Raw genomic sequence first — 117,723 nt, 5'->3', positions numbered from 1 at the left:
AGACTAATTATTATCATTATATAATGTTAGAAATTAGACCATCAACTTTCTCAATGTTGAAAAATATATTTAAAATGTGTGTATTGAATATTTGAATGTTGAAAATAAGAGTTGTAAATATTGAAAATTAGTGTGTGATGATGTAGGTAATGATGTATTTTATTTTTGGATTATTTGTAAAGATTTCCTATAAATAGATCTCTCATTTGTGAAGAAAATTGCAATTGAGTAGAGAGAAAAATATTATAAAGTGTGTAGTTTGGTAAATTTTGAGAGTTTGAGATTTTTACTTTTTACCATAAATTTTTACTTTTTCACAACACGTTATCAGCACGAAGCTCTAAAAGTCCTACATACTTTTCCAAGCTCCAAACAGAAGAAAAAGGTAACAAAAATAATTATATTTATTTTACTGTTATTTATTTATTGTGTATTTATTTAATATACAATATAATGTTATTATTAGAAATAATAAAAATAAATTTTTCATAAACTTGTTATAAATCCTGGGAGGATGTTAAGACGACATCCCACACTCCCGGTAAGGGATACGACAAGTATAAAAGCATATAAGGTTTTTAAACAAAATAAATTATGACACTCATTATAATATTATGATATGATATACATAATTATTTAAACATGTCTAATATTATATATATCATATTATTACCATAAAATTATACAAATACATACCTTTATTTTTTTTGTACCCCAAAGGTCATAAATGGTAAAAAACGGCTAGTTTTTGCCCTATAAATATGATCTCACAAACACATTCCATCACTCCAACTTTCTCTTCTTCTCTAAAAATTATTCATCATCAAATTTTTCGAAGAAAAAAGAAGATGGCTTTCTCAATGATATTTTTAATTATTTTGGTTGTCATACTCACGAGTCTTGTATTTATCGGAGAATATCCTCCTCGTGCGTTTTCTTTATTTTTACAAATACTTGTACTTGTTGTTTATCCGTTACTTTGTATTGCAATAATTATTAACTAATAAAATGCATCGTAATTTTTTTTAGTACCACCATGTCAAATTTAACAAAGCTCGAATTTGTTGCGCTCGACATCACGGGAAAGAATTATATGCCATGGACTCTAGATGTAGAAATGCATCTTGAGTCATTGGGTCTAAGCGAGACCATTAAAGAAAATGGCATATGCACGTCACAAGAAAAGGCAAGAGCCATGATATTTTTGCGTCGACATCTCGACGACGGATTGAAATGTGAATATCTGACTGAAAAAAATCTCATGGCTTTGTGGAAGGGATTAAAAGAAAGATTCGAACATATAAGAGAAGTTATACTTCCGACCGCCCGGGATGAATGGAATACATTGAGATTCCAAGACTTTAAAAAAGTCAGTGATTACAATTCGGCGATGTATAGAATAATCTCGCAATTAAAATTTTGTGGACATGAGGTCACAGAATCTGAGATGCTTGAAAAAACATTTTCCACGTTTCATGCATCAAATATTACTCTACAGCAACAATATAGAGTACGTGGATTCGCGAGATATTCTGAACTCATCGCCTGTCTTCTTGTGGCGGAAAAAAACAACGAGCTATTAATGAGAAATCATCAGTCCCGACCCACTGGATCAACAGCATTTTTAGAAGTAAATGCTATAAATAAAAATGAATTTAAACCTGGAAACCAAAATCAAATTCAAAGACAGGGTTTTGGTCGAGGTCGAGGTCGTGGACGCGGACGTGGACGTGGACGTGGAATTGGCCGTGGTCGTGGTCAAGGCCGTGGTTTTGAAAATAATCGAGATAGTTATTTTTATAACTCATCTCAAAAGAACGTCCCAAACCATCCACAGAAAAGACATCATGAGAATACAAGTGTTAATGAGAAGCACTCAAAAAGATATGAAAGTTCTTGTTACAGATGTGGTACTCCAGGACATTGGTCCAAAGTTTGTCGAGCCCCTGAGCACCTTTGTAAACTTTATAAAGAATCATTAAAGGAGAAAGAAAAAGAGACCAACTTCACTGAACGCAGTGACCGTTTGAGTGATTCAACTCATTTTGATGCTGGTGATTTTATGAATGATTTCTCTGGAAATGATCAATATGTTGGTGGGATAGAAATGAACAATATTGATGCTGCAGATTTTCTCAACGATTTCTCTGAAAATGAACAATATAATGGTAGAATATAAATGTACAAAAACTATTTTTCATGTATTCATAGAATAATGTTTTATTGTATAATTATGATTTGTGTTATATTTAAATATATATTGCAAGTAATTTATTTCATTGCATATTTTTTTTTTAAGTTCAAATATGGAAAATGCTATGAGCAAAGCTGAAGTTTGCATACCCGATAGTGGTACAACGCATACTATCCTCCGAGATAAAAGATATTTCTTGGAACTAAAACCAACAAAAACAACGGTGAATACAATATCAGGTCCTGTAGACTTGATTAAAGGATGTGGTAAAGCACAATTTTTGTTACCTAATGGTACAAAATTTTTGATCAATGATGCTTTATATTCACCACAATCGAAAAGAAATTTGTTGAGTTTTAATGATATATATTCCCATGGGTATGATACTCAAACAATGAATGAAGGGAATGAGAAATATATGTGTCTTATCACATATAAATCAGGAAAGAAATATGTGATTGAAAAACTACCAATGCTCCCTACTGGATTGCATTATACACATATAAGTCCCATTGAATCAAATATGGTAGTTGATAATTCTTCGATATTAACCAATTGGCATGATCGATTGGGACATCCTGGTTCAACAATGATGCGAAGAATTATAGAAAATACACGTGGTCATCCACTGAAAGACCAGAAGATCTTTCAGAATAATAAGTTTCAATGTAAAACATGTTCTCTTGGAAAACTTATTATAAGACCATCACCAGTCAAAATCCAAACTGAATCACCAATGTTTCTTGAACGTATTCAGGGTGATATTTGTGGACCAATCCATCCACCATGTGGACCATTCAGATACTTTATGGTATTGATTGATGCCTCCAACAGATGGTCACATGTATGTTTATTGTCAACTCGAAATGTTGCATTTGCAATATTACTTGCTCAAATAATAAAATTGAGGAATCAATTTCCCGATTATACAATCAAGAAAATTAGACTTGATAATGCTGGTGAATTTACTTCCCAAACTTTTAATGATTATTGTATGTCTATGGGAATCATTGTTGAGCATTCTGTTGCTCATGTACATACACAGAATGGATTGGCTGAATCATTTATTAAACGTCTGCAAATGATTGCTAGACCAATGATTATGAAAACAAAGCTCCCTATTTCTATATGGGGACATGCAATTTTACACGCTGCTTCATTAATTCGCATCAAACCAAGTGCATATCATAAATACTCCCCATTGCAGCTTGCATTTGGTAAAGAACCAGACATTTCTCATATGAGAATTTTTGGATGTATGGTGTATGTGCCTATTGCACCACCGCAACGAAAGAAAATGGGACCTCAAAGAAAGGTTGGAATTTATATCGGTTATGATAGTCAATCAATCATTCGATATCTTGAACCTCAGACAGGCGACGTGTTCACAGCACGTTTTGCTGATTGTCATTTTAATGAGGAAATCTTCCCAATGTTAGGGGGAGAACAGAAACATACCGAAAAGGAAATTACATGGTATGTATCATCATTGTTACATCTGGATCCAAGAACAAAACAATGTGATGTACAACAAATTGTACACTTGCAAAGAATAGCAAATCAAATACCAGATGCATTTGCAGACACAAAAGGGGTAACTAAATCATATATACATGCTGCAAATGCCCATGCTCGAATTGAAATTCCAAAGAAACAAATGGAAGATACTCATGATGTCAATAAACGCCTGAAGCGTGGAAGGCCAGTCGGTTCCAAGGATAAAAATCCTCGAAAAAGAAAATTCATAGAGAAACACGATGATCACAAAATAAAGAATGACGTTTCTGAAGAAACACATGATGATCACAAAATAGAGAATGATGTTCCTGAAGAAACACATGATGATGAAAATGTTCTGTCAGAACCACAAACTGACGAGAATCATTAAATCTCTATCAATTATATTAATACTGGAAAAATATGGAACCGAAAAGATATAGATGAAATTGATAATATATTTTCTTATAATGTGGCAATCGACATCATAAATGATAACGAAGATCATGAACCAAAATCTTTTGGTGAATGTAAAAATCGGCAGGATTGGATAAAATGGAAAGATGTCATTCAGGTCGAATGTGGTATAATCGACTAAGTGATCACTTGATGAAAAAGGGATATGTAAATAATTCAATATGCCCTTGTGTTTTCATTAAGAAAACAACATCCGGATGCGTAATTATTGCTGTATATGTTGATGATTTAAACATCATTGGAACGAATAAAGAAATTCAAGAAGTTGTGTCATACTTGAAGGAAGAATTTGAAATGAAGGATCTTGGAAAAACCAAGTATTGTCTGGGTTTACAAATTGAACAAAAAGAATGTGGAATGTTTGTTCACCAGACAAATTATACAGAAAAGATCCTTAAACGTTTTAATATGGATAAAGCAAATCCTTTAAGTACTCCAATGGTTGTTAGATCATTAAACATAGAAAAGGATCCATTCCGTCCATGTGAAGATGATGAAGATATTCTTGGTCCAGAAGTACCATATCTAAGTGTCATCGGTGCCCTTATGTACCTTGCAAATTGTACAAGGCCTGATATATCTTTTGCCGTGAATCTGTTGGCAAGATTTAGCACATATCCAACAAAGAGACACTGGAACGGAATTAAACATATATTCCGTTATCTACGAGGAACGACAGACTTGGGACTTTTGTATTCAAAAGATGCTAATCCAAGTATAATTGGTTATGCTGATGCTGGATACTTATCTGATCCACACAAGGCACGTTCCCAAACTGGATATGTATTTACTCGTGGAGGCACTGCAATATCTTGGCGTTCTCAGAAACAAACGCTCGTAACAACTTCATCAAATCATGCCGAGATTATTGCACTACATGAAGCAAGTCGTGAATGTGTGTGGTTAAAATCAATGACCCAACATATCCAAATTTCATGCGGATTATCATCTGATGAGAAGCCTGTGATACTATATGAAGATAATGCTGCATGTGTTGCTCAAATGAAAGAAGGATACATAAAAAGCGACAGAACTAAACATATTCCTCCTAAGTTCTTCGCATTCACCAAGGAGCTTGAGAAGAATAGATGTATTGATGTTCGTCACATTCAATCAAGTGAAAATTCATCAGATCTCTTCACAAAGACGCTTCCTACGTCAATATTCAGAAAGCATATATATAATATTGGGATGCGCAATCTACGAAATTTGTGAAGAATTGTTCGTGTCAACATGAGGGGGAGTTTACGTGACTGCACTCTTTTTCCCTTGCTATGGTTTTTATCCCACTGGGTTTTTCCTAGTAAGGTTTTTAACGAGACAATATAAAAACACGTAATGAAGACAATCATTATGATCATCGTCATAAGGGGGAGTGTTGAAAAATATATTTAAAATGTGTGTATTGAATATTTGAATGTTGAAAATAAGAGTTGTAAATATTGAAAATTAGTGTGTGATGATGTAGGTAATGATGTATTTTATTTTTGGATTATTTGTAAAGATTTCCTATAAATAGATCTCTCATTTGTGAAGAAAATTGCAATTGAGTAGAGAGAAAAATATTATAAAGTGTGTAGTTTGGTAAATTTTGAGAGTTTGAGATTTTTACTTTTTACCATAAATTTTTACTTTTTCACAACACTCAAATGATTTTTTTAATACAAAAAATAGGAGTAAAGATTTTTCGATTGAAACCTAAACCAAACCATAAATAAACATTTTGGTTTGACTTGGCTTGGTTATTCATGAACTAATTCAGCATTAAAAACATCTACTTCCCATTAAAAAAAATCATCTACTCGAAATCAACAATTTTAATTTTTACAAATGTTCAGTCGGAATGGATTATTAAATATCCATGGTAATCTTGTAAGTAATCTTTTATTGGTTTCAAAATAAAATATGCTAGTTTCGTTCAGTCGATCAATTTAATGGTGGGTTACAACGAATTGTACGTCGAATTCTCTCAATTCACCAAATTAAATATATATAAAAAATTTAGTGTAGCTAGTACAGCCGTCCCACCATTTAAAACAGCTTGGTTATGTTATGTTGATAATTTCTCAACTCGTCAGTGGTCGGATCGATCCATCCCACTGAATTTTTTTTAAATTTTATAAAATGACACTTGCTCTTTTTGATATATTTATTTTTCGTGGTTTTTTATTCAAGATTGAGCGGATCGTTGAATTTTACTACTAACACGATTTTTAAATAATAATACTATATATAAAAAATAGTTATTACAATAGTTGATATCGCACTAACAGAAATATATTAAATTTTCCTACCATTTCAATTTTTTTAAAAAATATTTTCAATTCTTTTTGTTCGAACTATATATATATATATGAATTGTGTATTATAACCGGGTTTAACTCGACGGGTACAGATCCGGGTCTGGGCGGAGTCAGGCCATGAGTTGAGAAGGATATGAGTTGGCGGCCATTTCCATTTGAATTTCTTCCCCCCTCGGTAGTCTCTCCATAGACCTAAGATCCACTACCTGTCAGTGCAAGACACAGCCGAAAGAAAGCCGTCGGAAAACCATCATGAAGATCAAGAAACCTCTCAAAGAACTCAAGCTCTCCGTGCCAGCTCAAGATTCCCCAATCTCCAGCTTCCTGTAAGATTTCTTTGATTTTCGAATTTTTAATTCAATTGATATTGATTTATGTTGGTTTTTATGGAAATGCAGGACGGCGAGTGGGACATTTCACGATGGAAATTTGATGTTGAATCGGAACGGGCTGCGCTTGATTTCTGATGAGAATGAATCGCTGGTAAGTTTGTGGCATCATGCATTTGTTAGGTCTGCTTTTTTAATCATTAAATTATTCTCCGTCTACCTTCGGGGTAAGAAAATGGAATCTCAGTAGAGGAATTAGAAAACTTTCATGGAATTACTCGGGTTTGATACAATCTGGTGATTGGTTCAAATTATAAGCAATCTAGGGAGCGTTAAGAATCTTCTTCGAGAAAATTAGGCTCTAGTTTGAAGAAGACAGCTTTTAAAGGTGCTCATATAGTCATATGGTCATACCTACCTTTTTATTCAGAATCTTCAGTTGATTGGTGTTATAGATTTATTTGGCTCCGATTTCTGATGATGGACTGGGTGTGAAGGAGTAGTTGAATAAATACCGCTGCTTTAGTCTTCTTCAGCTAGTAGCAATCAACTCCATGCATAAAAAACGCTTCACTGTTCACCCTTGTTTTAGAAGTTCCCATATTTAATACGGTTAACTGAAAACACTTGTCACATATCCAAGTACCATTTTCTTCCTGGCTGACAATTTTCAAATTTTTTCTTATGATTCTTCCAATTAGTATGAGAAAGAAAAATGAGATACTCAGGGAATCCTGATCATTCCCGATAATTCATTTTCTTATCTGCTCTGTGATGGATGTTTATTTGGTTAAAGATTATCCCTTTTGCCTTAGATTGAGGTTGTACCTATCGTTTCTTTTCATTACAATTCTTGAACACTTGCATTGCATGAATTAGTATCTACTCTAGTGTCATTATATTTAGTCATAGAAGCTCTCATCCCACGAGTAACTCCACTCAACTATATGTTCAGTCAAGCACTTGAATTGCTGCAACTTTAATACCACTCAGGCAACATTTTGGCTAACTGTGTTCTTAAAAACAATGTAATTTTATTTCCTTTTAACAACGGAAATTTAATTGTCAATCTATGGAATTCACGATTTCTAAAAATCAGAGTATCAATATTTTGTCTTGAATTTTTTCATAGCCTTTAGAGCCAAAGGCGATAGATCTTCAATTCTCACTGGAAGATCTTGAGACCATCAAAGTCATTGGCAAAGGAAGTGGCGGTGTAGTTCAGCTTGTTCGTCATAAATGGGTTGGAACATTGTTTGCATTGAAGGTTAGATTGCAAGGAAAGCATGAATTGCCACCACCCGAGATCAGATTCTTTTAGTAGCACTAGCTTGATTTCGTTATGTTTAAGGGATTAGGTGTTGTTGCAGGTTATCCAGATGAATATACAGGAGGAGATTCGTAAACAAATTGTCCAGGAGCTCAAAATAAACCAAGCATCACAATGTCCTCATGTTGTAGTTTGCTATCACTCATTCTATCATAATGGAGCTATATCTCTTGTCTTCGAATATATGGACCGTGGATCTTTGGTTGATATAATTAGACAAGTGAAGACAATTCTTGAACCTTATCTTGTTGTTGTCTGCAAACAGGTTAGTCAGTATCTTACTTCTATATTTGACAAGTTAAAACCTCACTCATTTTGACTTCCCAGACCTATAATATATCATACCTGAATTCAGGTTTTGCAAGGTCTTATTTACTTGCATCACGAGAGACATGTTATACATAGAGACATTAAGCCATCAAACCTGCTAGTGAATCACAAAGGGGAAGTAAAAATTACAGATTTTGGCGTTAGTGCAGTGCTGGCAACCTCTATGGGACAACGTGATACATTTGTTGGGACTTACAATTACATGGCAGTGAGTAAAATTTACAAACTTCAGTCTCATATAGAAATGATTATTCATCTACCTTTCTTCATGACATTTTCTTGGATCGTTTGTCATCATATAGTGACATAATCACGCAACAAAGCAATAATTTCACAGAAAACTGATTTAACTTTTATCTCGACCTCTCTCTTAGCCTGAAAGAATCAGTGGGAACACCTATGACAATAAAAGTGATATCTGGAGTCTAGGTATGGTGATCCTCGAGTGTGCTATTGGACGATTTCCTTACACAAAATCTGAAGATCAACAAAGTGGCCCAAGCTTCTATGAGCTTTTGCAATCTATTGTTGGAAGTCCACCACCTGCAGCTCCGCCAGATCAATTTTCTCCAGAGTTTTGTTCATTTATCTCAGCCTGGTAAGGATCCAGGCATCTAATCAGCTTCATATGGTCACAAAGAACATCTATTTCCTAAAATTTATTTAAGTTTTTTTTTTCCTTTTTCACAAGTGGGAGTAAATCCTGTTCTCAAAGTCTTTTAAATAACTGATGCGAACCTATCATATAAGAAGTAATATTTGATGAAAGAAAGTGCCAAGGGAGAGGGTATTTTGAATAACTATTCGCAATGCATCGTCACCGGGTCTCAATTCAAGTCTTGAACCATCTTAAAGAATAACCGTGTCAGAATGTGGAATGTGGAATGTGGAATGAATGAATCCCATAAAGACTAAAGAGAATAGTCGAGACAAGCTATAATATAGCTGGACTGAGAATTTCCTCTGCTTTTTTTATTCTGTAGAAACTTATCTAATCACTTGCATTCTTTGTGTTTGCAGCATACAGAAGGATCCTAAAGACAGAGCTTCGTCTTTAGAACTACTGGTTAGTTCATCATCAGCATACCATCTGCAGTTTTATCACAAATATCATTATGTACACGGGTTTTTTTGTTTGCAATTTAACTAACCATAGTTATGGTACACCCACAGACTCATCCGTTTATCAAGAAATTCGAAGACAAAGATATCGACCTTAGCATTTTGGTTGGGAGCTTGGACCCCCCAGTAAATTTTCTCAGATGAGCAATGATCCATAATGTTGTTCTGAGTTTAAGTGCCAGCATATATGTTTGTATCTACTAAAAGATTTTTCCGGCCTTCACATAAACCAACACAACCGTCTACTGATTATACTGTGAGCCTTTTTTATGCGTGTTATTTGATAAATCCTGGTATACCATATATGTAAGTGGAATGATCTTAAAGCCATTGTATGAAAAATCGAGTATCACACAGTCTGCTTGTTTAGTGAATGCCTAGACGAAGGAGCAATGCATGCTGCTTGGCCGATGTTGCATGAAATTGGAATATGATTTCATTTAAGATTAACGTTTTCCCTGGCTTTTGTTGCACTTGGATTCGTTCTTGGTTGAGTATAAAACGAGAAACTAAGCAATATAAGAACCGTTGATTTTAATTTTCATTCATGCTTTACCAACAAAAAAATATGTGGCCAAAAAATAACATCCACAGGTACCGCGGATAATGAGGTGAACCATTTCGTTTTGTTTTAACATATTCATTATGTATGTTGGATATCCTTAATTATTTTCAGAATTTTCTGCAGGGATTATACATGATTGGTCCCCCGCTATCAATATTATTTGGACGTATACTGACATATAAATAATGTAAAAATGACAAAAGAGAAGTTGGCATCTCAAACAAATTTCCCAGCTAAATAGTAACTGCAACAGTTATATTGTCTTAAGCCAAACAGTCTACAATTCAAATAGGTATAAGGCCACGCAGAGTGGGCAATGTAACATCTTTCAAATAATTCTAAAAAATTAATTTTATATCGAAATAAAATAAAGAGTATCATTAAGGCAGATCCGATGAACAGGGCTAATAAGAGAATTTTTTTTATTTAGATCGTTGTGTCTGTCTATTACGATTAATTTAAGAAAATTCATGGAATAACCAAATGCGACAACAATCAATTACCCATATTAAAAAAAAAACAATTAAAACTAGTACTTGCAAAAAAATCAAAACCATATGAAATGCAAAATCTAATTAATGTTTAGATTTTTGTGTTGACAAAAATCAAGTGAATTACAAAAAGTCATTTTAGCGTATGGGATGACCCTTTTCTTGGACGAAAATTTCCCGAACAAATTCAGAAGACCTACCAAGATTTCCTAGCACGACATTCTTGAAATTAATGGTTTGTTGAGCTTGTGAGCATGACCTCTGCATTCGGGGATCACTCAAGCTGTTTCTTGATTCCATCATCTCATGAAGTGAAAGCCTCCTCTTCGGGCCTGGCTCAGGCCTCTGTTTTGGAGCACTTTGGGACCTCAGTTTTGCGCTGAATGATTGTGTATTCGCCATGTAATTCGGGCTGAAATAGTTCACGCAAAAACTCCTCGCTGGTGTCGAGGGTGCATTGCACCCACAGGAACTGGAGAATCTTGGCGTGTTCTGTGCGGTGGAGAAATGGCATTCTTCCCCGGATATGACCAATTCCTTATTGGGGAAATAATGGCCATCGGGTATCAGATTTCGTTCCGGGATTCGACTCGGAAACAGAGAAGAAATTCCCTTTCCAGTGGAGTCCTCACCGGGATCTGATATCCATGTGTCGTGGCCTCTCCGGGACCTTGATTTTGGCCAGCAACCGGTGTCCACTTCCACGATTTTCGGGCTTTCGTCAAATGTATTGATGGCATTCTCGAATGATGCAGATAGCCTCCGGCTATGCAATGCCATCGGATGCTCAATTCTTGCATCATCAGAGTTTTCCTACAAATTTCAACCCCTCACAAAAGACGAACAAAACTTATAAAATAACTGTGAAACTACATTCTAAAGATTTTTATAACTCACCAGGGATTTTTGGGCCTGAAAGGAAGCTAATGTTTCACGATTGTTGATGAAACGTCTTGTTTTCCAGGCCCGAACACTGGCTTGCGCTCTTACGAGGGCTTGCATGCTATGAAGTGTGGCCGTTGCTTGTCTACGCACTAAATATCCTCTCACCAAAGCTTGAATTTTTACCAGTCCCCTCAAAGCACGAAGGGCTTTTCGGGCCTGTATGCATTTCAAACGCAATATGAGTTCATCTCACGAGACGGAAGTACGAAACAAGTTATAAATGTTTTTTATTTCTTGTTTAAATCAACTTAAAAAGTTCTACTCGTACCAGGTATCCACGGAAAAGTTTTTGAATCTTGACAGCGGCCGACCTTTCCCGGCCGCCGCCAACCAACAGCGTACCTCTTCCCTGATTGGTGAGACGAACCACAGCAACCGCCGCCTGAGCGGCGGCTACAGCCGCGTCAGCTGCTGCCGCCGAAGCTGCGGCCACCGCTATCGCATGCTTGCTCAGCTCCTTGTCGGAATCGAAGTAGAAAAACCTCAGCCACGCCGCCTCCGCAGGCGTAATGTTGGGCGGAATGGTAGATGGATTGTTGCATAAAACGCTGTCATCCCTGCTGGAATGGCCAGAGCTCCACCGGTTACCGTCAGCGGAGGAATAATCCTTTCTTTCCTTTTCTTTAACCTTTATCCCGAACAGGGATTTTAACCACCGCGTCGCTCTTCCCATATTTTCCTCTTCCTGCTTAATTTTCAAGAATGAGGGTTTGCAGACAGAGTTGTTAGAAAAAACTTGAGATGATGGTAAACTAAAAAAGAACAGGATTAGAGGCTAGAATCTAGGTTGTTTCCATTCTGTACAAAGGCTGCTACCAAAAAACACAGTCTAAAAGAATAAGAAAGGAAACTAGGAATTATATTAAATAAATCTTATACTGCGACAACCAATACCGGAGGACAGAGGACCAAATTTGTGATTTTTCATAGTAACGGGTTGAAAGGCAAACAAACAGCAATTATTTGATTTTCTTTAAAAAAAAATAAGTGAAATATACAAAGATTTTAATGTGGGTGTGTGTGTATATATATATATTTGCAATAATTTTAAATCCTAATCTTGGCCCTGCTGTTATTTGAACAATCATTATAACTAGCAGAAGAGTCGAATTTTGTGTTGAATTGAAGTGTAAACATGTGTACCCCTTTTTCTCTGTATATCAATGTCCTTGACAGAAACATAGCTATGGAGGACCTCGTGAGCGTCCGCATTAGGAGACAAAAATGTGCGGCTATGAACTGATAAAAAGTACTTTACGAATCCAACATGCAAAATATATCTCGTCCAATAATTACATCAAGTACGTATAAGACAATACATCGATAAATCCAGAGGATATCCACGTAAATAACTGGCTCAATCCACAAATTACTCCTCTGTCAATAAAACTCCATATAAACCAAAAAATCGTTAACAAAATTCATATATGTTTTTTTGCTTCTATTTTCAATATAAGATGAAATAAACAAATACGGCTCGTTCGACATAGTTTTAATTTGCCTAAAAAAAAAAACCAAGAAGGATATTTTGTAGTTCATATTTTGTGCTCATGCATCTATTGTGTCAGTCAATATTGCTGATTGTCCCTTAAAAAGGTTAAATTTTAAGTAAACATATTACAGTGAAGACATGTTTTTTTACGTATTAACAAACATTACATCAATGGGTCAATAAATAGTACGATGCATTAATGAAAAAGATCAATATTGGTAATCTGAATCTTGAAAAAAGTATGAAAAATTGTTTAAAAAAAACATAAAAAAAATGTGGGAATGTAAGAGGCCTCCGATTGGAATGTAGTTGATGGGAGAGTGAGGGAGCCTTTTGAAAAAGCAACAACTCAAAACTACTTTGTGGAGCAATGTGTCCTTAAAAACAAAAAATATACCGACACCCTCGGGCCTCGTGAATGCAATGCCTGCTTATATATATATATATATATATATATATATATATGCATTGACAATATAATTTGAAAATATCTAATCTAAAAAAGAATTTAGGGGTTTATTTAAGGATTTTTCTGAAATCTCGGAGAAAAATAAATTTTAGATTTTTTTGTTTTCATATGTAAAAAATTAGCTTACCATTCTGTATTTTATGGAGAGTAATTCTCTTGTGAGACTGTATCACGAATCTTTATATGTGAGACGGGTCAGGCGGTCAGCCCTACCGATATTCACAGTAAAAAGTAATACTTTTAGCGTACATGAATGACTCAAATAAGAGATCCAACTCACAAAATACGATCCGTGAAATCATCTCACACAAGTTTTTGTCTTTTATGTAATGGTCCCAAAGATTCTTGATCAAATCAAATGCACCAGCTTATTTTGCGTAAAGTTCGCAAGTCGCCATGAGTTCACTGGGTTGATACTCTTCGATCGCGGTATCAGTTGATCTTCCGAGAGACCAACCAAATCAAATAAAACTTTACGTATGTTTACTTAAATAAATAAGCCAAATTCGTACATATCTTCCTACCCTTTTAATATCTACTCAGCGACATATTCACAAGGATGTGAACAATATAGTTGATCTCCAATGAATTAACAGAGAAATAAATATATTGTAAAAATTATTTATTTAGAGTGATATGATTTAATTTTTCCATCCCCCGCCCTCGACTAATGACTATGAAGTTGCCCATACATGAGTACTTGCATATGTTTTCCTTCATAAGTTTCACTTAGGCTGCAAACAAATCGAAACAGCAACGCGTGGTGTATATGCTTTTCCTCTCTACCTTCATTATTTTGGAAAAAAAATTTAAAAATTATAATATCAGTTTAAATTTTAAATTGGACGAAGAATGTGAAATATTTAGGAATAAATAAAATTGTCAAAACAACTGGCAATTTTTAAAAAATGCTAGTTTTAATTTAAAGCAACAAAAAAAAAATTGAAATTAAAGATGACGATGAGTTGGATTTGAGCCAGACTCCATATCATCCATCGTCATCATCTATAGAAGGATTGAATACTCATGCCTTACCCAAATAACTTATTATCAAATATAATTAAAATTTATCAAATTTGAATTATTTTGAGTAAGCTAAATATATTTGTTAAATTGTTAATTGTTGAGAACAATAAACAAAATTAATAAATAAAAAAATTCAACAAATTAAATTTTATAGAAGAAATAACAAAATATTATAAACAATTTATCCTTATATCACTATCATAAAAAATAACATAAACTATATACTAATGATTTCTTCATCACATCTAACTGATATCGTTCAATAAAAACGAATTAAAATTAAAATCATTATATATATATATATATAAAGCTTATCGAATATTCGTATATAATTTTTTAAGACCCGCCCACATCTCTGACAAGGTACTTTGTTTTTCAACCCAGTCAATAATTTATATAGGTTATTTTTTTAATTAAATAGTTAATTGAAATTATTTTACAAATTTCCTCAACTGCTGTACTGTATATCCAAAATTCCCAAATTCGATTACATATTTTTTAATTAAGTAAAAAATATCCTCTATACCATCTTCCATTCTGGCCGGATTCTCGATAAAATTCGGAAGAAATTCCCATCCTTCGAAGTCGTTACAAGTTTCGCAGATTCGGAGGGTAGGGTTAGATTTTCGGCTGAGCAAACAAAGCCCAAATATTAGGCCCATTTAAGGACGACTTCATCGCTCCGCGAGCGACTGCGATTACTAAGGGCTCAATTATAGCTGAAATCTGGAATTAGACCCATGAAATTCAAGCCTCCACCAAAGAGGAAGAAAACAGATGCCGCAGCTTTCGAAAGGTATTTGGTCTCATCTTTAGGTTGCTGTTTTGTACGTTATCGTGTGGATTGAATTGACTCGAGATATGTGAATTTATGGAGCAAAATGATGGATTTCGTGGGATTTTTCATAGCGATCAGTGATGTTACCCGATATCACTCGAATTAATAACGGGTTCTTTCTCTTGATTACTGAAAAATGGTTGAATTCATGCTACGTAAGATACACGATTTGGTAATGAGTACAAATTCCTGATCAATTGATAATTACGCAATGATGCGAACTTCAGGTAAAATGTAAAAAATCGGTAAATTCCTCATCAAACGATAATTATGCAGTGATGCGAACTATGTTATATTTATCTTGCAGTTCATTTTGGATTTAGGACACCGTACATTTAAGTGTCATGCTTCAGCCTTCATGGTTGGACTTAGTGGTTGAGGCACGCTGCTCTTCATCGAAGGGCTGCGCTTTAGCTTGTTTCGGAATGCAAGGGGCGAGTCTCGATAAACCATCAGTCTAGGCCTTTTGTGGGTTTTAAAAATTATGATCCTTGCTTGAAATGGATTTGCCTCATTTATGTGGATCTATTTTGTAATTGCTCTGATCCTGTTGCTGTCCGGATTCGAACAGCATTGTTCTTCTTTAATCTCAACGCATCCGCTCTGGCTGATAGCTAGTAATTACCTTGTCAATTTTTAACTTATTTAGGATTATCTAGCCTTGAACAGAGAACAAGCGTCCATTTAATGTGTAAAATTCTTGATTTCATTATATTCGGTTCATTGCCGTTGTGATTTCTCCTGGGCAAACCTGCTCAGATTCCTCTTTTAGTCGTCAGTAGTTTCACGAACATAATGAGTAATTGCCTTACCTTAGATGATAAATTGTTTTATGGGTTTCTTGATTCTAATTAGGTGATTAACTTTGTCGTGCATATGATTACAGCCCCGCTCATTCGACACCTGTTGTCTCATCACTGGAAAAGCGAGACGCCGTTATGATGCTTATCGATAAATCAACAGTACGTCAATTTTGTTCTCACCATTTGTGTTCTCTCACTTCAGCTTCTGTCGATTGCAATTTAGTTAACTTATTCATGACAACTATGTAGGGCGATGAGACTCATATGAGCCGTGTCAACTCAAGAATTCAACAGGCGAGGGATTTTGCTGTAACTGAAGCACAGCAAGACGGCTGCATGACAAGTTTTAGAATATTTGACTCTCCATACGGGAATTATCTTGTACCTGTGATTCCAACTCGAGCAGAACTCGGCGGTTAGCTTGGTGAGATTCCGTCATTGAACACCCTTTGGCAGCAGAAACGTGATTTAAGGTTTGTTGCTGACTCCCACGATACCTTCTTGAACTTTCTCATGCACCGATGAGCAAGCATATCCCGAATTCAAAATGCTGTTGGACATTTGTTGAACCTTCAAAATGCTGATCGCCATGGGAGAACTTATAAGATCGTCTGCTCATGCCCAAACAAATATCAGCTGTTCGCATTTTTCATACCCTCTTCATCATAGATGACTCATGTAATTCGATTTACTGTTCTAATATATTCATTTATGGATTTTTTAAAATAGTATATAATTTCATATAATAACGCAATATGTACTTAATTACTCAGCTTTGATTTTGCGGTCTATGGAAATGACGGTATTCTTATTCTGTTTATTTTCACACAGTGCGTGGTACATCCGTCTATATAATGCTCGAGTATGTTGTGTTGTATAAATTACTGGTAAATAAAATACGCTTGTGTACGTACAAAAAAATTAAAATAAAAAATTGATAAAATAATAATTTTAACAAATATTTTTTTATTCTTATATGAAATTGCTCATAAATTTATCTGGTGAAGACCACTCCGATTGAATTTAAACTTTGAAATATAATTATATTTTTCTCTCTAAAATTTCAAATATGTTTGAATATATTCATTTATATCATTTTTACTTTTAATCGAGTTTAATTTATTTTCAAAAGTCTGCACTTGAAGTTAGTTTATAATAAAGTATTTAAAATTAATTTAACAAAAGGTAAATATCCGAGACACCCACTCATGTATGGGCTCTTTGCTGTAAGTTACATTAATATGTCATTTACTGGACATAATAAGTTTGTATTAATAGGCCCATCTTGTAGGAATTTGGGTTGGACGCTGATATGAGCGTGGCCCAAAGTACATACGACGTCGTTTCTGTCATCCACTCAAGCTTTCTTATGCTATTCCGCCAGGTGGATGCTTTCCCTGGTATACTCGGATAAACCCTCTACCCCGCTCCGGAGGAAGATGGTACGGTGTAGTTCGTTGGAAATGATTTTAGACACATTTATTACCTTTTCATTTGAATTTGGGTGTATTTCTAATTGACTGTTCGGTAATTTCATTTTCAACTATTGGTTTCTTCGAATCTCAAAAGCTTATAGCTCTCTATGTGCTGTAATATGGCAAGACCTCACGCATTCCCTTTAGTTTTTAGAATTTCTGTGCAGCCCTCCAGAATGGGAAGTTTAAATCCCGTTTCCATGTTTGCTGGTTATCATTCAATTATCGGGTCTTGTGAAAAACCGGGTCAACAGTTTCTGCGGTGTCGTGAAACGTCAGCTAAACTGCGTTTTTGTGTGCAAAGTGTTGTCTTGAGTTGTTCACAATTGGGTGCGAGACGTTTTAACAGTTCGTATTCTGAGATTGAGGTTGAGGTTGAGAGGAGCAAAAAGACCCTTCCTTGGTTGGCAAAATCCAGGGGGAGGGAAAAAAGAGAAGTAGGAAGTAGTGAGGTGAGTAAAGTGTTTCGGTCTCCATGGGAGGAATCGGCAGAAAAGTTTTTAAAAGGTAGGATGGAAATTAGAGAAAACCGAAAATTCAAAGGTAGGAGAAATGAGTTGAGGAATGCAGACGACTTTAGTGAGGACGGGGATGGGGATGGGGATGTGGAGGTTGGGGATGATCCAAGATGGGATAAAATTAGGAACAAGGTAAGCAAATTTGTCGATGTAAAATCAGGATCGGAAAGACCAGAAGTTAGGACATGGATTAATCAGGAAAATTGGGGTAGGAAGACATGGAAAGAAGCTAAAGAATCTACGGTACCAAAACTAGTTGGAGAAGGAATCTATGGAGTTGGTCCTGTTTTGGCTGCACTTTCGGCTGCACGAAGAGAATTCTATGCATTGTATATTCAAGAAGGTTTAGATTTGGGTACGAATAATAGGAAAAAGAAGGACAAGAAAGGTTTCGAGAAAGTTTTAAAGATGGCTGAGAAGCTTGGATTAAGCCAAAAAGAGCTATCAAAGCATGATTTGAACATGGTAGTTGATAATAGGCCTCACCAGGGCCTGGTCCTTGATGCTTCACCGCTGGAAATGGTCGGGATAAAGGAGTTGGAACCTATTTCTATTGAGTCCGAAAAGGGCCCTCTTTGGCTGGCGTTGGATGAGGTCACTGATCCTCAAAATTTGGGGGCGATAATTCGATCTGCTTATTTTTTTGGTGCTTCTGGGGTAGTGTTGTGTGCTAAGAACTCGGCCCCGTTAAGTGGGGTTGTGAGCAAGGCCAGTGCGGGTTCACTCGAACTAATGGAGCTTAGATCGTGCAAGAATATGATGCAGTTCTTGACTTCATCTTCTAGAAATGGTTGGCGGGTTCTTGGTGGTTCGATTTCTTCAAAAACCGTTCCTTTGAATGAAGTTGTGCCTGGTGCTCCTACGATCCTTGTACTGGGCAGCGAAGGCACGGGTTTGAGGCCATTGGTGGAGAGATCTTGCACTCAGTTGATTAGAATTCCCGGAAATCTTCCCATAGATTTGATAATGACAGGAGATGAAGATACTGGCAACATTGAAAATCCAGGTCAAGAATTCCGGTCCTTCTTGGCTGTGGAAAGCTTGAACGTAAGTGTTGCAGCAGGTGTTATGCTGAATCACCTGATTGGGAAGTATTTGTGATAGTGTTGACCATGTCCAAAAAGAGTGAAACATAGTTGAACAAAATATTCTGGTCAGACTCAAACTTCTTGTCATCGTATTTTCATTACATCTGGTGTTACGATCCAACGAAAATTAAGCAAACAAACCTGCCTCTTTGAAGGATATTACATAAAAGTCTTCATTTTTAGTCATATAGTTGTTTTATTGCTATTTTAGTTTTATGTCACTAGTGTTGTTCTACTGCTGTGTAAGACACTTGTGCGTTGTGCCTCTATATAAGAAGCACTTGTTAGAATAAGAAACGGGAATGCAGAATAAGTGAAATCATTTGACTTTTGTGCGGTGCATTTATTCAGATTTGCAACTCTTTGGTGGCTTATATCACACCGTCGCGCACAATCTGCCAAATTGAATCTCAAAATCAGCCATTTAGCCATTTGAAGCATGACCGAACTTTCAATTTCCAACTACATGCAATCCTTAGCCAGCATTTACCATGCATCCTCTAGAATTTGAGTCCTTATCACAGGTTACATAGTTACGGGCCGCCTCAACTCTACTCTACGGGTTGATAGCTCCGGAAGTCGCCCCAAGTACACATTACATTGGAATTTCCTTATAAATCACACCCCGAGATCCCTTTGATATCAGTTGCCACAGTTTGAAACTTTCCTTTCACGTCACATGAATCAAATGCTCCTATCGCTTAGCTTCGTAACGAGTATTCCCTTACTTTTGGCCATGACAATTTTAGAATGAAAAGTGAATTGTTTTCTTATTGGTTTGGCAGATTGCATGCGTTTTCTATTTACACACGTAATCCTTGTACTGCTATGATGACATTTCAATGGAAAATGGGGGTCCATATCTCACCTTGTTAGGCAGTTTAGCTTATTTATCATCTCTGTCCTTTTTTTAAATGAAAATCAAGGCAAAAATGTTCTTTTTTTAATTGTTGTTATATTGTATTCGAAAGAATCCTGGTCTATAAAATTAAACCCATGATAAGACAAATCTGATAAAACATACAAAATGTACTTAATATTTAATGTGATGGGGAATTTAAGTTCAAATATAATTTTGCTAGCTAAAGTGTCAGATTCAAATTAGGGTACTCCATGATTGAAAAAATTACGTCGGTATGCTCCAGAGTCTTGCGTGCCAGAGAGCAATTGGTGATTAATTTTTCGGTATGCGCCACATGATTGTCTAAATGTGTCGTATATGTCGGCCTAACATGTGAGGCAAAGTTACGTTGAATTTGTCCTTTTACTTGCATATTCGCATCTGCCCCAAATCAATTAAATATATGTTTTTTATAATTATAAAAAATAATCTTACTAAAATATGCTATTGTATTAAATTTAATTTGTAAAATATTTCGTACATCAAAATTACAGTATAGTTCTTCAATATTTTTTATGATTACATTTTGATAATCATTTGATATAAAATAAATAAATTATAAAAAATATTGTACAACACACAATGCGTACGTCGATGTATTAGTTATATTATTAAGTTACGTGCACATTCATTATATATATTATTAAGCGAGATGAGGTGAGACCGACTGTCATCAAAATTGTTGGTGATTCAAAAAATTTTCTTGATTCCCTCCCAAATCCCACAATGCTCTTATTAATTTTTATAATTATGCTATTATTTTTATTTTAATATACCTCAAAATAATATAAAAAAAACTGTATAAAGATCAAAGATCAGTTGAATTCTTTGTTTTAAATTTAAATTCATATTGTATATGCGTTGTCACTTATCATACAAATAAACATTATTAAAAGAAAATCGGAGGGACCAAAAATGGCCATGTGCAATGAGGGGAGCATGGAAAAGGACATTAATGTTAAGATTCGGATCATAAATCAGCATCTTCTCCGGGAAATCACATTTTATTGCAAATCCCTGCCGGTTTGCACGTGCGACCTCACACGTGGATTTGCCCATAATTAACTACTCATATCCAACTGTCAACCCCCTCCACCAACCCAGATTTTATAAACTTTACGCAGAGATTCATGAAATTTTAATTTTATTTAAATACCGAAATTTCTAAAAATATTATTACACTACTTTTATATAATGTAGAAAAAACACTTCATGTTTACGTCTTGAATTAAAATACCACATTTTTCTATGACACTGGAATCGAACTAATTTGATTTGGAAATATAAATTTGAACTTGAGAAATTCAAATAGGTCTCCTGTGAGACGGTCTCACGAATCTTTATATGTGAGAAGTGTCAATCCTATCGATATTCACAATAAAAAGTATTACTCTTAGCATAAAAAGTAATACTTTTTCATGGGTGACCTAAATAAAAATTCGTCTCACAAAACATGACTCATACGATCATCTCATATAAATTTTTGACATTCAAATAATGCATAAATTCATCCTAGGTAAAGCATTCAAATTCAAATCTCTCGATTCAAGTGCATCATAAAACCTCGAGTCATTCAATTATTCATTATATAATTTTTCTTCCACTATTTTCATTTTCTTTGTAAAATTAAAAATTGGAATAAATATTGTTGTGTTTTGTGGTATGCTCTCTCTCCAAATGTCGTTAATAACCATATTTAATTTGGAGATAAATAAATAACCCTAATTTTTTTTAAAAAAAATTCAGTAACCGGAAAATTATTTGTGAATAGAACCACAATCCCGATCCCAATATAAAAATACGGTCTCTCGCGAGTTTCTCCTTTTTCCTCTCTTCTGTCTTCCCCTTTCTACATTTGTACTTTCCGTTGGTGGCGATCTGAGAGAGACGAGCCAATACGAACACAAGTTACGTATATGCAATGTACGTATATTCATAGAACGGAATCGAGGGCACCGATTTGTCCCAGGTCGCGGAAAGTTGTATGAAGGAAATAGTTGTAGTATTTTTAAGTGCCAGCATTGTGAGTAAAAATGTCTACCTTTGATTCGTTGGATGCATTTTTGTTCGCTGCCAGCAGAGCTTGCTGTAGTCCTCTCGCAATTTTTGTTCAGATCCAGGTGGGGTATTTTTTTATTCTGTGTGGAGATTGCGAAAAATCAGTGTTTGATCGTGTTCTTTTGTATGCTATTGCAATGTAGAGCGCTGGCTCGAGTGATTCTGCTTTTGCTCGTGGTTTGAATCCGAATAACAAAGAATTTTTTTTAATCAATTTGAGCAGTTTTTTTTAAACCGTGGTGAGTATTTTTTCCTATGGTACTTGTTGTTGAGAGTTTGAATTATGGCGAAACGCGGTTGAGGTTGAAATTGGGTCGCTATATTTCTATCCTTATTTATTTCACGTTTATTTTTATTTTTTATGAGAGTCAAGATGTTCTGAGTTAGATCTGGTTAGTTTATGGCAACCGAAGCATTACGTAATGTGTGAGCGAGACACGGATCGGCTTTAATGGGGTTATGATGTCAAGTTGAATGTCCGATTATTTGGTTAGAACTAAATCTTTTTAGTGTTGCTTCTTCAAGTTCGTTTATGCCAACACATCTGGTTACTTATTAATGTCATTGTTTCTTTTCTGAATGGGTAGGGAATATGCAGGGTGCGAAAAACTCAAAGGAAAATCCTGTCAACATTGTCTTAATTTGTTCCCCCCGAGTTCGATGTTGCATTTGTGCAATATTTCTCTGCATGAATAAACAGGATACTGCTTGCTTTTGATAGCTTTTGTTGAGCACAAAACAGTTGTTGATGTGCTACAATTCATAGCTGAAAATAAAAATGTTAACTCAAATTCTTGTAAATGATATGTTGCCAGAGTCCTACATTTTGATGTTCACTTTATGCGTCGGGTATGCCATACCCTTTGGATTTTGACACAACCTTTATCCCAGGCCACTGCCAAGTGCAACCGTTTCAACTCACAGTCTCACACCTTGAGCCTCTATTACAAGGCCAATTATCAGTAAACCCAAGGCGAATCGCCACATCTATTAATCGTCGCATTTGGGTGCGTGGGATCTATGGACCAATGTGTTGGACAATTTGTCTGTCGATGTACTAAAATTTTTGGTTGAAAAAATTTAGGATCTTGGGTATGTTGTCTGGACATGCAATTTTAAAGTTGAAAATTAACGTGTGAGTAGGAACTTTCACTCATGGATCTGATATTTTATGTATTTAGTAGACATGAACATTGATGACGTGTCTCTTGTTTTCATCTTCATTTAATACTTTTAAAGCTGTGACTGAGCAATGCACTGCTGTAAATGAATTTAATAGTCTTGGTTGGTTGTGGTTCGGTTTACTCTTTAATCCCGTTTATTGAAACTGTGGAGCTTTTCTCGAGTGCTTTTGTTTGGTCAAATGGTGCTTCATCAAACCTGAGAAATGTATGCTTTAGGTTTTGGTATCACACAGAAATTTAATGCTTGTATTCTTGTGCTCGGTGTTATTTTATCACTATATACAGAAAAGAGAAAAAGTATGGAAGGATAAAATGGAACCTTATTGTCTCATCAAATTGTCACCTAATGCATGAAGATGCATTCTGTTTTATATTTGATGTGATCATGTGAATTTTTGGAAGTTTTGGATTTATTGTCTGCTGCACGATAGATATAGGGCATCAATCTATTGTTCTGTGGGAAAAGAACTAACAGCATATTTTTTGGTTTCGATATCATTTAGTACTATTTTATTTCTGCCATTTTGGTTCCTACATATTAATTTTAATTTACATGACAGGGATTTTTTATTTGCTTAACTCTTGCTCTTGGCTGGGCTTTGGCTTCCTTTGTCAGGTAGCAGAATCTGATGGTTGACGGTCTAGTTATTAGTTTACTACCTTACTGGGCGTGGATTATCTTCTACGTCATTTTTTTCCATGAAGCTCATACTTGTACATTATAATGAGAAATTTTTGCCACAGGGGTAAAGAGATAAGACGGTTGAAAGAAAGCACGAGACATGGAAATAGCTTTGCTTTTCTTTGTTATGACATTAATGACCTCGAGCATGATAATCAGGTCAACTTGCCAATGGTTACAGTTGTGATGCCTTTAAAGGGGTTTGGGGAACACAATCTTCATAACTGGAGAACTCAGGTGAATTTATCTTAATTTTGATTGTGCTCACAATCAAAAAATTTCATAAGCATTTTCTACATTTAGTTCCAAGTGTATGCTGTCCAAGACATATTTTCATTGCCTTTCTGTTAGAATAACGCTTTCAGTAATTGTTCAAAATAGCTAAAGTAGTGGCTCGTTGATGATTTTTTTGAATCAGAATCTTAAACGAATGGACCTTTTCCAAAATTTAAATGTACAAATATGTAGAAGAATAATATTTATTTATTATTTAGATTTGATTAGATTTAGGTTATTTTATTTCCTTAGTTTGTTATTCTGTTTCCTTAGTTATTTAGATTTGATTAGATTTAGGTTATTCTGTTTCCTTAGTTTGTTATTCTGTTTCCTTAGTTGATGGGATCACATCAACTATATATAGTTGGACTGTATATTGTTATTGGAAGATAATAAGAAAACAGTTTGTATTGCTTCATGGTATCAGAGCCGATCTCGGTACCCTAGCCGCCTCTTTTCTTTCTTATTCGTCCGGCGAAGCCGTCCATAGCCGCCTCTTTTCATTCTTATTAGTACGGCAGCCCTCATCCCTTCTTCGTCCTTAGTCGTTCAGCCATACGCATGACTAAATACGGCACTAACTACGGCATGACATCAAATGCATCTTCCTCGGAAGTCACTTCCTCCGAAGTCAATTCCCCAATCTCCTCCATCCCTGATTTCTCCTCTAATATTGTTACAAACCACAAACTCCATGGCCAGAATTATCTTCAATGGTCACAATCTGTGTTCATGTATATTTGCGGTAGAGGGAAAGATGGACATCTCACGGGTAAAACTGCGGCTCCGCAGACTACGGATCCCAAACACCGATCTTGGAAGATTGATGATCACCTTGTTATGTCTTGGCTGATAAATTCCATGACTACTGAAGTTGGGGACAGTTTCCTACTTCACAAAACAGCCAAGGACATATGGGAAGCGGCACTTGAAACATACTCAAGAACAGAAAATACCTCTGAACTACTTGAGGTTGAGACGAGACTGTATGATCTTAAACAAGGGGATATGAGCGTTACTCAATACTATAACACTCTCACACGCTACTGGCTGCAACTAGACCTATACGAAGTATATTCTTGGAAGTGTGTTGATGATTCTGCACTGTATAAGAAGATTGTTGAGCAAAAAAAGACTGTTCGATTTCTCCTTGGCTTAAATAGAGACCTAGATGAAGTCAGGGGGAGAGTCATGGGAATCAAGCCATTTCCTAACCTTAGAGAGGCCTTTGCAGAAGTTAGGAGAGAGGAAAGTAGGAAAAGGTTGATGTTAACAGAAAGTAAATCCGGAGTGGAAAGCTCGGCTTTATTCACCCACAATTCCTCTCAACCCAATAGGTCTGGCAAGGGACGGCCCTGGTGTGCCATTGCAAGAAACTGGGTCATGTCAAGGCTACTTGCTGGAAATTACACGGCAAACCAGTAGATTGGATGCCATCCAACACTCGGGTTGAGAGAGAAACCCGTGCAAATAATGCCACCACCACAGAGATTAGTACCGAGGGTAGTCCTTTCACTAGAGAGCAAATAGAGGCACTGCAGAAAATGCTAAATCAAACATTGAGCCCCGGACAACCATCCCAAGCACCTACCGAGTCACACACGGTGCTTCTTGCACACCAAGGTATCATGTCCTACGCTCATATTGTCAAAAATAAATCCTTGCAGCCATGGATAATCGACTCATGGGCCTCAGATCACATGACTGGAGACTCCAGCCTCCTAAAAAATTATCAGCCGTGCATGAATAATTCTGGAGTCCGAATAGCTGATGGCTTTGTATCACCTGTGGCAGGAATATGATCAATTCAATTGACAAAGGACCTTCAACTTTCTTAGGTTCTTTATGTTCCAAAATTGAATTGTAATTTGATTTCTATCAGCCGACTTACGCGGGATCTTAACTGTGTGACTAAGTTCTATTCCAATCTTTGTGATTTTCAGGCAGTGGATTCGGGGAAGGTGATTGGCAGTGCTGAGATGCATGATGGCCTGTATTTGCTCAAAGGAAATAATCTCCTCAGTAGACGAGTTCACTCACCGGGCCTTGGTCCTACATCAAATTCAGTCAAGTGTTTCCCAAATTCTGTGTCTTTTTCTAATTTAGCGTCTGTTGAAAGCCAAGTTATGTTATGGCATCTTCGCCTTGGTCATCCTAACTTTGATTATATAGGAAAGCTGTTTCCCCATCTATTCATTAATAAAAGTTCAAGCGTTTACCAATGTGAATTTTGTCAACTTGCTAAACATACAAGAAGTATCTATCCAAGCTTACAATACAAACCTTCATCTCCATTCTCTATAATTCACAGTGATATCTGGGGACCCGCACGCGTCAAGAATATTAATGGGGCTAGGTGGTTTGTTACATTCATAGATGATCACACAAGAATTACTTGGACCTTTCTCATGAAGGAAAAATCAGAAACATCCATGATCTTCCAAACCTTTCACTCCATGATATCTACTCAATTCCAGAGCAAGATCAAAGTTCTTAAGACTGATAATTCTAAGGATTACTTCAACTCTGTCCTTGGATCTTATTTTTCCAAACACGGTATCATTCACATAAGTTCTTGTGTGGATACCCCACAACAAAATGGAGTGGCGGAAAGGAAAAATAGACACTTACTCGAAGTTGCCCGTGCTATCATGTTCACCAACAATGTCCCTAAGTATTTATGGGGAGAGGCCATTCTTACTGCAACTTACCTCATCAATAGGATGTCAAGCCGAGTCTTAAAATTTGAAACCCCCCGTAAGACACTTCTCAATGCATATCCTCACATCCAGTCCTTTTCTTCAGATCTACCACTCAAAATCTTTGGATGTTCTTCCTTTGTTCACATTCACCAACATCATCGCACTAAACTCGATCCAAGATCTCTAAAGTGTATATTTATTGGATACTCCTCCAACCAAAAAGGTTACAAGTGTTACTCTCCAATCACTCGAAGAGTATACAACACCATGAATGTAACATTCTTTGAACATCAGCCCTACTTCTCCAAATCCGACTTTCAGGGGAAAACCCAGACTTCGGATCCTTTCCTAGATATCAATGATTTACCAGCCCAACAAATACCCGCTCCTGTGTATCTTCTCGAGCCTGAAATAGTTCCAGCACCAGCCCAACAAATGTCCACTTTTGTGTCCATATCTAGGCCTGAAATAGTTCCAACATTGGCTACTCCTACTACTGAAACTGCTCCACTTGATCTAAAACAACCACAAGTCGACACTCACAACTCCGAACTACGTGTCTATAGAAGGAGAAAACCCATCGAGCATATACAGGACATCATTCCAACTCAAAATTCTCAATCATCAACACCAGACTCTCCTGCCCATGATGATTATATGATTGATGATTTGGATCAGCCAATCGCCCACCGGAAAGGTGTTAGAGGGTGCACTAATCATCCTATTGAGAAGCATGTTGCCTATGGGAAGTTGCTGCCTACTTACAGAACATTTATTTCAACTCTTGACAGCATACAAGTGCCTAATTCTGTACAGGAAGCTCTAAGGATTCCAGCATGGAAGAAGGCAGTTGAAGAGAAGTTTAAGGCTTTAGAAATGAACAAGACATGGACTCTTGTAGAGCTGCCACATGGCAAAAACCTAGTTGGTTGTAAGTGGGTATTCACAGTAAAATACAAAGCAGATGGCAGTGTTGAAAGATTCAAGGCTAGACTTGTGGCCAAAGGTTTCACGCAGTCATATGGGATTGACTACCAGGAGACATTTGCTCCAGTTGCCAAACTCAACACAGTTCGAGTTTTACTCTCTCTTGCAGTGAATCTGGATTGGCCTCTTCAACAACTTGATGTAAAAAATGCCTTTCTGAATGGGGATTTAGAAGAAGAAGTTTATATGACTATCCCTCCAGGAATGGAAACCAAGCCAAACAGCAGGTTAGTATGTAAACTTAAAAAGTCCTTGTATGGCCTGAAGCAGTCACCACGAGCTTGGTTTGATAGGTTTGCTAAGGTTGTAATCGCTAATGAGTATCACCAGTGTCAGACAGATCATACATTGTTCGTAAAAAGCAAACCAGGAGGGAAAGTTGCTATTCTCATAGTATATGTTGATGATATCATACTGACAGGAGATGATTCAGAGGAAATTATCAGTCTCAAAAATATGTTGGCTGCGAAGTTTGATATCAAGGACCTTGGGAACATGAAGTATTTTCTAGGAATGGAAGTGGCTCGTTCCAAAGAAAGAATTATCATATCCCAGAGAAAATATATACTAGATTTGTTAAGTGAAATAGGTTTACTTGGATGCAAACCTGTTGACACGCCTATGGATCCTAATAAGAAGATGATCAGGAGTGAGGACAGCAGCCTTGTGGATAAAGGAAGGTATCAGAGACTAGTTGGTAAGCTCATCTATCTATCTCATACTAGACCCGACATTGCATACTCTGTCAGTGTAGTAAGTCAACACATGAATGATCCAAATGAGGATTATATGGAAGCAGTGATTCGAATTTTGAAATACCTGAAGATGACTCCAGGACACGGTCTTCTATTTAGAAAGTCTAAAAATCGGATATAGAAATCTACACCGATGCTAGTTGGGCAGGAGAACTAACAGATAGAAGATCAATCACTGGTTATTGTTCATATGTTTGGGGTAACCTTGTGACGTGGAGAAGCAAAAAGCAAGCTATTATTTCTCGCAGTAGTGCTGAATCAGAGTACCGTGCCTTGGCATTAGGAATTTGTGAAGGAATGTGGCTTCAAAGGCTGTTAAAAGAGCTCAAGGTTCAGACACAAGACAAAGTAAAGATGTTTTGTGACAGTCAAGCTGCCATCAGTACAGCCAAGAATCCTGTCCATCATGACAGAACTAAACATATTGAGATCGATAGACATTTCATATCAGAGAAGGTGAACAATGGAATTGTTCAACTCAGTTATGTTCCAACACGACAGCAGATTGCTGATATTCTCACCAAAGCACTTCCAAGAGCTGCTTTCAATGAATTAAACTCCAAGCTTGGTTTGCATAATATATACAACCCAGCTTGAGGGGGGAGTGTAGAAGAATAATATTTATTTATTATTTAGATTTGATTAGATTTAGGTTATTCTATTTCCTTAGTTTGTTATTCTGTTTCCTTAGTTATTTAGATTTGATTAGATTTAGGTTATTCTGTTTCCTTAGTTTGTTATTCTGTTTCCTTAGTTGATGGATCACATCAACTATATATAGTTGGACTGTATATTGTTATTGGAAGATAATAAGAAAACAGTCTGTATTGCTTCAGCATATTCTGTTTTCTTTCCAGTTTGTTGAAGTCAATTGTTGTTAGCAAATCGTTGAAAGATGTAGATATACTGGTGTTTATTGTGGCTTGGTTTATAAATGCTCAGGTTACATCTTTGTATGGTGGTCCTCTGGAATTTCTTTTTGTGGTTGAGAGTACAGAGGACCCGGCTTACCATGCCGTGACCCGATTGTTGGCGGACTTTAAGGTCTGTTGCTTCCCTCATTGACTTACTAGTTAGGCTGAAGCTGAATTCTGTTTATTTGTCAACTTCTTTCCATGCGAATGAATCATCTTACCCATGCATACCACATAATAAATGATTTGGACTGCTAATTGTTTTATGTTTTTGTTGTTTTAGAAATGCATTAATCATTCTTCTTCAAAGGATATGAGGCAAGTTCAAGAATCATTATTTGATTAGTTTATGGAATTTATTAAAACATCCCTATAATAAATTTCATGTCCAGAATGCAGAAGTACTTTTATATCTGAGAAACCTATTTATACCTAGAATACCCATTCCAATATATTTTTTCACTTTCATGGTATTCTTTTTTCTAGAAAAAAATCCATGAAAGAAATGCAACCAAGTTTTTAACCTCAAAGCCTTGAAACGGATGCAAAGCCCTTTCCAATGTTTTTCCCTGGCTGTGATTCATTTATTCTTAATCTAGAGATTTCCTTCTTTTAGGACTCTTTTAAAAAGAAAGAACATAAGTTGAGACTCAAAATAATAGAATGAATTCAGTTGTGTGTAAAGTATATGGATCTTTGCATTATCCCAAGTTTGGGCAATATGATTCTTTGTTACGGCTAATGGGTCTTAGAGGATAAGAACTTTAGATTTCAATTGCTGATTAATGGATGCTATTTAATATTTTATACCTGTTTTTGTAATGCTTCGGACTTGGTTTTTAACTGCTGTTTTTCTGCCCACTCTTCGAAGTAGAAGCAGCATCACATTTTGCTTTATTATGATTCACCTTCAAGTTTTGGCAGAAATATATATTATTCATTGCAAAATTTTACCCCTTAAAACAAAAGCTATCTTCTCACGTGAGCTTGTGAACTTGTGCAGGATGATGTTGACGCAAAAATCGTAGTAGCTGGTCTATCGACAACTTGTAGCCAGAAGATCCATAATCAGTTGGTATGCAATTTTTTCTTGTTTTACTCTTCATTTTTGTTCAAATTGCTCTTTCCACCGTGCTTTAAAAGCAGCAAAACTATTTGCAATGGAAAACATCTCAATTTATCTGATGTTTTAGCCTGGTGACGTCACTTCATATTTGATGCTCGCTAGTTGAACCTCTTTCAGTAATTTAATGTCATACAGACTTGAAGTGAATTATGTTTTGTAATTGAGCTTATTATGATTGCTTTACCGATAAATTTCCCTGTAGTGAGAGCAAAATAGGGTGAACAACAACAAGTAATTCAGTTGAATTGTAAAAAATACATGTTTTGAAGCCTATTTTGGCAGAATTTCTTCACTAACTTCTGAAAAAGAAGCACCATGTCAAGTAAGACCTTTCATGTATGATATTTAATTTTTTGCAGATCGGGGTAGAAAAAATGCATAAAGATAGCAAATATGTGTTGTTTCTAGATGATGATGTTAGGCTGCATCCTGGATCAATTGGAGCCCTCACTGCTGAAATGGAGAAGAACCCTGATGTATGGTGATGTATAGACCTTTTCTATATCAATAAAATTTGTTTTTGTTGTTGCCCTGATTTGTGATATTTTTAACTATTCTATTACAAATGTCTTATATACCTGTAACCTGTGCAGATTTTTATTCAAACTGGATACCCTCTTGATTTGCCATCTGGAAGTTTAGGAAGTTACTGCATATATGAATACCACATGGTACGTTTCACAACACTCACACGACCACTTTCTTGCATCTTCATTTCTTAGTTTTTGCCCTGTATTTATACGAGGATTTGGGGTTGGTTTTTGTTGGAGTTTTATACTAGAGTTGAGGGTAAGGCTGCTGGGGGCTGTGTAAAGGAGTGGGAAATGAAGTACAGTAATTTTTTAAAATTTTGAATCCATTTGTTCTTCTAGGGTATCTAGGAGTCTGACTTAAATAGCATGAGGATTATTTTATATATTAATGTTGTTAATTCATATAAAAACCAAGTTGAATTCATCTATGAACTTTCTTTGTATTGGTATTTAGCATAGAGTTTAAGGCTATGGTTTATTAAGCAATTTAAATGACTGGTCAGAGATGGAAATTCCTGATCAAGTGCAGAAATATGATTTTTTTTTTATTGGAGCAATTTTACCTAAGTTAAGTTCCCAGCTTGTTTTTTGAATGAGACCTCAGTTCACTTAAACTTTGTATTGGTATTTAGCATAGAGTTTAAGGCTATGGTTTATTAAGCAATTTAAATGACTGGTCAGAGATGGAAATTCCTGATCAAGTGCAGAAATATGATTTTTTTTTATTGGAGCAATTTTACCTAAGTTAAGTTCCCAGCTTGTTTTTTGAATGAGACCTCAGTTCACTTAAACATAGAGAGCCAGGATACATATTAAGTACGAATATTGACTAAATATATCTGTGAATGTGCTGTCTATATAAAGAAAAACAACAAAATGCTGCAGCAAGTCCCTAAAGTCTGTCAAGGTTTTTAATTCGGGCATTAGATTCATGGAACTTTCCTTCTATTTCAATCCTTTAACCACTGTCATACACTAAAAATTTAAAGTGCATTGGATTTCATTATGGTCGGACATTTTGTTTATACCATAGATAATTTGTGGAGTAGAGATAGAAGTTTACATGATCTTAATGTATTCTTCTCAAGTTCGAATTACAAGTAACTCCTCGTAATTCACGTTGGAACGAGCAAGACATTCCAAATGAGCAGCTTCTTGTTATCATTAAAATAACTAGGCTGCTTCACACTGTTAATAAATAACCAGTGACTTAAGAAATCCACTATTGACTTAGGAGCATCGTCATAAACTTGTTGGACCAAATGTTAGCCACGATCTACTTGGTTTTTTTGGGTCCTTTCAACTGTTGTTTAGTTTCTATTTCTTCTTTCAGAATCTTTTAAACTAAATATCCATCTTTATTTCCAGCCCTGTTCTATGGGGTTTGCCACTGGTGGGAAAACGTTCTTTCTATGGGGTGGATGCATGATGGTAAGCATTTCTTCGTATTAAAAGCAAATTCATTTTAATGTGTAAAAACCTGATTCTTAATTATTTAAATGCAGATGCATGCAGATGATTTTAGAAATGACAATCATGGCGTGGTTTCAGAACTTCGAGATGGGGGCTATTCAGATGACATGACTCTTGCTGCTATTGCAGGTAAATATTGCTCTTTTTCATCTTTAAACAATGATTTAAAGTTACGAGTTTGACAACTGACCTAACTACACAAAATAGCTAATTAATTGAGCTATGTTGTGAACTGTGTTTCTTTTCCTGCTAGATCGGATGTGAGTTACAATGTCACTGAAGCATTTTATCTCTGTGCTGAAGGGTTTGTGAATTATATTATTGGCTGATGTTGTTGATATCAGGTGCCCATAAGAGGCTCATCACGTCACCACCAGTTGCTGTTTTCCCCCATCCACTTGCCAGCGATCTTAATTTTGCCAGGTGTGTACAAATCAGCTGGAATTGTTAACTTGAAATTGTGATTTAGCTTCAACAGAAGAAATTTTTTCCATTAGTCGGCGTTCTTGATTCTTGTCGGCTTTTCCAAACCTTTTAGTTATATGTTTGTAGGTATTGGAATTATTTGAGGAAGCAAACATTTGTTTTAGAGTCATACACCACAAAAGTCAATTGGATTATGAACCGAGCATTATTCTCCACCCACTGCTACTTATCATGGGGATTTGTGACGCCATATATTATGTCAGCAATACACGTGGCAGCAGCATTGAGATTCTATTCTAAAGGGTATTCTCTTGGTGAAGCGACTTTTCCATGCAGTGGTGAGCATTTCACTTAAATCAGGTCCTATATTGTGTTAATGGAGTTAGTGAACAGGTTCTTGTTGCAGGAGCATAGTAAGGTCTTTGCATGTGCCTAAAAATATTTTGTTATCCATTGTGATTAACCAATGTTTGTCATTTACATTCGAGCATATTCATGCATCCATTCAATCAAACACTGGTAAGGTATTATCCCCCTTATCCAGTGTTCTAGTGACACTGCATATATGGATATCTCAAAACACTTGGTTTGGAAAGATATGTTTTATTTTCTAGTTATATATTTTTAATATTGTTTGTGCTTTCCTATCCGAAGCCTGAGATGACTGCTTATAGTGTTCTTGGTTACTCTTTCATATAAGAATTTTATACATTTTGTTTTTACGTTTTAACAATTTTCCTTTTTATTCTTTTATAAAGGAAGACCAAATATGGTTCCTCTACAGGTGATTTAAAATCTTGATCATTGAGTTTGTAGGTGTAAAGTGTTCAAAATTTATTGTTTTTGTTTGTTTAGGGTTGTCATTAGTAGTCTGCCACGCAACATGTACAATAATTGAACTTCTTTCAATGTGGAACCTGACTCGAATAGAGGTCCTACTTTGCAATTTGTTGTCCCCGGAGGCTCCTCCACTCTCACTTGCATCCTATAACTGGTGTCTTGTAAGTCCTTTTCTTATTCAGTCGTTCAATTTTTCCTTTCCTGTTCAAGATCTGCTCGTCTTGAAAATTTACTGAGAATTTAGGTTGTAGTGAAGTAAAGAAGATTGATTATAGAGGCAGATGGGGAAATCTTATTACGGCCTCCTAGGAAAACGCACAAACATTCTCAAGTGACTACTTAGTGAAAGCATATGAGAGAAATACACCATGTCTCAAATGAAAATTGTAAAAAATTAAATTAAATTGAATACTCTGTGAAAGCACATGAGATGAAAGGCATTCATTCAGGTATCTGATTTTAAACGTGCTCAATACATTTTAGAAGAGACAATTTGAAATAAGTTTTGGCAGAGAAGTTACATAGGAAATAAAAAAAGGTCCAAGTTATTTGCTAATGTTAGTAAGATATCACTAATATCACTTGCTGATTTTCATCTGAGCAGGTATTTATTGCAATGCTGGTTGACAATTTTTTGTATCCGTTATCTGCAATCCGTTCTCATTTTTCTCAGTCTATCAACTGGTCTGGCATCTGGTATCATTTGAAGGATGGCAAGATAAACAAGGTAATATTTATTTGAGCTTGTCTCATCTGTCCACGAGTCACTGCATTTTGAAATATGTGCAAAATATGATAAGGGGAGTAAGTTAGAGTTATCATGTGTTATGGTGGTATTGGAGATATAATTATGACATAACAATGTTTTTAGTTATAATATGATTATAACTATCGGTTTGAAGATATGTAAACCATAGTTTGTTACTGTAAAGAAGCATGGATTATTGAAGAAGGTTAAAGCAATGGTTTTTGAAATTTATCCTGACATAATTATATTTGTGGTTGGAGCGACTGATGTATGATCATAACTATTGCTTAGAGGATGTTTATTAGTAGATCTCTCTGCAGAGCCTGGATTATTGAGTAAGGTTGAAAATTGAAAGACAAATATTTGGTTATGAAGATGAATTGATGGACGGATGGATGGTAAAGAGTTTCTCCAATCGAAACTTGGAAGTCAAAACAAACGGGTCTTAGCTTTTGGGTTGCGAAAGAGAGACAGAACATCAAGGTCATACAGAGAAAAATGAGAGCACTGTAGAATGGGGCTGACAAAAGCTTGAGATATAATTTGACACTGTAGTGTAAAATCAAGAATGCTGCTAGATTTAGTATTTAGTTAAGAATGAGCGATGACAGGAACTGATGAAACATGGAATAAAAATTGAACCTAAAAGTTCAACTCAGAAGGAAGAAAAGGAAAAGAAAAAACGCACATGTAACGTGTGTAAAGCTTGATGATGAATTTGATTATGCAGATTGAAAGAAGCAAGGGCAAGGGACCTAAATTCACAGATTTAGGAGGCAAGCATTTGTATGGGAAAAAAGGAGCTCCAAATAATTATTCTTTTCTTCTATCTTTGTCCAAAAGTTTTGTTCAGTGGAGGCAACCCAAGAAGTACGATTTGTAGAAATATTTGTGCTTTAGCAGCTACATGTAGTTATTCTTTTGTCTTTCTGGTTTCAAGAAATTCCAGGAACAAAATTCTGGGAATAATTAGATTCCCTTAATTTAAGTGTTAGTATTTTTATATTATTACTTACTCGGAATAATTTTTATCAATTGATTGGAGGCTCTAGTTTGAGCTGATTCTTGTAATTGTATTTCATGCCTGTAACCTGTGATATCGTGATTATTTCAAAATTCAAGCGTGGACTAATTAAATTATGATTTTTACTTTATAGCACAGGTGCATTTTTTCTATTCGTTTACGTCCACTTGAGTTTATAAACATTCACATTTGTTTTTGCTAAATTTCGGAAATTCTTGCTTCCATTTTCTCGGGAAAACTTTGGAAATTCTTGCTTCCATTTTCTCGTGGACTAGCTAAAAAGTTGACATTTTTCCCCAATGAAGGGAATAAAGAGTACAAATTTTTTTTTTCAAAGTACTGGAACTAGTTGACTTTACTTTCACGACTACATGTAATTTATCTCTATTACTAGTCCGAAAGTGGGAGTCAACGTTAATTGAATTTTTTAAAAAAAATTGAAAAGTTTATATCGATTTTTCTAAAATCATTTTACTTTTGTGTCTAAATTCAAGTTCTTTCATAAAATAAATAAAAAATTGTTATGGGCGTATTCGTCTTTGTTTGACTATGGATTTGAAATCTAATATTTTCAATTTCATTTGGTTAATATTTATTTCTGTTGTGAAAAAGTAAAAATTTATGGTAAAAAGTAAAAATCTCAGACTCTCAAAATTTACCAAACTACACACTTTATAATATTTTTCTCTCTACTCAATTGTGATTTTCTTCACAAATGAGAGATCTATTTATAGGAAATCTTTACAAATAATCCAAAAATAAAATACATCATTACCTACATCATCACACACTAATTTTCAATATTTACAACTCTTATTTTCAACATTCAAATATTCAACATTCAAATATTCAATACGCACATTTTAAATATACTTTTCAACACTCCCCCTTGTGATGATGATCATAATGATTGTCTTCATTACGTGTTTTTATACCGCCTCGTAAAAAACCTTACTAGGAAAAACCCATTGGGATAAAAACCATAGCAAGGGAAAAAGAGTGCAGTCACGTAAACTCCCCCTCATGTTGACACGAACAATTCTTCACAAATTTCGTAGATTGCGCATCCCAATATTATATATATGCTTTCTGAATATTGACGTAGGAAGCGCCTTTGTGAAGAGATCTGATGAATTTTCACTTGATTGAATGTGACGAACATCAATACATTTATTCTTCTCAAGCTCCTTGGTGAATGCGAAGAACTTAGGAGGAATATGTTTAGTTCTGTCGTTTTTTATGTATCCTTCTTTCATTTGAGCAACACATGCAACATTATCTTCATATAATATCACAGGCTTCTCGTCGAATGATAATCCGCATGAGATTTGGATATGTTGGGTCATTGATTTTAAGCACACACATTCACGACTTGCTTCATGTAGTGGCAATAATCTTGGCATGATTTGATGAAGTTGTTACGAGCGTTTGTTTCTGTGAACGCCAAGAAATTGCAGTGCCTCCACGAGTAAAAACATATCCAGTTTGGGAACGTGCCTTGTGTGGATCAGATAAGTATCCAGCATCGGCATAACCAATTATACTTGGATTAGCATCTTTTGAATACAAAAGTCCCAAGTCTGTCGTTCCTCGTAGATAACGGAATATATGTTTAATTCCATTCCAGTGTCTCTTTGTTGGATATGTGCTAAATCTTGCCAACAAATTTACGGCAAAAGATATATCAGGCCTTGTACAATTTGTAAGATACATAAGGGCACCGATAGCACTTAGATATGGTACTTCTGGACCAAGAATATCTTCATCTTCTTCACATGGTCGGAATGGATCCTTTTCTATGTTTAATGATCTAACAACCATTGGAGTACTTAAAAGATTTGATTTATCCATATTAAAACGTTTAAGGATCTTTTCTGTATAATTTGTCTGATGAACAAACATTCCATATTCTTTTTGTTCAATTTGTAAACTCAGACAATACTTGGTTTTTCCAAGATCCTTCATTTCAAATTCTTCCTTCAAGTATGACACAACTTCTTGAATTTCCTTATTCGTTCCAATGATGTTTAAATCATCAACATATACAGCAATAATTACGCATCCGGATGTTGTTTTCTTAATGAAAACACAAGGGCATATTGAATTATTTACATATCCATTTTTCATCAAGTGATCACTTAGTCGATTATACCACATTCGACCAGATTGCTTTAACCCATATAATGATCTTTGTAATTTCACAGAATAACATTCTCTGGGTTTTGAACTTTGTGCTTCAGGCATCTTAAATCCTTCAAGGATTTTCATATATATATTACTATCAAGTGATCCATATAAGTAAGCTGTAACAACATCCATAAGACGCATTTCTAAATTTTCAGATACCGCCAAGCTAATCAAATACCGAAACGTAATTGCATCCATCACGGGAGAATACGTTTCTTCATAATCAATTCCAGGCCTTTGAGAAAAACCTTGTGCAACAAGTCGAGCTTTATATATCACTATTTCATTTTTCTCATTTCGCTTTCGAATAAAAACATATTTGTATCCAACAGGTTTTACACCTTCAGGTGTAAGGACTATAGGTCCAAAAATATTACGTTTATTTAGCGAATCCAATTCAACCTGGATGGCTTCTTTCCATTTTATCCAATCCTGCCGATTTTTACATTCACCAAAAGATTTTGGTTCATGATCTTCATTATCATTTATGATGTCGATTACCACATTATAAGAAAATATATCATCAATTTCTTCTATATCTTTTCGGTTCCATATTTTTCCAGTATTAATGTAATTGACAGAGATTTCATGATTCTCGTCAGTTTGTGGTTCTGACAGAATATTTTCATCATCATGTGTTTCTTCAGGAACACCATTCTCTATTTTGTGATCATCGTGTTTCTCTATAAATTTTTTTTTCGAGGATTTTTATCCTTGGAACCGACTGGCCTTCCACGCTTCAGGCGTTTAATGACATCATGAGTATCTTCAATTTGTTTCTTTGGAATTTCAATTCGAGCAGGGGCATTTGCAGCATGTATATATGATTTAGTTACCCCTTTTGTGTCAGCAAATGCATCTGGTATTTGATTGGCTATTCTTTGCAAGTGTACAATTTGTTGTACATCTTTTTCACATTGTTTTGTTCTTGGATCCAGATGTAACAATGATGATACATGCCATGTAATTTCCTTTTCGGTATGTTTCTGTTCTCCCTCTAACATTGGGAAGATTTCCTCATTAAAATAAGAATCAGCAAAACGTGCTGTGAACACGTCGCATGTCTGAGGTTCAAGATATCGAATGATTGATGGACTATCATAACCGATATAAATTCCAACCTTTCTTTGAGGTCCCATTTTCTTTCGTTGCGGTGGTATAATAGGCACATACACCATACATCCAAAAATTCTCAGATGAGAAATGTCTGGTTCTTTACCAAATGCAAGCTGCAATGGGGAGTATTTATGATATGCACTTGGTCTGATGCGAATTAATGAAGCAGCGTGTAAAATTGCATGTCCCCATATAGAAATAGGGAGCTTTGTTTTCATAATCATTGGTCTAGCAATCATTTGCAGACGTTTAATCAATGATTCAGCCAATCCATTCTGTGTATGTACATGAGCAACATGATGCTCAACAATGATTCCCATAGACATACAATAATCATTGAAAGTTTGGGAAGTAAATTCACCAGCATTATCAAGTCTAATTTTCTTGATTGTATAATCGGGAAATTGATTCCTCAATTTTATTATTTGAGCAAGTAATCTTGCAAATGCAACATTTCGAGTTGACAATAAACATACATGTGACCATCTGCTGGAGGCATCAATCAATATCATAAAGTATCTGAATGGTCCACATGGTGGATGGATTGGTCCACAAATATCACCCTGAATACGTTCAAGAAACATTGGTGATTCAGTTTGGATTTTGGCTGGTAATGGTCTTATATAAGTTTTCCAGGAGAACATGCTTTACATTGAAACTTATTATTCTGAAAGATCTTCTGGTCTTTCAGCGGATGACCATGTGTATTTTCTATAATTCTTCGCATCATTGTTGAACCAGGATGTCCCAATCGATCATGCCAATTGGTTAATATTGAAGAATTATCAACTACCATGTTTGATTCAATCGGACTTATATGTGTATAATGCAATCCAGTAGGGAGCATTGGTAGTTTTTCAATCACGTATTTCTTTCCTGATTTATATGTGATAAGACACATATATTTCTTATTCCCTTCATTCATTGTTTGAGTATCATACCCATGGGAATATATATCATTAAAACTCAACAAATTTCTTTTCGATTGTGGTGAATATAAATTATCATTGATCAAAAAATTTTGTACCATTAGGTAACAAAAATTGTGCTTTACCACATCCTTTAATCAAGTCTACAGGACCTGATATTGTATTCACCGTTGTTTTTGTTGGTTTTAGTTCCAAAAAATATCTTTTATCTCGGAGGATAGTGTGCGTTGTACCACTATCGGGTATGCAAACTTCAGCTTTGCTCATAGCATTTTCCATTTTTTGAACTTCAAAAAAATATGCAATGAAATAAAATTACTGGCAATATATATTTAAATATAACACATATCATAATTATACAATAAAACATTATATGGATAAATGAAAAATAAATTATTGTACATTTATATTCTACCACTATTGTTCATTTTCAGAGAAATCATTGAGAAAATCTGCAGCATCAATATTGTTCATTTCTATCCCACCAACATATTGATCATTTCCAGAGAAATCATTCATAAAATCACCAGCATCAAAATGAGTTGAATCACTCAAATGGTCACTGCGTTCAGTGAAGTTGGTCTCCTTTTCTTTCCCCTTTAATGATTCTTTATAAAGTTTACAAAGGTGTTCAGGGGCTCGACAAATTTTGGACCAATGTCCTGGAGTACCACATCTGAAACAAGAACTTTCATATCTTTTTGAGTGATTCTCATTAACACTTGTATTCTCATGATGTCTTTTCTGTGGATGGTTTGGGACGCTCTTTTGAGATGAATTATTAAAATAACTATCTCTATTGTTTTCAAAACCACGGCCTCGACCACGACCACGGCCAATTCCACGTCCACGTCCACGTCCACGACCTCGACCTCGACCTCGACCTCGACCTCGACCTCGACCTCGACCTTGTCTTTGAATTTGATTTTGGTTTCCAGGTTTAAATTCATTTTTACTTACAGCATTTCCAGACTTCTGGAAATGCTGTTGATCCAGTGGGTCGGGACTGATGATTTCTCATTAATAGCTCGTTTTTTTCCGCCACAAGAAGACAGGCGATGAGTTCAGAATATCTCGCAAATCCACGTACTCTATATTGTTGCTGTAGAGTAATATTTGATGCATGAAACGTGAAAAAATTTTTTCAAGCATTTCCGATTCTGTGACCTCATGTCCACAAAATTTTAGCTGCGAGATTATTCGATACATCGCTGAATTATAATCGCTGACTTTCTTAAAATCTTGGAATCTTAACATATTCCATTCATCACGGGCGGTTGGAAATATAACTTCCCTTATATGTTCAAATCTTTCTTTCAATCCTTTCCACAAAGCCATGGGATCTTTTTCAATTAAATATTCACATTTCAATCCCTCGTCGAGATGTCGACGCAAAAATATAATGGCTTTTGCTTTTTCTTGTGATGTCGATATGCCATTTTCTTTTATTGTCTCACTTAGACCCAATGACTCAAGATGCATTTCTAGATCGAGAGTCCACGGCATATAATTTTTTCCCGTGATGTCGAGCGCAACAAATTCGAGCTTTGTCAAATTTGACATGGTGGTACTAAAAAAAATTACGATGCGTTTTATTAGTTAATGAATATTGCAATACAAAGTAATGGATAAACAACAAGTACAAGCATTTGTAAAAATAAAGAAAACACACGATGAGGATATTCTCCGATAAATAAAAGACTCGTGAGTATGATAACCAAAATAATTAAACATAACCTTGAGAAAGCCATCTTCTTTTTTGTTCGAAAATTTAGCGAAGAATAATTTTTAGAGAAGAAGAGAAAGTTGGAGTGATTGAATGTGTTTATGAGATCATATTTATAGGGCAAAAACTAGCCGTTTTGTTACCGTTTATGACCGTTAGTGTATAAAAAAATAAAGGTATGTATTTGTATAATTTTATGGTAATAATATGGTGTATATAATATTAGACATATTTAAATAATTATGTATATCATATCATATTATTATAATGATGTGTCATAAGATATTTTATTTAAAAATCTTATAGGCTTTTATACTTGTCGTATCCCTTAACGGGAGTGTGGGATGTCGTCTTAACATCCTCCCAGGATTTATAACAAGTTTTCGAAAAAATTATTTTTATTATTAATAATAACATTATATTATATATTAAATATATACACAATAAATAAATAAATAACAGTAAAATAAATATTATTACTTTTGTTACCTTTTTCTTCTGTTTGGAGCTTGGAAAAGGATGGAGGACTTTTAGAGCTTCGTGCTGATAACGTGTTGTGAAAAAGTAAAAATTTATGGTAAAAAGTAAAAATCTCAAACTCTCAAAATTTACCAAACTACACACTTTATAATATTTTTCTCTCTACTCAATTGTGATTTTCTTCACAAATGAGAGATCTATTTATAGGAAATCTTTACAAATAATCCAAAAATAAAATACATCATTACCTACATCATCACACACTAATTTTCAATATTTACAACTCTTATTTTCAACATTCAAATATTCAACATTCAAATATTCAATACACACATTTTAAATATATTTTTCAACAATTTCCTATATGTTCATTTTGTGAAAAAAACATTTTAAATAAAATCACAAATCAAAAAAAATGTTTGACCAATATATTTTTCAAACTATTTTGAATTTAATAACGTGCAACATGATAACATCTTGTTACACAAATAAATTGGGATAATATGGTGATTATTTGGAGTTTGGCTGGATTTTTAATTGACAATTTTTAAAAATTCTTTGTTTTGCCACGAAAATGATCTCTTTTTAAGTACAACAAACTGAGTAAAGGAATGGGGGCAAATCAAACTTGAAAAATGCATCATTTTTTGCAAAATACTTGAGCAGGGAAAATCCATGGAACAAGGAGGGGAGATCAGATTGCCCTCCCCTTCTCTCAAGACTTTTTTTTCCAAATTTTGTTTTATGGTTTTCCTAAACACAAACTTATTTACAAAATTTATTTATTTACCCATCTCACCCCATGTTCACATTCTCCTCTACCAAATGCATGTCATTGTGCTTGTGACTTGTTGGGTGGCATGAGTTTACAAAACAAACAAGCTTGTATGGTTAAACATAAGAATAGTTTCCTTGAACACAAGGACATCAAAAAGAGATCATATTATAATTTCAATGAACACAACATGTGCTGAAATGACTGTTTCAGTTTATACAGTCTACCTCGCAAAATTGAAAAGCCAATCAGACATACTCCACTTCGCCAATCACATTACGATTAGGGCAATAATGCCACATGCTTCCAAGCCATAAATAATCAGTTTGAAGCGCACAAGTTCGCCATAAGTAATTGATAACTTAAACCTGAACCGACGATCCGATGGAACAATCCAGTTAGATGGACCCAAACAACATGCCCATAATCGCAGAACACAGTTAAATTAGTTACTTTTTCAGATCTCCAACATAAAAGTCCTCAATCATGTCAAAGACTCGAGTAGCATGCTGTGGCCTGTTAAGATGTGGAATGGATTAATTAGTTGCTGTTCCAAAAACTTTGCAAGCCTACAAGTGAACGATCAAAGATAGCATCGAAGAAGAATCTAACTTCACAAGGAGAAAAATCTTGCCCCAACTGCAAAGAGAACGTGAAAAGTTTATCGTATAAAAAACACTTACCCATAAAAACCTTTGGTTGAATCATCACCAGCATGTGTTAGTATGGCGTCACCTCCAGGGTGCTCTTCTACATAAGAGGTAACATCATAAACCTATATTTTTCAGAAAAACAAAACGTGGCGATCATGTTGACGAAATTTAGTCACAAAGACCAATTGGGAGGGTCTTGCTTTATGGAAAGAAAACAATTCAAGAGAATCTGTGGAAGATGAAAAACCTTCTCTTTTATGATGATCCAACAGTCGGTCCTCCTGTTATGCAATGAAACTTCAGCTTTGCTGTACACTTTGGATGCCTAACCAAAAAGGAGTCATATCAATAAAAAAACAAACAATTTTTTTATGAAAACTGCAACTGCAACACCAGCTAGCATCGATTCAATTCAAGCGTTGACTCGTGCATGAGGAAAAGTCATCGACCAAAATAGATCGTGAGTGAAAAACAATAATAAAAATACAATCGTAGAAATAATCAGGAGCAGGGGCAAGACAGAACAGACCAACAAAAAATCTTTGATTTGATTTGTGAATCTGGTACATTAGATCTTTAGCCAGTAAATGTGCAATCCAGGATTGGTTTCCATATGGTTTCCCTATGGAAACCTTCATGTCAACCTTCTATGAGGCAGAAGGAAATACCAAGAGTTAAAGGTCAACTATAACATCGATAGAACTTGCAATAACCCATCTGTAATTTCCATTACAGTTCCTAGTTTTCATCGTACATAAAACAAGTAGAATGGCCACAGATTCTTCAAAATTCAATAATGAACCAATCAAAAGAAGCCAGCTCCTAGAGTATCACATTTTTCACTAGGTAGTGCACTACAACGTGATACTCTTTCCATATGAAGCATATCGATCAAAAGTAAAATTGGAAGAAAAATATGGTGCATCTAGAATAAGAAGGAACGAAAACCTACATACTATCATGAACACTCATTTTCATCGAAACACTGATAAAGGCAAGAACCACTTTAAATATTAAACAACCAAAGCTTCTTTGGCTAATAGTGAGTCCTTCTTTACTTCATTTGCGTATATGAAAAATATTGGCATTCAACATATAATTTTCTCAACATAACAAAGGTACCAGGTAGGTGCTGCAAAGTGACTAATTCCTTTGGGAGTGTCGACAACTTGACATTAACCTTCTTGATAAAATTAACAAACAATATTCTTAAAACACATATGCTGATCCTTTCAAGTGTCAATGATGCAAAGCCAAATTCAATATGGCAACTTTAGAGTACCTTATCACCTGCAGAATTTGATAGCCGCGAGCTGCCAGGATCTGCATTACACATAAAAGCTTACAATTGATCAGATCGTAAAAAACCAAGAACAGCCAGGCAATCCGTGACAGATTTTTCACAAAAATACCGAAATTTTTTCAAACTACAGGATTCCACAGATCAAAATGTAACACAGCAAAATAACACAACGATCTAACCAGATTTACGTAGCCGCGGGACAATAATTAGCAACGCCAATACAAATCCCACAAAAAATGTCACCAACAATACGTCCATGTCCCAACTTAAATCACCTTATCTGCTCACAAAAAATAAACCCATTAAAACGAAACAAGAAAAAAAAAGGGGGGGAAATAAGTCCATAAAAAGAAACAAGAAAATGAAGTAAAATGAAAAACCCATAATACAAAGAGATTCAATGCGTGTAGAAATGCAGAGATAAGGCAGTATAATGCATACGTAACCTGAATCAGTTCACCGCAAAGGAATTAGTCAATTTGCAGCACCCGGGGAACTTGATGAGCTTGAAGACAAGAAGAAAAGAAGTGAAATGGGAACGAAATGGAGGGATAACCGGGGGTAAATCGCGGGTTATTATTTGAATCTTTAATTCACGGCGACGCTTTTTGATGTTAGAGCAAGGAGATTCTCTTCTATGGACTATGAAACTGCAACTGGGTGATGTTAACATATGGGAAATGGGGTTTTTTTATTTAAATAAAATATCAAATAATTTTTTATTAAAATTATCGTAGATTGGTTTTATTCAAGGGAACGGGGTTTGAAACGAATCCCCTTAGATTTAATATATATTAGTGCACATATATATTAGTGCTGCGTTGCGTGCTTGTATAATATTTTTTATAATTCATTTGATTTATATTTAAATGAGGATCAAAATATAATTATAAGAAATAATGAGAGACTAAACTGTAATTTTGATATATAAATTAAAAATAAATTGAAAAATAAAAGAGAAAAAATGAAGAGAATTGAACCTATGACCTTAACCCCAAGAAAAATGACTCTAACCACTTAACTACATATAACTTGCTATAAAATTTTAACATTTTATTAATATATATAATTATTAAAACAGACCATGACACCAAAGTTAATTACTCTAAATGTCTCAAACTTAATAAAATAATATATATTTATAAATATTACTGTTTTAATTATTTAAATAAAACATCTAATAATATTGATAAAAAGAATAGTAATAAATCATACTAAATCCATGGAAATGTGTATTTTGGGTCAGTGGCATAATAATATTAATTTTTTAAATGACAAAAATTTGGAGTTTTTTTGTACATAGAAAAATCAATACCTTTTCTTTAATTTTTTGCAAAATACGATGGTCCTTTAAACTAGGTTCATCTTTCAGTCGTTACTTTGGGACTTGGGTCTCACTTAGTCAGATATCTTTACCTGATAAACAAGTAAACTCTACTTATATTTATAATAAAAAATAGTATTTTTATTTTTACATAAAAAACAATATTTTTTATAGATGACTCAAATATAATTGTTGTCTCATAAAATTGACACTGAAACAATCTCACATGAATTTTGGTGTTTATGAAATATTATTTTTTGGATCCCAATTTAATTCCATAAAAACTCATATAAAACTGTCTGACAGACTAGTTTTATGAGACGAATCTATAATTCAACCGATTTTGAAAATATTATATTTATGATAAAAATATTACTTTTCGTTTTAAATTGAATCGTGTTGACTCATTTCATAAAAATAGATCCGCGAAAACGTCTCAAAATAAACCTAATTATTCAATTTAGAATATGAGTTAATAAAACAATACTTCTTTTGAAATCCTTGCAAAAGTGCTATCATTTATTCATGAATAAAAAATCATCAAAAATAACAGTAGTGTGAATATATCACTAGGATTCATCATAAAATAATAAAAAAAGACTGAGTCAAAAATCAATATTAAATAATTTTTTCAATTAACATATCTTTTAATTAACATCAGGTCATAATTTGTCAGCTTTTAATTGAACCATTCAGAAATAGGCGACAAAAAAAATATTAATATAAAAATTCAAAATTTTATAATAAAATTAAGTTAACCCCAGCCCCTTTAAAATAAAGAGTACGAAAACCCGGCTCCTAAAATACAATTTTTCTAAAAAAATATTATTTGATAATTTGGCAAATTTATTCATTTAAGTAAACAAATATAAATATTCACATTTTAGGAAGAAATTCAAAAAATTCAATTTTGAAGCGTCCAAACATTATTTTAATCAACGATCATATTATTCCTTCTTGCCAAAGCCTCATTTGGTACAGTAACAAAACCTCTGCCAAATTGCTTCAAATTCAGATAGTACATGAAAAACGAAAACATTAACTGAGACACCCATTAAAATCAAAGTACGTTACTCCCACGCCAGATAAAACTCCACCCTTTATTATTTATACTACTATAAATCCTTGAGACTAGAAACATGACACTTGCAACACAAGGCAGTGTGGTTCAAGCTTCCAACCCACCTAAAAATTCACCGGTAGCTCCGGTAGTTCGGGGTGTACATACAGCTTTCGGCATACTTGACCAAGTCCGCAGGCCGAGGGAGTCTTGTTGCCAATCCTGGAAGGAGAAAAACAAACTTTTAAAAAAGAATTTTTAGAAGTCGAACGAGAGCTCGAATTCTAAGAAAAAAGCGGGTAGGTGCGAACCAAGGTCATATGCTTTAGCAGCTACATTAGCAGCAATGTGAGCTGATATCTTCCTTATACCGGAAAATGGAGGGTAAATCATTCCCTTGTCGTAATGTTCTTGTGTCACTTGACCAGCCAAAGCCTCAGCTGTTTCGAATAAAACAACACAGGGATTAGCAATAAAAAGGTTTATTCACTCATGCTTGTTTCCTTCTTATTGATGCTGACAATTTCAAACTATTGAGATTCGATTGTAGCGTTCTAGTTCACGGTTTTTTACTTACAAGCTGCCAAAAGCATGTCATCGTGCACACGAATGGCTCCAGATATGACCAACCCAAACCCGAGACCGGGGAATATGTATGCGTTGTTTGCCTTATTTCACAGAGAATAATAAGTTTGAGAATCGTTCATAATAAGAAGCAAATCGAACACGGTTCAGCAAACAGAAAAGAAATGAAACCTGGCCAGGTACAAAAGTTTTTCCATCATATTTCACAGGGTCAAATGGACTTCCGCTGGCGAAAATAGCACGACCCTTTAGAAAAAAACAAGGAACAAAAGATGGAGTTCTAGTTAAAATACTACATCGATGAGATTTACTGCCAGAATATCACCGCCTTCAAACTCAGCAAACCTCGGTCCATTCGTAAGCTTGTTCGGCAGTGCACTCAGCTTGTGAGGTTGGATTGGAAAGGGCCATTATGAGAGGTCTCTGAGGCATTAAAATCATATGCTAATATCAATTTTTTGATCAACATTTTTTTTTCAAGAGAAGAGAAAAAGTAGAACAATAATATACCTTATTGAAGGAGGCCATAGCCTCGACCACCTCCTTCGTAAATGTTTTTCCGACACCAGAAGTTCCAATTAAGGCTGTTGGCTTGATAGCCTAAAGTGAAGTTCAGGAGAAATTATCAGAGGAAAAATTGAGTCTCTGCATTGAAAAATGGCATCAAAGAATGAATTTACCAACCTTGACAGCATCTAAGAGATTGTTAATCGGTTCGTGCTCATGAGCCCACGGTTTCTTGAAATGTTGAAGAGATTCCTTACGAGAATTAACTATCAAACCCTACATGATCGTATACACACAAGCATGTCAATGCATGCAAAGAATTACCAGAAGGATATAATGATAGATTCAGATATCCTGTTGTCAGTAGGTGGTACCTTCGAGTCCACAAGCCAGATATTTTTGCGAGTTTCTTCCACAGACACACCATTAGCCTAAGTAACACAAAACACACCGAGGTCCAATAATTTCCTATTTTTACAGTCACCGTAATATTTCACCTCACTGTTTAAATAACTCGCTGACCTGTTTTGACATTTCAAGGGCTATAAGCTCTGCTATCCCGGTTCCAGCCTGCAATTGGAAAAGTTAACTTTAGCAGCTATGGACGATTTTTCTCTGTGAAGATTATAAATTTTAGTGGCGTAAGAAAATTGAATCTGAGTCTATATAATTACTTCTCCAGCACCAAAAAACAAGAACGTGTGATCAGCTAAGGTACCCCCAAGCAGCTCAAGTGATGCAACAAGCCCCGAAAGCACCACAGATGCTGTCCCCTGCAATAAAAGGGATCACAAATTTAATGTTATATAGAAATTTCAAAGCTGTTTCAACCAACAATTTGCGACATACCTGTATATCATCATTAAAGACCAAATGAGTAGTTCCATATCTCGCCAACAGCTCAAACGCATTGTGGTTGGCAAAATCTTCAAACTGCAATGATGTTAAGCACCAATATTAGAAAATTTGAAGGCGTGAAACAAATGTGAGTAACTAGTTTGGAGCAACAATCGTCGCCCTGCCTGATTGCTAATGCAACACGACAACTAATAGATGCTGTGAGTGCTACAGTAAAGTTTAAAAGATTAGGGTCGTGTTTGCTACCAGCTATAACTTTCGTTACAAAGCCAGATGCATTAGGGCTATGTTTGGTAGCCATGATAAAGGAATGATTATTTAATAATCATTCCTTTATCTCGCGTTTGGTTCGTTTTTTATTAATCTACAGGCCCTTGATTACGATTGAAAGCGCACACTATTCCTGTTATTTGTGTGATTAAATATCCCTCCTCAAAGGGGGTGATAATTGATATTTTTTGAATAGTGATCATGATAAGATTGTATATCGACCATAATACCCTTGAATTGTTTTTTTTCAATATAATATGAAAATTAAAATTAGTGAAAATTTAATAATTAATATAATATTTAAATTTTATTATATTTTTTATAAATTAATTTCATATATTTTTATTATTTTCAATCATTTTAAAGAAAATAAATTGTAATGCAAATCTATCTTAAATTAAATTTTTATAAATTTGTAATCTTGTTAATTAATTTTTTTATGAAATAAATATTTTTTCAATTCTAATTTATTTGTTTTAATGATTTAAATTAATTTTAATAAATGTAAATTATAATTATAAATATTTAATTATCTATCAAATTATTTTAAGAATATTTATAATTATTTTAAGAAAAAACAATAATATTGTAATTATTACTAAAACTTTATTTAACATTAAAATTCAAAATATTATTGCTATTTTAATTTAATTATTAAAGTAAATGCATATTTACAAATTTATTTCTAATAAATATATTTAAATTAATTTTAATAAATATAAATTATAATTATAAATATTTAATTATCTATCCAATTATTTTAATAATATATATTTAATTAACATTTGGGGCATTTTGGTCATTACAATAAAATTTACAAAATTAATCCATCATTTTAAAATCATATCAAACACCATGTTATTTATCCCACCATACTATTAATCCATATATCTCATTTTTTAATCACTCTAATTATTAATCATTTACTTATCCTATAACACGTACCAAACGGAGTCCAAAAGTATTAGCAATCACTAACCTGAACAAGAACCTTTTCACCATAGTTTTGCTTCACAGCACTCATGAACTCATGCAACAAGTCGAAATATTCCTGAAAAGATGTAAAGTATTAGCTTTCGACACGATACAAGTAGATGACAAAATTCAAAGCTCAACAGATATGCAGGAGTAACCTGTCCGGTTGCCCTTTTTTGCCTGAGCCCGATGTAGAACTCATCCTTTAAAAGCGTCTCATTGTTTGTCCCCACGTCGATTGTTACTGGTAGACACTACTCAAAAAAGCCAATTTTTTTTTCCAATCAGAACCAATTTCCGAACAATCAACAGAAGTAAATTTAATAGAGTACCGAGAATGGTTTCAAAATGTCATTTCCTGATGGTAATACTTACCGCCGAAGGTCTTACACCCCCAAGTGCTGTGTACAAAGCTAGTTTCCCCACCGGTATTCCCATTCCCTGTAACATAATACCAATAGTCCAATTAAAAACAACACACTTATCACACCACACCCTGATGTACTAATGTGAAAATACATCTCTAATAAGTTCCTGGTTAGCGTATATGAGTCCATCATATTACCTGGGAGCCAAGATCCCCGAGTCCCAAAATCCTTTCACCATCAGTCACAACAATTACTTGAATGGACCTCTCGGGCCAGTTCCTCAGAACTTCGAGAATTTTTCCCCTACACATATCAGTAACTTGAATTTCTAGCCAAAACTAGGTCATGCAAATTGTGTAGTAACGCTAAAATAAGGACATACTTCTCTTTTAAACTGATATATAAACCCTGAGGGCGTTTAAAAATACTCCCGTATTTTTGGCAAGCCTCACCCACAGTCGGTGTATAGACAACTGGGAGGAGTTCCTCTACATTATCAATGAGAAGCTTGTAAAACAACCTCTCGTTTCTCTCCTGTAAATCAAGAAAACTGAAAATTAAAGACGCAAAAATCATTGATGCAACAGTAATAAATTGGGCTTTTTTCCAAACTCAAATTACAACTATTATTCTACGGATTTTCCGGTTCTCGATTTGGTTACAGAAACGACTGTCATTACCGTAATCAAAGCAGTAGTGCTTGACGTTCTAATAAGCAATTAGGTATAACCAGAAGCTTACTTTCGTAAACTGATATTTTTTTTGCTATCCAAATGTTTTCAGTCATCTGAAACAAAAGTTCAGAAAATCCACAAGATTTATCATTACCTCAAGTTCCATCATGGCCACGTACTTGTGCAGAGGAACATCATACTGACGAATGCTATGCATGATCTTTTTTTCCTAGTATTGCCAAAGTTAAAGGGAACACGAAATGTTAAAATATGAAAAAACAAAAAACATAAATAAAATTGACATTAATTAATGCATTATGAACCTGAAGTTCTTGGGATGAAACAACAGGAGGAAGAAGACCGCGCAAGTAATGAGCATCTCTCTCTTTCTCCGTAAACGCGAGCCCCTTGTTGTGATGAGGGTCTCTCAGCAAACTATATCCACTGTTGCACATAATCGAGCAAAAAAGTCAAGATTCAGCATTACAATGTCGATGAATCAAGATTTCGTAATGTCCGATTGGTTTTCACCAAGTGGTCTGTGTGTGACATCACATGAATACGAATCATAGATCTGCAAGAAATGGTGACCGCCTACCTTATACACATGCCAAGTATGCTAAGTAATTTGATCAAATATACTCATTAAACAGAGCATTTGTTCATATAACATAGAAACCACCTAAAATTCGAAGTCCAAGAAAGTCGCTGCCAGAGTTCAGCTTAATTTTAATTTTTCCATTGATTGAAACTAAACAGCCAACAAGCACGCAGAGTATTGCATATGCAAATAGCGATCATCATCAAACAAAGTTTTGTGCGACATATTTTGATCTTTTAGAAGTTTTTCTGTCAGAAAGATTTCAAAATAATTATAAATTTGAAACTTCATAAGGGAATGTTAGCCAAAAAATATTCATACTAATTTCCTCAAAAGTAAATAAAAAAAGGCCAAGATCACAAGTCGTCGAAGATAATTAAAATTCATCCAAAGCTCAGATTCAAGAGCAACATAGAACCTCAATCATCTCGGATTTCACTTCAACAAACAACATATGCAGCTGATATTACAACAAAAAAATACGAATTAAACTTCCAAGATCAGAGGTAAATGACATAAAAAATACTAACTTCTTTCTTGGATCCTGAACATTTTCAAAATTCTGATTTTGATTATTCTAAAATTCAACTTCCCACTGAGATACACGGAATCAACTTTTCATTGTTAACTTGGATCAACCTGAATATTCGAATATTGATTCATTACTGAAAAAAGAGGAGTTTGATGGAAGAAGAGCGGTACCTAGCAACAGAGAATGTCCATGGAGTCACGAGCTGATCCTCAGTGGCTCGATCCTCACCGTACACATCCTCAACTCCTCCGCCAACCGTCGCCTTTGGACTTAAGTCCAGCACACTCTCCCCACCCCTCTTCTCCTTGAAAATATTCTCCATCCTTCTTCTCTGTTTCTCTCTCACACTACGTGCCTCCCGATATTATGTATATAAACCGATAACTCTTGACAGAAAAATAGAAATACACACACACACACATGTACGTATATATACGCGTGTATTGTGTCTTGAATCTTGATGAGAAAGTCAATAGTTACAATTTACCCGGGATTAGGTGTGTACAAATCCGACTTGTCACACGGTTCGATCCAATTAAAATAGATTCGGGTTTTGGAGGAAGTCGAGTCGGACCGATATCTTACCCCAAAAAATAAACGGGGTCGAGTAGGGTTTAAATCAATCCAAATAGCCTCGAAAATTTTAATTTTTTTAAATATATAATTAATAATTATTGACTATATTTTTATTATCGTATTTTTTTTAAAAAAATATTTATTATATATTTATATAATAAATGTTCATAATTTAATATTTATTTATATTTTTTATTTTTAAACAATTATTTATTTGATTTAATAAAGAGTAGGTCTCTTGTGAGACGGTCTCACGAATCTTTATCTGTGAGACGGGGTCAATCATACCGATATTCACAATAAAAAGTAATATTTTTAGCATAAAAAGTAATATTTTTTCATGGAATACCCAAATAAGATATATGTCTCACAAAATACGATTCGTGAGACCGTCTCACACAAATTTTGCCTTTAATAAATGTATTTTAGTTTTCTAACATTAGATTTTCAAATTTAAATTATATATGAGACAGATCTTTTTATTATTATGTGTTTAAATTAAAATATTTTTTTTTATTTTATTTAATTTATATAAAAAATTAAAATCGAGTTGAGACGAATTAGTCAAGTTTGAGTTCAGAACGTAAGTTTTCGAGTTCTTTCGAATTTGGATCCGATAGAGTAATTTTTAAATATAACCTGATTCACTCGAATCGACACCAATATGGTAAGAGTGAGTCATAGAGATCGAGACGCGTATTCACATAGGAAACAATATGGCAGAATTATTATGGAGGGGCCCGAAAAGGGTAATGTCTAGAAGATGCCGTGCCATCGTAGAATTATTCTTTTAATTATTTATCAGAAAACTACAGTTTTTTGACGTCACATCACCCACCATCGACGTGGGGAAACGGGTGTCGGTTTCGGACCAGGTGCAGATTTGCATGACATTTATTGAAGATTTTATTTATTTTTTCACAAAAAAGGTCAAAAAAGTACATGGATATTCTTGAAATTTGCATCAAATATTCTTGAAATTTGCATCAAATTTTACGTAAGTGAACCGTACTGGTCAAATACATATCGGGGATTTAATAACTGGGCAATGAGTTCATCTTGAATATGAGAATTAACTCAAAATATCAATTTCATAAGTAAGAACTGACAAAGATCGACTGGTTAAAAATTATGTTAGCGACCCACATAAATTCCATGTCGTGTTTCTTTTTCCCACTTTTCTATACGGAAAAAATCATTTTGGTTGAACTCAAATTAATCTGAAGTCATCCTCTATTTATTTATATAATCAACCTAACTAGCGGACCTAAAAGACTTTTTTCTAATAAAATAAAATACTGGAGCTAGATCGATTCAATCTTTTCCCAGTGCTAATGCTCCTACTCCTTTGGGTTGGTGCCAGAGAATGTGACTTGGAAGTTGAAGCTTGCCCAATAGCACCTCTCTAAAAGCCAGAAGTCCTTTCAAGCTAATCATTCAAATTCAAATAAGAAAGTGTAGCAATACGATCGTTCACTTGACAAATAAATCTGAACTTTTCCGATCGACCAAGAAAATTCAATGTAATGTAATGTAAATAAAGAAATGTATCAATATGAATATGAATAAAATAGAAGATAAATTAGGTAGTAGAACCCTATAAGTCCTCCCCCAGACGAAACCCCAATGGCCAATAGGTAATATCTAAATATGGTTATTATAAATTTTAAATTAATGCTTGATGAATTGTGCGGAACTTTATGCATTAATAAATTTGTTAATTGACATACCTTTGTGGGTTTTTTTAAAAAATATTATAAATTAATAAATTTATTGTAAAAATGTAGCAAATTGTAAAGTTTTGTAAAACTAGTACAATCCGGGACTTACTGTCCCGGATTCATATATATATATATATACACAAAATAAGGAAAAGAAAGTGAGGGCACGGATTTTAAAAAAATAAATAAAATAGATATCGGCGACGGTTTGGAAAAACCGTCGCTATTGGCGACGGTTAAAACAACAACCGTCGCTATTTGCGACGGTTTAATCAAAAACTGTCGCTAAATCAAATCCGTGAAACTCTGCCACGCACCCTAAAGTGTTTTCTTTTCTAATATAAATGCGGATATTCTTTCCATCATCGTCGAAAATAATTGTTCCTCATATTCATTCTCACAATTTATTTCTTTCATTCGATTTATATGTGCAAAATCCATCTTTTCTACTTCGATCATATATTAATATTATTTTTTGATTTTATCGTCCATTTCATTTGAAGAGATACGAAGAGTTAATGGTTAATTTCGTTGATAATATTATAATTATATATTAAGAAGTAATTTTTTGTGTAAATTTTTTATAATACTTGTCATTTATTTCAGATATTAGCATCGTCCGACGATGCTAATATCTGAAATAAATGACATATATTATAAAAAAAATTACACAAAAAATTACTTCTTAATATATAATTATAATATTATCAACGAAATTAAACATTACATCTTCGTATCTCTTCAAATGAAATTGACAATAAAATCAACAAATAATATTAATATATGATCGAAGTAGAAAAGATGGATTTTGCACATATAAATCGGATGAAAAAAATAAGTTGCGAGAATGAATACGAGGAACAATTATTTTTGACAATGGAAAGACTACCCCATTTGTAGGAAGAAAACACACACGACTTCTTAGAATTCGTGATAGGATTTCACGGATTTGTCTTAGCGACGATTTTTGGTTTTTGGCGACGGTTTTTTTTTTTTTAAATTCGTGCCCCCACTATCTTTTCCTTTTTAAAAAAAAAATAAAAAATATGAATCCGGGATAGTAAGTTCCGGATCGTACTAGTTTTACAAAAATTTACGATTTACCACATTTTTACAATAAATTTATTAATTTATAATATTTTTTAAAAAAACCCTAACTTTGTGGGGTTAATGGATATTGTAATACGCGTCTGTTTAAAAACTGCTGCACACTGGCGATGATGCAGATACACTGCACGTAACTACAGACTGGAAAGTATTTTAAATACAATTATATCTTTATAAAAATAAAATATTATTTTATTGAAATATAAAAGATATAGGGAGGTAGACAAAAAATTGAAGTTTAAGACTAAAATAATATATTAAAAATTTTAGGGATGACAAACGTAAATTTTAAAGAGAGGAAAGTAAAATAATTACATCTAACATCTTATTCTATATAAAAAATATTGAAGCATGTGTCTTGTGAGACGGTCTCACGAATCTTTATATGTGAGACGGGTCAACTCTACTTATATTCACAATAAAAAGTAATATTCTTAGCATAAAAAGTAATATTTTTTCGTGAATGATCCAAATAAAAGATCTGTTTCACAAAATACTACCCGTGAGACCGTTTCACACAAGTTTTTGCCAAAAAATCGATAAAAAACGACCGCACCCACCGCACCTCTTTGTTTCCGTCTCTAACCAGAACACAACATTGTAGGAGAACCCCCTCAATAAGTTAGAAAATATATATAAATATGTTTATTGATGTTTTTGAAAAAATGAAATTTTTTGAGGAAGATGAAGAACCATTGCCTTATTAATCAACTTTTGGGTTTAATTATCATACCGTTGGTTTATATTTTATTGAATAACTAATTTTCTCATGATTTGAATTTTTGAGGATGAACTTACTTTTTTCCAACGCAATTTGTTTGAAAAGTAGAGACATGTTTTGTGTTCGTTGGAAATGAAAGTTCAAAAGTTGTAAGGTGTAGGAACTAGTGTTTTTTTAAGCTGGTAAGTGTTTCTTACAATTATATTTGTGTCAAATCTGTGATTTTGATGTCAAAACGAGCTATAATTATCAATTTATTTATTGACTGAGTGATTTTTTAAAATTTTTTAAAAATATATTATGTATTCAAGAAACATATGAAAATTGATTTAATTTGATTTCATTAACTTTTGTTTAGGTTTTCCATGTGTTGCCATATATGGGGTGAATTTTGGACAAGATAATGGAGAAAGATGACAGAAATTATTCAGAAGAAAGGAAAGAATGTGAAGGGTCCGAAGCATGGGTGTCACGGAGAATATTATGACATAAATAAATGCTGTGGAGCTGTTGGAGTCTGAGAATAACGAAGACACAGGTGGAAAGCTATATTAATTTTATCATTTATAATATTTATATATATATATATAGCTGTCAAAATATATTTTAATATTTGTAACTACTGTTGTTTTGTTTTTTTTTTTATTATTTTAATGTAAAGGAAATTCCATGATCAAAATAGCATGTCTACTCACATGAACATCTTTTGTCAAGGATAACGGAATTGCATTATGATAAACTAGATTCTTTTCGACCGATATTTACAATAAAAAATATTATTTTTAATATAAAAAATATTAAAATTGGAACTTGGACCCAACTCAAGTCCAAAAACTAGTTCAAAGAGGGAGGATTGTCCAAACCCATATATACAACTCCCAGGTTATTTATCCAACCAATGTGGGACAATTTACACACCTCTCTCACGCCCAGAAATGAATATTTGGAACGTGGAGTTTACAAATGATCCAATTATGGGCAGAACGGGTGGCCTAATTATAGGCATTCCAACACATAACGGTGAAACACTGGCTCTGATACCATATTAAGATTGAAACTTGTACCTAATTCAACCCCAAAAGCTAGCTCACGGGGGAAGAATTGCCCAAGCCCATATATACAACTCCCATGTTATTTATCCAACCGATGTGAGACAATTAACAAAAAGTAATATTTTTTCATGGATGACCCAAATAAGAGATTCATCTCACAAAATACGATCCGTGAGACCGTCTCACACAAATTTTTATCAAGTTGATCAGCATGTTGGTTGGAGCAGCGGATTCTAATTTCCTCAGCAATGGATTCATTGGTTCTTCCAAAGAAAGAGAAACGGAAAAATGTATAGCCCGACTGCCTGAATAACGATAAGCGCATCTAATTCAACAATCCAATTCATGTGTGAGGACTGTGTTGTTAAAACGCGCAAAAAACCGTCGATTAAATGTGAAACGTGTGGAAAAGACTCCGTTTTTGTCCAAAAACAAGAAAAAAGTCGTTGACCATATTAAACCAATAAAAAGCATAAAAAAAGTTTTTTAGATGAAATTTTAAGTTGATTTTTTTATAAAAATTTAATCATAAATTTAATTTTAAATAATTAGTATTTTATAATGTAAAATTTTAAACAAAATAAAAACGCTTAAAATCATCGAAATTTTTTTTGTCCTTAACTCTTTTTTTATTTACGACTAAGAGATAATACTTGACCCAATAACGATTAAAAAAAGTTTTATTTCACATAATTTGTGATTTCGAGAATTGTATATTTGATAACTTGAAAATTATGCATTTATTTTTAAAATTTGTATGATTATATATTATTTAATCTATTAATTACTTGATATAATCAAAATTATAATAAAAACTAGAAACATTTGTTCACGCTTAATTTCTTATTAAGCTTGCTTAAATTTGTAAAGTGCTTGAGATAGAAAACATGTCTGAAAATATCGGAGCTAAAACGAAACGCACCTGTTGTAATTTTGATAATATCGAATGTTTCAGTACGTTGGGATGTCGGGAATTGTTGGGCCGCCTTAACATATGGAAAAGGAATTTGGGCCGAGCCCAAATAACTCAGATCAGATACAATGAAACTTTAATTCCAAAACTCATAATTAATAAATTGAAATAATAAAAAATATTAAATAGTTCATCTGTTACTATTGCAAAAAATGACATTTGGTAGAAATAAATATAGAATTAATTGCCAAATTAAATTAGTTTAATAAATTATTGTAATGCAATTAAAACTTTCACTCATTTTTAAATAAATAAATAATTAATAAAAAAAATTAAAGAATTGATTTCTTATCCGCCTCGTGTAAAATTTCAATAATGCCTGTTCAATCATGCTTCAGCCGCTGGATAAGTACGACGATTCATATATCTATGAGTGGTGTGGAGCCTATCGATCAAGCTGTTGGAACATGCGAATTTTTTTAATTAAAAAAAAATTCCAAAAGTTTTAAAAATCACTCTGTTACATGATAAATAATTTTTTTTTAAAAAAAAACGCAAATTAAGGGACGGATATGTTTGTACAACGTTATCATAGTTCCGTCAATTAATGAGAATATTAAATGACTAATTTTTTTTTTCTCAAAGATGAAACTAAATACATATTTTTCCCCAATTATTTTACTAAATACAATGATAAAAAGTATAGCACACAATATAAATCACTCAATAAAAACCCAAACAAAAAAGGAAAATTAGGATGGATTAATATATGAAGATTAGTGACATGCATGAAAGTCATGGACCACGAAAGCCATAGGCCAGGTGGCCAACTTAGAGAGATTGAACAAAATTCTTTTTACATATGATAACATCGTGGAGATTCAAGTGCAGCAATCCGTCTTTGATTCCTCAGATCCTTGTAAAAACTCTTTATAAACTTCTCGGCATCTTTGTCGACTTGATGATTCTCCTCAGAGTGATCATTCAACGCGAAAGGCGAGTCCGTGACCCGAAGTTGTCTCACCAGCGGGCTATTCCCGAGCCCTGGCAAACCCATCACCGGATACTCATGACTATGATCTAAGATATCGAACACCTTATGCAACACGTCGATTTCCTCGCCTTGGCCGCGGTGGAAACGGTGATCATACTTGGGGCGATAGTGATGACTCTTCCGTCTCGAATGGTGGTACGGGTAAGCAGGACTGTTGCTGCAGCTGAACTCGTACTCGCGGGGTGAGATGAACGACGAGAGGATATCGTCCTCGGATCGACACGAGAGCGAGAGATTGGAGTAGCATTGGTGGTTGTGGTGGTTTTGGATCATGAGGTCTCCTATCGCCTTGCTTGCTATTTTTCCTCGATTTACGAGAAAGTCGAGGTCAAGCATAAGTTTGCTCTTTGATATGCTTTTCCTCATCATATAAAGCATCATTCTCACTAAATTCCACATCTTCTTGGCCATTTTTGGTGTGGGTTTTTCCATTTCCATCCTCTTTCGTGGGAGAGAGTGAACGAGGAAATGAGTAGTGGCAGGCTGTGTATATATAGATCGAGGTCCATAAATTGGGACAATAAATAAATATTATTTATATTCATAATGATTAACGATAACCCTACAACCAAATACCAATCAATTTCATGATGATCCCGTAGTGGTTAAAAAGTGAGTCTTTTTTGGTCACTAGAAGTAAAAGTTAAAGCTTTACCCAATAAGTAGTAGTTCAACTTAAGCAATTTAAAGCTTCCTCCTAATGAAGGTGGATGAGGATAAAAGTATCTCAAGAAAAGAATCTAATTACATTTTGAGTTGACATATTTGAATTTATATTTTTTTAAATTCATATACTAAATCTATTGTGCTTGTTTGATGTCTAATTTGAGATGGGTCGGACTCGTACGTAAAGTTAAAAATAATACTTTTGATATAAAAGTGATGATATATATTAAACGAAAAGTCTTCAAATTTTATATAATATAAACAAATCAGTGTACAGACTCGAGATATATTTTAAATTGAAGATCAGAGAAAAGACAGCGATGGCAAATTTGTAATAATCTAGAAGAGCATCCTTAAAACAAATTAATAATGTTCCACGCATGACATGTTGGTGATATATTTATCTCAGTATTTGAAAATAATATCGTTAAATCCTTGTTAAAGGACACCTTGACTCTTGAGTGAGAAAGTTGTAAAAGCAATGTGAAAGCATACACAATTATTTCTCATACTAAATTAAAGCATCTTGATATCCACTTGACACCATATATACATAATAATAATAATAATAATAATAATAATATTTTATAGAAAAAATTAAATGTTTAAAAATAAATTATACTAACCAGTTAAATAATTGAAATTGTTATTAGAAACCTCATCCAACGATCTATAATTAATCAATTCTTAATCGATGATATCGTTGCAATTAATTACATATCAACGTTTCGTGCACGCGTTACACGCTTCTAAAAATATTTATTTTATTTATAACATTATTTGTGATCGTTTTTGTTTTTATGACCAGATTTTTTTTTTCTTTATTTTCATTTCAAATTGTTCTCTGGAGGTTTCTGATTCAATTGGACCAAGAGCGGCTACGAAAAGAGTAAAGCGGATGTTGGTGTTTGATTAACTATTGATTACTGATTTAGTTTGTTAATATCCTTTCTTGGCGACTTTGATTTAACATCTCGTTAGATTCCTTAACGATTTTCTTTATAAAAAAAGTAATCACGTCCATACCAAATAGATGGTAATAATATAGAGTGACATTTATTTAAGGGCAGATTAGCATAATGTTGCAAGCTATCCTTGGCCATTTTAGATTGGGGAAGGTGGTTGGTAGTTACTTAGGTACAATGAGTCAACTCCAAAGTCCAATACATTTTTTTCATCACAATTCCATGAGAAGTTCCCCGCACGGAGAATAAATGTTTCATGGATGATTCTTGAAGCTCTGGTCTTATGTATAGGGCTTGTTTTTCTTTCAACATAATTTATGACATGAAAGTGACAATACGTTGGCATAATTCTTAATCTACACGATTTATATTTTCACCCGATGGTAGCGGCTGAGGGTTTCTTTGTCATTGAAAAAAAAACATGTTAGCTAGTACTGGGCAGACGTGTGTATAACTCGATTATAATTCAAGGTTGTGTTATTCAATATCATATATATATTCATAGAGTAGGTCTCTTGTGAGACGATCTCACGAATCTTTATCTGTGAGACGGGTCAACCCTATCGATATTCACAATAAAAAGTAATACTCTTAGCTTTTTTAATGGATAACTCAAACAAGAGATCAGTATCACAAAATACGACCCGTGAGACTGTCTCACACAAGTTTTTATCATATTAATAATATAGATCGAAAATTTAATTTATTGTGTATGAATTGAAAATTAAGGAAATGTATAAATCAACATTATTTTGATCGGGTCCTCTAGATTATAATAGTCGGCGAGGGGCCATGATCTAATTAATCAATGGGGGACCAACGTTGTGTTCGAAATTGTTTTGAAAGTCGAGACAAGGATTTGCTTTAATTAGCGGAGCACCACATTGATTTGAGCTAAACTTCAGATATTTTTTTTAAAGAAATTAAATCTAGACATGTATAATATTCCTTTTTCCAAAATTATGCCACCGGACTAACTAATTTTGTGTTGTATTTGGCGAGAGGATTGGCTTGCATTTTGATAGGTTGAGATAGTGCAAAATTATGTCACCTATTGTAAGTGGATAACGAATTGATCCGACTGATCTAACTCATTTTGAAAGTTCTATATAAAAATGTCATTATTGATGGGATGGACGTAGGTTATATGTTTACAACCAAATTCAGATCATGATTGTATATTCTTTAGCAAATACATTCTAAATATACAAGTTATTTCAAGATGAATTTCATTTCTAACGGGTCCGATTTGTGGACTGGAGGTCATAAAAAGTCTACGCTTTGTCGGCTACATAATTCATAAAAAAATGACACAATCCCACGAACTTGACGAGTAATTTCCTTTGAAACAAGGAAATTAAATTATATAAATTATTAGTGGTCCTTTTTTATAACTTAGACATGGCTACTTTCGTGTCATTTTCTTTATTTAATATTTTGAATTTATCACCCTCCATGATCAACTTGAGACGGTTCACATATTTTCCAGGCAACAAAAGTCTTACCCTTTTAAGTGTGGGAAACAAATATTCATTGAGCAGAAGCGGAGCCCGGATTTAAAAAATACAAGAGCTGACTCCATCCCGGTCAAAAATCGAATTAACAAAAAAACATATTCAATTCAAACCATTACGTTCGACATAGATTTGGACATTGAGAAACATCAAAGAATAAGATGAACGGTAATATGAATAAAAAAAACTTTATACATCATTCAAACCATTATGTTCGAAATTCAAATAATTGATAAATCATATAATAACACATACAATATGATTCACATTGAAATTTTGCAAAATATGAAAGGTTATTTACTATTTTTCTCAAAATCAATCATTGTAAATAGAAACTGCTTCATTCTAGAAATTTGAAATTCTATAAATTTTTTAGTATTTATGTAAATTAAATAAAAATATAATAAAATATGTAGTAACTGCATTGTTATATTATCTCAATTTAAAATATTTCTTGTTAATGTAAAATATTGGTCTAAAAAAATATTGAATCTTAAAACTAATTTTAATAACTAACTTACGTTAAGTACTTCAATCCTTTGAGAGAAATACGATAAAATTCATATTTGATCATATGTATTTATAAATTCCTATTTTAAAGAAATTCTCACAGTTAATTAAAAAATCCTCAAATTTATATCTATTAAAAAAAATTAATTTGGATGGGGCTGGAGCCAACCCTATGCTAAGGGTGGCTCCATCCCTGTTCGCGAGGTCTTCGCAACTACCCCGTGGCAAAACCGTAAATCTACTTTTTGTCGGCAAATTAGTGTGTCTATTTAATATTTTTTATTTGATGTGGATTAAATTAAAATTCTAAATGTAAAATTTAGGCGGACGATATTTACGTTTTATTTTGTGTTTTATACTTTATCCAGTATATAAAATATATTCGCATGATGAAATACGAACAACACCCAAAATATAAAATTTTGGCTTCCAGACAAAACTTACATTTTCTTTTCCAAAAAGCTTCATTAAAATATAAAATAATTGAGTAGTTCTCTTGTGAAACGGTCTCACAAATCTTTATTTATGAGACGGGTCAACCCTACTGATATTCACTATAAAAAGTAATACTCATAGCATAAAAAGTAATATTTTTTCATAAATGACCCAGATAAGATATACGTCTCACAACATACGACCCGTAAGACCGTCTCACACGAGTTTTAACCAAAATAATTTTATTTGAAATCAGTCACCAATGAATTTTCCCTAAATTTTGCCGTTCGATTCTTCAATAGGTGTCCGCTAATACAATGTGCTCCAAGATGGTATAACCAGAGTTAAAATTTGGTGAACAAAAAATTAAGTAATATTTTTATTATTTTACCTTTTTTTACTACAAAATAAAAAAAATAAATTTGAAATTACATTACTATGAAATTTAATTATCTCGATATACAAAATATTAGTATATTGTTATCTACCACATCTATGATTGGCGTATATAATTATCTTGATATAAAAATATATAGCATTTAATCCAACAACCGAAAATTTATTTTACCATTATTGCAAATTAAAAATACCAAAATAATATTAATATATTAAAAGAATTTATTAGTATGATCAAAAATATATTTAATTATTATAAAAAATTATATTTCATGTCTTTATCTGCAAAATATATATTTAAAATGATATATCTATTCTATTTTATTAAGGTTGAGCACATGATAATAACTACCTAGGAAGATACCAACTTTTTTTTTCTAATTTTATCGATACTAATATTACACTTTTGTTTTTTGTTATTTTGTTTGTTTTTCAAAAATTTCAACAATCACTTTTATTTTTATTTTTTTTATTTCAACAATTCAAATATCAATTTAGTCACTCCATAAATTGTCAAATTACAATTTAGTCTATCGATAATGATAAAAAAAATTTATATACACATACATCGCGTGTGTATAGTAACTAGTATTATTGAAGTGTGACTTCATTAATAGTCGCTTGACTCGCTTTTACCAAGTCTTTTTTCTATTTAAGCTTTATTGCGTCATAATTCAAATCATAAATTGTTACTGGTGGGGTTCGAGGCCAGTCGCAGAACCGGCCTAGACCCACTTTCCTTGTTGGTCGTCGGTCTTTAGGTTGGCCTTTTTCCACTTAGCTTTTGAAAATTTGAGTCCAAGTTTGAAGTTAAATTTCGGAGAGAGTAATATCTTGTGAGACGATCTCGCGAATCTTTATTTGTGAGACATATCAACTCTACTGATATTCACAATCAAAAGTAATACTCTTAGCATAAAAATATTGCTTTTTCATGAATGACCTAAATAAGATATCCGGCTCACAAAATATGACCCGTGAAATCGTGAAAGAATAAAATTACATATTCTCAGTGTTTGAGATGGATTTATCATCAATATAAATTTTAAATATTTATATATATGAATTTGTCATATCTGACACTAAAGAGAGAAAAGAAAAATGATATATCCCTGGTTCCTAAAAAACAAGAAACCAGTTTCGAATCTTCATTATATGACAGGAGGGGTGCATAAACTGGCGAACTAACATGGCTATCATAATGCTTCAGATATGCATCAAGATTTCCTCCGTATTTATAACTACAAATTATATTCCACAACATTAAAAATGATTTCATATATTGGTAATACAACACAACCAAAAATTATATAATTTAACTGTCTATCAAAGCTTGCAGGCATTGCTAAGTCCTGTCTCGTGTGGGATCCCCAGTCACCTTAATGTCAAACACTACCTATTAGTTAAGTCTCTCATTTTTTGCACACTTTCATTCAAAGACAAGATCACATGCCTTAACATTCAACAATCTAATCACATATTACCCAAATTATGTCCTTGTTTGATCGGAGACTTCTGGTGTAGAAACAGATGCCAGCTTTATGTCGCAAGTTCAATTCCATGAACTGGTTCTGAAATCTAGTTAAGTTTTCTTGGGTAAGTCGTACATTTTCTTCAGAAACTTTGATGCCAATTTATCATTCCTATTGCACAATACCCGTAATATCGTATTCGGTTCGGTTGGACTCCATTTACCTGTCGTAGGAGGCAATGGAAGCCTTGACTTTCCAGAATCTCCATAGCTACTAATAGCAGTACGTCTAAATTGCTCGATAAGATTATCCGTACTAGTTTGAAATAATGGAAGAACGCCTTTAAAGGTAACAGATAACTTATCGACTAGTTCATTTGGCAAGCCATCTCCATTGGACCAGAAAAGATCAGCAAGAAACTTGAAATCCTCCTCTATTATCAACGAATCTTGCACGGTGAATACACGAGATGGTCCTCCACCGAGCAACACCAACAAGAACCCTTCAAAGGAAGCTCTCATTACATCAGTAATAACACGTGTCCGGACCCGATCATGAACCATTACGGATATTATTTCTAAATTTTTCTCCAGTTCTTGAAGGAACGGTTCAATCCTGGATAAGGAAGCCTCTCCTATGTACAAGTAATGCCAAAGAAGGTGACTTAGGTCACAAAAGACAACCTTGTATGCAGCTGCCTCTGAGAGCTGCTGTATTCCTTCCATGCACGAAGATATTGAGAGCCCAAATAAGCCGTTTGCTACATTTTCATCATTTACATATCCGCCATTCCTCAGATTGGACAGCGTCCTCTTCTCTACAACTTCCAACTCCTTTCGTGTGTTGTATAAAGTGTTTAAACGAAGACAGAGCTGCGGTATACCGAAAGAATCATCGTCATTTTTAACAAAGACTTGGGAATTCCTACCCGGAGCCATAAGTGACCGGTCTTTTTTCTTAAAGAATTTTGAACCCGTGTTGCATCTAGTTAGCATAGGAAGTGTGGGAACAAAGGTTGCTCGAGATCCTGTTCAGTAGCTGAGAATCAGAAGTTTACCGAGTAAAAAGTTAGCGTCAATAACACAATCTTGTAAATACAACATTTACCACAGCCAGATTTCCCCTTTATGATGTAACTCTGGAGGCAGCGGTCCAAACCATTCATCAACTCGGGAAGTAAAACTGGATGCATTGGAATTGGCAGAAAAAAGAATGCCTCCAAAGTCTCATCGATTGTACGTAGAACTTCCACAGCGGAGGGTGCAAAACGCCCTTTATTGACTTGAGGATTCCAGTTCTATAAAAAAAGTCGGTGAGAAAATGACTTGGTATTAATTAATTGACTAAACGATGAATTAAAGGAAGGAAAAAAAGGTCCACGGATGGTAGAATCAAATTGGATTGATACTTTAACAGGTAAAGGAGTCTCATAACACAGAGAAAAGATAATCAATGATACTGTAGGTAAAACAAAAAATGAGTTTTGACGTTTCATACTTGGTCCTTGCATAACTCAACAATAAACCCTCACATACAGTCTGCCACATCTCATATTATATTTTTCCCTATTGATGAAAATATCTATAGCAAAGTATAAAGTTTGAAAGCTTTCTGAACCACCTCATTCCACATATTGTTGCTTTAATGTCTCAATTTGGATTGACCAGAAGTAAAATCTCTAGCTATGAAAATTAGCTTTAATCTGGAAGAAATATGAACAACTAAATAAAGGCATCTAAAGAGGGATGTGCGATAAAAGGAAGCTAGTCTTGTTTGTAAATTTCCTGACAGAATTCCAAAAATAAACACTATTTATGAACATTCTATATGATGTATTCACATGGTTTTCTTTTCTCCCGTCCCTCCACACCACCCCCCGCGCCTATGCAATTTATTTACATGGCCAGATTGATAGACTACAAGGAAAAATACCTCTTGTTGCAAATTTCTGTCAACCCATTCCTCAAGTCTGTCAACCCTCGTCTGTATCCAAGATTTCACCAGGTTAGCAATCACAGCCTCTGCTTCATAAGGAGCCATCTCCTGAATTATTGCCTTGCCACCATCTTCACTGTCCACTGAATCAGAAACTGCCATTTCTACAAGATCTTTCTCAAGTTTGTCAGCAGCTAGCAGTACTTGTATAGCTTCCGGATTTAGCTCACTTATACCCGAAACAAATTTCTTAAGCTCACTTGCATAGCAAGAATGCAGAGTAGCAACAGCTACACCTGTGGCGAGAGGGTGCCATCGTTTCAGCACAGGGCTATATATTTCCTTCTCATTGAATGCCAAGTCACATATATTTTGCGAAAGGATAGAAAGAACGGGAAGAGGACATTGTTGATACTTAGAAGACAGCCTGCTTGAGATTATTTTCTCCTTTTCCTGTCTTCAAATGGAGCAAACAGCAGTCTGAGTCACATTTACGAGCAGAACAAAATTGATAATATGAGGTTATATATGTGTGTGTGTGTTCTTAAGAAACTTCATATCATGCTTGCCTGAGAAAAAGCACTGCGCACTGATGACCTGATATAAGCTTCAACCCTTCTACATCCTACGTCAACTTCTTTTCTATTTTGATACTCATGAGACAAGTCTACCTCCAGTACTTTGGCTGCCGACACCACCAGCCTCAAAACACTGTACATCACATCAATATTTCCCCTGTAAAAATTGTCGTGGTAGTGAAGCAGCATTTTTTCTGCCCACTCTAAAATCAGAGTCATTATCGAGCTTGCGATCTTTGAATACGAGGAATCATGTGTTGTCTCTACATCCTTTCCTACCTCCACCATCATATGATCAGCAGCAAAAAGGAGGTCACCCTCAATTTGACCAGTAGTGACATATCGGTGAAATAAGAGCCACAGAAAACAAAGATTATGGAACATTTGGTTTATGCCTAGGACAACCCAAGTTTTCTTGATAAGTTCTAAGACCTCATCAACTTCCTCAACAATAGATGTTTCATCATTCACATCAAAGCAAGCATCAAGAAGTTTTTGGTATAGGTGGACATTCAGTGGAATCCCATCAGCCCAGTGACATACATCAGACAAGGAACCATCGAATTCTCTGCAAGAAAAAGATGCCACAACATTACGGAGGACTTGCATGGATTCACTGTGCTTTCCTGTTTCGATTGGTTTCTCTCTAGCTGCACGTAGGATCTGCCGAAGGCGCTGAGGGGCTGTTTGTGATTTATCAAGAGGCAGATGTGGGTGCACAATGAGTCCAGCTTCAAGCACTTTCAAGCTCCTCCTTTGCCATGCTTCGTATTCTTGTTGACTGGTAAAATCCGAGGATTTTAATTGTTGTAATAACTCCAATGGCAACACGATTGATTCTATTCGTCTTCCGAGCTGCTCAGAAAAAAAGGCAGGAAAACATACCAAATTACTACCACAAGGACATGAAGTTATGATAGCCATTATCCAATATCCATAAAAATGTATCGTATCTCACAGACAATTCAACTGAAAAATTCTGAGCCCAAGCACAACAGAAATAGCTTAATGATCCAGCTCTGCAAGAAAAATGCAGGTATGCAATTTCAAGTGTTCTTGAGCTACTATTATCTTCAGCCTACTTCTAGAATCTATGGCATTTCGAACTAAATATATAATTTTTCCTATAGTTTGAGATCAATTTAAACTTTAAGCAAAACATATTTTCTTACCAATAATATCCTCCGCTCAAACCTCATTTGATTATAAAGGAATTTATCTTCCAATTTGATTATATTTCTTTCAGTCCACAAGACAGTTTGCTCGAAGAGAAAAGTTCGAAATTTTCAAGACCTAAAACGCATTAAATTTCCGACGCCGCCTTCAATGGAGCAATTCCTTGAATCTGGCTTTAGCTTTTAAACTTGAGCGAAAGGATTAAAGAAAATAGTTCAAAGAAAAAACTATCAAATATCTGACCTGACCAGCGGCAACTCTCAGCAGTCCGCGCCGGATTCTGGAATCGGTCTGTTCCGTGACCCTCATCTGAACCCTCATCAGTTCCGAAACACTAATCCCACTCCTCCTCGGGACCGATTCGGCCCGATTCAGATTTCCTGACCCGTCCAAATCCTTCTTATCATTCTTCTTCTTCGACTTCAGGCCTAGAGCTTTCTTCACCTTACTCGCGGCCGAAATCGAGGCCGTACTGGATGTCCTCTGCAGAGGCCCCGATCTCTCGGAGTTGGAAACATAAGTAAGAGGCCTTCCTCCGCCAGAGCTCCGGCAGGCTGCGACGAGGATCTCGTAGGCAGTTTCCCGGAGCTCCGAATGGGACAGGTCAACACCCAGATTGCCAAATGGATTCATGTCTACACAATTATGCAGGAAAAAAAAAGTGGGCTTTTCTTAATCATCAACGTTGAGAACTTGGACCATATAAACATACCGCAATCATGGGTCATTTGCACATATGAAGCTGTACATTTAAGAACCATTCATGGAGATGAATGATTGCATGCGATGAGTGTGAAAAGCAAAATTTTGATGGAATTGTGAAATAATGTCATTGGCTTGCTTGACTTTTAAGCAATATACATTAATAATTGCAAAAAATTAACGTATTTTAATTCTTTGATGCAAGGTGGGTACGCAGGAAATGGACATTATTAAACGAGTTTAGAAAGAAAAAGTAAAAGGGAGGGGTTGGACAGTTGAAGTGTTCCTCTTTGTTGTCGCATTGGGCTACGACTTAGCATCTTGATTCAGAATTTTGAAAGAGGAAGGAGACGACTCAGGATGATGATTGTTTCTAAATAAATAATTATGTGTCATTTTTCAGTAATAATTTTAAAATATTTATTAAGACGATGACACCCGCAAACAACCACATCCATTTTTGCTCTCAAAATCTATTTTGGATTTCAATTTTTTCTTTACATTTATATATGTGCGCGTGCGATTACATATAGAAAAATTTATCTAATCAAAAAACTTTATCAAACATTTTTATACCATAATCAATGTACACTTGAATTTAAAGCTTTTTATGTTAAATAACGATATTTATTTAAAAATTACATAATAACAACGTAAAAGCGTTACCGAATTTTTAGAAACTGTTTTTTTCCTTTTAAGACTTTACACCTAGTGCCATGCAGCATTCGAAATATTATAGTTATATTTTGGTTTTTCAGCGACTTGAAAGTGTATGTTTACATCCCTTAAACACCAACCTCACAAGTAGATGTCATTACGATGCTCATGGAAGTAATCACGCATATACCTTAAGCTTGGACATTACCCGAGTCAAGTTGTTCGAGTTTGACTCGACTAGCCATTGCACGGCTCAAGTTCGATGAGTCTAGACTCTAGTGGAGCAGTCCGTCGCTGGGCAAAAATTTAACCGAAAAATGGAACATACCTCGACAAAATAGGTTGACAAGCGTTCTCACTTGACTTATAGATACTCAAAGAAAACTTCTAAAAGTAGAAGTTTGAGTAACTATAGCTGAATAAGAGCGACTGAGCGAGTTTTGGCCGCTATGGAGCTACTCACAAGCAGGCATAGTCCACTTCAGCTGTTACGCACATCTATCTATATGGATGTAATTTACCCTTCAGTTTGTTTCGACAGAAACCACGCAAGGAGAACTGAATTACACTGCTGACTGAATTGTGTGGTTAGATATATGAGCCACTTAAACTCATTTACCAATGTTATCTTAGAAAGAAAGTAAAGTCGGTCACAGAAACGAAGACAACATTCAGGTGCTCGCATTAACTCAAAGATGGGGGAAAAATCACCCCACGATACCATTGAGATCATCTAATACAGTTAGTATTTTTCGGCCAAAGTAAATAGAAATTGCGCGCATATAATCATTCAACAATCAATAAATTTGTCAAATTGTCCATGACCCCTTTTCTGCTTCTGCTTCTCATCTGTTTACATTACGTAGTGCGCCTCAAAAATATCAAAATCTGAATTCTGGATCCACATCCATTGCCCATGCAAATTTCGCCAGAAGGGACTTATTGAAAATCTGCAGTAAAGCATCATCATTGAGAGAGTAAGGTAACCCAGAGAGGAGAAATCAACACAAGTTTACACCCATCGAAGAAGAAAAAATCAAATTCTTAAAAAGATTACGACGGGAATAGGACTTGCCTTCTCGATAGGAACTTCCTGGCGCTTACACCAAGCAACTGTAATTCTAGGATCAAGGTAGTTGATCCTCGATGTGCCCAAAGCTATAGTTTTCAGATCTTCTTTGGTCTCCTTGTCGCGTTCCATTTTCTCAATCTTTGCAGCAGTTTGAGCTATCTTTTTCTCTAATCTGCAACACATTCCATCATCAGCCACGTGTTTCTCAATAAGGGTATAACTTCAAATTTATAAAAAAGAATTATAATTACGCTTCAGGGTTCATATTCCGCTTAGGTTTCCCATCAGCATTCTTCAGGGGGGGCTTCCCTTTGTTTGCCCTCGCCAAATCCTCCTTTAGTTCTTCCATAGCACCCTAAAAGAAGTTTAAAACAATGCATGCAGATAATTATACAAATACAAGACTTAAAGAAGCTATCATAGAAAAGATAAAATAATACACCATTCAGACAGTTAAACACTTGAGCCAGTCCACATGGCTTCAGACAGTATACTGTGATAAAAGCAGGTGAATACCCTTTTCTCCCACCAAAATAGTCATACTAAAATTCAACATTTGACAGTCTGCCATAATCAACCAGTATGAGAAATATAACCAAGATATTACCTTTAGTTCTTCAATTTTCTCATCCAAACGTAACATCTGGGCACTGTGGGACTTTGAGACAGTACGCTGATGATTACAAATTATTGCAACCTACAGGATGCAAGCCAAATAGTAACAGTTCTCGACAAAACATAGAAAAAATGCATATCATCATCAGATTCAACAGCCTTTACCTCCTTGTTTGCATGTTGATAAACAACAACTTTTTCAGCAACCTCTCCACCTTTCGACTCCTTGCTCAACTGTCATTCAGAGGCACCAGCAGATTTTAGACACTATAACCACATAACAATTGTAAAACAATATAAGAGAAGTGGTGCGGCTGTCTAGGATTTCTCTACGCATCCATTCAGAAGAAAAGTAGCAGCACAAAATTTGAGGGGAACTTTTTAGTTAAATTGCACCAGTGAATGCCATATTTTAACAGCGAGAATGGTCCTGCTTGCTATTATTTTAGCACATTTCAGTGTGTGATGTAAGTTCATAAAACACAAAAATTTGAGAAGATCCCATTATGTCACATCCCCATTGTAATGGCAACACAATTATACTAGTAGATCAAAAAGTACGTTATCAACCCCAAACTAGTAGGAAGTAGCCTGTGATCGTGTAGGAATTACGGAGAAAAATTATAATTGTGACAAAGTCACCATTTGGAAAGAACCACGGTTAGATGTTTGACAAAACATCAGAGTATCTCTTTGATTAACTTTTTGCATGAACTAAAGTTGCTGGAAAATGCCGCAGGCTTATTATCCTTTACAACTTATTAATCATGAGGGTTTCAATATGAGACATTGACCATGAGTTCCATTTAGGGATACTTTCATAGGCTACATCAGTCCTCACTTCAAGCTAATTCACTCCTACTCCAGTTGCATGAGTGGGGAGCGGAAGTTGCTTCATTTTTTTCATGTTTATATTCGTTACACGAAGGGTAAAATAACAGCAGTATTGTACAACGCATACATACATAACAACTTGAGTTTCAGGTCAGAAGTCCTATGTCGCAACTCACCATATCATCTAACGTAATAGATGCATTGTATGTCCGAAATACTTTGGCTGTGAGGCCAGGCATGAGTTCCTTCAGATGAGCATTCAGTTTGCTAGTGTCAAGCTTGTCAAAAAGATCTTCACCACCTTTTTTCCCTGAGAACAACACATCCATGGGTAAGACAAGCTGATACCAAACTATGACATACACGCAAAGCAAAAGATCATTTACTGACCATTTCGAAACTGTTGGATTGCTTTGAAAACAGGAGTTTGAACGATTACTTCATTTTGATACCTTATAGAGTCTTTACCAAGGAAATCAAACTGTGAATAAAGCAGGAAAATGCTGGAGGTTATCACTTCAAATATGTTGTTGACAAGGCATCATGCTGCAGGACCAAGACAATTATTTGAACAACAGAGTCTCTTTACCTTTAAGATATTTGGAGGAACAGGTTCCACATTTTCTACTTTCAACGTGCAGCAACCAACTGTATCAGCTTCATCATCGTCCTTCAAGATGACAAAGGAAATCATAAAACTTGATATAGAACTCCTATGGAATTGTTACAGCCAATACTCGAGAACAAATAAATTGTGCTTTAGGGACAAATAATTTCTTCAATTAAACAAGCCTGGATCGCAATGATGATCAAGATAACACACCCAAAGAAATTTCAAACAACTAGAAGTTAACATAATTAATAAATCTTTTTGCACCTCATACCTTCTCATTGCCTGCCCTAAGAGCTAATTTGTCTATAAGATAGGTAGCAACTGCTATCTGCTTCCTTGTAGGATCCTTGCTAGAAAAATCTTTGGTATAAGCAGCTCGAATACCTTGAATATGGTTCTTCATTCAAAAGCATAAGATTTTGAAAATAAGTCCATCAGATTTCCATCAACACGAGTAACAAGTAAAGCTTTGATAAGCCGAATACATTTCAATTACCTTCAAAAGCCTAGCCTTCTCATATTTCTCCTTGTCGCTCTGGCCTTTCAAGGTGCTGCTAGCTGCTAGGAACACATATTTGAATTCTTTCTGGTTTATTGGATCATTCCAATATGCTAACCAGGTCACCGTATTGTCATGCCTTATTTCTTTCCAGCTGCCACAGTGCATATTGACAAGGTTAAATTTTATTTAAGACTAGATAGCATTGATAACAGAAAATACTAGCCATTCATGAAGGTTTTCTGAAAAAAAGATCCAACCTGGTCTTAGAAAAGAGAAAAGAAAAGAAAAGAAAAGAAAAAAAAACAACTAAGAAAGTAGAACCTTTCCCCAGGGATAGGACAATCGGGAATTGGAGTATCCTCCCCAATATTTATGATTATGTCACTTGGCTGTATTCGTTTTTTTAGCTTCCCCATCTGTTAAAAAGTAACAGTATTTAACTTTAAAAAACCTGTGTGCCACTAAATATTCAAATAAAGATGCAAAGCATATACGTGCAAATCTCCAATATGTTCTTCTATTGCTACTGAGAAAATGTTGATAAACCTTAGGGTGCTCGCCACGGCCTCGAAACAATCCAGGTGGTTCAACCCTGAAGTTTCCAACCTGGAAATGGTATAACTGTCAGCTTCTGGAGACACAGACAAACAAGGGATGCACATAAAAATTTCCCATCATCGTAACATAAGACGAAAATGCTAATGCGGCAAAGCAGCAATGTGAAAACAAAAATGTAGAATCCACGTCATTTGATAAAGTGGTGAAATGCAAAAACAGCAATTTGCACATCATGTACAAGAATGAGGATAAACCATGCATATCAATCTTTGTCTACTCTAGGAATATAAACACAGTATGAGAACAATATGCAATCAACACAATAAAATACTACACCCTCATGTTCATTTGCCATCCATAAATTGTGATGCCATTTTAATCTTTCAACAGTTCAGACATTCGGTATAAGTAAATTCATTTTTTCCCAATTATCAAGTGGGGAAAAAATCACAGCACATAGATTAAGGACAGAATCACACCTTCTCTTTGACTCCATCAACGATTGCCCACATAAACTTTTCCTCTTGCTTCAATTTCTCCTCTTTTAAAGCTTTCTTCTCCTGAGAAGGAATGAAAATTTGAACATTGGTATGCCCCTTATGAAAATATATATTACATGCTTGGCTGTTCACAGGAGCACCATATTATGCAACAGAAACAAATTATGTCTCAGTGAAAACAATCCTTTTCCGTCAGGACAAAGCTTTTATCAAGTATAAGCAAGCAAAGTTCTTTTCTCTGCGTTCATGGCGTTCATGCTCATCATAAGAAAAGGAAATGCTTTACCTCGGTACTCATCTGTTTCTTCTTCTCCTTTTCTTTTTGATGCCATTCATATATAGGAGTAAAATCACAATCTTCCAACTTCTGAATAGCGTGATTCTTTCCCAGTATCTTCCGCCAGTCAGTCATAAAATTCTCTTTGAACTTAGGCTTGTTCATGTACTCAGTATCCAGCATCACCGCAAACATTGTTGCAACCTACCAAAAGCATAAGGATTAGAAACTGCACTATTTGCGATAATCTAACATACAGGAGATAGAAATTGCTAACTTAAATAATTAGAAAGAGAAATATAGCATCAATGCACATTTTATATGTGTTGTGACACAGCTAGTGAGAAGAGAGGAACCTCTTCCTGTTCTGGAGTTAAGACGACAGGTTTTCCCTTGTGGAGCATCTTAACTCCATGAGGCTTGTATGGAGGTGGAAAAATCACACCATTATGGACCAAAGTAGTCCACTTTTGTCCTTCACCAGAGCTGGGAAGAACCTTTGACGAAATGGAATATTTTGTGCTTTTCACAACCTTTTTTGATTTCTTATTTGTCTTCGTTGCCGATGCAGATACAGACTTAGTGACTTGTTTTACATATAATGATTTCTTAGCTGAAGAATTCTGATTCTTCATTCTCTGTGATATGGGAACATGATCATCATCATCCTCTACCTTTGGTTCACCTCTAGGAACTGCAGTGCATGCATCAGAAAGCTTAGCCTTTTTTTCAGAAGATCGGCATTCAAATTTCACAGAATCCGGAGGTCTCTTCTTTAGAATAGACGAAGGTTTCTTTTGAGAGTGATCTGTTGAGCTAGACCCATTTTGATCAGCTTTGGTCAATATGGGTTTTCTTTCATCAGAACTATTAGACCTACTAGTGGATACCCTAGCGTCAGACTTTACTTGGAACTTGGTAGACAAGGGCTTCTCATCATCTGAATCTTCCTTTTTCGGGAGACTACGCTTTTGAACCAAAGCTAAAGTATTAGGTCCTTGTTTGGCATGATTAGAGTTGCCCTTCGAGGAGCTAGGAAGCCTGGCACTGAGTGGTTTATTATCTCCAGAATCCTCTGAATCATTGGCTTCACCTGCAGCTTGGGTCAATGGCTGCTCTTCTTGGACTTGTTGCTTAACAGGGTTGGGCTCATCTGTTACTGAAGTAGGTCTTTTGGAATTCGCTGCGTAAGACTTAACTAATGATTCCTTGGCAGAAGAACTAGATGATTTTGGGCTTGCCAGAGGAGACTTAATAGGTGGTGCCTTGCAAGAGGGAGGAACCGAATTACCCTTTTGCACGGTGGAACTTTCACCGTTACGAGATTGTTGACCAGGTGTTGGCCTCCCCAACCGTTGGTCATGCTTTTGAGATGATAAATTCTTTGTTTCTGAGTTCACAGGGTTTTGCCTTGTAGAAGAGCTAGACCTTTTAAAAACTAGCGGCTGCTCATCCTCATCCTCATCCTCATCCACATCATTCAACAATTTTTTTTCATCAAAAGCATCAACCGCCATTTGTTGCTGTTACCTTTATCCAAAAATAACAGATTCAGTTGAAGATATATGTCTGTCTCAATGGTGCTTGTTGCAGGAAAAACATTGAATATCAAATTCCTCATCAAAAAGAGCTTAAAGATGTGGTAATTCAGTACAAGGGGATCACATGAGCCTGTCTTTTCTTTACTAAAATTAAAATCCAAAAATAACATCCTAAGTTAAATGAAAATTATTTACATGATTGGTTGTAATCGAAATAAGCTACAATCATCATCAAAAGTCAGAATGATGGTGAATCTTGAAGAAAAACTAATCATGATGCAAGAATGATGATGAATGAATCTTGAAAAGAAACTAATTTCTGCATGCATGCACCAACTGTGAAATAGGCACAAATAAATAAAATAAATTACTACTCAATGGTATATAAATAAAGCATTGGGAACACCCGAAAGAAGTTAAAGATATTTCATACAGATTTAGAGCATTCATATATATATAAGAAAACTAGTGTACGAAATTCTAGTCATGGGCATGATTTTGCAAACGCTAACTCAAATGAATAATTCACTGTACGATTAACCAATATTCAAATCTTAGAGCTGGATCTAGCTTACTCCACAATGAGAACATGACAAACATGCAGATGTGATGCAAATACACCAGATAAATTGCATAGCCAAAAATTACAAGAACAAAAGAGCAGGGGAACATGATTTTGATTCTTTTCAGCTTCATAATGAACACAAATCCAAATTTTTATAAGCTAACTATACAGTAAAGAAAATAACATCTTTAGGGTTTAGACTACCAAAAATTGACAGAAATCAAATCGTGTCCAGCAAACCCATGCACTTGATCAGATTTACTTCAGTACAATTCTCCTGATCTTGATTCGGTATCAACCTCCATAGGTCATCCTTAAGGGCCATTCTAGTATTGGTGACTACAAAAGTTCGACATTTTGTCGTTTTCAAGATAACAGAAAAGTAAACAACATTACAGTTTTTAATCACTAGCTCGAAAAACCTCCTTCGAATAACCTTACAAACAAAAAAGATAAAATTAACATCGCAAGCCTTAAATAGAGCCGATTTAAGAGGTACAGAAACCTTATCATTCTAAAAACTTAATTAACTGAATGAAAAGCAAAAAAATTTAAAAAAATCACAATCTTACAATCGAAATATCCAATATTTTTCTCGACGTCATTGAGAAAAATAAACACGAAGAATAAAAAATAACCACAACCGCATTTAAAAAAAATCTTCTGCACCTTCACCAGAGTAATTTGAAAAGATAAATAAACAAAAAGATACATGAATTCATATCTAACCTCACGCCTCGACGGAAATCGGGCTTTCAGATTCTTTAATCACCGATTGAGATTTTATCTGATAAAGATGGGGAACTGAGGTGATAGTGGTGCTATAGCAACAAAAATATTGCAGGAAGCCAATGAGCTTCGCAGCTCCCGCCGGCGGCGCCGGAGTGGACGGTGACCGTCGAAGAGATAAAAGGGGTGTGAGCAGGAGATAAATGCGGCGTAAGGTGAATTTTTAAGGGGGAGAGCTGCCTGGTTGCATTTCCGATTGTTTTTTTAATTGTATCTGAATTCGGGTTATGGGTCGGCCTTCATGTGGAATTTTGCCATGACCCGACCCGGGTATTCTGCCATCTAAGCTACGGGTCGACGACCTCAGGTTAGCCCACCTAATTTTTTCACCCCCTTCCCCTCCAAACAAGACTGATGTGGTACACGCATCCACGCGATACTTGTGAATAAAGTGTGAATAAAAAATATATTAAATGAAGGTTGCCAAATTTTGAAATTGAATTGATACTCGAGAAAAATATGATTTTTAAAAAATATCAAAAATTGAATACGAATTTTAGTGGTTAAATTATATTTTTAAATAATAAAAGATAGCTTAAAAAATTTGAAGAGCCAAAATTATCGATGCCAAAATTTGGATATTGAATCGATGCATGGTAATCCATTGCCTATAATTTTTCTATAGCTATAAATATCTTAATAAATTCAAATTAAATTCTTTCAAAAAAAACGTACCAAAATATGCTTCACAGTTTTTTGAAGAATTTGGTTTTAAATAAAACTATCAAAACAAAATAATTATATCAAATCAACAAGACTTACTGTATAAAATAGGTAAGTTGAGTTGACAATATTCCAATTCGTATAGTCAAATCTAACACAAACTTCGCTAGATCCACCGAGTCAGCATGCTCCGTCACATAACCCGCCAAATTCTAGCCTGCTTTAACAAACCTCAATCTTGTTATACTTGAGCAAAACACTACAAATAACAAAACTACCTCTGTTAGTCATTATATAGATTATAGTGTAACTACTCAATTATCTATTTCAAAACAAATTCTTATGATTGAGTCATTTTTTTGACAATTACACTAAATAAATTTAGCTCAGACTCTAAATTTTAGCAAGAATAAAATTTCGTGTCAACTAATTTTTTTATTCAAGCTCAAATTTAAATAAATAGAAAAAAAAAACACTAGTCATAAACATCGTTGATTTTATACATGATAGTGAAAGACTGATACAATGAAATGCAATATGGATCAATCACCACAAAAAATACCACCACCTAAGACGAGACAAACTATCCAGTTGGTCCATCTTATCCATCAATCCTCAAAAAATATCCCAAGTTGTCCTCAGATTCAGATAAAAGCTAATGAAAAAAAGACATTCATTTCAGCTTCTTGTTTTCAAACAAACTCAACTTGAGATATCTGCAGTGGCAAAACATAAACAAAAGAATCCCAGAAACCTTTGCAATCACAAATATTGTCAGACACCGGGTTAACCTTCACTTCTGAATCTTCGTTCCAAGTTCAACTAACATAGTCCACAGAGCTTCACACATGTCACAAGAATCAGGCTCGGTGAGATCCTTTGTCCATGAAGAGTATACCATCCAAGAATGGTCGAACTTCGGACCTGGTTTTACAACCAGTGAACCGGGAGCTTCAGCATCTCGACATGTTACAAGTCCGTCGCTCTTCTCCCCATATCTTAGTCGTAGATGGAGGGCACAAAGAGCGATGGCAGCTGAAACAGGGACTATTACAGGCACTCTTCGTGATGCTGTGGCTGCATCTTCTGCGTGCGCAATGTTTGACATGGTCGCAATGACTCCTGGTGCTACACTTGCTTCCGAATGGAAGGAAATGAGAGGAATGCTTTTGGGAAGTTTATGGTTTTTGATAAATTCTTTTCGCTTTTCGTACGTAAGATCCTCCAAGGCCCGAATATCACCCTTGACATGGAAAATGTCATTCAGGCATAAGATTGGTTAGAAAAACATACTTTGATTTCTAAGTGGTAAAGAATATAAGGGTACAAAAACTTTCTACAGCTAAATCACAAGAAAATCATATCACAAATAAATGATAATTAGAATAGTATCAAATCCGATTGCATAATAATATCTAACATTATACAAATGGATACCTCAACTTCAAGAGATCAGTCTATCATGAATTAGCAAAGGCTATGGAACGAACAACCGATCAGTCTATCATGATTCAGAATGTGCCTAACATCAAGAGATGCTGTCATTACCATAAAGCAGATTGTCCGTGAAACAGATTTATATCGCGGCTGGTGTAAGAATTATTTATATCTATTACTATTATAAATATATGAGTTGAATTGTGAATTTACATCTATGTCCTTATCTTCATTAAATATCTATTATCTATTATAAATATATGAGTTGAATTGTGAATTTACATCTATGTCCTTATCTTCATTATAATATTCATTAATACATATCTTTTTGGTGGTTTTGTTTTCATTTATTAATTAATGAATATATTACCACTATAAATATATGAGTTGAATATTCATTAATACATATCTCTTTTGTTGTTTTGTTTTCATTTATTAATTAAGAATCTAAACTAAATTGAAGAAAAAAAAATTTTCAATCCTTTTTTGTGATGAAATTTGCAATCCATTTTTAAAAAACACTTATATATATAATGAATTTCAATTAGAATGAAAAATTTAGCTACCATTTTTTAGAGTGTCATATAAATTTATCTTTCATTTTTTGGAACATTTTTCATAGCTATTAATGACTTCTAAAATAAATTGAATAAAAATGAAATTTAGCTATCATATTTTAGAATGAAAAATTTAGCTACCATTTTTTAGAGTGTCATTTGAATTTATCTTTCATTTTTTGGAACGACATTTGCACTCCATTTTAAAAATAATATGTTGACGAACATATTGTCAGGAATCCAAAAATAAAACTCAAATGTCAACTTTGACACTCAATTTTGAGTGACTGCTAAAATGTCTCAACAACCCATAATTTTTGGACAAGATAGTAACATCACAATTTTGAAATCAAAATGATATTTTCTATTTTATATCAAGAATTCATGATTGAAAAACGATAATATTATATATATAAATATTTAATATAAACTCGTGGGAGCTCATTTAGGCTCACCTTTAAATGAGTCGACAAAATTTCAACATAACTCACTTAAACTGTTTGGCGATGCAGGCCAAACCGACAGACTCAACCCAAATTGACGGCTCATATCAAAACACAATAGATAAAATAGCATCATGACCATAAACATATATGTTCACTTGTTCATATGAAAAACTTTTCAATCAACATGATTATGACATAATAACAACTCTATCAAATCATAAAAGATTTTTTATCCAAATATAATTCATAAAGGAAGAACAATGAATATAAATTAATAGAATAATGGATTTTATCAAGCCCAAACAACAATGTACTTAAATGAAATACACAAAAGGTAATACTAAAGGTCACAAGAATATAATAAACAAGACATCAATTTCTACCAACATAAATACAATTGAATGATAATTACTAAAAAGAATTAAATCCTATTTAGCATGGACAATGTCTAGAAAACAAATGCTACAAAGAGGAAAAAGCAAGGTGAAAATAACAAAAAAAAAAAACGAATGTCGCAAAGAAGAAAAAGAAAGCATGGAAAAAACAATATAAAAAAAGCAAAGAATAATGATAAAACAAGTGAAAAAAGAATACAGAAGTAATATTAAATGTCACAAGAATATAATAAACACGTGAACAAAAAAATACGAAGGTAATAACTAAAGGTTACAAGAACATAATAAACACATGAACAAAAAATAAATGAATAAAACATCAATTTCTACCAACATAAATAGAATTGAATGGTAACTACTAAAATGAATTAAAGCATATTAACCTTAATATGAACAAAACCCATCAACTATGTCAAAATGCAAAACACGATGTCATAATAGTAAGCTCACAAATGGAACTCATAATACAAATATAATACTAAATGTCACAAGAACATAACAAACATATGAACAAAAAATAAATGCATAAGACATCAATTTCTACCAACATAAATACAATTGAATGATAACTACTAAAATGAATTAAATCATGTTAACCTTAACATGGACAATGACTAAAATAACCCCATCAACTATGTCATAATGCAAAACACGAGGTCATAATAGTAAGCTTACAAATGAAACTCATATATTTATAAGGTCACAAGAACATAACAAATACATGAACAAAAAATAAATGCAAAAACATCTATTTCTACCAATATAAATACAATCAATCCATTTTTTGTGATGAAATTTGCAATCCATTTTTAAAAAACACTTATATATATAATGAATTTCAAAATGATAAAAATAATAAATATATGTTTTTGTTTGTTTTTTCATAGCTATTAAATTACTTTTAAAATAAATTGAAAAAAAATGAAATTTAGTTACCATTTTTTAGAATGAAAAATTTAGCTACCATTTTTTAGAGCGTCATTTAAATTTAAACTCGTGTGAACTCTATCTTTATTTTTTAGGATGTCCTTTAGTTTGATTTATATTTTTCATTAATTAATAAATTTTAAAATAAATAGAATAAAAATGAAGTTTATGTTTTTGTTCAAAATTTTATAGTTATCCAATTTTTGAGTAAATCTTATGTAAGACGATATCAAGTAGATATAGCTCTAAGATGAGTCGACATTTTTTTATCAACTAATGTTAATGCATTTTAAAATAAATCGAAGAAAGATGAATTTTACTCTATTTTTCAAAATTTTATAGTTATCCAATTTTTGAGTAGGTTTTCTGTGAGACGGTTTCATTGGTATATATCCTAATACGGGTCGACCCAATCATTTTCAGAGTGAAAAACAATATTTTTTTCATGATTCAAGTCGGATTGGAGACATGTATCACAAAATTGACCCACGAAACAACTTCATATGAGTTTCTGTGACAATTTTATTTTTAACTTGAGTAAATTAATATCCATGGATAACGTAAATTGTGTGAATTTACATGTATGTCCTTATTTTCGTTAAATAGTATTAAAAAATGCATGTTTTTTTGTTTTTCAGTCATTGATGAATTTTAAAATCAATTAAAGAAAACTGAAATTTTATTTTGAAAAAGATTTACAATCTATTTTTTCAGGTCAAATGTTATATTTGTTACCCAAGACAAGACTTTTATTTCTTATAATTTTGATGTACCGTGCAAAGCCATATACAAACCTAATTGCGAACATAATGAGAATTGCACTGACGTGAGTGTCAATGGGCCAAACCGTAAAATTTTATGCATGACAGACCCAAATAATTATTTGGTGTCACGAGAGAACACTACAAAAGAATTGAAATGATCTTAAATTGATTTTATCTGTAATAATTACTCTTATATACATCAAATTGATAGAAAATGAGGAAAAAGAATGAATTCAAATCTTTTTTTATGTGAAACAAATTATTCTTACATTTATAATTACTTAAAACAATTTATAAGATTTTGCTTATATTTTTTAAATATTTTTTTTTCTCGAAAAATAAAATGTTTTTAAAATATTACAATTATCTTCATGTTTTATGTCATGTCAAATTTCTTTCGATGAATACTTGTAGAACTTGTGGCTAATTTTTTAATGACGCGATTTATGTATAGATCTTTATAATTTCAAAATATATAACGAGGAATTTAGAAATTACGATTGTATGTTCCACACGTGCAACGCACGTACATGTCTTCTAGTTCTTTTAAAATATGCAAATAATTACCTTCGTCTCTGATTTATGTTACTTCCCCCACTTTCTTGATGGATACACCAGCTTTATGACTTGCAAATAATGGGAAACGGGTGATACGTTACCTTAATCAATTTGCATATCAAAAACTCCATGACCCCTCGGGTTTCCAGGTTAGTGATCTGACCTTCAATAAGAATATCGGACGCTATAGGTGTTCCAACATAAGGACTCTGCAATAGCACCAAACCTGCAACTTTAATTTTAAGGGAATTGATTGTTGCATTCCATTTTTAAAAAATGATCTTGTATTTCAGATACACTTGAGAATGTCGTTTTTTTAGAAATAGTTGATCGGATCCATTTTCTTAAATATCATCGATCTTCCACTTCATATGCATAGAATATGTGTCAAATTTATAGCTCTTGATTGAGCTCGATTTGTTTTAAAAAACGGATTTAGTCAAGTCAAGAAGTTCATGCAAATCAACAGGTATGGATGATTTTCAATCAAATTTAAGTACAAGCAAATCCCAAAAAGAAAACATAAGCGTCTTGTGAAATTTTTTTTTTTCATGAATAAAATTAACCGGTAAGATAGAGTTTTTGTGTACAATATAGATACCCTATTTTCTACTACGATTTATATTAAATAAATGCGTCGAAATTGAATACCAATGAAAAATATTAGATAAAAATTTGTGTGAGACGGTCTCACATGTCATATTTGAGAGATGGATTTCTTATATGGGTCATCCATGAAAAGTATTACTTTTTATTGTGAATATCGGTAGGTTGATCCGTCTCACAGATTAGGATCCGTGAGACGGTCTCACGTACTCAAAATATTAATACCACTGCAACGAGAATTCAAACAAGGACCGAGTCTATGACCTATGTTACATTTAATTTAACATTGTTCATATAATATGTTTAGCTGATTATTTGATAGACCATTTTTATTTTGAATTAGAATGACCAATTGAATATATTATATATATTATAATATAAAATATATTTAACGTTACTCCGAGTATAGTATAAATTGATCATTCAAATATGATTTTGTGTGGTACTTTAAAATTACATGAGAGTAATTTATGGCTTTGAAAAATCAGAACGGTAAAACTTGTATTAATCAATATTATATTGGAAATATATAAAATGTAATTAAATAAATAATAATAATTCCAGTACCATAGAGATCTTTTATGTGCCCAGCTTGGTTTGGGTTCAGGATTGACCCGTTTCATTCTAGTATACTGAACGTTTGTATCCAGCCCTTGTACTTGGTGTGGCCCAGTATGATCCAGGACGAGGGCTGGCTATCTGACGAGGCTGCGGCCCGTTAGTGCCAGCCTAAAGATAAGGGAGCAATGTGCAATTTGTTAAGAGTTTGAGCCCAATCAGGTAAATCTGTCTGATGCAGCGTCACACGCTGCTGCTACTCTGGAAGAGTACCAGTGTACCTTATTCTGGAATTTTATAGAGGGAAGAGAATAATATAATAAAAAAATGGTGAGGATAATTCCGGTGGCGTCGTCGATTAAACCCTCACTTTCGTCTCTCAGATTTTCCAACGTTGCTTGCTTCTCTTTCCCCAATCGTAGACTCACGCCAGTATATCTCGGAAGTGGTGAGTTCTGCCGATTATTACAATTTCTTGGAGTTGAATCTTCAAATTTCGTATTTTCAGTGATCATTTTTTTTGTTTTTGATGAACTGTTTGGACTATGTTAGTGCTAGTTAGGCATCTTGCATTGAAAAAATGCAGTTATGTTACTTAATTGGTTGGTTGAATCAGTATATGAGTTCTACTGATGAATAGATAGCTTTATAGGGAACGAGATCAAATTAATGTAACATACTACGTAAAGCACCGTTTTGGAACCGAGAGATATTTGCGTAAATAATAAAAAAAAAGTTGCTATAGTGTAAGATAAGAATGTGATTTGGACTTTTGTAGTGAATGATTCTCTTTAATTCAGTACAAATTAAGGGCCAGCAGTATGAAAATATCCACGCTTTTAGTTTTTTTTTGCTTTTTTTTTTTTGGTTTTGCAAAATATATCGATAAAAGCCACATTTCATTAACTTTACTAAGACTGCTCTGGTTCTGTTAAAGCATTTTATTGTAGTCCTAAATTGTTAGCGATATTTTGAATTTAGGTGCTTTATGATCTGTTTAAGAACCTGATTATGAATTTTGATTTTATATGAACCTCGATTGCTTATTTTTGGTACAAAGTAGTATATACGCTTCGATCAAGATGTTTGAGGTGTTGACTAATGTTGCCTGCTGTTGGGATTTGTTTGAGGTGTTGACTATGTTGCCTGCTGTTGGGATTTGATGGGATTCTTTATAACATTTATGGTAAATTCAATGGAAAAGGAGACTTTAAACACATGAATTGAGGTAATGCGATTATGATTTACATAAAACCTTTTATGGCTAGAGTGGAAGGTGAGTATCTTGAGTATGCTCTATAGTCTAGTAGAGCTGAGCTAGATGATGAAAATTTGAGTTGTAAGGATTGTCGAATCTTGAAAATGCTCAATACCCTGTTTAGTAAACATAATTTTTGCTACTTGATGTTACCTTTTTTAAGGTTAGAATGATATTAAATAGTTAACGACTCTTAAACTGACGCTTATGAGTAAAAAAACAATAAAGAAATATGACTTGTGAGCTTGTATCATCGGTTTCTCCAAGGGTAACTTACTTGATCATCTGTACATTATCCAGCCGTGCCTCAGTTGCAATCATTTGGACTTAGAAGTTGCAAGTTCTTTAAAAGAGCAGTCATCATCCCAGCAGTTAGTGCTGCAGGAAATGCTGCGGCACAGGCAAGTACTGCTGCAACACAAGAAAATACATTAGGTTGGGTTAAAAAAGACAAGAGAAGAATGCTTCATGTTGTTTACCGAGTTGGGGACTTAGACAGGACAATAAAGTATGTTTTTTATGCCATAAATGACTTTTGATTTTTGGGCGTTTTTGTTTGTAGAATGGCTGTTTAAGGGTAATAAAATGATGCTGCAGGTTTTACACTGAGTGTTTAGGCATGAAACTGCTCAGAAAGCGCGACGTAACTGATGAAAGATATACTAACGCCTTCCTTGGATATGGACCTGAAGATTCTCACTTTGTGATCGAACTCACTTACAGTAAGCTATTGGCAGTTTCGTTATTTCAATCGTCTACCGACTTCCATTGAAATGCTCACATGCATTAATTTTTCCTTTTTGCATGTGCACATTGCTATCTACAATTGGACAAGTTGACGTACCTCTAAAATTTGTTTTTTTATGATGCTGACAGATTATGGGGTTGACAAGTATGACATTGGTACTGGTTTTGGCCATTTTGGGATTGCTGTCGAAGATGTGAGATTTTGTTCATGTTTATAGCTATGCTGTAGATAGCCTGATGATTTGTCAACTGTGATTTTCAACGTTCACTTTTGACCTTGCTGAACTCGTACATATCTTCAAGTGCAATTATTTATCCAAATGATGAATATCAAAAGTGGATAATGTAGAGGATCACATCAGTCAGGAGGGCGAATGAATAGTGAAGCAAAAGATTCAACATAATTTCAATTTATAATTGCTAATAATTACATTTTGGTGATTCTTAAGTGCAGTGGAATGATGTTTCTTTTTGTTTTACTATCAACATAGTTGTTTTGCAGAATTTTTCTTTTTAAGTGTGATATGGTGATTGGCTTTGTAAAAAAAAAAATAACTAGAATAAGATAATCTCTCTCCTGATGCATAACATCAAAATACATCAACACACATACCACAAAGACCTTCCTTCCTTAATAATTACAGATTTCCTTTGGCATTGTTGGAATGCATAGGTAACAAAGACCGTAGAGCTAATAAAAGCTAAAGGTGGAAAAGTTACACGAGAACCGGGTCCTGTCAAAGGTGGGAAAACTGTTATTGCATTTATAGAGGATCCTGATGGTTATAAGTTTGAACTCTTAGAGAGAGGTCCTTCTCCTGAGCCATTGTGTCAAGTGATGCTTCGAGTTGGAGATCTTGATCGGTCTATTGAATTCCACGAGAAGGTGAGATTACTTTGCTTTTGACTATTGTATTTGGTTTACACGTTCAAAGCTATGAGGTTTTACTTCCCAATTATGTAAGGTGACCTATTCATCAGTAACCGTTCTGTTTTTTAAAAGGCATCATCATCATCTAGGGTTCTTACCTTTGCATGTTTGTGTAAGTTTTGAATTTTTTCTCATATTTCAGGCTTTTGGAATGGAGCTTCTTCGCAAGCGAGACAATCCTGAATTCAAGGCAATTCTTTCTCTCCACCCCCCCTCCCCTCTCTTAAATAAATTTGATGCAAATTTTCTTACTTTTCTTAAGTTATCAAATGCAAGGCGAAAGTTGGATGTGATCTATTCTCTAACCCCCCTCCTTTTCGTTCATAACTGATTGCTTTCTTTCTCCTATAAAGTACACGATAGCTATGATGGGGTATGGCCCTGAAGATAAAAATGCGGTATTAGAGTTGACCTACAACTATGGCGTGACTGAATATGACAAAGGCAATGCGTATGCCCAGGTTTGGTTATTCTGTTGTTAAGAGTTATATTCTAAGTGACCCCACTCTTTGCATGTCTATAGCTTTGTCACGTAGAACCAACACATTTATACTGCTATAACATGATACGGATGCTAGATATGACGAATCTTTAATATTCCTAGACACGACTATTGACATGAAGGCTGATGGCACAATTTTATTTTAATGTGTGTCCATGTGTTTTTCAATCCAGAACTAATTTACTGCCCACAATATTGGACCAATAGTAGATAGATGAGAATTCAAACAGGGATAGGACATCAAAATTTAATCATTTAATCACCTCTTATTTTATGTACGTCTATGGTTCCAGTCTTGAAATGGAAAGAACTTGTCACGCTTAAATGTCTAGAATATGTTAACGCGAGAGAGAAATAAATTCATTTTTGACATTTCTTTAAAAATATCTGTTGCAACTTCTTAGTTTTGTGATCTGGCATGTTGTTAATATGCGAGTTATTTGCTGCTCGACACTGTGTGATTATTTTTTTGGATGTCACTGCAGTCTTTGCTCTGTAGTAGTTTGATTCATATTTTTTGGCTGACTGATTATTTCCTGCAGATAGCCATAGGGACAGATGATGTATATAAAACTGCTGAAGCAATTGAACTTGCTGGTGGAAAGATTACCAGGGAACCTGGACCTCTACCTGGTATTGGCACCAAGATTACTGCATGTCTGGATCCTGATGGTTGGAAAACGGTACACCCCCTAACTTTTATTAGGGAAAAAAAAGACAACTTGCTTTAAACTGGTTTTCGAGTTACTGATTTTTCTAGGTCAGCTATGTGAAAAAGAACCCAGATTATTACAACGATGACTGCTCTTCATATTTCTGTCTTCCATCTCATGCTTCTAATTTTAATCATTTAGGAATTTAAAGATTGTCGAGAGGATTTTGGTTTAACCCAATAACTGGCTTATTATTTTTAGACCGCTTGAAGCACAGTCTATTAATTCATCCACGTCAAGGCTTTGTGGTGGACTTGTTACAATAGAAGCCTTGTGTTATTATATCACAACTGTCATTTGAACAGTACATGTTATCACGAACCTTGCAGGTTTTTGTTGATAACATGGATTTTCTCAAGGAATTGGAGTGAGTTAGTTACTTTAAGAAATCGCTATGCCTGTCCGTGGAGAGCAGCCTCCATTCATATCCAAAGCACTGCATGCCCCTACTGCTCTTGTCAAATGATACCCCGTGATTTCTCAATCAGTTATTGCATTCATCTCCGTTTTGTCAATCAAATGGCATTGTGTCTATCAGATAGCAGTGGACGATTAGGAACTGTGTTTGGTTTAGTTATTTATGTCAAATGTAGATTCATGCTTCTTTTTGGCAAAAATAAATTTTACGCAATTTGCACTTAATTGTATGGCTTGATCTGAGACCTGAGAGCCAACTGCTATACCAAGTGACTGAATTAAATGTTTAAACACAATTGTCATAAATAATTATAGTAATCACATATTTCACTATCAAACCACATCACTAAACACCGATTAACATTAAACTATACCACTTTACCCAGCAAATGCCATGTAAAAGCAAGCAAAAACCGAAAATTTACGAGGCTAGTTTGGATTGTGATTAGCAGAAGTTTGTTGGACAATAAAGTTTTGAAATATTTATCTTTTAAAACCACTATCCATGACATAGTCCTCTTATATTTTTCCTTCTGTTTTAAGTAATTAATATATTTACACTTATATATATATATATATATATATAATATATTTACACCTATACACACACACACACACGATACAATGTCTTTTGGTTAATGCAACTTTTTTCTTCCTAAATTAGGTTTCAGTTAAAAACAGGGAATAACCGAAATAAATGCAATTTAGGCACAAGAGTTTGAAATTTCTTGACCAAGTTCAGAAATATTGTGTAATTAAGAATCTTTATTACATCATTTTCTATATCATTTTTTAATATTTTTCCACCATTGGTAAAAGAGTTAAATTTCCTTTGTTCCCTTAACTATCAACAACACACATTTAGTAGCCCTTTGAAATTATCAATGGTTTCGCTTTGAACTCTTCCAATTTCATGTCTGCTTCACCATATTATATAATTATTTGCATTGCTCTGCTTCATTATATAATATATTTAATCAAATATTTATTGTGATACATTATAATTTTAGACAATGTTATAATAAATTTTATAAATAATATAATTAAAAGCATTCATTACAATTAAATTATTAAGCACACAATTTATAAATAAATTTGACTAAATGTTTAAGTTTAAATTAATTTAGTTGTGATATCACAATAATTTTAATTGAAATGAATGTTTTTATTTAGTAAATGTAACATATTGTTAATTTTTTAATTGTAATAATTTATATAATATTGAATACAACGATATAATTAATTTAGTATGTACTAAATGAGTAAGTCTCTTGTGACACAAAATATGATTCATAAAATCGTCTCACACGAGTTTTTACCGTACTAAATAATAGTTAACAAGTGAATTGATTAATTAATTGGTACCCTTCACAATTTATTTAAGGTAATAAAATGAGATAAAAATAAGAATATTTTATTTTCATAATTACTTGAACTCTTCAATTGCCCATTGTAAAACCCTCTTCTCAGTTTGTTCCAGCCGTTGTTGATCCCTCCGGCAAGCCCGCCTTCGCCATCGCATCTTTGCCGTTACATTACAGCTACTCCGCGGCCATTGGTAAGCTTTTCTGAATTTCCGGCGTACCCGTACTTTCTGCTTGGAACTCTCTTCCAAACTCAGTTCCTTACAAAACTTTTATGTTTTTACTTGTTATACACACCTCCACGCTTCTTCCGCCACGGTTGCAGTTTTTTGTTGGCTGGAGAGAGCTAGGTGAACCTATATACCCTTTTTGCGGAGAATCCAAGCGGACTAAGAAATTTGGCAGCATGTGCAAAAGGCGATTTAATAAGATTTTCATTCGTGAAACTTAGAAATTTGATAAATTGCTTATCAAAATGTGATCTTTATATTGAAGGGGCACACAATTCGTGAAACATGGTTGGAGAAAATGAAAACAATGGCAATGCCAGATACTTGAAAAGTCGCAAGAGAAACAACGAAAATGAGCAAAACATGGAGGTCAAGGAGGCTGTAACGTGTTCTACTCCACAGGAATCCTCTAAGAGAAGGAATAAAAAAGAAGTTGCAATCTTTGGAAATTACAGAAACTACTGTGGATATAGGGTACCCTCTCGTCTTTTCGTCACTTTTCATTTATATCCTATATTGTTTCCATAGTTTCAGTTGTTATGTTGTATTATTGTGTGTGAATGAATAAATTTCTTTTCTTTTATTTAGGTTCATATTTGCTATAATTGATAAAATTTGTTTGACCATCCTAACTCTGCCTTTGAATTTTAGAAGAATTTCGGATCAGTAATTGTCACAAGTAGTCCTGTGATACTATGTCAAATGCTAAAATTCTATCCGATTCTTTATTGCCTGACACTGAATGTGGGATTTGTCATTTCTATGGTGTTACAAGGTAGGTCAGGACTTGGACAAAGATCCTAGATTACAGGTGATGAAGGGTGAATGGTTTGAGGGAAAGGATTGCCTTGACATTGGCTGTAACAGTGGGTTGATCACAATTGCTATTGGTACTCAATTGTGAATTATCCCATAACCTAAGTGTGCTGTTTGATTGTTTACTAATAATTTACCTTGTATGGCCTGTGAAGAGTCCATGATTTCTATCCTTTTTCTACAGCAAAAGCATTTGGCTGCAGGAGCATTCTTGGAGTTGATATTGATGGAGGTAACATTTTCAAAGTTTTAGTGTAAATCATTGAGTGCTGAAAGGTCAATAACATATGTAAATGTCAAATACACGAGTCTAGGAGCTTTGAAACTTCTGCTTTCTATTTTAGTAATGAATTTCGTACCATGCTCGAATTTTACGCGGTGGATTTTCTACACACCCCTTTCTTTTGCACCTAATTTTTTTTTTAAATCATCTATTGTTATATATATTAAACTTGAGGCACCTATACTAACAGAATCGGTCCGTCAATGTGACACTAATGTCGAATTACATATATAGCCTAGAAAAATACACATTCATTTTTTTGTTAAAGGACAAAGATGTCAAAACATAATTTTTTAATCCTTATCTTTATCATTTTTTTAAAAATTCATTATCATCCTCAAAATTTGTAACCACCATATCCGTAACTCTTATGATTTGGCTTTTTGTAAAGAGTTTTTTAAATATATATTTTTCAATTTGATTGCAGGTATCCAAATTGTATTATTTGATTGCAAAAAATGATATAAATATGTATTCAAATAATAATGTATTCGAAGGATAAATTGTTTTTTTTATATAAAAAAAAACAATATCTATTAAGAGTTTGCATTTCTAATTTTTCATGTTAGAATTATAAGTAATTAAATACAATTTAGAATAGCATCACTAAAAAAACTTTTAAAATAAAAATATATTACATAATATTAATTTAAACAAACGTAATGCATGTGCCATGAAAACTAATAGTTGATAAACTTGGAAAAGTGTTAATCTTGCACCAAATTTTCTACACACCCCTTTCTTTTTGCAGCAACCACCAAATTTTTTTGAACGTTATCTTTAGACTGGAATAATAACAATAATTCATATATTCCAGATCGAGTTCAGGATGCATATTGGACTCTCAGGAAAGTCGTGAAGACAAGTACTCATAACACATCAGCTGATGCTGGGTTGGTAAATGGCTTGAAGAACCATGCAAGTGAGTCACTGACAGAAGCTGCATTGAACAAAGATCTGTTAAAGATAGTTTCTTTTCAGAAAGGAAATGTTGTTCAGAGTTGGCGCCCGCGCCCACCTGCAAATACATACTACAGTGCAGTTCTTTGGTAATATGTAGGAGCTCGTTCTGTCTACGGCGATATGATTTTCTGAATCTTATGATTCTGCTGACCTCATATGACTAGTGAAATCCTAAACAAACTGATAGATGGCACATACAAACCCTAAAAAAAGGCATATCTCACATATTGATTCAAGTTATTCAGAAAAAATCTTCTGTTTGAATAATGTGTAATCTTTTCTCTCTCCGGCTAACATTAAGTTTTAGTTACCTCCTTTATGTGCTAATCAGTTTTTTTTCATTCTGTCACTAGTTTAAGTGTGACCAAATGGATACATCTGAACTGGGGTGACGATGGGCTAATTACTTTATTCAGGAGAGTCTGGACGCTTCTCCTACCGGTATTTCATGCACACAGTTATATTTCAGTTGTCTTATTGGTGTTGACCTGCTTTTTATTCATATATATTACTTGAAAATTCATTTGTGAACTGTTTGCATTCTTGTGGCAGGGTGGTGTTTTCATTTTGGAACCTCAACCGTGGAGCTCATATTATAAGAATCGGCTTGTCTCTGAGGTATATTCTTTTCCAACTAAATGCATATAATGAATTTTGTTGTATACTAGATCTGAGCAATCAAATGATCCTTGCCTGCATGTTATCTCGTGGTTACTAATCGATGAACTAGACCATTGAAGAGTTTTATGGAATGGATGTAAAGATGGTTATTTTTCGATTCGGGGTTTCTCTTCTTAAACAATTGAAGCAAAATTACATAATGTTTATTAGGTCAAATTTCTCCTGAAACATCCATCTGCTTATTCTGCAGACTGCTGCTGCTAACTATAAAAATATTGAGATACCTCCAGAAGATTTTCAGGATATACATACTGCTTGACAAGGTAATATGCTCGACTTATTAAATTTTTTCAAAGTTACATTAGAAAGTTTCTGATTTTTGAGTTCTTGTTTGACAATGATAGATAGGGTTCCGAAGGGTAGAAAACATAACGTCAGGCTTATCGGGTACCAAATCCGAATTTGACAGACCAATCTTGGCTTTCTGGAAATGAAAAATGAAGGCTTGAATGAAAGCTTATCACAAAACAGGCCTGTGTTATATTTTGGTCACCTACCTTGTCCTGAATGAACTCAAAAGTTGATAGAGATATACTAGGAGGGGACAATACTTGTATACTAAGCTGCTATTCAAATATCGAGCGCAAAATGGTACGGTAAAGTTAGTTCAGTTAGTTATTTTGTTGAAAAGAAGAAATTTTCCGATATGTATCAAATCCGTCCGTTTTAGACTTCTTTGTTCTTGACATGTGTTATAATTTGGATGTTTCACTTTTTCAAAAATATTGGTGAATGATGCACATTTTCCGAGCGAAATTCTGAAGCTACTGCAAATACATTGTATAACGATATTTATAATAATTATATATTAAGATTTTGTATAAAATTTATCATGAGATTTTGATAAATTGAATTTTTATATTAAATTTTTTGCATTGTAAAAATTATTAATATTAAATGCTCGATATAATCGTGAATTTAAGTTCGTAAAATACAAAAAAGACAATATTAATTTTTTTTTGTATAATAAAAATATATAATACTAAAAAATAATTTTATTTTATATCGTGAAATACAATAAAATATTTCAAAATCAATCCAAGTTCGACTCGGCTCATTTCCACGCCACTAAAGCGATATAATTTACAACAAAAATAATTTTGCTATTTACAAGAAGGATGTGTGTAAAATATTGGAAGTAAATTTTTGTAGACGACTTTACATAATTTGATCCGAATTATGGTAATAATAAACAAGTTTGGCTTAGATCTTCAAACAAGAGAGGGATTAGATGGTAGAAGGCTCCATCTAGAGGGCAAAATCAAGCGGCATAAAATCTGAACTTTACAGTATTATCGTATTCTCCAAGGGGAAATGCTTGGAAAAGATGTTGAGAAGATGGTGGCAATAGGCCTTGTTTGGGGGGCGACGAATGCCCTAATGCGCAAAGGTGCACTCATATGGGACCAAGCGCTTAAATCTACGCCTCAATCAGACGCGTCCCAACTCAAGAAATGGCTGAAGCTTCTGTTGATTTGGCAGTACACTTTGCCTTTCCTGATAAATCTTTCAGCCTCAGCCACTTTCTTTGCCATTTTGAGCGATTCTCCTATTTCTTTAGCTGTGCCTGTGACCAATGGCACTACCTTTGCTGCGACTGCAGTTTTTGGGATGATTCTTGGAGAGGAAACCCATGTGGGGTTGGCCTTGTTTGGTACTTTGCTTATTGTTTTGGGGATATATATTTGTGTTGTGTAATCGGTTTGTGGGTGATATAATTCTCGTGTCTCGACTCGGTTCTTGTTGAGTTCGTTTTGTATTGATATATGCTATGTAGTTAAAAAATACACGACTCAGATTTAATAGCGAGGAGAGTTCTGGGTGTTCTTGTACTCTTTCTAATTAGGAACTGAGGAAGCAATAATATTTTATGGTACTTGGATTATTTAATTTATGTTGATGCTCCACTTTTCGGATATTACACAGATTACTGAACTTAAATACGGGCATGCTTCATTGCTGCTAATGATTTATGGTGTTACTACTTTACTAATATTGTTAAATTGCGTTTTATTGCTAGAGTTGCTGATCATAGTTATAATTGTTGTGATTAATTGAGGACGAGGACAAGGTGAGAAGAACATATATTTGCTAATAGAAGCTAAGTGGGATGATATAGGACGTTTCATTCATGATTATTACAATCTATGAAAAATGTGTATCCAACATTCATGTTGCTGCAGAAGATATGACTGCAAAGAACTTTTATGTCAATGATGTTGGTAGCCATCAGATAACGCCTTTCTTCTGCACTCTGCAGGAACTCGTCCTACTTCTGTTTTGTGACTTTGTCCTCAGTAGTCAGCACCATTCTGTCGATTAGTGTGAACACACTATTGTGCTAACCATCCCTGTGGTGACATTTAATTCCTTTTCATACTCATACATAGTTCTGTTATTGCTTTAATTTTCTGCCATATTGTGATTTAAACTCGTAACATTACCCTCCTGTGAACCCTCCTGTGAAAGCAGTAGTGTGGGAATCTTTACTGAAATCCTTCTGAATAAGTAGCATATAAGATTTTATTTTCGAACCTCCCAACTTACCCGCCCTTAATTTATAGCCTAGCTTGCTGAATGCAATGATTAAATATTTTGGATCAGCATCTATAAAACTGTAAAGATTGCTTTTGCAAATGTTTCCCATACACTCATCTCCGTTACCTCACAATCTTGGGACTCCTATGTCAGGCTTTTCTTCAGTGGGTGTGGCTGCCAAGAGCACCATCCTGAAGTACTATTGGGAAGGCCTGTCAATGCCATAGGATGATTTCTATCAAATATGGAAAATCTCACTTGAGGGAATGGACTGAATCCCCCAATGGAATTTTCTTATTTATGGTAAGAATTTTGATAATGGTGAGTTACAATTTGAGTTAAACTGTGTAATTTCATAAAGGGTTGCTGAAAGGCCTTATTTCCTTGTGGATTTGCAATTTACGTGGTAAACTGGTATTTGAGTGCTAACCCTTGAAATTTCTTTCAATGTCATGAGCTATTTGACGTCCACTTGTTATGTATTGAGATTAATCAAAAGATGAGGACATAAGATCAGGAAATTACAGATATTGTTGAAAAGAATATAGAATTTTTTTAGGATTCCTCATTCTAGAATCAAGATCTGTTCACTCAATCCGCAGGCACATGTGCTAGGATGATCCATGCTCTGCTTTTTTTTTTTTTTGCGTTTTGTTCTCAAACGGCCATTCATATAAATTTTCTTTTTCTTTAATGCATGAGTTACTAGACATGTGTAATAAATACTCATTCTTTCTTTGAGATAGTTTTAATCGGCAATCTGTGTGTCTTGATGAACCATGTCGTGCTCCACAATGAAAACACGACTACTCGGCAGTGTGCAGTACTCGAGAAATCTTGTATTCCTCGTCCTATTGTGAACGATATAATGTAGTTAAAGAATCAAATTAATTTATTGAATCAAGGGCGGTGAACAACCAGGTTACAGTGAGATTTCTGTGTTTCTTGTTAGACACAGCGTATTATCAAGATACGAAGGTCTGCTACTCAATATGCACCCACATTCCACGGCTAGGCACATCCTGGTGAACAACAAAAAGAAGATAGTATCCCGGAGGAGCAAGCCTTCCAGATGGTGGAGCAACCACGGTAATTGCACCATCGCCAGCTTTCTTCAACTTCAAAATCAGAAGCCTCTGATTCATCGAGTAGCCATGGGTTGTGAAAGGAGGTGAGTACATTGTAACCTTAATCTTGTTATAATCTATTTCTCCTGCATCCGATTGAATGTGAATATTAACTTCATCTCCGTACTTAAGTTTCTTGTCCGAATAATCTTCAACTATCACCAGGCGATATTTCTTTAGCGCAGGAGCCAAGTACGGTGGAGAAAATTTCTCCACTCGAAGATCGGTGGGATATATCATGATCGGATCGCGAGCTTTATCGTGCATGTAATAAGGATTAGTGTTACTTCCAGCTACAAGAATCTGCCCATCTGGTAAAACAGCTGAGGACGAGTGATACATACGGGCTATCTTTGTTGGGACCAGCTCTTTAAACCGTTGACCGGGTTTTTTATTTGGAGAATACAGTACTGGGTTTAGATTAGGAATATCTGCTGCATTCCACGCGGAAGTACCCGCCTTAGCGCCATTGATAATCAGCACATCTCCAGTTGGAAGCAGCAGCAAATCCCCCATAACTCGAGGCGAAGGCATATCTTCTTTCTCCCAGTTAGACCCTTTCTTGTTAAGATTCAACCTTCCACAGTCTTTAAAAGCTGCAAAGAATTTTCTTGGGCGTTTCATATCAGAATACTCGAAAGAGTCTCGAGTGTTTCCTCCACAGATAATCACTTCAACCTCGAGTTTACCCTCGTCATCATTTTTATTGAGGTCAATCGGGAGAAGGGCCGACATACCCGATGGTGGGTAGTTTCTTGTCCCACCCGGCAAGTCCGGGAGAGTACGAACTGTTTCTCCCGTATATGGGTTGAGAATGATGGACTTGTAGTTTGCAAAAACGAAGAGGTTTCCATCTGGGAGGAGGTTTACAAAAGGGTAGAGATTGTTTTCTCCCATTTCGTTTGTTTCGGCTAGGAGAGGGAGACCGAACATCGTGGTCGTAGATTCCAGCTGGTCAGGGGCGAAGATTTCATAGTTGTGTGAGGCACGGCCACCAATTAGGACGAAGCTGCCGTTTTCTAGGGCATGTTGGGTTGCATACCATCTGTTGCCAATCAGAGCCTTATCGTTTTCTTTAAAATCGCAGTAGTCGCAGGGCTCAAATATCCGGATGCTTCGGAAACCATCCTGGTTGCCACCAGTGGAGATGAGGGCGCCTTTCGGTGACAGGGCTCCGGAGGAGCACCAAGGATCGGACGTCATCTGAGTTTATATAAAATTGAGTCAGTACAAAAATATTATTGTGCGAAAAAGATATCAACATATTTTCCTATTTCATATATTTAAAAATTAAAAATATGAATTTTTAAAACTATTTTAAATTTTCAGAAAATCCTATTTGCCTTTGTCGTTTAAAATTTAATATTTCTTGCTTAATTTTTTTTTTCAAATGCTTTGATAGCTAAGCCACAAGCACTACTACATCAACTGCTATATACTCTTAAGTAAGAGAGAAAATTTCATGGCATTCAAAAATATATAAACCAAAATCTGCTCTTGTTCATATAAATCTTAATAGACATTACAAAATTTACTTTATATGTCTTCCTGATCAAGCGTTCAGACAAGGATGGGGCAAAGTGAACATAAACCAAAATATAAACCATTTTACCTCAATATTAAATGCATGCATGTATAATGTCTTCCCCAGTCAAAAGATATTAGTTCAAATCTTGCAGATAATTTTCACCCTCTTATATATCAAATTATTCTCATGATCCTTTACTCTCCCGTACGAAAGCCTAGATTCTCTCATGCGTGCATGCAATATTACTCAACATATTAAAGGGACGGATCTAAATATATATTTAGATAGCAAAATTTCAATTTTAGAAAAATTACACTCAGAGAAAGCATCAAACCTTTAAGGTTCTAATTTCAGCCGTCTCCACATCATATTCTATGGCATGGGCAGTGCAATCCTGCTCCGGATCCTTATTTCTTCCCCCAACCCGTGGCTTGCATCTCCTAGGATTAGCTTCTATGTCAGACAAACCAAGAGTTGTTGTATCGTACCATACAGCCTTGTTATTAGGTAACAATTGAATATGCATTGCAGAAACCCCGGAATCCTCCGAGTGAATCATCCAAGAACCTAGGAATTCGGCACCCGGTTCGCCCTCTTCAGGGGCAGCATTTTCTGGTTCATCTTCTTGGCCTTTTCCAGGTTTCCACGGGTTCCCGAAAAATGAAAAGAATGGAAACCGGAGTTTCGGAAACAAAGATGGAGATTCGTTGCCGTTGGGGCCGTCTTCTTCTGGAAGATGATTGGGATTCTTCGAGAGAACTTCTGGTTCTGGTTCTGGTTCGGGTTCACCGTCTTGACGATCGTCATCACCTGGCGTGTTTTGGGAATATGGTGGATCATTTGATCCGTTCTCGTTTTCTCCAGTGTGAGGAGCTTCTCCATATCCGGTGGTGCCACCGCTTTCGTAATGGTTGACGGATGAAATCCGTGCGGTGGTGAAGCCGACGAGGAGAGAAAAAAGAACGAGAGTTTTCAGCAAATTAGCCATTGAAGGAGCTTCAAGGGGTTGCCTCATTTTGCTCTTGTTGCCTTTATATCCTCGGCTGCATGGGACTTTTATAGTGGCAAATGAGAAGGAATTGAGGGGTAAAAAAGGTCAACTGAGATTTTGCGGACAAGGCTCGGAATTAATATTTCTAATTTTTCCTTTAATTCCATTATTTTTTTATGGCTGAGAATTGAGAATATATTTAGGAAGTCATTAGCTTCCAATTAAAATTCCGTGTGGGCCCAAGATTTTTTAACGTGTTGGGATATTTAGAAAAATGGAATTGGTAAATATTTTTTTAAAAAATAACCTTTCGAGTGTCTGAAATATATTGTAGATATTTTTTAAAAATAATTGTTGATTAGAATTAGATAACAAAGTACCACTAATGCGTTTCGAAGATTCGAAAATGTTTCAAAACTTCATAATAGTGTGTGTATGTGTGTGTATATATATTAATATTTTTCATTGTATATTAATATTTTTCATAGACTTGGTGTAATATAGTGGATATAATATTAATTTATATACTTTTAATTCATATATTCATTTTACAATCTAAAAAAAATTTAAAAAATATTAATAAAAATATATATTAGAAAAAAAGCGATAGGGATTATTTTAAATATTTATAAAATAATCATTAGGTTCCACTCTTTTAAAAATACGAGAGAAAGTTTAAAAATAGTGAGGGTATTTTAGGTAGACTAATACATGGTGGAAAAATACATATAATTTTGAAAATTTTAATATTATTATATGTGTAATTACATTCGCTAATATAGTGCATAACGGTGATTGGAAAGATGAGATGCTTCAATCCCAATTTCTCTAGTGCGTACGTTATAAGCCATTTATCCATTTAATATCTTGAGTTTGATTAGTAACAAGAGGTTGAAAAAAAATAGAAAGGATGATATGATCGATTGTGCTCGGTTCTTGATATATTAAATACCGATGAATTAAATTGAATTTGATTTTATATGTTGCTTGGTTGATTGAACGATCAATTAATATCTCATCAACCTTACCAAATTAAAGAGTACTACCTAAGGATATGAATCAGACGAGTTTGAGCTCTCAAGCTCGGGTTGGATGTACAAAATTTGTTTATGAATAAGCATGACTAATTGAAAATAATTTTTTTTTTTCTAATGCACACAGATTCTGTATATAAGTTTAAATTCTCAATTCCATTAGTCCTAAATTAAATCATCATTCATATCAAACATACATTACAAATATTTTTGGCCTAATTGCATCAATCCCTCTTGTAAAAAGTCTAAAAACATAGAACCTCCTAAAAAAAATTAATAGTTAATATATCATTCATCTTCTAAAAATTAAACACATTTCATCTCTATATTATAAAAACTCAGACACACTAAATTAAAATTTCGATATGTAATGTATTAAAAATAGAATATAATATAGTGATCAAATATTTTTGAAAAGTGATCAGATTTAAAATTATACATTAGAAACGTAAAGTAGAAAGATTTTTTCCGGAGAGAAAAAGTGAAAACAAAGGTCGGGAATTAAAGCTTATCTTTACGGTACCAAAATCATGTGTTACACAATGAAACTAATCTAATTTAAGTCAATAAACTTTTCTAAACTTGTTTCATAAAGTTGGGACATCTTTCAATCATAACACAAAGTAATAATGGATGTTGGAACTCATAAGAAACTTGCTTGTCTAGAATCTGATCTTGAAGAAGCTCGCATAGGGAAAAAAATATAAAATAAATTTAGTTCTCATGCTCCCAAGTTTCACGAAGCCCCGGGATGAGAGATTTTGTTAATCCAAGACACTCCAAATTTAAAAATTGTATATTAAATAAGACATAATCGAAGTCGAAGCCTGCACAAAAGTTTCTTTAAATTTCATAGCAAATTGGTGTAGGACGAAGAAATGTTGTGATAATCCAATTCAATGTTTTGAATAAAATTTCAAAGGGAAAACTACATTTTTATTCTATATGTTTGTTTGTTTTGTTTTTGTTTTTGTTTTTGTTTTTTTTTTTTTTTGTTTTTTGATTTTTTGGTTATTTATGTTGTCAAATTTCAGTCTTAATCTACTAGATTTTTTTACAGTTATAGTCATTTTTCTATGTGTCACTGATTTGGCACTACTGTGACGCTGACGTGTATAGTGACATATCATCACTCCTTATTAAAAATGACTGAAATTGGAAGATACATAACCAAGACTGGATTTTCGATAATATAGATGACCAAAATCGCAAAAAAAATATATAAGACCAAAATCGCAAAATTTTCAATTTCATACCATATTCTTATATATATATATATATATATATATATAGTATTGCTATAATGCTCACCAACCGTACCTACTTTTGTGTCCACCAATGAGATAACGTTCATCTATTGAATGTGGTGAATAGCATAACAAAATTGTATATATAATTAACAAAAGATGGAGCATAATTAGGGAACATAAGATCTTGAAATGGCCCCTCCACATGTTTCTCCCAATTAATTAGGTACCAATATAACCGAATATATTCCATAAAAATATATAAAACCCATGAAACATTATATTAATCGAATCCTACCTTTACAGATTACCAAATCTTTCGCACAAGCTAGCTGGTAATTAAAAATATCAACATTTATTGCATGATCATACCTCAAATTCAAGCACAATGTGTCAATCTCTCCAGCCCAAACAATGCAATTTTTTTGTTTCGCCATTCAGTGCAAATTCATGTTCTACATTTAGAACGAAATTTGAATAGAATCCAACAAGAAAATATATGAACAGGTTTTGTGAGTCTATGATTAATGAGCGCAGAGTATTTTCTCTCCAAATGATCACAGCCTGAGCTCCAAATCTATGTCTTGACAACCACTAGATTCAGAATTTTGATCGTTGCACGTGAATGGATCGTCCCGGCCGTCTTTCTTGTCATTCATATTGTGTGGTCGCTATAGATACCACGAAAATGGTATTAATCAATGGAAGGTTATTTCTATCTTAAACGAATGTCTTCTTCTTCTTTTTTTATATATAAATTTTAATGTAACGAAGTACCTCAACATTGGGATCCAAGAAAGATCTTGTAGTCATGCTTGGCTGCATAGGATATAGGTGTTCTACGCCTGCATTGCCCGGTGGCCATCTGTTTAGTTCAAAGAATAATTGTTTAGAATTAATTGCGTTAATTCTAGACCTAAGATTTTGTGCAAGGAAAAAAAAATATAAATATGCATGGAAATAAATAAATGTCAAATAATTTAACGAGAATTGATATATTAATTTGATGCGTTATCTATTTTTCCTTAAATACGTTTCTCGTGTTTATCGCCTTTCGGCAAAAGGGCAACAAAAGGTTATGGAAATTATTAAATGAGATGTAATAAAAGATTTGAAATAAATAAGGTGAGTTGATAAAAAATGTACAAACAAACCTTGCGACATTGCCTTGTTGGGATTCTCCATATCTGATATTTGCCCTATCTAAATCCTGAAAGCCCATCTGAAATAAGGACGTGCTTGAAAGATTAAACTATCAAATTTAATTAATTAGCTAGCAAGATTGGGGAAAGTAAAAACATTTAGGAAAATATAGAAATGGTTCAAATTCAAAGATCTTTTGAACTATATATGTCTGTTATCTGTCAACCAAATCAAATATAGATTAATTTATATTATCCATCATACCTCAATTAACCCAAAATCCAGAATTCATAGCTGAAAAAGAGAAAATTAAAACCTTAAATCTTATCATTTAATTAGATTTTGTATGATCAATTAGACAACAATTTTCTGTACTAAATAAGGAAGCGAATCTATAAATTAAATGATTTTTTTAAAGAGGGGTATGCTATAATCGTGATAGGAGTTAACTCATGAGCTTCTCCTAAAATCGGATATAATTCTTGACCTCTAGGGTTAAAAGATCATATAGACATTTTGAATTTTTTTGTACAAAAGACTCGAAAATTATTGTAACATTGATAAAAGGTCACAAATTAACAATCCCACCAGCTAAATCATCTCCTGTATCAAGTCAAAAATCTCCTATTATATTATATTGCAAGAAAATCTTTCAGAATCCTTATTCACATGTTTTTCAAGATATAGTAAATTATGATGATATAGATCGAATAAATCTCATATTAGCCAAGGAAAAATGATTTTACCCAGACTCCATTAGCTCCCGGAAAGGCGTGAGGAGGATGGGAAGGCGACGATGCATACGAGCTTCGTAATCTCATATCCTCCTGCTCATTAAATCATCAAGAAAACATATAAATACACACACACACACACACACATAAATCCCCATCCATGAATCGTCAATAAAAAAATGATGGAAAAAAAACACATTTTAAATCAACCGAAAATGTTAAAAGCGAATAATCCAAAACCTGGCTGAAACTCTGTGCATAAGGGTTATGAACAGGAGGAGGATAATTGCGACCCGATTCAGTGTGTAACCTAATTTTCTCAAGCTGAGCAACCCCGAGTCCTCTCTGTGGCTGTTTCGGCTTATCCGAACCGTTCTTTTTGCCTTTTCTTGATGAAGAAGAAGCAGAAGAAGAAAACCCTCTTTCATGGCTACTATTTCCGTCTCCAAAATAATTGCTTCCCATGTTGTTTTCTCAGGAAATGAAATTTCTTGCAAAATGTTTGGCTATGGAATATTCAGATGCCGTGCCTTTTAATCTGTCAAGACTCAGCTGGTTTCAGTGATTTATTATTGCAGTATCGCTGGATCAGATTTTGTGTAAATTCATTGCGTTTACATTTATAGTTTGATGGAAATCCCTCGTATTATATATATTCTTGCGAAATCTGACGAGTCGATCGCGATCGTCTCTGATTTCTCTCATAAAATATGCAATTATTTTTTTTGCTTTTGACAATTATGATCCCACTCACGCGCCTATTTGCGCGTTGGCTTGTATCATTTTTTAGAATTTTTTTCTCTTTTTTTTTCATTTAAATATATATACAGAAAGAATTGTATATTTCAAAACTTCCATTTTTCTCGTTCCCAAAAAGTCGGTTACTGTATTAATTATCTCAAAATCGAGGGATCCATTTGTGAATTTATTTAGAATTATATGATTTTCAAGTAAGTATTAAAATCATAATCTAAACTTTAACTCTAAATAGTTGGATACGATTAGGTACATGAATATAATTATCTCATGTCATATTTACAATATGATATATATTACAATATCAAGTCTACTTTTCTTCACACATTAGTATTTATCATTACTTGATTTTTTAAAAAAAAACAAAACAAAAGAAACATATTACATTTGAACGAAAATAGGAAAAAAAATTTAAACTTTTTTAAAAATATATAGATTCACTGTGATGATATTTTGATCCAAATTGCTTGAAATTTAGGATTGTTACAGTGGATTGACACCTGTCACCAACATGATTTATTCAAATTAATGAGTATAATTTACATTTTTTCAATAATTAATCTAGATCGATATCTAAAAACACCATTATTGTTGTATATAGAAACATATAATTTCTTATAATTAGTAAAGTATCTATCAAATTAAATAATGATATACAAAATGAAAGATCCCAATAATTTATAATGATATGATCATGTGTCCTAACTGGATCAGGATTTTCTCATGCTTGGGAAAATATATTCGAGTTATAACCAAAGATATCAACGTAAATCTAAACGAAGGAATGTCATTTCTGTTGGTCCCACGTACGGAATTTGAGATAATAAAATCCGAAAATAAAGAATAAACTGGACACCGAGATTTATGTGAAAAACCCCTAAAAATTATTAGAATAAAAACCACGGGCAAGATGAAAAGAATTTCACTATAATATTTTGTGGTGTACAACTCACTCACTGTGTTTCCAAAGAGAACACACACTCTCTTAATACAGGAGAACAAAATACCTCACAAATATTTTAGAACTAAGCACTCAAATGCTTATAAGATGAGAGAAAACTCGAAAAATGGATAATTTCAGAATGAAGAGGGGAGCTCTATTTATAGAACCCCTTGTCAGTGTGAAGACGCGTCTTCCATCTTTCCACGAAATTGCCAACCCACGTTTAAAATTCAGCTGCCCAATTTCTGACTCCTGACATGCATTTAATGCATTCACAATTGCTTGCCGACATTTCTCCCACTTGGAGATTTGATTGAGAATCAAACACATCTCCACACATCTTTTCAATCTTGTCATTACCTGCTGCTTACGTTTCTGCTAGGCCATTTGAGAATCTACACCACTCAAACTTATCAGTGTTCACTGGCTTGGTCAAAAAATCAGCTATGTTTTCTTTCGTATGGATCTTCTGCATATCCACACTTCCTTCCTCTACTACTTCTCGCACAAAATGAAATTGTACTCCAATGTGTTTCGTCCTGGAATGAAAAGCTGGATTCCTTGCGATATGCAAGGCACTCTAACTATCACAAAACAAAGATACTTTCTCTTGTTTGTGCCCGATCTCCTCCAATAACCTTTTAATCTATATTGCCTCCTTGCAACCTTGAGTAGCTGCCATGTATTCTGCCTCTATTGTAGATAATGCCACAACTGTCTGCAGTTTTGAAACCCAGCTTACTGCTCCCCCTGCAAGTGTAAACACATAACCAGTAGTAGATTTTCTCTTATCAGGATCACCTGCATAATCTAAATCGACATAGCCCCTGAGTGTAAAATCCGATCCTCCGTAACATAATGCAGAATTCGAGGTACCCTTAATGTATCTAAGGATCCTCTTAACAGTGCTCCAATGCTCTCGTCCAGGATTCGCCATATACCGACTAACTGCTCCCACTGCTTGAGCAATGTCCGATCTTGTACATATCATGGCGAACATCAAACTTCCCACTGCTGATGCATATGGTACTCGAGACATCTCCATCCTCTCTGCTTCACTGCTAGGACACATCTCGGAGGATAAATTGAAGTTAACATGAAGAGGGGTCGAAATTGGCTTACTATCTTGCATGTTGAAACATTGCAAGATTTTCTTCATATAATTTTTCTGGGAAAGCCAAATCTTTCTGTTACTTCTATCTCGGTGAACTTGCATCCCTAGAATCTTGTTTACTGGTCTCAAGTCCTTCATATCAAATTTCCTATCCAACTGTGCCTTCAATCCTTGGACCTGATCTTTGTTGGGGCCTGCTACCAACATGTCGTCCACATACAACAGCAAAATAATATAATCATCACCAGACCTCTTGAAATATGTACAAGGGTCTGCACTCAGTCTGTTGTATCCAAGGCTCATGATATAGGAATTAAATCTCTTGTACCAACACCTCGACGCCTGTTTGAGACCGTACAGAGATTTCTTCAACCTGCAAACCAAGTTCTCTTTGCCTTTTTTCGCAAAACCTTCTGGCTGGAGCATATAGATTTCTTCTTCAAGATGTCCATGAAGAAACGCCGTTTTCACATCTAGCTGTTCTAGATGTAGGTCAAACACCGCACACAATGCCAACACCACTCTGACTGTTGTAAGCCGAACCACAGGGAAAAATATCTCATTGAAGTCAATGCCTTCTTTCGGAGCATACCTTTTTACCACCAATCTAGCACGATACCGTTTCACTTGGTTATTGCCATCTCGCTTGATCTTATAGACCCATCTGTTACCGATGGCTTTCTTCCCTCGTGGTAGTGTAATAAGATCCCAAGTTTTATTCATGTCTAATGCCTCCAATTCTTCTTGCATTGCTATCATCCACAAAGATACATCCGAGCTTTGAGTAGCCTCGTGGAAACTCAATGGCTCACCATCATCTGAAAATAGACAATATGCAATGTTGCTTTCAGTGACATAATCTGAAAGCCAACCTGGTGGTCTTCTGTCTCGAGTTGACTGCCTCACATTAGAAACCTCAGACTCAACATGTTCTTGTTCTTCGTGCTCTGGTACTGCTTCACAAGAAACTTGACCTTCGCCCGTCTTATTTTCCACATGAAAAATAGTAGTTTCTGAATTCGGTGTGCCTTTGTCTCCCTTTACTTTATCTTACTCGAAGATAACATCCCTGCTGATGACAAGCTTGTGAACAGTAGGATCCCACAAGCGAAACCCCTTTACTCCATCAGCATAACCCGAGAAGATACATTTTCTGGATTTCGAATCCAACTTTGATCTTTCTTGCTCATTATACAGAACGTACACATGACTTCCAAATGTATGCAAATGAGAATAATATGTCGGCTTCCCGGTCCACATCTCCATCGGAGTCTTCAGATCAATCGTCACTGAAGGAGAACGATTGATAATATAACAAGCGGTTTTTACTGCTTCTGCCCAAAATGACTTTTCTAGACCTGCAGTCCTCAACATAGCTCTTGTTTTGTCCAACAAGGTCCTGTTCATCCGCTCCGCCACTCCATTCTGTTGAGGTGTGTAAACCGTCATGAATTTTCTTTTGATGCCCTCATGTTTACAATATGCATCAAATTCGTCACTGTTATATTCTCTTCCATTGTCAGTCCTTAGATACTTGATTTTCTTTTCTGAATCAAGTTCAACCCGCGCTTTGAAATCTTTGAAGATCTGAAAAACATCTGATTTCTTCTTGATTGGATACACCCAACATCTCCTAGAGAAATCATCAATGAACGAGACAAAGTATTTCGCTCCTCCTAGGGATACAACCGGTGCTTGCCAAACATCCGAATGAATCAGCTCCAATATGCTTTTGCTCCTGGCAGTAGAAGTGCCAAACTTTAATCTGTATTGTTTACTGGTAACACAGTGCTCACAAAAGGGTAATGACACTTTTGTAAGTCCCGGCAGCAGCTTCCGTTCGGAGAGAATTTTCAACCCTCGTTCTGACATATGCCCGAGCTTTCTATGCCATAACACTGTTAATTCTTCTCCTGAACCAATTGATGCAACAGCTAGTTCTGCCTCTTTGTGTGTTTCTCCCAAAAGTACATACAGATTTGCAGCAACTTTTTCCGTCTTCATAACCACAAGCGCACCTTTCACAATTTTCATGATCCCGTTCTCGATACGAGTTTTGCACCCGATGTCATCCAATTGCCCCAAGGACAAAAGATTCTTCGTCAGTCCTTTCACATATCGTACCCTTGTATGGTGCGAATGATGCCATCAAACATTTTAATTTTGATAGTACTGACCCCAGCGATTTCCAAGGCATGATCATTTCCCATGAATACAGATCCTCCTGAGACTGGTTCATAATGATCAAACCATTCTCTCCGAGACGTCATATGCCACGTCGCTCCTGAATTCATAATCCATATGTCACAAAATTTGTGTCTGCCTTCTGCAACAGTTGCTGCTTCGCTGAATAATATTTCACCACTGCCTGAAGTACTGGCCACATTTCCTTGAGAACTTTTATCGATACTCGTACACTCTTTCTTGAAGTGCTCTTTACCGCCACATTTAAAGCAGTAAATATTTTTCTTCTTACTTCTTGACTTTGATCTATCTCGCCTTTGGCTTCCACTGGAATCACGGTCCATAAATCTTCCTCTTATCATCGGTAACGTCTCTGCCTGCTTCGAGGTTACCAACCTATCTTCTTTATTCTTGTGCCGGCTTTCTTCTCCGAGAGCCGCAGTTAAGACGTCGTCAAATCTTAGAAAGCCCATAAGAATATTGTTGGTTATGTTGATGATAAGTTGATCATATGAATCTGGTAGACTTTGAAGTAGAAGCTCCGCACGTTCATTTTCCCCTATTTTATGCCCCATGAAAGTGAGTTGGGCAAATAGAGTATTGAGTGTGTTGATATGGTCGGTCATCGATGAAGATTCCGCCATCCGAAGAGTATAAAGTCTTCTCTTTAGGAAAATCATGTTGTGTAGCGACTTGACTTCGTACATCTTTGTCAGAGTATCCCAGATAACTTTGGCTGTTTTTATCTCAGAGATACTTGACAGAACTTCGTCTGCTATAGCCAAGTGTAAATTGGCAACAGTATTATCATTCATCTCATTCCATTTTCCATCATCTGTAATCTTCACCGGTCTATCTCCAATAGCCGCCAAGCAATTCTCTTTTCTTAAAACTGTTTGTATCTTTATTTTCCATAGCATAAAATTGCTTCCGTTGAATTTTGCTATGTCGTACCTTCCCGCCATTATGTCTACAACAATTTTAGTAGACTGGACAAAATAATCCCGCCTTAAATAAAAAATCTCAAAAAATCTTTTCTGATGTGGAAGATCAGTTTAGGCTGCAACCACAGAGCATACTCAGAATTTTAAGAAATTTTAAACCAAGGCTCTGATACCACTTGTTGGTCCCACATGCGAAATTTGAGATAATAAAACTCAAAAATAAAGAATAAACACCGAGATTTACGTGGAAAACCCCTAAAAATTATTAGGGTAAAAACCACGGGCAAGATGAAAAGAATTTCACTATAATATTTTGTGGTGTACAACTCACTCACTGTATTTTCAAAAAGAATACACACTCTCTTAATACAGAATAACAAAACACCTCACAAATATTATAGAACTAAGCACTCAAATTCTTATAAGATGAGAGAAAACTCGAAGAAGGGATAATTTCATAATGAAGGGGGGAGCTCTATTTATAGAACCCCTTGTCAGTGTGATCTTCCATCTTTCCACGAAATTGCCAACCCATGTTTAAAATTCAGCTGCCCAATTTCTGACTCCTGACATGCATTTAATGCATTCACAATTGCTTGCCGACAATTTCTATATTTTTTTATCAAAGCTAATCCATGTATTATTGTTTTAAGAGGCTACAAAGATGTTAGACATGAGAGTTGATTCATAATCAGTCTTGCACGAATAAGATATTTAAGGAAACTTATCAAATCCATATGGTTATAAGCTACCATGTTTTCCATTTTTTATCCGCTTACCTGTTAAAACCGAGTCTTAGTCATGTAATTCTGTTTTGTTGGGTTTTTAATCATTTCTAGCTCGTTGAAGCGCGAACTCGATGCCAGAAAATATTGACGTGACATTGTAAAAAAAACAAAGCTAATAGATTGAGACTCGACTTTGACATACTAGATTAACTATTTTTCATGATATTTAATATGAAAAAATCCACCATGTCATATATATGAGGATTATCGAATCACTCACAACTTCTTCCATTATTTTCGATTTATTAGGGAAGTATTGTGCGATCATATTTTTCTTTAAAATGCAATAGGATCGAACTGGTTCAAGGTAAAATTGATCCACCTAGCTAGGCGCAGGATATTTTTAATTAACTATTATAAAATGTATATCACTATGTGATTTGATATAATGATTTGTCACATGATAATTGCCTCATATTCAAGAGTGAATTTAGATGTATAATTAGTAATTATAATTAAATTAGAAATTGTGCAAATGGATTTATTAAGGAATCTGAGTGGGATAGATATCCTTAATTGTTGGTTCCAAGAATTTTACTTGGTCCACGGTTCACAGTCACAAAATTTTTTTGGGCATAAAATATATAGTATGTTAGTTTAAAAATAGAGTTTCCATGCGCTAAATCTAATCGAGTTGTTCGAAGCACGATTTGTGGGTCATATTTTATGAGTTGTGGAAAAGTGTGATTAAGAATCCTCACATTTCTTTAAATACATATAAAAATTGATTGCTCCGTATATGAAATCATGCCTTTTCGATGTGGCGAGTTTAAATACTAATTGCTTCATTTCTTCAAAAATTAAATAAAATCAGTTGCTTCAAATCGAACCATATATAGTATGATCATGCCTCATTACTTCTTCTCCCTTTTCTTCTTAGCATATATAATTCCAGAGTAGGTCTTTTGTGATACGGTCTCACGAATTTTTATCTGTGAGACATGTCAACTCTACCGACATTCGTAATAAAAAGTAATACTCTTAGCATAAAAATTAATACAATATTCATGGATGATCAAATAAGATATTTATCTCACAAAATTCGACTCGTGAGACTGCCTCACACAATTTTTTGTGTCATAAAATAAAGGAGAGCTAGAGACTTTTAACATGTTATAAACACATAAAATTAATTCAGATTATGTGGCTCAGCGTATGTTTGGTAACTTATCAAATTGTCTCTCATTTGGATATTAATATTGTATTTATTTGATATTTTTTATCCAACAAAATTTTTGTGTGGCCTAGATCTCTGCCTTACAAAACTATATTATAGAATAATGAGAGATATCGTGGAATGAAATGTGTTCAACCACTAATAAAACAATAATATAGAAACACAAATTCAATAATTAATGCAATTTTATTTTAAAAAATCACGTGGAGTGACTCCACGAATTCCACGATTAATTGAAAATATTAAAACATTGCTTCTAAGTCACATATTTAAATTCTTCGAAGTCTTTATACGATGCTAACAATTAAAATTTAAAAATCAGATGGTCTATATTTTTTTAGGACTACTGACTTGCTAGTTCACCAGACTATTTAATATAGCCAATGTCGTAATTATAAGAATTAAGTATTCGATAATCTTGTGTCTAAAATTAGATATCAAGATTAATTTATATTGTTTAGCATAACATTGTGTAACAGTGTTTGAGAGAGCTTATGCTTATTTTAAAGTGATTTTTCTAGAGATTATTTGAAATACGTGATAAGCAAAAATACGGAGTATATGGAAATAAGAGTCTATACCTAATATAAGCTAATGTTTGATTATTTGGAGGAAACTTGTTTTCAAACTTAATTTTTAGTAAAATGACGATAATATCCTTAACATATATAACGTTTAACTTCTGTAATTATCTAAATTTTGGTAATCACATCAATGACAATGTATTTATATAATTATTATTACATTTTGTACGAAAAGTAATTTTTTTAATAACATGAATGCATGAAAATTTATATAAGATTAATAAAAATAAAAAATACAAATGAAAAAAATTTGTACACATGCATAAAATATGTAAAAAAAATTATTGAAATGAAAATTATAATTTTTAAAAAATTTAATGTTTGTAATAAAATATGAATGGAATTTTATGTATTACATTCGAAACTCTTAAAAAATTAAATATAAATAAAATTTAACATTTTAAAATTCTCCAAAATTATTTATAAAAATTTAGAGCAATTGTAGAATATGATACATTTGTTGAAGATACAATGTCAGATTGTAACATAAATTATTAACAAAAAAACATAAATATAAAAAAAAAATTCAAACTTGCTTCGAGCTTTTGGTTAAAAATTGTAGAATTTGAAACAAAAGCTGGTATCACAAGCACCTTAAAACACTTCCAGATATCTAGAAGCCAAGAAGTGATTCGTAAAAGTTCTCCCAAACACTCCTTTAATACCTTCGTAAAAATAGTAGAAAATTGAGCATTCAAAAATATCAAGACTGGTGCAATTTGCTCCTAATTCAGATACCTTTAGCTTTAAAAGCAATTAAAATATTTTTCATGTCAAAATTTTCTATTTTTTTAAAAAAATTCTATAAAATTTTGATATGATGTTAAACAACTATGTCAATCTATATGTCCACCAATGAGATGACACTCATTTGTTGGATATACAATTTTTATACGCTTCATCACATCTTACAAATGAGTGTCACATGATCATTAGTGGACACAGAAGTCGGCACGATAGGTGGACAATATGGCAAAATTATATATAAATCATGGATGAAATCACCCACGAGCTACTCACCATTGTCTGCTTTTACGAGGGGGGATCACTTGACCCCTTCATGTTCCAAAAACGTTTATAGTTTATTGTTTTAAAATTTACGTAAAAATATATGTATCGTTTAATATTCGGTCCTTCTAAAAAATATAAATTTATAACTTTACATCTTTAGGTCTTGGCTCCAGTCTCCACCCTGTTTGTTTAGTGTATCGTATTGATTTCAAGTCCAAGTGAGGGTTTAAAAGGTTAAAAATATAATAATTAAAGGGAGCAAAATACAAAGAAATGTTTTCTAAAGACAGAAATGAATCAAGGGATTATGTTGGTTAAATTGAATTAATAATTCGCACGACGATGATTCGATTTCCGACATAGAAATATGGAGGAATATCTATTGTAGATTATGTGCACATGTAAAAGGATAGTGTGTATTACCTCATCTTAATAAATATATACATGGGATAAGTATTGTATAGTATAATATATAATATATATATATATATATATATATATATAGTTGTAAAATTTTAAAACGATTTTTGTAATCAAATTATAAAATTGGGATTCTGAATTGAGCGTAGAAAAGGCATCTAATAAAAGAAAATTTTAATGGAAATGACTACGTGATAATACGGATTTCTTTAAAGTACAAATATTCTTTCGTAACAGTATAGAATATCATATGAATATTGTTGGGTGCAATAATATTTCATGTTTGGTGGAGCGATCGAACCGTGGTGCTTGAGCTGCTGTGCGGTTCAAAAGATTTGAGTTGCATCATTACCACTAGCTATAGCTTTTGGTAAAGCGGTAAGCACTCGGTCCTACAATTGGTATCAGAGCCAAGGTCACGGATTCGATTCCCGTTAATTGCAAGGAGTGCAATTATTGAGAGGGAGATTGTTGGGTGCAATAATTGTCCCTACTTGATGGAGCGATCGAACCGTGGTGCTTGAGCTGCTGTGCGGTTTAAAAGATTTGAGTTGCACAATTACCACTAGCTATAGCTTTTGGTAAAACGGTAAACATTCGGTCCAATAAATACAATTAGTTAGTCGAAACGATTTTCTTTTAATATAATAGTATTTGAAATTTAAAACTATATGTGGTGAATGACTGAATTCATCTAGAACGTGCACATGTGTGTGTATCTATACATACATAAAGTTAAAAGCCAACTAATACTTTATATTTCTCTAGGTGTTGTCTTCCAAGTTCATAATCCTTCAATTCCAAGTTAAAGCATCCTTACATTGCTCAATTTTATAATATAAATGTCTTACCCGACTCAACACATAAAAATATATTATTTTTTGTGTCAAAAATAGTCTTTTTCACTCTAAATATAGAGAGAGTAGACTCGTCTCATTGATGTATATTCACGAGACCATGTCACAAAAGATCTATTTTTAAAGCGAAAAACCAAATATACTTTTAGAAGATACGATCCATCTGCCACACTATACTTTAAAATGAAATAAAAAGTGATGCGTCATTTTCAGTTGGGCAAAACATCTTTGTCTCGAAATATGAATAAAAAAATTATGCATGCAAACTCATGATAAGGATTAATATGTATATTCAAGTACGCCTTCTTCAAGAACTTGAGATTTGGTGAAACACGTGGAAAGTATAAAATTATATATAAGTAATTGTTGATGTAATGATTAAGGCTTAAAAATTATTTATTTGGCATGATTGAGTGTGAAAGCTTAATTTATTCATTGACCCCAATTAATCTTGAACTTAGAGGTAATAATTAGAGCCGATTAAAAAATTAATTAATTAATTTTCGAGGGGCCCGAAAATAATTATTTATTTATTCAGTTTCGAAAAACAGTAGAAAGAAAGTGAGTTATTTATTTATTATCATAATTATAATTATAATATAATTGTTTTCATCACAATCTATTGAGAATTCTAGTATGGTGTCAGGATAATGTATTGAAAGTTGAGAATGGTTGAAAAATAAAGATAAGAAAATTGAGTAATTATTGTTATTATTTGGAAAATAGTTATCTAGAATTTAGAAGGTGAAGAGGTGGTTTAGTTTATAAAGAAAATTAAATTAAATTTTTTAAAGAATTATAATAAATCATTTTCCAAAAAGAAAAAGAAAAAAGAAAGAGTTTTTACGTGGTGGGTGCAATGATTTCGAAATAAATAAAATCCCTCAAAATAAATATAGACCTTTTGCCAAATGACGGTGGCCTCGGTCGTGCGAGTTTTTGGGCCGAGTCCATCAACTATTGGGCCTTCTTCATCGTAGGCCTGACCAAAACTGGACTTGACCTATACTGGGTCTGGAAACTTTTTGCAGTCCAACCAAATTTAAATCGATGGCATTCTCTTTCGAACACTATTATATTTAAATTAGACAAAAATTTGTGTGAGACGGTCTAGTAGATCGTATTTTGTATAACGGATCTCTTATTTGGGTCATCCATGAAAAAATATTATTTTTTATATTAAGAGTATTAGTACTTTTTATTGTGAATATCGATAGGGTTGACTCGTTTCACAGATAAAGATACATGTGACCGTCTCACAAGGGATCTACTCATTTAATTATTAAAGATTGATTTTCGAAATGTTAAATTACTTAAAAGCCATCGTTGAAATAATCTTTTTCACTCCTCGTTTCTATAATAATATCATAAAAACGGATATATTGTGGTTCTTGGCAAAGCCGCCTATTTAGATTTGAGACATATTTATAAAATTTGACAGATCGAGAAACATTACACCAAGATCTCTCAAGTAGAAGGAAATATTTACATAAATTACTACAGATTTAAAATTTGACAGATAATAGTAAAATTTCTATCTAAATTGACATACAACTTTGTTTTTATGGCCAACCATCTCTATCTATAATATCTAATGCAACTCTTTTAATATCTAATTTTCTTTTTTTTTTTATAAATTTGATGGAAAGGTTATGTTGTGGGCAAGTTAAAATTTCGTCATTTTTCACTTAATGCTGATGTTACACTATAAAATAGTCACGTGGCACTGGAAAATGCCGAAAAGCCATCGGACATTAATGACATATCAGATATTACGTCGGTACTCCGAAAAAATATTGCGAGTTATATGATTAAAATCGTGAATTGATCGATAAATGACCAAAAATGAAAATTGTGCAAGTAAAGAGACCAAAAATTTGATTTTTTCCTTATGAATCTACCGAAGCTTAAATATTTAATTAAATAT

At 34.2% G+C, this 117,723-nt stretch overlaps 15 protein-coding genes and 1 long non-coding RNA gene across 23 annotated transcripts; 7 read left to right on the top strand and 9 right to left on the bottom strand.

The window, feature by feature from the left end:
- The first annotated feature begins 6,557 nt into the window (after positions 1 to 6,557).
- LOC142544590 (mitogen-activated protein kinase kinase 6-like) lies at positions 6,558 to 9,832 on the top strand. The gene is made up of 8 exons (XM_075651623.1): positions 6,558 to 6,797; positions 6,870 to 6,954; positions 7,933 to 8,067; positions 8,171 to 8,395; positions 8,486 to 8,668; positions 8,835 to 9,058; positions 9,481 to 9,526; positions 9,634 to 9,832. The coding sequence occupies exons 1-8, from the start codon at positions 6,724 to 6,726 to the stop codon at positions 9,724 to 9,726; spliced, it is 1,065 nt and encodes a 354-aa protein (XP_075507738.1). The 5' UTR covers positions 6,558 to 6,723; the 3' UTR covers positions 9,727 to 9,832.
- An 825-nt stretch (positions 9,833 to 10,657) lies between these two features.
- Positions 10,658 to 12,524, bottom strand: LOC142544589 (protein IQ-domain 26-like). Its single transcript, XM_075651622.1, has 3 exons — positions 11,852 to 12,524; positions 11,536 to 11,739; positions 10,658 to 11,451 (listed from the first exon to the last, which is right to left on the bottom strand). The coding sequence occupies exons 1-3, from the start codon at positions 12,254 to 12,256 to the stop codon at positions 10,777 to 10,779; spliced, it is 1,284 nt and encodes a 427-aa protein (XP_075507737.1). The 5' UTR covers positions 12,257 to 12,524; the 3' UTR covers positions 10,658 to 10,776.
- A 2,547-nt stretch (positions 12,525 to 15,071) lies between these two features.
- On the top strand, positions 15,072 to 16,983 carry LOC142545619 (uncharacterized). Its single transcript, XM_075652894.1, has 3 exons — positions 15,072 to 15,366; positions 16,295 to 16,370; positions 16,461 to 16,983. Exons 1-3 carry the CDS (start codon positions 15,311 to 15,313, stop codon positions 16,629 to 16,631), a joined length of 303 nt encoding a protein of 100 aa, XP_075509009.1. The 5' UTR covers positions 15,072 to 15,310; the 3' UTR covers positions 16,632 to 16,983.
- A 591-nt stretch (positions 16,984 to 17,574) lies between these two features.
- LOC142545618 (uncharacterized) lies at positions 17,575 to 19,611 on the top strand. Its single transcript, XM_075652893.1, has one exon. The coding sequence runs from the start codon at positions 17,794 to 17,796 to the stop codon at positions 19,303 to 19,305; it is 1,512 nt and encodes a 503-aa protein (XP_075509008.1). The 5' UTR covers positions 17,575 to 17,793; the 3' UTR covers positions 19,306 to 19,611.
- Positions 19,612 to 21,962: 2,351 nt separating this feature from the next.
- LOC142545617 (uncharacterized) lies at positions 21,963 to 36,051 on the top strand. 2 transcript variants are annotated; one of them, XM_075652890.1, is made up of 14 exons: positions 21,964 to 22,313; positions 23,996 to 24,051; positions 24,180 to 24,354; positions 29,780 to 29,881; positions 30,755 to 30,826; positions 31,237 to 31,353; positions 31,471 to 31,548; positions 32,779 to 32,841; positions 32,916 to 33,012; positions 33,228 to 33,306; positions 33,436 to 33,647; positions 34,165 to 34,310; positions 34,754 to 34,876; positions 35,628 to 36,051. In XM_075652890.1, exons 1-14 carry the CDS (start codon positions 22,227 to 22,229, stop codon positions 35,778 to 35,780), a joined length of 1,560 nt encoding a protein of 519 aa, XP_075509005.1. In that variant the 5' UTR covers positions 21,964 to 22,226; the 3' UTR covers positions 35,781 to 36,051. The 2 variants fall into 2 exon arrangements, with proteins under 2 accessions (XP_075509006.1, XP_075509005.1); XM_075652891.1 differs by lacking the exon at positions 23,996 to 24,051 and having other exon boundaries at positions 21,963 to 22,313.
- Positions 36,052 to 43,286: 7,235 nt separating this feature from the next.
- Positions 43,287 to 45,778, bottom strand: LOC142545616 (cytochrome B5-like protein). Of its 3 annotated transcripts, none has more exons than XM_075652889.1 (7): positions 45,537 to 45,778; positions 45,270 to 45,370; positions 45,070 to 45,110; positions 44,035 to 44,112; positions 43,818 to 43,909; positions 43,588 to 43,703; positions 43,287 to 43,502 (listed from the first exon to the last, which is right to left on the bottom strand). In XM_075652889.1, exons 2-6 carry the CDS (start codon positions 45,346 to 45,348, stop codon positions 43,619 to 43,621), a joined length of 375 nt encoding a protein of 124 aa, XP_075509004.1. In that variant the 5' UTR covers positions 45,349 to 45,370; positions 45,537 to 45,778; the 3' UTR covers positions 43,287 to 43,502; positions 43,588 to 43,618. The 3 variants fall into 3 exon arrangements, with proteins under 3 accessions (XP_075509004.1, XP_075509002.1, XP_075509003.1); XM_075652887.1 differs by having other exon boundaries at positions 43,588 to 43,650; XM_075652888.1 differs by having other exon boundaries at positions 43,287 to 43,703.
- A 1,562-nt stretch (positions 45,779 to 47,340) lies between these two features.
- On the bottom strand, positions 47,341 to 53,230 carry LOC142545615 (NADP-dependent malic enzyme). Its single transcript, XM_075652886.1, has 20 exons — positions 53,015 to 53,230; positions 52,035 to 52,155; positions 51,866 to 51,940; positions 51,420 to 51,571; positions 51,235 to 51,340; positions 51,045 to 51,110; positions 50,828 to 50,923; positions 50,674 to 50,745; positions 49,416 to 49,499; positions 49,241 to 49,339; positions 49,089 to 49,136; positions 48,941 to 48,997; positions 48,744 to 48,842; positions 48,570 to 48,659; positions 48,405 to 48,482; positions 48,231 to 48,305; positions 48,052 to 48,142; positions 47,786 to 47,914; positions 47,563 to 47,696; positions 47,341 to 47,501 (listed from the first exon to the last, which is right to left on the bottom strand). The coding sequence occupies exons 1-19, from the start codon at positions 53,164 to 53,166 to the stop codon at positions 47,608 to 47,610; spliced, it is 1,779 nt and encodes a 592-aa protein (XP_075509001.1). The 5' UTR covers positions 53,167 to 53,230; the 3' UTR covers positions 47,341 to 47,501; positions 47,563 to 47,607.
- A 6,560-nt stretch (positions 53,231 to 59,790) lies between these two features.
- On the bottom strand, positions 59,791 to 60,399 carry LOC142547146 (uncharacterized). Its single transcript, XM_075655267.1, has one exon. The coding sequence runs from the start codon at positions 60,397 to 60,399 to the stop codon at positions 59,791 to 59,793; it is 609 nt and encodes a 202-aa protein (XP_075511382.1).
- Positions 60,400 to 65,880: 5,481 nt separating this feature from the next.
- On the bottom strand, positions 65,881 to 70,654 carry LOC142545614 (protein unc-13 homolog). Its single transcript, XM_075652885.1, has 5 exons — positions 69,879 to 70,654; positions 68,451 to 69,314; positions 67,879 to 68,334; positions 67,054 to 67,243; positions 65,881 to 66,973 (listed from the first exon to the last, which is right to left on the bottom strand). Exons 1-5 carry the CDS (start codon positions 70,266 to 70,268, stop codon positions 66,057 to 66,059), a joined length of 2,817 nt encoding a protein of 938 aa, XP_075509000.1. The 5' UTR covers positions 70,269 to 70,654; the 3' UTR covers positions 65,881 to 66,056.
- Positions 70,655 to 71,654: 1,000 nt separating this feature from the next.
- LOC142545613 (DNA topoisomerase 1-like) lies at positions 71,655 to 79,065 on the bottom strand. Of its 2 annotated transcripts, none has more exons than XM_075652882.1 (16): positions 78,801 to 79,065; positions 76,322 to 77,495; positions 75,975 to 76,169; positions 75,668 to 75,748; positions 75,177 to 75,236; positions 74,952 to 75,046; positions 74,625 to 74,781; positions 74,400 to 74,525; positions 74,105 to 74,185; positions 73,906 to 73,996; positions 73,692 to 73,825; positions 72,847 to 72,915; positions 72,674 to 72,763; positions 72,318 to 72,421; positions 72,070 to 72,238; positions 71,655 to 71,944 (listed from the first exon to the last, which is right to left on the bottom strand). In XM_075652882.1, the coding sequence occupies exons 2-16, from the start codon at positions 77,480 to 77,482 to the stop codon at positions 71,876 to 71,878; spliced, it is 2,682 nt and encodes an 893-aa protein (XP_075508997.1). In that variant the 5' UTR covers positions 77,483 to 77,495; positions 78,801 to 79,065; the 3' UTR covers positions 71,655 to 71,875. The 2 variants fall into 2 exon arrangements, with proteins under 2 accessions (XP_075508997.1, XP_075508999.1); XM_075652884.1 differs by having other exon boundaries at positions 76,322 to 77,488.
- A 934-nt stretch (positions 79,066 to 79,999) lies between these two features.
- LOC142544588 (uncharacterized) lies at positions 80,000 to 85,002 on the bottom strand. Its single transcript, XR_012820065.1, has 2 exons — positions 84,709 to 85,002; positions 80,000 to 80,766 (listed from the first exon to the last, which is right to left on the bottom strand). It is a non-coding gene; the product is annotated as an uncharacterized LOC142544588 (long non-coding RNA).
- Positions 85,003 to 86,005: 1,003 nt separating this feature from the next.
- On the top strand, positions 86,006 to 90,582 carry LOC142545612 (putative lactoylglutathione lyase, chloroplastic). Its single transcript, XM_075652881.1, has 9 exons — positions 86,006 to 86,219; positions 87,330 to 87,537; positions 87,627 to 87,751; positions 87,906 to 87,970; positions 88,450 to 88,662; positions 88,850 to 88,897; positions 89,061 to 89,168; positions 89,752 to 89,892; positions 90,252 to 90,582. The coding sequence occupies exons 1-9, from the start codon at positions 86,099 to 86,101 to the stop codon at positions 90,291 to 90,293; spliced, it is 1,071 nt and encodes a 356-aa protein (XP_075508996.1). The 5' UTR covers positions 86,006 to 86,098; the 3' UTR covers positions 90,294 to 90,582.
- A 1,182-nt stretch (positions 90,583 to 91,764) lies between these two features.
- LOC142545611 (putative RNA methyltransferase At5g51130) lies at positions 91,765 to 95,357 on the top strand. Its single transcript, XM_075652880.1, is given in 10 exon segments — positions 91,765 to 92,053; positions 92,199 to 92,407; positions 92,709 to 92,823; positions 92,934 to 92,981; positions 93,850 to 94,081; positions 94,349 to 94,436; positions 94,548 to 94,613; positions 94,867 to 94,923; positions 94,925 to 94,939; positions 95,021 to 95,357. Coding segments are annotated over 9 exon segments (900 nt in total). The 5' UTR covers positions 91,765 to 92,053; positions 92,199 to 92,218; the 3' UTR covers positions 95,111 to 95,357.
- A 483-nt stretch (positions 95,358 to 95,840) lies between these two features.
- On the top strand, positions 95,841 to 98,706 carry LOC142545609 (uncharacterized). Of its 3 annotated transcripts, none has more exons than XM_075652878.1 (3): positions 95,841 to 97,517; positions 98,167 to 98,385; positions 98,527 to 98,706. In XM_075652878.1, exon 1 carries the CDS (start codon positions 95,991 to 95,993, stop codon positions 96,372 to 96,374), a length of 384 nt encoding a protein of 127 aa, XP_075508993.1. In that variant the 5' UTR covers positions 95,841 to 95,990; the 3' UTR covers positions 96,375 to 97,517; positions 98,167 to 98,385; positions 98,527 to 98,706. The 3 variants fall into 3 exon arrangements, with proteins under 3 accessions (XP_075508993.1, XP_075508992.1, XP_075508994.1); XM_075652877.1 differs by having other exon boundaries at positions 95,841 to 97,535; XM_075652879.1 differs by having other exon boundaries at positions 95,841 to 97,535; positions 98,522 to 98,706.
- Positions 98,091 to 100,906, bottom strand: LOC142545608 (putative aldehyde oxidase Art an 7). The gene is made up of 2 exons (XM_075652876.1): positions 100,204 to 100,906; positions 98,091 to 99,544 (listed from the first exon to the last, which is right to left on the bottom strand). Exons 1-2 carry the CDS (start codon positions 100,882 to 100,884, stop codon positions 98,198 to 98,200), a joined length of 2,028 nt encoding a protein of 675 aa, XP_075508991.1. The 5' UTR covers positions 100,885 to 100,906; the 3' UTR covers positions 98,091 to 98,197.
- Positions 100,907 to 103,354: 2,448 nt separating this feature from the next.
- Positions 103,355 to 105,673, bottom strand: LOC142544587 (protein SPEAR3-like). Of its 2 annotated transcripts, none has more exons than XM_075651620.1 (5): positions 105,259 to 105,673; positions 105,031 to 105,114; positions 104,296 to 104,363; positions 103,919 to 104,006; positions 103,355 to 103,812 (listed from the first exon to the last, which is right to left on the bottom strand). In XM_075651620.1, exons 1-5 carry the CDS (start codon positions 105,481 to 105,483, stop codon positions 103,699 to 103,701), a joined length of 579 nt encoding a protein of 192 aa, XP_075507735.1. In that variant the 5' UTR covers positions 105,484 to 105,673; the 3' UTR covers positions 103,355 to 103,698. The 2 variants fall into 2 exon arrangements, with proteins under 2 accessions (XP_075507735.1, XP_075507736.1); XM_075651621.1 differs by having other exon boundaries at positions 105,031 to 105,111.
- Between the last annotated feature and the right edge of the window lie 12,050 nt (positions 105,674 to 117,723).

This window comes from Primulina tabacum, chromosome 5 (assembly GCF_025594145.1).
Source record: "Primulina tabacum isolate GXHZ01 chromosome 5, ASM2559414v2, whole genome shotgun sequence".
Taxonomy (NCBI): domain Eukaryota; kingdom Viridiplantae; phylum Streptophyta; class Magnoliopsida; order Lamiales; family Gesneriaceae; genus Primulina; species Primulina tabacum.
The sequence above is the reverse complement of the archived record's forward strand: the minus strand, read 5'-3'. Positions and strand labels throughout refer to the sequence as shown.

Coding starts and splice junctions, on each gene's coding strand:
- LOC142545612 (XM_075652881.1), top strand. CDS start 86,099: ATGGTGAGGATAATTCCGGTGGCGTCGTCGATTAAACCCTCACTTTCG. Junction 87,538..87,626: donor GACTTAGACAGGACAATAAA/GTATGTTTTTTA, acceptor ATGATGCTGCAG/GTTTTACACTGAGTGTTTAG. Junction 88,898..89,060: donor GAGACAATCCTGAATTCAAG/GCAATTCTTTCT, acceptor TCTCCTATAAAG/TACACGATAGCTATGATGGG.
- LOC142545619 (XM_075652894.1), top strand. CDS start 15,311: ATGAAATTCAAGCCTCCACCAAAGAGGAAGAAAACAGATGCCGCAGCT. Junction 15,367..16,294: donor GATGCCGCAGCTTTCGAAAG/GTATTTGGTCTC, acceptor ATATGATTACAG/CCCCGCTCATTCGACACCTG. Junction 16,371..16,460: donor TGCTTATCGATAAATCAACA/GTACGTCAATTT, acceptor ACAACTATGTAG/GGCGATGAGACTCATATGAG.
- LOC142544587 (XM_075651620.1), bottom strand. CDS start 105,483: ATGGGAAGCAATTATTTTGGAGACGGAAATAGTAGCCATGAAAGAGGG. Junction 104,364..105,030: donor CGGGAGCTAATGGAGTCTGG/GTAAAATCATTT, acceptor TCCTTATTTCAG/ATGGGCTTTCAGGATTTAGA. Junction 104,007..104,295: donor CAACAAGGCAATGTCGCAAG/GTTTGTTTGTAC, acceptor TGAACTAAACAG/ATGGCCACCGGGCAATGCAG.
- LOC142545616 (XM_075652887.1), bottom strand. CDS start 45,348: ATGGACGTATTGTTGGTGACATTTTTTGTGGGATTTGTATTGGCGTTG. Junction 44,113..45,069: donor CAAATTCTGCAGGTGATAAG/GTACTCTAAAGT, acceptor CTTTTTGGTTAG/GCATCCAAAGTGTACAGCAA. Junction 43,503..43,587: donor TATGTTGGAGATCTGAAAAA/GTAACTAATTTA, acceptor TCGTCGGTTCAG/GTTTAAGTTATCAATTACTT.
- LOC142544590 (XM_075651623.1), top strand. CDS start 6,724: ATGAAGATCAAGAAACCTCTCAAAGAACTCAAGCTCTCCGTGCCAGCT. Junction 8,068..8,170: donor GAACATTGTTTGCATTGAAG/GTTAGATTGCAA, acceptor GTGTTGTTGCAG/GTTATCCAGATGAATATACA. Junction 9,527..9,633: donor CTTCGTCTTTAGAACTACTG/GTTAGTTCATCA, acceptor GTACACCCACAG/ACTCATCCGTTTATCAAGAA.
- LOC142545613 (XM_075652882.1), bottom strand. CDS start 77,482: ATGGCGGTTGATGCTTTTGATGAAAAAAAATTGTTGAATGATGTGGAT. Junction 75,749..75,974: donor AGAAACAGATGAGTACCGAG/GTAAAGCATTTC, acceptor ATTCCTTCTCAG/GAGAAGAAAGCTTTAAAAGA. Junction 71,945..72,069: donor AGGAAGTTCCTATCGAGAAG/GCAAGTCCTATT, acceptor GCTTTACTGCAG/ATTTTCAATAAGTCCCTTCT.
- LOC142545614 (XM_075652885.1), bottom strand. CDS start 70,268: ATGAATCCATTTGGCAATCTGGGTGTTGACCTGTCCCATTCGGAGCTC. Junction 69,315..69,878: donor TGAGAGTTGCCGCTGGTCAG/GTCAGATATTTG, acceptor TTTTCTGAGCAG/CTCGGAAGACGAATAGAATC. Junction 68,335..68,450: donor TGCGCAGTGCTTTTTCTCAG/GCAAGCATGATA, acceptor ATTTGAAGACAG/GAAAAGGAGAAAATAATCTC.
- LOC142545618 (XM_075652893.1), top strand. CDS start 17,794: ATGTGCTGTAATATGGCAAGACCTCACGCATTCCCTTTAGTTTTTAGA.
- LOC142544589 (XM_075651622.1), bottom strand. CDS start 12,256: ATGGGAAGAGCGACGCGGTGGTTAAAATCCCTGTTCGGGATAAAGGTT. Junction 11,740..11,851: donor AACTTTTCCGTGGATACCTG/GTACGAGTAGAA, acceptor AAATGCATACAG/GCCCGAAAAGCCCTTCGTGC. Junction 11,452..11,535: donor TTCAGGCCCAAAAATCCCTG/GTGAGTTATAAA, acceptor TGAAATTTGTAG/GAAAACTCTGATGATGCAAG.
- LOC142545617 (XM_075652890.1), top strand. CDS start 22,227: ATGTCTACCTTTGATTCGTTGGATGCATTTTTGTTCGCTGCCAGCAGA. Junction 24,355..29,779: donor TTCATAACTGGAGAACTCAG/GTGAATTTATCT, acceptor ATAAATGCTCAG/GTTACATCTTTGTATGGTGG. Junction 34,877..35,627: donor AGGATGGCAAGATAAACAAG/GTAATATTTATT, acceptor TTGATTATGCAG/ATTGAAAGAAGCAAGGGCAA.
- LOC142547146 (XM_075655267.1), bottom strand. CDS start 60,399: ATGGCCAAGAAGATGTGGAATTTAGTGAGAATGATGCTTTATATGATG.
- LOC142545609 (XM_075652878.1), top strand. CDS start 95,991: ATGCTTGGAAAAGATGTTGAGAAGATGGTGGCAATAGGCCTTGTTTGG.
- LOC142545615 (XM_075652886.1), bottom strand. CDS start 53,166: ATGGAGAATATTTTCAAGGAGAAGAGGGGTGGGGAGAGTGTGCTGGAC. Junction 52,156..53,014: donor TGGACATTCTCTGTTGCTAG/GTACCGCTCTTC, acceptor TATGTGCAACAG/TGGATATAGTTTGCTGAGAG. Junction 48,306..48,404: donor AAGCTTACGAATGGACCGAG/GTTTGCTGAGTT, acceptor TTTTTTCTAAAG/GGTCGTGCTATTTTCGCCAG.
- LOC142545608 (XM_075652876.1), bottom strand. CDS start 100,884: ATGAGGCAACCCCTTGAAGCTCCTTCAATGGCTAATTTGCTGAAAACT. Junction 99,545..100,203: donor CTGAAATTAGAACCTTAAAG/GTTTGATGCTTT, acceptor ATATAAACTCAG/ATGACGTCCGATCCTTGGTG.